Genomic DNA, 144179 nt, shown 5'->3' with positions numbered 1-144179 from the left:
ATTCATGATGTACGTGTCAGTATTCGGTTGTGTTTGTATGCTCTGTGTAGAAAAGTAAAACAAATGTGTTTTATTTGTCTCATGATACTGTAACAAGTATAAGGTAATGGTATTGTGTTGATTGTGTCTATGCAGAGAAACCTGTTCTGACCATCCAGCCCAACAGCACTCTGTACCCTGGAGAGACAGTTACACTGACGGTTACTCTTACTGGTGAGTCTAAAACAGTTTTATGATAAATGAATGCTATTGTGTGAGTCAGGAGAGTAAAGTAATGCTGTCAACATCACAGTGCGTGGATCATCTGTTGTACAACATTCACAGTGTTTTTTTTTACATGTATGTATGATATGATTTTCAGTTCTGTAACTGAATGTTTGCATCTCATAAAATGTCAAATTTTCCCCCTGCTAGCACTGACTTTGTCAATAGCTACTTTATTGAAGAAAAATGTATTTATATGACTGAGATATGTGGTTGTCCCACCTAGCTATCTGAAGATGAATGCACTTATTGTAAGTCACTCTGGATAAGAGCATCTGCTAAATGACACAAATGTCAAATGTGAAAATGTACAAGCTCATAAGATGTTGATGTATTGTGATGGTATAATCATGTGTTTTTCTAGTCCCTCCAGGTTCTGTTGTCTCCATCTCTCTGCCCAGGCTGCTGTGTGGTCTACTGGTGATGTCTCCTTTCTACTGGTGTCCATCATGAGGATGGCGAAATGCTGCAGGGCTCGAGGTGAGAACTCTCTTTCAATGTATCCAGCTGTATAATCTCCTTCATTATGTCATGATCTCTGATAGGTTACATTGTGTAGCTGTGTACATTTGAAAGAGCAGTCTCTAGTGATACTTTTCCATCCATTATATTCCTGCAGGTTTGTGTTCAACAGTCAAATCTCCTCAAGACCAGATAGCATGTGATGATGTCATTAACCAGAACGTATCATCCGTGTGATCATTACGGTATGAACTGTAAGCTGAACAACCACTTTTATGATTGTAAAGTTCTTACCATTGATATATGATAGTGTTTACTGAGTTTAATATCACTGAATGGAATTTCACAAATGCTGAAAGTTATGATTTTGTAAGTTGACGTTTTCAGCTTTTGGTGGATTGTATACTTGCCTTTGTTATTGTTGATTGATGTCGATTTTTCTTCAAATATTACACTTATCTGTCTTTATTTCAGTTTTTTAATTGAACAATAGTGCAGTTCCTGCTGCATATGTTGTATTTTAAATAATCTCATGCTTTTTACATGCAGGTGATATATACAGTATGTGAATCTTTTCAGTTTTTATTGTAATTTAAAATACTAAAGATGTGTTTATACCTGGTTGGTCAACCTACTTTAACAGTTAAGATGGAACACGTAGCTATAGTTTGTTATTAAAAATGTATATTTGCATAATGCAGCTTTTATACTTATTATTATATAAAAGGTAGACTCAGTGAAATTACGTTGCCAAGAGTAGCACTACAGATATTGAGATGAGCGAGATGCAGGACTTCACTCTCACACAGTCACACACAGTATCTGCACATATGCACGGGTTCACTTCACGTTCACACTCTGGTAGTCACCTGACCAAAACAGAGGAGAAGTTGAGTCTCATGCTTCAACGTTCTTAGTTGTTGTGGAAATTGAATCACTCTGCAGTTTACTTTCTACATCTACATCAAATTGCCTAGTCTACCTTTAAACTCCACTTACTTTTGACTTATTTTCATTTTCAAATACTGTTTTACAGCAGATATACATTTCCAACATGTAAGTATTTTGTAAAATGGTTTCAGTAGTCGTTATAGGAGCCAGATGGGTGTTCCACTATGGAACTTAAAATGGAGAAGGTATGTTGTGTTTTGTATTAATTCTCATATATCAAATAAAAAGTGATGATTCACCTCATCATTGTATTGCTTTGAAATATAACTTGATTTAAGGACATATTAATTTTACTCTGTGTATTTCTGAGTTGAATCAATGCATTTACATCTTGAACGTTTATATACATTCCTTATTATGTAAAGCAACACTTTCTAACAAAATCTCTATGCACTATAGTGTCACGTTCTGACCATAGTTCTTTTGTGTTTTCCTTGTTTTAGTGTTGGTCAGGACGTGAGCTGGGTGGGTATTCTATGTCTAGTTTGTCTATTTCTATGTTTGGCCTGATATGGTTCTCAATCAGAGGCAGGTGTTAGTCATTGTCTCTGATTGGGAACCATATTCTCTGCACCAGATAGGACTGTTTCGGTTATACCACGTTTGTTATTTTGTATTTGTGTAGTGTTCATGTTATCATCTTTCATTAAACATGTTGAACACGAACTACGCTGCATTTTGGTCCTCCTCTCCTTCCCAGGAAGAAAGCCATTACACATAGTGCTGTCAGTATTCTGTAAAACACATTCAGATTGACTTCTACTGATATGAACCCATACAGAAGTGTTCCATGTCTGTACTATTATGATGAGATAGAGAGAGGAAGGAATAAGAGGGCAGACCCAGTAGACTGAGGGCTTATGCTGTTGCTATGTGACCACGACCATATTAGTGTCTATATTGTGATCCACTAGAATGTGGAGTAGTTACAGGTCTGTCCCTGAAGGGGGCGATAAGAAACCCCAGATGTTTACCAGGCAGTTCCCACTAAAGGTGAAGTCTGACTGCTTTTCCCCTTTAACCTTTCTCTCTCTATTTATGTTTGCTCCTTGACATGTTGTACAAGTGTCGCACACTCTACACTCTACAAAAATACACATTTAGATATTTAGAGGTAAATTGTTGGAATAAATTGGGAAACGCTCAAATGTTTTGATTCATGTACCCAGTTTCCCAGCTTTGAAACTCCTCCCATCTCTGTTTTTGGTAATGCATGTGTATGCTTCTGACGTACACACACACACATACAAACTAAACAACACACACACATGCACATGCAAAATACATGAACAATTACCCTGATACACATCACATAAACAACACAATAACAAAGACATATCTATGTGGTCAGTCTTTAACTAAAAGTATCCCTCAGATCCATCTGAGTAATGAAGGAGTTAGCTAGCTGACTGTGGTTTTGACTCATGCTACTACAAACCAGTAATGTGAGTGAATAGAGGGGGAGGAAGAAGGTGGGGGTGAAGATGTCTATTTGTGGGCAGAGGAACAATTGAGGTTCAAATCAAAATCAAATCAACATTTTTTTGCCCTTTGTACATCAGCTGATATCTCAAAGTGCTGTACAGAAACCCAGCCTAAAACCACAAACAGCAAGCAATGCAGGTGTTGAAGCACGTTGGCTAGGAAAAACCTAGAGAGGAACCAGGCAATGAGGGGTGGCCAGTCCTCTTCTGGCTGTGCCGGGTGGAGATTATAACAGAACATGGCCAAGATGTTCAAATGTTCAATAATGACCAGCATGGTCAAATAATAGGTCTGGGACAGGTAGCACGTCCGGTGAACAGGTCAGGATTCCATAGTCGCAGGCAATACAGTTGAAACTGGAGCAGCAGCACGGCCAGATGGACTGGGGACAGCAAGGAGTCATCATGCCAGGTAGTCCTGAGGCATTGTCCTAGGCCTCAGGTCCTCCGAGAGAGAGAAAGAAAGAGAGAAAGAGAGAATTCGAGAGAGCATACTTAAATTCACACAGGACACCGGATAAGACAGGAGAAGTACTCCAGATATAACAAACTGACCCTAGCCCCCCGACACAAACTACTGCAGCATAAATACTGGAGGCTGAGACAGGAGGGGTCAGACACTGTGGCCCCATCCGATGATACCCCGGACAGGGTCAAATAACGGCGCTAGGCCAATTGTGTGGCACCCTATGGGACTCCCAATCACGGCCGGTTGTGATACAGCCTGGAATCAAACCAGGGTCTGTAGTGACACCTCTCGCACTGAGATGCAGTGCCTTAGACCGCTGTGCCACTCAGGAGCCCTGTTAAGTTAGGGGTTGTCTGAAGTTGTTATATTTCCTGTGTGGGCAGTGGAACAACTGAGGTTAGCTGGCTAAAGAGGAAGTAACCAGTGTGACATAATGCAGTGTGGGCCATACAGAGAAGTTGGTCAGAAAAGAAACACGGCTTTAACCGCTACTCTTTTTTCTCTCAGACTTTGTACATTTCTGTAGAAAGCTTCTCTCTCTATTTCTCTGTGTGACGGTAAAGAGACGTTAACTAATCCGTCTGTCATCATATAGGAAGTAGAGGGGTTTGTCAGAAGAACTGTAGTTCAGAGTTCCAGCAGGACAGAATGGAGTCCACCTTGATCTGTGTGTTACTCTGTAAGTACTGAGTGAATGTGTTTGTGTATGAACACTAATTACCTGATTTACTACACCTTTGATGGAAAAAAGACTACTCAATTTTATACTTTAGCTTTTTTGTGTTTTATTCCTTATTGATAAAACAGTGCAAATGCTTATTAGTAAATGGTACTAAAATGATATTGCTGGACATGGTAAGTCTCTGGCCTTTTAAAGCTGCAGTCCGTAAACGAAACTACCACAAAACGGCCACCCTGCCACTTGTTGTGGTATACAGCTGAGGAATGTTGTTAGGGAATTCATTCATGTACAGTGTTTGTTTACACTGATATTGTTAGCAAACATTGTCATTAAATAACAGTATATTCTGTGTTATATTTGGAATTTATAAAGCGCTTTTTAACCAACTGAGGTACTCAAAGTGCTTTACATAGTAGGGGGAAACTCACCTCTTCCACCAGCAATGTGTTGCACCCACCTGGATGATGCAAGACAACCATTTGTGTGTCAGAACTCTCACCACACATCAACTATTAGGTGGAGAGGTGAGGAGAGAGTGCCTTCAGAAAGTATTCATACCTGTTGACTAATTTCACATTTTGTTGTGTTTACAGCCTGAATTCAAAATGTATTAAATAGTTTACTTTTCTCACCCATCTACACACAATACCCATAATGACAAAGTGAAAACATGTTTTTAGAAATGTTTGCAAATCTATTGAAAATGTAGTACAGAAATATCTTAACTACATAATTATTCACACCCCTGAGTCATTACTTTACAGAATCACCTTTGACAGTGATTCCAGCTGTGAGTTTGTCTTGTTTTTTCTTGGCTTTCCACACCTGGAATTTGCAATATTTGCCCATTGTTATTTTTTAAACGATTCAAGCTCTGTCAAATTGGCTGTTGATCATTGATCATAGATTTTTAAGTAAAGTCAAAACTGTATCTCAGCCACTCAAGAACATTGACTTTCTTGGTGGTAATTAACTCCATTGTAGATGTGGCATTGTGTTTTAGGTTATTGTCCTGCTGGAAGGTGAATTCATCTCCAAGGTTTGGTGGAAAGCAGACAACCAGGTTTTCTCTAGGGTTTTGCCTGTGCTTAACTGTGTTTATTTTTTATCCTGAAAAATTCCTCAGTCCTCGATTGCAAGCAAACCCATAACATGATGCTGTCACCACTTGAAAATATGAGGAGTGGAACTCATGATGAATGTATTCTATTGTATTTGCTCCAACCATAACACTCTGTATTCAGCACAAAAACAGTATTGCTTTGCCACATTTTTTTGCAGAATTACTTTGGTATGTTGTTGCAAACAGGATGCATTTTGTGGAATATTTGTATTCTGTACAGGCTTCCTTCTTTTCACTCTGTCAATTAGGTTAGTATTGTGGAGTAACTACAATGTTGTTGATCGATCCTCAGTTTTCTCCTATCACATCCATTTAACTTTAATTTTAAAAAGTCACCATTGACCTCAAGGTGAAATAAATCCCTGAGTAGTTTCCTTCCTTAGTGAGGAAGGACACCTGTTTCTTTCTCGTGACAGGGTGTATTGATACACCATCCAAAGTGTAATTACCAACTTCACCATGTTCAAATGGATATTCAGTCTGCTTTTTTAAATTTTGTCCATCTACCAATAGGTGCCCCTCTTTGAGAGGCATTGGAAAACCTGGTCTTGTGGTCGAATCTGTGTTTGAAATTCACTTCTCAACTGAGAGAACTTACAGATAATTGTCTGTGTGGGGAACAGAGATGAGGTAGTCATTCAAAAATCATGTTAAACACTGTTATTGCACACTGAGTGAGTCCATGAAACGTATTATGTGACTTGTTAAGCACATTTCACTTCTGAAAAAAATTAGGCTTGCCATAACAAAGAGGTTGAATACTTATTGACTCAAGAAATGTCTGCTTTTCATTTGTAATAATCTATGGGGTATTGTGTGTAGGCCAGTGACAAAGCATCTCAATCTAATCCATTTGAAATTCAGGCTGTAACACAACAACATGTGGAAAAGTCAAGGGGTGTGAATACTTTCTGAAGACACTGTATTATGCCAACTAGTAATGAGGGGGATGATTAGGTGGATGTGATGGAAGGGGGCCAGGTTGGGAATGTTGCCATGACACCAGGGTTAACATCCTTAATCTTACAATAAGTGACATGGGATTTTTAATAACCACAGAGTCAGGACAACCATTTAACTTCCTATCAATAAGACAGCACCCAAAGCAGGGTAATATCACCTAGACTGCTCTGGGATCTCCTTTGACCCTCCAACATCAATTCCAGCAGTCTCCCATCCAGAGACAGAATAAGCCCGTCCCTGCTTAGCTTCAGAGGAAAGCCAGCAGTGGGATGAAGGGTGGTATGCTGCTGGTACTGTAGGTGACAACATGTAAAGTGACATGTGATAACATTACTTACTTACTGACTTTATTGTTCCCATGGGGAAATGTTGTTGCAGTGTCATGTACACATTTAAATTGGCTTTTAAATACAAAACAAAATGGACAATACAACTTTCATAACAGTTACGCACTAATAAAAAATTATAATATTAAGAAATTAAACATTTTTTAAAAAAGAAGAAAAAGACTTGCCTGCTGGACTTACGGAGTCAATGTAAACTACACATCATTAAACTGCAAATATTGTAGCACATGGAAACATGATCTCGTGAAATAAATGAGACAACATGGAGATACAAATATTCAATGTGATACCATGAAACTAAACGTGATAACATTTTCACAACTAAAGCAGCAAATATACAATTTTTTCAAATGTGAAAATGTAATTCTACAGAGTTAGATTTTCTCAGGTGAAAGTTTTTCACATGTGAAATTGTTGCAATTCACATGTGAGGTGGAAACATATTTTTTCTCTCGTGAAAAGGTGGTGATAATATGAATTTAATACATGTGAACATATGGCTTCAAGATTTACTTCAAGTCTCTTGTTTTCACATGTGAAAATGTCAGCTCAACATGTGAAAACAGTTGTTTCACATGTGAAAATGCTATTTTAATGTGAAACCGCACACCGAGAAACCAAGTCTTTTTTGCAAGGGATGTAATTAGATGGTGTAGGAGTTTTAAGGTGAGTGACATGCTGTACATTTGACATGATCACTTCAATATGACCCCACCTGGGATTTGAAACTCACAACCTCTAAATTTGGGGTACGCTGATCTTTCTGCTGCACTAAAGAGTCTGTACTTCTGCATTCTCAGAAGTCCCCCGCAGATGAATTACCTATTCCTATATCTATACCAATACCTAAACCTATATCATCGCACTTTGCAAAATAATCCCATCTGCACTGATATTTTAGTTATCAGTTAATCTGACATCATTGATTTAATTTAATTACTTCAGTAACTTGTGTTTTTTTCTGTATATTTGTATAATGTTGGTGGGGCATATTATTATGTTTTAATGTTACTCCTGAATCACTATGATAAATATAATAGGTTTTGTTGAGTGTATTTTAAACAAAGCTGAGATTTACAATAAAGTTCAACGTTTAGGAATACAGGTGAAATCAGTTATTGACACACAAACGGTGCTGTGGAAGATTGGAATGCCATGAACCAAGAGATTTTGAGTTTCAATCAAATCACATTTTTCGGTCACATACATATATTTAGCAGATGTTATTGTGGGTGTGGCGAAATGCTTGTGAGGACATGTTGCATTTAGATTAGTTGTTTATTTAGTCACGTGCATAAGGTCACAGATGTAATAGCAGTGTACAGTGAAATACTTCAACTCTGAGATCCAACAGTTCAGGTGTAAATGAAACAATAATAAAAACATAAAAAATAATATATACATATTTACAACTGTGACAATGAAAAATACAAAATGTCCATTAAGGTGTGGGCAGGGTAATTGTCGGTATCAGGCTGTGATGCAGTTGACACACTAGGCTGTACAGTGTGCTCTTGATGGTGCTCCTGTAGAATACTGTGAGGCCCCTTGGGAAAAGGCCGAATTTCATCAGCCTCATGAGGTTAAAGAGTTGCTGTCGAGCCCTTCTCACCACGGTGTGAGACCGTCTCCACAGCAACCCCATTGATGAGGATGGGGGCGTGTCCAATCTGGTTCCTCCTGAGGTCTGCAATCATCTCCTTTATTTTGCTGGCGGTGAGGGAGTGGTTGTCTATCTGGCACGACACCTGCAGAGTGCCTACCTCCTCCGTGTATGGCGTCTCGCCGCTGTTGGTAATCAGGCCTACTACTGTTGTGTCGCCAGTGAACTTGATGATGGAGTAGGAACTGGTTGAGGCCATTCAGTCGTGGGTATACAGGGAGTACAGCAGATGACCAAGGATGCACCCTTGTGGGGCCCCTGTGTTGAGAATCCGTGTTGATGAGGTAATGTTGCGTATCTTCATCACCTGAGGGCTGCCCGTCAGGAAGTCCAGGACCCAGTTGCATAAGGAAGAGTTCAGTCCTGTGAGTTTTCTGGTGAGCTTAGAGGGCACTATGGTATTGATGGCCGAGCTGTAGTCAATGAACAGCATCCTCAGATATGCATTCCTCTTGTCCGGGTGTGTGAGGGCTGCTTGCAGTGAAATGGCGATTGTGTTGTCCGTGGATCTGTCAGGGCAGTAAGGTAAATGGAGAGGTTCGTGTGTGTCGGGAGGCAGCATGTGATGTAGTCTTTGCCAAGCCCCTCAAAGTATTTCATAATGATGGAATTGAGTGCAATGGGTCGGTAGTCATAGTAACTAAATCTCTTTCTTGGTCAAGTGGATATCTTGAATAATAATTACAGTATAAATAAACAATCACAATGTAATCATGTCAAAGTGTGTCAAATAAGAAAGTTGAAAACACTGACTGTGTGACGTTCCGGGGACATCCTAACGACACATTTTAGGGCATCACCTGTGAAATGTAATGTTAAAAATATCCACATCTGAAATTTCATATGAAATATCATCACATGTGAAGTGTTCCAAAACCAAATGGTTTTCATTGATTCCACATGTGAAAGGTTATGTGATCACATGTGAAGATCCATCCACCTGGAGAAGAGGAATGCATATGTGAGGATTGGCAGGACAGAGAAGCTATGTCTGGTAGGACGAGAGGCGGGTGTGTGTGTCCGTTTGTAAATAACAGCTGGTGCACGATTTCTAATATTAAAGAATTCTCAAGGTTTTGCTCGCCTGAGGTAGAGTACCTCATGATAATCTGTAGACCACACTATCTACCAAGAGAGTTCTCATCTATAACATTCGTAGCCATCTATTTACCACCACAAACAGATGTTGGCACTAAGACCGTACTCAACAAGCTGTATAAGGACATAAGCAAACAAGACAATGTGCATCCAGAAGCGGTGTCCCTAGTGGCCGGGGACCTTAATGCAGGCAAAATTAAATCAGTTTTACCAGATTTCTACCAGCATGTTGAATGTGCAACCAGAGGGAAAAAAACTTTAGGCCACCTTTACTCCATACACAGAGATGCATACAAAGCTCTCCCTCGCCCTCCATTTGGGAAAATCTGGCAATAAGAATATCCTCCTGACTCCTGCTTACAAGCAAAAACTAAAGCAGGAAGTACCAGTGACTCGCTCAATACGGACGTGGTCAGATGACCAATGACATTTGAGGAGTATACCACCTCAGTCACCATCTTCATCAATAAGTGCATCGACGACGTCGTCCCCACAGTGACAGTACGTATATATCCCAACCTGAAGACATGGATTACAGTGAACATCCACACTGAGCTAAAGGCTAGAGCTGCCGCTTTCATGAAGCGGTTCACTAATCCGGACACCTATAAGAAATCTCACTATGCCCTCAGACGAACCATCAAATAGGCAAAGCATATAGGGAGGAGGTCAGAGACCTGGAAGTGTGTTCTTTTTCTTTTAATTTGACCATTTATTACTTTAGTTTATTGAGTAAATATTTTTTTAACTCTATCTTGAACTGGATTGTTGGTTAAGGGTTTGTAAGTAAGCATTTCACTGTAAGGTCTAAACCTGTTGTATTCGGTGCCTGTGACAAATACAATTTGATTTGATATGTGTAGTGTTCCAAAACATTTGATTTGATGTGGAATCACATGTTTTTTCCTAATGAGGCAATTAAAAGTCATACTCTTTCAGAATGAATGGCTATTATTCATTTAAAAGGGCTAAAATCTTTGTGTAAATTTCAGATTGCACCTTTAAAATAAAGTACAGGAAGTATAAAGTATGTGATGATCAGTAACATGAATATGGCATGTTGTAATTTATTTAGAGATAAAATTGGTGCAATGTGACTTTCTTTGTTGTAGTGCTGAATACACACATCAACTCTGGACACTCTGAAGATGATGATGGTAGATATTTGTTCATCAAGCCTCCATCTCTTAAAGTTGATTTTGGCTGGACATATTTTGAGTTTTTGTGTCTCGAAATAACATGTGAAAGGGAATTGTATCATCCTGGTTTGATTTTGTGCAGGAGTGGCGAAGGCTGTTCTGACCATACACCCCAACAGCTCCCAGATATTCAGTGGAGAATCTGTCACTCTCAGATGTGTCATACAGGGGGAGGAGTCACTGACAGTGAGTACAGATGGTTAACACCCATTTCAGATCAATGTCCACAGAAAGAACATGAATGTATTATCAGTTCAGCTGAGTTTTCCCACAGTGGTGACGACAGATGTCTGGGGTCACATCAACAGCAGGATTCTAAACGGAGTGATGTAGTAAGACTGACAGTGACACGTACGTCATCTTATCTCTCAATCACATCTGTGCCTCCGTTCTTATAACCAAGATTGCTAGAGAATTTAATGTTTATTTTTCCACCATAAGCCACCTCCAACGTTGTTTCAGAGAACCGTCTTCACAACTACGTGTAACCACGTCAGCCCAGGACTTCCACATCCGGCTTCTTCACCTGTGGGATGGTCTGAGACAAGCCACCCGGACACCTGATGAAACTCTGGGTTTCCACCAAAAAATGTGTCAGAAGCTGTCTCAGGGAAACTTATCTGTTTGCTCGTCATCTTCACCAGGGTCTTGAACTGACTGCTCTTTGGTGTTGTAACGGACTTCAGAGGGCAATGCTCACCTAACGGTTAAAACTGTATTGGGTATGGCATCCTGTTTGTGAGCGGTTTGCTTTTGTCAACGTTGTGAACAGAGTGCCCCATGGTGGCAGTGTTTTTAATTGTATATTAATTATTGTTTTTTATTTATTTAACTAGGCAAGTCAGTTAAGAACAAATTCTAATTTACAATGAAAGCCTAGGAACCGTGGGTTAACTGCCTTGTTCCGGGCGTAATGACAGGTTTTTACCTTGTCAGCACGGAGATTTAATCCAGCAGCCTTTCGGTTACTGGCCCAACACTCTAACCGTTATGGTAGGGGCAGGCATAAGCTATGGACAACTAACACAATTTCATTTTTTATTGCCAATTTGAGATCCTGAGACCCATTGTATGCCATTAATCCGCCCCCAGCCAAAATCAACTTTAAGAGATGGAGGCTTGATGAACAAATATCTACCATCATCATCTTCAGAGTGTCCAGAGTTGATGTGTGTATTCAGCACTACAACAAAGAAAGTCACATTGCACAAGTGGTCCTTCTGTAGCTCAGTTGGTAGAGCATGGCACTTGTAACGCCAGGGTAGTGGGTTCGATCCCGGGACCACCCATACGTCACACATGACTGTAAGTCATAAAAGCGTCTGCTAAATGGCATATATTATTATTATTATTATTATATTATTATTATGTTTCAGCATGATAATGCATCCTATATCTCAAGGATCTGTACACATTTCCTGGAAGCTGAAAATGTCCCAGTGGCCTGCATACTCACCAGACATGTCAGCCATTGAGCTTTCTTTGGGATATTCTGGAACGACATCTACAACAGTGTGTTCCAGTTCCCGCCAGTATCCAGCAACTTCACACAGCCATTGAAGAGGAGTGGGACAACATTCCACAGGCCACAATCAACAGCCTGATCAACACTGCCGCGCTGTATGAGGCAAATTGTGGTCCCACCCGATACTGACTGCTTTTCTGATCCATGCCCCTACATTTTTAAAAAGTATCTGTGAACAACAGATGCATATCTGCATTCCCAGTCATAGGAAATCCATAGATTAGGGCCTAATGAATTTATTAAATGTGACTAATATCTAATATACATATACATTGACTAATTTATATGAACTGTAACTCTTTGAAATTGTTGCATGTTGAGTTTATATTTAAATTCAGTGTATTAGTATATACATTTCACAGAATATTAGAATTATACACTTTTTTAAAAGACTACTTTTACCATTTTTTCAATCATCCACAAGAGGGGATGAATGCACAAGTAAACGGTTATAGTCAACTCATCCATACAACTGTCTTTCAGCCTAAAATAGTTTTGGGGCTCCCAATGTGTGAGTTCAAGGGACAACCTGTGATTGGTACATACATTTTGGCAATCTTAAAGAATATAACTTGCAAATGCCTCGTGAGCTCAGTTGCCAATAGAGATTTTCATCATTAATTTTTAAATAAAGGTGTTGAAATGGACATTTCCTCTGTTTTATGAAGTATTTCTGAAAACACCTAGACAAAATAGAATGTTTCAGTGCTCAGTGTCCACTTTCACAGTATGTGAGAAACACCTCAAAACAAAGAGATCATGAAAGGGATCAATAAGGGACATTCACTACAGTATATTAATTGTCATGAATTAACCCCAAAAAATATAAAATAATTTTACAGTACAATTTCCAGTTTTACTCTTCCCATCCAGTAATAAATATGTTTGTCATACATTCGAACACAATGAAATGTCAGTGACAAAAACATATTTGATCATGACTAAATGCATGTGATGTATGGCTATGTGGTAATAATATAATAATATATGCCATTTAGCAGACGCTTTTATCCAAAGCGACTTACAGTCATGTGTGCATACATTCTACGTATGGGTGGTCCCGGGGATTGAACCCACTACCCTGGCGTTACAAGCGCCATGCTCTACCAACTGAGCTACATTTACAGGCCCAGCTCTGCGGGGGTTTCTAAAAGACCAGGAACAATTCAGCTTCATGGCTTATCCTCGAAAACCAGTTACTGGTTATAGTTTTTGACTGAATACTGTCTTCCTCATTGAGTCTCTGGTCTGTGGGAGTGACCTCACAACAGCTCTGCCTCTGATGTGTACTGTAGGTAGGATTCAAGCTCGCTGTAGTTACAGTGTGTATTCATTTCATAATTACAACACTTATTAATTTGACTCTATTTGTGGAAACGACTGTTGTTTTCTGTGAATCTAGTTATATAACCGGTGACAGTGACACTCTTCTCATATTTACATACTGTCTCTGCAGTCTGTTGTCCAAGGCAGGTAAATGATGTGGTGAGGTGTAGTAATATAAGGTATTAGTCATTTGATCCTCTTTCATGGTTTTAAAATGACAAAATATCAACCAGTGTGTATGAACAATGCAACTACTAATACCTCTAACAATACCACTACTACTACTGTATCACCATGTCCTACAATACATTTTACAAATATCCTTATATCCCACTGTGTTATTCTAGCATGACTCAACAAAAAGAGAGATGTGTGTCAGTGCATCAATGTCATGGTGTTGTTGTCAGATACTGTGACAGATCTCTGTAATGTGTTGCATGGAGAAGACATGTTGAGCTCTAGAATCTTCTTACTGAATAGTGTTTATTCTCAAAGGTTCTGGGATGTCACATGTCCTACTTACCTTATTAATACACTTGTGACAACCTAATCATTAAAAACGTATATTTGATCAAACAAGCCACAAGTAGCAAATAAGCCATTAAGTGACTCCCAAACCCGCATGCGGGAGCGTAATCATCGCCTGAAACTAATTAGCATAACGCAGCGGACATAAATATCCCTAGAAAATATTCCTATTCATGAAAATCACAAATGAAATATATTGAGACACAGCGTAGCCTTTTTTTAATGACCCTGTCATCTCAGATGTTCAAAATATGCTATACAGCCAACGCTAGACAAGCATTTGTGTAAATTTATAATAGCCTAGCATAGCATTATGCCTTGCTAGCAGCAGGCAACCTTGTCACGGAAATAAGAAAAGCAATCAAATTAAATCGTTTACTTTTGAGGAACTTCGGATGTTTTCACTCACGAGACTCCCAGGTAGATAGCCAAAGTTCATTTTTTCGCAAAATATTATTTTTGTAGGCGAAACAGCTCCGTTTGTTCTTCACGTTTGGCTGAGAAATCGCTCGGAAATTGCGGACAAAAAATATTCCAAATTAGCTCCATAATATCGACAGAAACATGGCAAACGTTGTTTAGAATCCATCCTCAAGGTGTTTTCTAATATCTATTCGATAATATATCCGTCGGGACAATTAGTTTTTCTCTAGTTCCGATTGGAGTAATGGCTACCTCTGTACTTTACGCGAGAATCTCTCTCGGAGCCACCATGTGACCACTTACCCAACGTGCTCGCCTACGGCTATTCTTCAACAGAAATGCGTAAAACTACGTCACAATGCTGTAGACATCTTGGGGAATATGTAGAAAGCGTAAGCTCGTTGATGGTACATTCACAGCCATATAAGGAGTCATTGGAACACAGCGCTTTCAAAACCTGGGGCACTTCCGGATTGGATTTTTCTCAGGCTTTCACTTGCAACATCAGTTCTGTTATACTCACAGACAATATCTTTACAGTTTTGGAAACGTTAGAGTGTTTTCTATCGAAAGCTGTCAATTATATGCATATTCTAGCATCTTTTCCTGACAAAATATCCCGTTTAAAATGGGAATGTTTTTTTTTTCCAAAAATGAAAATACTGCCCCTAGAGTTCCAAGAGGGCCATTATTAAATTATTTATTTTACCAAATTCGCCACTCTCTTATTGACCTCTGTACATAAACTCCTTGCATCTGTAGCATCTGTAGCTTTTTAATTCTGACAAAAAGCCCTACTTGTTTCAAAGCCACAGGAACTGTAGGGGACACTGGACATTAACTTTGGAACGCAATGTTCCAACTGCAACTCTCAACTTGATATAGAATGTTATGTAGTAGGTAGTTTAGTGTTAACACACAGTTAGGCAATACACTCAGGCACAGGCTGAGGGCATGAGATGTGAAGACAAAAACTACCCCAGCTCCTTGTCAGCTCAGTAGGCAAATAGTCTAGAGACGCTGCTGACACTGTTTGCGAGATCCTGGAAAAAAGGCATTTTTAAAACCGTCCATCGAGTCCTGCCGTGTCACCCAAACAAACAAGAACAGTCCCTCAGAGAATGATTGAGTGCACAACTGGTAAATAGTTGCTTATAGATATGTCAGTTATGTGGCTAGCTGCCGGCTGAGACTGAGCTTCAGCTGTCTGATGAACAAGTCAACAAACAAACCCCTGAGAGGAGTTAGTTACTGTGGTTTTGACATATTCTCCTAAGCAGCAGTGTGACAGTGAGAGGTGAGAAGAGCTGTGTGTGTATATGAAGGGAGGGGGTGGCTGAAGATGTCCATTTCCTTTGTGGGCAGTGGCACAAATTAGGTTAGCTAGCAAGGCCTGCATATATATATATCAGTATACAGAGAAAGCGTTTTTGACCATTCTTGATACACAAGGGAAACTGTTCTACGTGAAAAACCCAGCAGCATTAGAGTTCTTGAAACAAACCAGTGTGTCTGGCACTTGATACCAGACCCTGTTCAAAGGTACTTAAATCGTTAGTCTTGCCAGTTCACCCTGTGCGTGGCACACATACACAACCCATGTCTCAATTGTCTCAAGGCTTAAAAATCCTTCTTTAACCTGTCTTCTCCCCTTCATCTAAACTGATTGAAGTGGATTTCACCTGGATTAACCTGTTCAGTCTATGGCATGGAAAGAGCAGGTGTCCTTAATGTTTTGAACACTCAGTGTATATCTTCCTGTCTGTCTGTCTGTATATCTTCCTGTCTGTCTGTCTGTCTGTCTTTCTGTATCCATCTATCTGTTCATAGTGCAACATGAAACAAACATCTGCACATTCTGATGTCAAACCACAAGATCTGATCTCAGATCTCTCTTCTAGTTCCATCCTCTTTCCTCCAATAAAGAGGTTGGGGCCATGTAACTAATGTAGACAACCATAAAAATACATTTCTCAGAAAATAACACTTACTGTTCTTTTGTTCAGTCTTTATAAATTTCTGCAGAATCTTGTCTCTCTTTTCTCTGTGTGATGTAATCAGACTCCCCATACAGGAAGTAGAGCGGTTTGTCAGAAGAACTGTAGTTCGGAGATGGTCAGTGGGACAGAATGGAGAACACCTTGCTCTGTGTGCTACACTGAAAGTACTGTCGATGTATTATTGTCTGTACTGTAATGACTTTCTTTGTCTTTGTTGAATCTACTGTAGATACTGTGGTGAAGATGATGCTAGATATTAATTTATTTGATCAAACCTCCATCTTTATGTTTCATCCTCTTTGTCTCTGTCACTGCTTTTCCTTTCTCAGTCATATTTTATTTGAAAGAAATAGGTGATTCAATTGAAATAGGTGATTCAATTGAAATAGGTGATTCAATTGAAATAGGTGATTCAATTGAAATAGGTGATTCAATTGAAATAGGTGATTCAGTTGAAATAGGTGATTCAATTGAAATAGGTGATTGATATACTATTTATATTGAGTCATTCATGATGTACGTGTCAGTATTCGGTTGTGTTTGTATGCTCTGTGTAGAAACGTAAAACAAATGTGTTTTATTTGTCTCATGATACTGTAACAAGTATAAGGTAATGGTATTGTGTTGATTGTATCTATGCAGAGAAACCTGTTCTGACCATCCAGCCCAACAGCACTCTGTACCCTGGAGAGACAGTTACTCTTACCTGTTCAATAGGGTATAAGGGTATATGTCAATTCCTGACATAATTCCTGACGTAATCCTTGTAAAAAAAATGCCCTGTTTTAGGTCAGTTAGGATCGCCACTTTATTTTAAGAATGTGAAATGTCAGAATAATGGTAGAGAGAATTATTTATTTCAGCTTTTATTTATTTTATCACATTCCCAGCATGTCAGAAGTTTACATACACTCAATTAGTATTTGGTAGGATTGGTTTTAAATAGTTTAACTTGGGTCAAATGTTTTGGGTAGCCTTCCACAAGCTTCCCACAATGAGTTGGGTGAATTTTGGCCCATTCCTCCTGACAGAGCTGGTGTAACTGAGCCAGGTTTGTAAGGCCTCCTTGCGCACACACGCTTTTTCAGTTCTGCGCACAAATCTTCAATAGGGTTGAGGTCAGGGCTTTGTGATGGCCACTCCAATACCTTGACTTTGTTATCCTTAAGCCATTTTGCCACAACTTTGGAAGTATGCTTTGGAAGATCCATTTGCGACCAAGCTTTAACTTCCTGACTGATGTCTTGAGATGTTGCTTCAATATATCCACATCATTTTCCTCCCTCATGATGCAATCTATTTTGTGAAGCGCACCAGTCCCTCCTGCAGCAAAGCACCTCCACAACATAACGCTGCCACCCCCGTCCTTCACAGTTGGGATGGTTTTCTTCGGCTTGCAAACCTTCCCCTTTTCCTCCAAACATAACGATGGTCATTATGGACAAACAGTTCTATAGGTTTCATCAGACAACAAGACATTTCTTCATGTGCAGTTGCAATCCGTAGTCTGGCTTTTTTATGGCTGTTTTGGGGCAGTGGCTTCTTACTTGCTGAGCAGGTTATGTCAGGTTATGTCGATATAGGACTCGTTTTTACGGTGGATATAGATACTTTTGTACCTGTTTTCTTCCAGCATCTTCACAAGGTCCTTTGCTGTTGTTTTGCGATTGATTTGCACTTTTCGCACCAAAGTACGTTCATCTCTAGGAGACAGAACGCGTCTCCCTCCTGAGCAGTATGATGGCTGCGTGGTCCCATGGTGTTTATACTTGCGTACTGTTATTTGTACAGATGAAGGTGGTACCATCAAGCATTTGAAAATTACTCCGAAGGATGAACCAGACTTGTGGAGGTCTACAATTATTTTCTGAGGTCTTGGCTGATTTCTTTTGATTTCCCATGATGTCAAGCAAAGAGGCACTGAGTTCGAAGGTAGGCCTTGAAATACATCCACAGGTACACCTCCAATTTATGCAAATTATGTCATTTAGCCTATCAAAAGCTTCTAAAGCCATGACATAATTTTCTGGAATTTTCCAAGCTGTTTAAAGGCACAGTCAACTTAGTGTATGTAAACTTCTGACCCGCTGGAATTGTGATATAGTGAATTATAAGTGAAATAATCTGTCTGTAAACAATTGTTGGAAACATTACTTGTGTCATGCACAAAGTAGAGGGGTTGAAAAACAAGTTTTAATGACTCCAACCTAAGTGTATGTAAACTTCTGACTTCAACTGTATATTGGTCATATTGGTCAATGCTCCCACGTGGCGCACAATGGGATTGCCTTGCAGTTCTCCAGCTGTATCCACAGAAAGCGCACAAGGTGCAATGCATGAGGGCAAGCGGCATGGGATGGGCCGCAGAGCCACGCACAGAAGACGGACCTAAGCCCATGGGATACCCCGCCACACTGGGTCGCACAGAGCAACACTTTAAGGGGCATTTCACTAATAACGGCACTGACAAAGGAAACGTTCCCGCTGTTCTTAATGCCGGTCTGCACGTTCAAACTAAAACAATGTAACTAATAATGGCATCTTTATGTTTTTGTTAATAAAATAATGATACAAATACTCTTTCAAAATGCCATTGATTATTTGGTTATGGATCAATGATGAATTACTATGGGAATAAATATCACTGAATTACAGAAATATTTAAACAAAGTTAATGAAGGTAAACAAATTGTTGCTTACTGGAGAATACTCTTTCAAACACACACGGTCACGTTGCACAGCGTCATTATGGCTATTAGCAGGTAGCTGGACAATAAACTTTCCTAGACTGAGGGTAGGGGGAGAATTCTATCGTCAAATGTATTTCTTAGTTCGGTTGGCTGTATAACAACCGGCCGTGATTGCTGCCTGCCATCCAGGACCTCTACAGGTGGTGTCAGAGGAAGGCCCTAAAAATTGTCAAAGACCCCAGCCACCCCAGTCATAAGACTGTTCTCTCTACTACTGCATGGCAAGTGGTACCGGAGTGCTAAGTCTAGGACCAGAAGGCTTCTCAACAGTTTTTACCCCAAAGCCATAAGACTCCTGAACAGGTAATCAAATGGCTACCCGGACTATTTGCACTGTGTGCCCCCCAACCCCTCTTTTACGCTGCTGCTACTCTCTGTTTGTCATATATGCATAGTCACTTCAACTATATCTACATGTACAGATAGAGCCTGTAAGTAAGCATTTCACTGTGACAAATAAATGTTGATTTGATTTGATTCGTTGCAATTTCACTTTAATCCACCAGAAAAGACAAAACAAATAATACAACAAAAAGTATTATTGTTATTATTACACACCCGACCGTGATTGGGAGTCCTTTAGGGTGGCGCACAATTGGCCCAGCATTTCTCACCTTCTAAAAACAGCAATTCATGTTTTGGCCTTTACAAATACTATTTTGGTATTTATTCAGATTACAATCGCTCATTTTTGTTTTTTTTGCAAATGAAATAACCTCCAAAATATTGTTATATATTATCAAGTTGATGGCACAGTCATATACTGTAGCGGCACCTACATAAAGCTGAGTGACTCACTCATTCATGGCTTTGGATCAAAATAAATAAGCACCTACATTCTTCCTGATAGTCTTTAATAAAGAAATGTTTTGGTTATCCTGACCTGGACACCATGTACAGTATTATAATAGCCCATTATGGGCTGTTAGCAGGACGATATACGTTTACCAACACCTCTCTGTATTTTCATACTTTGTGGATGGGGCCTCCCCAGTGGCGCAGCTGTCTAATCAAATCAAATCAAATGTTATTTGTCACATACACATGGTTAGCAGATGTGAATGTAGCGAAATGCTTGTGCTTCTAGTTCTGACAATGCAGTAATAACCAACAAGTAATCTAACCTAACAATTCCAAAACTACTACCTTATACACACAAGTGTAACGAATATGTACATAAAGATATATGAATGACTGATGGTACAGAACGGCATAGGCAAGATGCAGTAGATGGTATCGAGGACAGTATATACATATGAGATGAGTATTGTAGGGTATGTAAACATTATATTAAGTAGCATTGTTTGAAGTGGCTAGTGATACATTTTTACATCAATTTATATCAATTTCCATTATTAAATTGGCTGGAGTTGAGTCAGTATGTTGGCAGCAGCCACTCAATGTTAGTGGTGGCTGTTTAACAGTCTGATGGCCTTGAGATAGAAGCTGTTTTTCAGTCTCTCGGTCCCTGCTTTGATGCACCTGTACTGACCTCACCTTCTGGATGATAGCGGGGTGAACAGGCAGTGGCTAGGGTGGTTGTTGTCCTTGATGACCTTTATGGCCTTCCTGTGACATCGGGTGGTGTAGGTGTCCTGGAGGGCAGGTAATTTGCCCCCAGTGATGCGTTGTGCAGACCTCACTACCCTCTGGAGAGCCTTACGGTTGAGGGCGGAGCAGTTTTACAGCCCGACAGAATGCTCTCAATTGTGCATCTGAAGAAGTTTGTGAGTGCTTTTGGTGACAAGCCAAATTTCTTCAGCCTCCTGAGGTTGAAGGGGCGCTGCTGCGCCTTCTTCACCACTCTGTCTGTGTGGGTGGACCAATTCAGTTTGTCCGTGATGTGTACGCCGAGGAACTTAAAACTTACTACCCTCTCCACCGCATCGCAATGCAAAATGCGTTGCTACAGATACCCGTGGCGGTCTCCCGAGTCACGTCATATTTTTCGATACACTGTAGGCCTTCCGTAGGCAACATGAGTCTCACTGTTGAGTAATGTGCTGTTAAAAGTGGTCTGTATTATTTATTTAAATTGATTCCCAATGGGATTTGAAGCAATAGCAATAACTATTTTAGCATCGTTTCACCATTCTCTGATACAAGCATGGGGACTGTTCTTGATAAATCAATGAGATTTTTATGTTGACTGAAACGACCAGACACACACACACATGAAAAATACATTATCCTGATACACATCTCATAAACAACACATTAACTAAATGTGTCCCTCAGAACCATCTGAGTAATGAATAAGTTAGCTAGCTGACTGTGGTTTTGACACATGCTATTACTGAGCAGTAGTGTGTGTGTGAAGAGAGAGGGAAGGAGGTGGGGGTGAAGATGTCTATTTGGGCTAAGTGGAACAACTGAGGTTAGCACCCTAGGCTTGAAGGGAGGCCTATAGTCAGTATCTATCCAGCTATCTATCTGTGCATTGTGGGCGGAGAGATGAAACAACCTTCTGCACATTATGATATCAAACTACAAGCTCTGATCTCATCTCAGGTATCTATTCTCATTTCACCCTCCTTTTATCCATTAAAGAGGAAGGAACCAGTGTGAGTCCATGTAGCGAATCACAAGATATTTGTCAGAAAATAAACTCACCAGCAACTGTTACTCTTTTTTTTCACAGTCTTCATACATTTCTGTAGAAAGCTTCTCTCTCTATTTCTCTGTGTGACGGTAAAGAGGCGTGAACTAATCCGTCTGTCATCATATAGGAAGTAGAGGGGTTTGTCAGAAGAACTGTAGTTCAGAGTTCCAGCAGGACAGAATGGAGCCCACCTTGCTCTGTGTGTTACTCTGTAAGTACTGAGTGAGTGTGTTTGTGTATGAACACTAATTACCTGATTTACTACACCTTTGATGGAACAAAGGAATAACACAATCATGTAAATTAAGACAGTTTCATGTTTTAGCTTTTTTGTGTTTTATTCCTTATTGATAAAGTGCAAATGCTTATTAGTAAATGGTACTAAAATGATATTGCAGGACATGGTAAGTCTCTGGCCATTTTAAAGCTGCAGTTTAGTTTTAGATTTTTAGTTTGTTTTGTACCTTATTGATAAAACAAATGGTGTCTACTGACAATTGTGATTTATGAACTATAGCATAAGGGGACGACAAGTGGATAAGAGGCAATGCGTAATTTCGATTAAGACATTAATGAGTGAGCTAAGATGGACGTAGTCTATATAACTATTTGTTCAGCACTTTTGAAATGTAGTGACAGAATTCAGAACATGAGCCGTACATACAGTGTTCTCCCTGTACACCAAGTCAGAACCTTAGGACAAATAAAGGGGGCATATAAGCAGACAATTAAGACAATTAAATCTCTTAGAATATTCGATGATTACATTTCTCAAAAACAGGTTATAGGCTACATGTGCACCACCAAGTCACAACAGTAGACGAAATTAAGAGGTGAAAATGGACCACATTATTAGGGTGATCCACATGTTCTTCAAACAGCTTACTACACAACATACACTTAGTATTACTTTATTAGCTACAGTATACATATATCCCTGTCATATTACATCATTTATGCAGCAGCATACAATACATTTTTGGACTCACCTTGTTGTGCTGTGTTCACTTGAACAGGAAGCTGGCGCGGCGGTCCTTCGTGGACAAATTTCGTCATCAAACTTTGTCATCAAAGTCTGGCATTCTCTGGATTTATGGTGCTTTCAAGACAACTGGGAACTCTGGAAAAAAAAAAAATCTCATCAGTGATCTTCGAGTCATAGCTCTAGAAAGAGGCCCGAGTTGGCCCGAGTTGGATGAAAGTTCAAAACGTATAGTCCCAGTCGTAGCTCGATTTTCCAGTGTTCCCAGTTGTCTTAAACTCACTAAAGTCAGATTTTGCAGTTCTGAGTTAACAGTTGCTTTGATCAAGGCACAAATCATGCTTCATTGACAGCATGGCCACTGTTGATTGTTTATCATTTTAAACTAGGAAAATAGACCCCTAGTCTTAGACTTGGGACCACACAGCCACTCCTCTGAGTAGCAGGCTAATGATTGCTTTGCAATGCTTGCAGTTAAATTTGCGATTTCCAACTTGTGTAATGTTTATCTCCAAAGGCCGATGAGCACCGACACGTTTTATCTATAATTTCTCTTCATTATTTCTCTTCAGATGACAAGGATTAAAAAGGATATGCCAATAGATTGTCAACTTGATTCATGATCATGACTGCTACCTAAGATTTTGAAAGGATTAGTCCAATCAAAGCTACTGTACATGATTTGACGTCATTTTATCTGTGTCCAATGACCTTGAGGCTTCTTGGATGGACAGTTCTAATGTAACTCTATGGCAGCACCCAAGGGGCTAGAATTTTAGAGCTCTACCCTTAGACTTGGTGGTGAAGTAGTGTCCCCGTGAGTGACAGAACACTGAGCCAATCACAGTGTAACGCTCCGTATTTTCTGCTGGCTTGCCCCACCACCACCACCACCACAGAAAGCACTGAGCTAGGCTGAAACCCCTTCATTTTGGAGCTGCCTTACTCAAGAAAACAAAAAAGAGACCATGGTTGTGGTTGAATACTCAAACTAACCACACTAACCTACTATGTGTGATATATATTGAGTATGTAGTATGCTTGTTGGTCATTGTATGAGTTAGTATGCCAAAAGTTCCCAGATGTCGTACTACATTTGCCGAATTACGAAGTATACACGCAGTGGACACTATTTCCGTACTTTTAGGGCCCATAATGCAATTCTTTAGAAAATGGGTGTGGCTTCACAACATTTTCAAATTTGAGGAAAAAGGTGGAAAATATGCAGCCGAAGTCCAACAAGAGCGGATACAAATGCATTGCTTTAACTAAATATGACTAAGCTAAGACAATGTTGAGCAATGTAGTAAAGTAATGACTTCTCAAATAAGTTACGCTAAACGTTATTTTGGCTGACAATGTGTTGGCTATGCTATGGTTACGAACCACATAGCATATCATAGCACTGTATATTGCGCTGTAACGTACAATTGACCTTATTTTAGTGCCCAAAAAAACGTCATACTTCCAGGTCAAAAGTAATATGAATATCATTGTAAAGTACAATTTCTCCCCTGTCCAGCAAAATCAATGACGAGACCTTCATGCCGCCCAGCTCTGCGTAATTAAAGAAGTCAATGAGCTCTGTGTAATTAAAGAAGGCAATGAGCTCTGTGTAATTAAAGAAGTCAATGAGCTCTGCGTAATTAAAGAAGGCAATGAGCTCTGCGTAATTAAAGAAGACAATGAGCTCTGTGTAATTAAAGAAGGCAATGAGCTCTGCGTAATTACAGAAGGCAATGAGATCTGTGAGTCTTTTTAAAAATATCGGCTGGGGAAGTGAAACCTAGTGAAAGGGAAGGGGGAGATAAGCCATGTGGGAAATCACTATAAAGAGTTTGTATGTGTCATTGCATACCTATTTGAAGATTTGTGTTGAATTTCAATCGGGCTTTTAGGGCGGCGCTAAAGTTATCTTCAGAAGTAAACAGCTGCTGTCGCGGCTTTTGAGAGTCATGACGGCTTGCAATGATGATGTAAAAAGTAATGCATTCAGTTGACTAGGTATCCCCCTACCCTGTCCCTTTCTTGTTTTTAATGGGTGCTGTACATTACGTTATGACACGTCACAATTTAACGTACAGCGTCTGAGGGCTCAGTTATTTCAACTTTTCTCCAAAACGATCGAGCCATTACCATGTCAGTCAACGCTTGGATAGAAACACACCCCAGATGTTGATGCCAACACAGTCGCTACAGTCCCATTAGTTTTCATTGCAGTCTCATTTGAATGTAGCCTCACAAATTTGTTCGGAATGGGGTTAGTCAACAGTAGGTGACAGTATGTTAGCTAGCTAACAAACTTGTCTACATACTATCTACCTAACTACCCAACATTTATTGACTTGATTATTCACAACAGTCTTAGCTAAGTGGTATAGTCTTTGTGCGTTCTCAATGAACATAAATTAGCTCAGGCTATCTACTCTAATTTTAGAGCACTCTGGTCTGAGTGTGCCAGAGTGCAGAATAAATGATGACTTTGCGCATGCTCATCACCCGTTGAAAATGGCCGGTGTCAGAAAACGTTGGCAAAAAAGTCTCATTAAATTGTTGCCAGCAGCACAGTTACAGTCACCAGTGCTCTGGATAACATGAAAACAGCCTAACCAGCTCTGCTGTGGTGAGTAAAATGGTCAGAGTAAAGTGTTCTCTCATTTGTGCCTGGAAGTAGCTCGCCAGTTAGCTTGTGATGTGGGCTTCACTGCTGTTGTGATGGTCAGAACGCTCAGATCAACCCTAGTCCTCTGCCAGTGTGCGCTCTGAACGCTTTGGCTTCCAGCATCAACTTCCAGTAGACAGGCATGGTGCTACGCTAGTATGCTCAACTGAAAGGATACCGTTCGTTTACAGTATACTTCCATGGCTAAATAGTAAACTCAGCAAAAAAAAGAAACGTCAATTTTTCAGGACCCTGTCTTTCAAAGACAATTCATAAAAATCCAAATAACTTCACAGATCTTCATTGTAAAGGGTTTAAACACTGTTTCTCATGCTTGTTCAATGAACCATAAACAATTAATGAACATGTACCTGTGGAACGGTCGTTAAGAGGCCTTTCTACTGACTCTGAAAAACACCAAAAGAAAGATGCCCAGGGTCCCTGCTCATCTGCGTGAATGTGCCTTAGGCATGCTGCAAGGAGGCATGAGGACTGCAGGTGTGGCCAGGGCAATAAATTGCAATGTCCGTACTGTGAGACGCTGTGAGCGTTACACCGAGGCCTGTACTCTGGAGCGGGATCTATTTGGAAGTGGACGGTCAGTCATGGTCTGGGGCAGTGTGTCACAGCATCATCGGACTGAGCTTGTTGTTATTGCAGGCAATCTCAATGCTGTGTATTACAGGGAAGACATCCTCCTCCCTCATGTGGTACCCTTCCTGCAGGCTCATCCTGACATGACCCTCCAGCATGACAATGCCACCAGCTATACTGCTCGTTCTGTGAGTGATTTCCTGCAAGACAGGAATGTCAGTGTTCTGCCATGGCCAACTAAGAGCCTGAATCTCAATCCCATTGAGCACGTCTGGGACCTGTTGGATCGGAGTGTGAGGGCTAGGGTCATTCCCCCCCAGAAATGTCCGGGAACTTGCAGGTGCCTTGGTGGAAGAGTAGGGTAACATCTCACAGCAAGAACTGGCAAATCTGGTGCAGTCCATGAGGAGGAGATGCACTGCAGTACTTAATGCAGCTATTGGCCACACCACATACTGACTGTGACTTTGGATTTGGACTCCCCCCCCCCCCTTTGTTCAGGGACACATTCCATTTCTGTTAGTCACATGTCCGTGGAACTTGTTCAGTTTATGTCTGTTGTTGAATCTTGTTATATTCATATAAATATTTACACGTTATTAAGTCTTCTGAAAATAAATGCAGTTGACAGTGAGAGGACGTTTCTTTTTTTGCTGAGTTTATATAGTATGTATTATATACTCATTAAGTATGTACTATACAGTATGTTACTATGGGTTTTCGGACACAGCCCATGTTTCTATGCGGCTTTATTAACTGAATGATATCTTTTTTACAATGTTTGCAAACTGATATATGACACATTAATGCCAAAATAACATGCAAAACAAGCAAAAAATGTGAGACTCATAACAGGTTCTGCCCCACATTGTCAGGCCTGTCCAGTACTTTAAAAATATCCTCTCCTGTTGTCCTGGTTTCCAGTGGTTTGCAGAAGTGGATGTCTTCTTTAATTGACCCCCCCATAACCGTAACGGACATAAACCAGAGCTGTAACGCAACAAATGTAGAATTACTGACCTAGCATTGGATGTGCTCGTGGAAGCAGAACAATGTGTCGTCAACAGGTGCAGGTGTAGTACTGTTCGTAGATATACTACCAGTATAGCTGCTATGTGTCTCTGGATGCGGTCCTTACTTTAACCATTTATCAATGTCAAACAGAATGAGCAGCAGCTACGTTTGTCTACATACGGACCGGACCGTTAGTGGAATGCCCGCGAGAGAATAAATGTTCATGTGGACGTGGATGTTATGTGGACTCGGATGTAAATTATTTGACTAGGCTACCTGTATTTGACATTGTGCTGTTATTTCGCTGAACACTAGATGGTTTCATTAAATTTTTGGCAGTGAAACGAGGCTACACAGGCGAGAAAAACACCTCACCCAAATGTATAGCCCTGTTGGAAAACATAAATGGACTGTTTGAAAATGTGAAGAAAAATCCCCCAAAAATTGGGCGTACCCACGACGGCATTGTGCGTATCCCTGTTTGGGAATACCTGGTTAACACTTTGTTCAGTCTCCTGATGTTTTAAAGAGACAGTGTACAATTTTCAATGCAATGAAACTCAATAGGAAAATAGTGTTTTTACACAATGTAGAATCCTAATATTCCAGAAAGTATTGCAATTTCAATGACAGGTATTCATATACACATTTGAGCTTTTATAATAAACCATGTCTTTACAGTGTTACATATTAGTTTCCAGAGCACAATATGTGCTTCAAAAGTAGCTAGAATTCATATAGGCGCAATATGAGCTGTATATCAATCAATATAACACACTATTTTCTGGTGCTCCTAAATTTCATGTGGTGCTCCTAAATTTCATGTGGTGCTCCTAAATTTCATGTGGTGCTCCTAACTTTTTGAGAGCACCAGTGTTACCTGCATGCTATTGTCACGAAGGGTTAATACTGTACCATAGCGAACAAAGAAATCGTCTATCCTCTATCAAGGCACAAGGCGAGACCCAGATGCAGACACAGGAGGCAGATGGTTGGAGTCTTACAATGTTTAATAATCCAAAGGGGTAGGCAAGAGAATGGTCATAGACAGGCTAAAGTTCAAAACCAGATCAGAGTCCAGGAGGTACAGAGTGGCAGAAAGGCTCATGGTCAAGGCAGGCAGAATGGTCAGGCAGGCGGGTACAGAGTCCAGAAACAGGCAAGGGTCAAAACCGGGAGGACTAGAAAAAGGAGAATAGCAAAAGGAGTGCGGGAAAACCACACTGGTTGACTTGACTAAAAATACAAGACAAACTGGCACAGAGAGACAGGTAACACAGGGATAAATACACTGGGGAAAATAAGCGACACCCGGAGGGGGTGCAGACAATCACAGGAACAGGTGAAACAGATCAGGGCGTGACAATCCTCACCGGGATGCCTTATCCCCCGGGGCGGAGCTGGGGAGAAAAGTTCAAGAAAAGAGAAAAGTAAGAAAGGAAAGAGACAAGCTATTGGAGAAGAGTGGCTCTTAAGTACACTCTCTGTTTTACACTTGTTGACTTTCTCTTGGAGAAGAATGTCAGCCCCGTATGTACACGCTATTTTACACTTTTTGACTTTCTCTTGGAGAAGTGGTATGACTAAACAGGTTGTTCCTTCCTACTCTCTTTTACCCATGGTCCTATGCTCCTTGCAGAATCTTTTGGACGGAGAGAAAGTTCACTGTTGTTAAGGTCCTTTAGTGAAAGACAGTGCAACAGTTTATCCACAGCTGTTGTGTTGTCTCTAAGGACACACGCGTGCAAGCGTGCATGCATGTGTGTGTGTATGTGCGGGTGGATGCATGTAAGTGCGTACACATGTGTGTTTGTTAAGTGGGGGGGTGGCTGAAGTTGTTAAATTTACTTGGTGATCAGTGGAACAACTGAAATTAGTTGGGTAGGCTTGAAACCTGACAACTTAGCAAAGGGCCTATAAGCATCTGTTCTATTCTCGTTCCATCCTCCTTTCCTCCAGTAAAGAGGAAGGAACCAGTGTGACATCATGCAGTGTGGGGCCATACAGAGAAGTTGGTCAGAAAATAAACACGCCTTTAAACATTGCTGTTTTTTCTCACAATCTTTGTTCATTTCTGTAGAATGCTTTTCTCTCTATTCCTCTGTGTGCCGGTAAAGAGGCGTGAACTAGAGGTCAACCAAGTTATGATATTTCAACTCCGATGCCGATTATTGGAGGACCAAAAAAAGTCAATCCCGATTAGTCGGACGATTTTTAAAAATATTTTTTATTTGTAATAATGACAGTTACAACAATACTGAATGAACACTTATTTTAACTTAATATAATACATCAATACAATCAATTTAGCCTCAAATAAATAATGAAACATGTTAAATTTTGTTTAAATAATTGGAGAAGAAAGTAAAAGTGCAATATGTGCCATGTAAGAAAGCTAACGTTAAGTTATTTGCTCAGAACATGAGAACATATGAAAGCTGGTGGTTTCTTTTAACATGAATCTTCAATATTCCCAGGTAACAAATTTTAGGTTGTAGTTATTATAGGACTATTTCTCTCTCTACCATTTGTATTTCATTAACCTTTGACTATTGGATGTTCTTATAGGCACTTTAGTATTGCCAGTGTAACTGTATAGCTTCCGTCCCTCTCCTCGCTCGAACCAGGAACACATCGACAACAGCCACCCTTGAAGTAGCGTTACCCATGCAGAACAAGGAAAACAACCACTCCAAGTTTCAGAGCGAGTGACGTTTGAAACGCTATTAGCGCGCACCACGCTGACTAGCTAGCCATTTCACATCGGTTACACCAGCCTAATCTCGGGAGTTGATAGGCTTGAAGTCATAAACAGCTCAATGCTTGAAGCACAGCGAAGAGCTGCTGGCAAAACGCAGTAAAATGCTGTTTGAATGAATGCTTATGAGCCTGCTGGTGCCTACCATCGCTCAGTCAGACTGCTCTATCAAATCATAGACTTAGTTATAACATAACACACAGAAATACGAGCATTAGGTCATTAACTTCTTGCGTCGAGCCAACCAGGATCCGGGATCGTGACTACAGCCTCAAGCGCATTACCATAACGCAACGTTAACTATTCATGAAAATTGCAAATGGAATGAAATCAATATGCTAGCTCTCATGCTTAGCCTTTTGTTAACAACACTGTCATCTCAGATTTTCAAAAATATGCTTCTCAACCATAGCAAAACTAGCATTTAGCATTTAGCGTTAGCATTTAGCATTAGCATTTAGCATTAGCATTTAGCGTTAGCATTAGCAGGCAACATTTTCACAAAAAACAGAAAAACATTCCTGCTAAATGGAATTTATTTTGAAGAACTATGCAGGTTTTCAAAATAGACTCAGTTAGATAGCAAATGTTCAGTTTTTTGAAAGATTATTTGTGCAGGAGAAATCAGTCCGTTTTCTGCATCATGTTTGGCTACCAAAAAACAAAACCATGTGTAGAAAATTCAGTTATAAAAACGCTTACAAACTTTTTCCAAAATAACTCCATAATATCGACTGAAACATGGCAAACGTTGTTTAGAATCAATCCCCAAGGTGTTTTTCTACATATCTCTTCAATGATGTATCGTTCCTGGAAGTGTGCTTCTCCCTCTGAATCGCATGGTAAAATGATTGCACCTGAGAATTGCGCACCAACTTAGATTTAAGGACACCGGGCGGACCCTGGCTGGCAAATGTAGTCTCTTGTGGCCAATCTTCCAATGATATGCCTACAAATACGTCACAATGCTGCAGACATCTTGGTGACTTGTCGGCAGAGAGCATAAGCTCGTTCACGGCACATTCACAGCCATATAAGGACACGATAGTAAAACAGAGCCTAAAAAAATTCTACTCATTTCCTGTTTGAGGTTTCATCTTAGTTTTGCCTGTAGCATGAGTTCTGTTTACTACTTATCTTTTATAGTTTTTCCTATACGTCAGAGTGTTTTCTTTCCAAAGATGCCAATTATATGCATAGTCGAGCATCTTTTCCTGACAAAATATTGCGCTTAAAACGGGAACGTTTTTTTATCCAATAATGAAATAGCGCCCCCATAGCTTCAACTGGTTAATATGGTCAAATCCGGAAACTATCATCTCGAAAACAAGATGTTTATTCTTTCAGTGAAATACGGAACCGTTCTGTATTTGATCTAATGGTGGCATCCATACGTCTAAATATTCCTGTTACATTGCACAACCTTCAATGTTATGTCATATAGACTCTTCCTATACATCCCAAACCTTGTCTCTTGCATATACACTACCTAATAACAGTAGTCTAATGAACCTTGGATAGAAGGACTTTATTACCAGGTTTATAGACTCTTCCTATACCCTAACCTGGTGTTCTTCTTTTATAAATATGCAGGTTTAAAAAGTATATAGGCCTCTGTGTATTGATTTTAAGAAAGGCATTGATGTTTTATGTTTATAGACACCTATTGGAGCAACGACAGTCCTTTTCTTTTATATACGCACCGCATACCTATATGCATAGCAGGACACGCTAGATAAACTAGTAATATCATCAACCATGTGTAGTTAACTAGTGATTATGATTGATTGATTTTTTTTTACAAGATAATTTTAATGCTAGCTAGCAACTTACCTCGGCTTACTGCATTTGCGTAACATGCAGGCTCCTCGTGTAGTGCAATGTAAAGCAGGTGGTTAGAACGTTGGACTAGTTTAGGTGTAAAAAAAACTATATTTAAAGAAAATTTATAGATCTTCCAAAAATACAGATTTACCTTGTCTTGAAAACTTTTAATATCAATACCTAATAACAGTATTCTGATTAATCGGGGACATCTAGGAACTAATCATCATATAGAAGTAGAGGGGTTTGCCAGAAGAACTGTATGTTTATAGATCATCTTCAGAATGGAGCACACCTTGCCTGCAGCAAAATACTCTAATCCCATCCTCTGGCTAGGCAGAGTACTTGAGGACCCTACCAACCCTTCCATGTTTATAGATGGCTTCCTTCGCCCCCTTGGGTTTGTTCCTTCCCTTTTCACGTTGTCATATATCAATACCTAATAACAGTAGTCTAGTATGGGGCCTTGGATAGATGAGGACTTTATTACTTTATGTTTATAGACTCTTCCTATACCCCCTTACCTTGTCTTCTTCTTTTATATATCAATACCTAATGACTTATTTTCTGTTAGTTATTATGCTCGTCAGCTAGTAGTCACTTGGAAACTAGTATTGCTATATGTATTTGACTTTCCCAAAGATATATTATTGTCCACACAATGAAATATTATTTAGTGCAATCACTTTAACCTATAACCAGGGTCACTTTCTGTTCAGTGAGAGTATCAAAGGCGTTTGCTCTCCAGATCGTTAATCTGGCCTAGTTGTCAAAGTTTCAAGCTTTTCTTAAGTCACTCTGTTTTTTGTCTTATACACGTTATTACAATTCAATGTTCTTACAGTCCTAATACATCAATAATGCTCAATCAATCCTTAATGCGCTATGCTATGCCAAATAATATTCCACATATAATTTGCTTAACACACTTCTTATAACTCTTAAACAAAGCAAATAGCCATATATTTACCTTAAAGCTCTATTCCCTTGGTCCTTCCCGAAACTGCTCTTTATAAGAGTACTAATATTTTGGCAGCCTCCGCTGTTTATAATACTATAATTTCTTATTTAGTCCGAATTTCCTATGGTTACACTTTTTACTGCCAACTGTTTAGATATTGATTCCCTTTTATCGACCCTTGGCTTCTACGAGGCTTTACTTATTTCTGGGCTTTTTCAATCTTGCCAAACTGCAATTGTCACTGACACACCGAAGATGGAACTTGTTGCTCCCAAGAGTTCTCTAAGCCTCGCGCTGTTGAGGGGTGAAGTTCTCTCTTTCACAACTTTGTTCTCTTATTCTTTTTAAGTGGTGTGAGCTTCCAGTGTACAACACAATTCTTAAGATATACCAGTCAATAGTTTGCTCGTGCCTTGATGTCAAAGTAGTCAATACAAACAGAGTATAGCTATAGAGTATAGAATAATGATTCTCTATGATGTCCAAATCATATGGGTTGAGGATCATGCCGAGGCACGGATCTCTCCTCCTTTTAAACCTCTTTTAGAGACTCAGTTAGGGGAAGATGTTCTGGAGTGCAATCTATCTTAACACAGTGTGCCATTACATTATGTCCTTGACACTTTTCTTTTCCGCATGCTCAAGATCAAATCAAATCCAAATCAAATCAAATTTTATTGGTCACATACACATTTTTAGCAGATGTTAATGCGAGTGTAATCAAATGCTTGTGCTTCTAGTTCCGACAATGCAGTAATAACCAACGGGTAATCTAGCTAACAATTCCAAAACTACTACCTTATACACATAAGTGTAAAGGGATAAAGAATATGTACATAAAGATATATGAATGAGTTATGGTACAAAGCGGCATAGGCAAGATGCAGTAGATGGTATCGAGTACAGTATATACATATGAGATGAGTATGTAAACAAAGTGGCATAGTTTAAAGTGGCTAGTGATACTAGGGAGTACATGTATTATATAAAGATGCAGTAGATGATATAGAGTACAGTATATACGTATACATATGAGATAAATAATGTAGGGTATGTAAACATTATATTAAGTAGCATTGTTTAAAGTGGCTATTCCCATCAATTCCCATTATTAAAGTGGCTGGAGTTGAGTCAGTGTGTTGGCAGCAGCCACTCAATGAGTTGGCTGTTTAACAGTCTGATGGCCTTGAGATAGAAGCTGTTTTTCAGTCTCTCGGTCCCAGCTTTGATGCACCTGTACTCCTCGCCTTCTGGAGATGGGGGTGAACAGGCAGTGGCTCGGGTGGTTGTTGTCCTTGATGATCTTTATGGCCTTTCTGTGACTTCGGGTGGTGTCAGGTGTCCTGGAGGGCAGGTAGTTTGCTCCCGGTGATGCGTTTTGCAGACCTCACTACCCTCTGGAGAGCCTTACGGTTGTGGGCGGAGCAGTTGCCGTACCAGGCGGTGATACAGCCCGACAGGATGCTCTCGATTGTGCATCTGTAGAAGTTTGTGAGTGCTTTTGGTGACAAGCCGAATTTCTTCAGCCTCCTGAGGTTGAAGAGGTGCTACTGCGCCTTCTTCACGATGCTGTCTGTGTGGGTGGACCAATTCAGTTTGTCTGTGATGGTATGCCAAGGAACTTAAAGTTTTGTCCCTCTCCAATGTGTTCCATCGATGTGGATAGGGGGATGTTCCCTCTGCTGTTTCCTGAAGTCCACAATCATCTCCTTAGTTTTGTTGACGTTGAGTGTGAGGTTATTTTCCTGACACCACACTCCGAGGGCCCTCACCTCCTCCCTGTAGGCCGTCTCGTCGTTGTTGGTAATCAAGCCTACCACTGTTGTGTCGTCCGCAAACTTGATGATTGAGTTGCAGGCGTGCGTGGCCACGCAGTCGTGGGTGAACAGGGAGTACAGGAGAGGGCTCAGAACGCACCCTTGTGGGGCCCCAGTGTTGAGGATCATCGGGGTGGAGATGTTGTTTACCTACCCTCACCACCTGGGGGCGGCCCGTCAGGAAGTCCAGTACCCAGTTGCACAGGGCGGGGTCGAGACCCAGGGTCTCGAGCTTGATGATGAGTTTGGAGGGTACTATGGTGTTAAATGCTGAGCTGTAGTCGATGAACAACATTCTCACATAGGTGTTCCTCTTGTCCAGATGGGTTAGGGCAGTGTGCAGTGTAGTTGAGATTGCATCATCTGTGGACCTATTTGGGCGGTAAGCAAATTGGAGTGGGTCTAGGGTGTCAGGTAGGGTGGAGGTGATATGGTCCTTGACTAGTCTCTCAAAGCACTTCATGATGACGGAAGTGAGTGCTACGGGGCGGTAGTCGTTTAGCTCAGTTACCTTAGCTTTCTTGGGAACAGGAACAATGGTGGCCCTCTTGAAGCAGACTGGGATAGGGATTGATTGAATATGTCCGTAAACACACCAGCCAGCTGGTCTGCGCATGCTCGGAGGGCGCGGCTGAGGGCACGGCTGGGGATGCCGTCTGGGCCTGCAGCCTTGCGAGGGTCAACACGTTTAAATGTTTTACTCACCTCGGCTCACCTCGGCTGCAGTGAAGGATTATGTAGCACTTAGTCCAATGTTAGTTCCTTCAGCACTGATGCCCATAAGTATTCTTCCGTTGGGGCGTTGGTTTGGTAGGTCTGTTCATTCCACTCCTCCTCAGTCTTCCTGTAGGTTGGTTCTTGTTTAATGCCCAGTACTTGTAGTTCCCGTGCATTTGGCTCCCTCTGCTGGTCGCATGCTGTTGTGGCAGTTTCTTCTTTTATTCCCCAGTCAATAGTTGTTATTAGAGCCCATAAATGTGGCTCTGGATCTGGACCGGGCACTGAGGGAGGGGTCTGATCTGTTTTGGCTTTTGCCACATGAGTGAGTGTGTTTGTGTGTGAACACTAATAAACTGATATAGTAAGCCTTAGATTGAGAAATAAATAATACATTAATGTAAATTAAGATTGTTTCATGCTTTAGCTTTTTTGTGTTTTATACCTTATTGATAAAACAGTTTAAATGCTCATTAGTAAATGGTACTAAATTAGGATTGCAGGACATGGTGAGTCAGTGGCCATTTCAACTACCACTTAACGTCCACGCTGCCACTTGTTGTAAACGGATGGAGAATGGGGCTAGGGGAATTCATGTACATTGTTTGTTTACACTGACATTGTTAACAAACATTGTCATAAAATAACAGTATATTTTGTGTTATGATGGGATATGACAGTTGTGACAACCTGAATTTCACATGATCCTATGAGAAGTTACTGTGATAACATGTGACAACATCTAAAAGCAACATAAGATCAAATTAAACTACACAAGTGAAAATATTTGACAACATGTGAAAACATGATCTCATGTGAAGTAAATGTGACATGGAGATGCAACATTTCACAATGTAAAATGAAACTACACATGACAACATTTTCACATGTAAAAGAGTAAATTAGATTTTCACATGTGAAAGTTGTGCAATTCACGGTTACTTGAATCAGCCACATGAGGTTAAAGAGTCAATGTTGTGTGTTATTCACCACGGTGTCCGTGTAGCTTTACCATTTAAGTCCAACGCTCTAACCACTAGGCTGCACCTTTAAATTAAAGTACAGGACAGATTTGGTCATCAGTAACCTGAATATGGCATGTTGTTATTTATTTCATGCTAATATTTGTGCAATGTGACTTTCTTTGTTGTAGTGCTGAATACACACATCAACTCTGGACACTCTGAAGATGATGATGGTAGATATTTGTTCTCTTCATCGACTCCATCTCTTAATGCTTCATCATATTTCTTTATTTGTGATTTTTAAAGTTGATTTTGTCTGGACATGTTTTGAGTGTCTCAAAATAACATGTGTAAGGGAATTGTATCATCCTGGTTTGATTTTGTGCAGGAGTGTCGAAGGCTGTTCTGACCATACACCCCAACAGCTCCCAGATATTCAGTGGAGAGTCTGTCACTCTCAGATGTGTCATACAGGGGGGAGGAGTCACTGACTAGAAATACACATGGAGAACCCCCAGTCCAGATCAATGCCTCCGTTCTTATAACCACTTGAAAGTGGGCCTCATTTAAATGATGCTGTTTAGTTGTTTTAAAAACACATGTTGTATGTTTCTGCAGCTCTGCTCAAAGCTACACTGACTGTAGAACCAAACCCTGTGTTCCCTGGAGAGACAGACGTGTTCAGAGTAACTGATTCTGACAGTATCTGGAACTATCAGTGGTACAAAGACAGGAAAGATAATTGTTACAGGAATTAAATTCCTCTGTTTTAATACCCAATTAAAATGAATCACTCTGTCAATTCATAAGAGTTTGTATGACCCTTATTTGTATAAAATGGACAGAGACCAGCCTTTGAAATCAACCAGATGCGTTTTTCTCGTGAGTACTGAACATGATACATTTTATCACAGGTTATAAACTGAAAATGACATCAGCGTTTTCTAAATGTTCTGTCTCTTCTTGACACTGGTAGAAAGGCTCTATAGTTCTCAAGCCTTCCCACCTCGCCTCGAGCCAAGGTCAGCCAGTGTAGATAAGCATTCTAGCCAGTCTGGCGATATAGTTCATTCATTTCTACCAAGGAACAGACAGTCATTGTTCTAATTCTTGATTATATTTACACACATTATATTCAGTACTAGGATTAAAAAGAAAATTCATACATATGCAGTAACATAATAGTATTCTGATTAGTACATATACAGTAACATAATAGTATTCTGATTAGTCAGTCCTGATTGAAATGTATACATAATTAGTCATTATTGATAAAAATTCCCTTAACAATAATGTACTACCCCAGTCTGTCAAACACACTATAACAGGAGACACCCTCACCATCAGCACTCGGCGATTCCGTTCTGTGCGCTTGTGTGGCCTACCATATTGCAGCCGTTGTTGCTCCTAGACGTTTCCACTTCACAATAACAGCACTTACAGTTGACTACAGTTAGCTCTAGCGTGGCAGAAATCTGACAAACTGACTTGTTAGACAGGTGGCATCCTATGACGGTGTCACATTGAAAGTCACTGAGCTCTTCAGTAAGGCCATTCTACTGCCAATGTTTGTCTATGGAGAGTGCATGGCTGCGTGCTTGATTTTATACACATGTCAGCAACGGGTGTGGCTGAAAAAGCCGAATCCACTAATTTGAAAGCGTGTCCACATACTTTTGCATATATAGTTTATATGTCTAAAATAATAGTTACCGTACTACTTACTGAAGTCAGATCATACTATGGAAAGATTGTTGCTCTGACTGCATTTGCCTTTATATACATTTATGTGAATTCTAACTGAATTGAGTCAACATATGTAAAATATACTTTTATCACAATGTTACAGCATCAGCTGAATTACAGACAGGTATCCAAATGTTTTGTACATTATTTTCACAGCTCTTCCCAAAACTACACTGACTGTGAAACCAAACCCTGCATTCACTGGAGAGACAGTCACTCTGATGTGTTCAGTTGGGTCTGACAGTAGATGGAGCTATAAGTGGTACAAAGACTGGAATTATAATGTAGTGTCCCAGTCTGTCAGACACACTATCACAGGAAACACCCTCACCATCAGTAGAGCTGCTGAGTCTGACCAGGGTCAGTACTGGTGTGAAGGGAACAGAGTGTCTCGACCCACATCTTCACAACTAAGTGATCCTGTCACTCTCACTGTAAAAGGTGAGTTACTTTGTGTTTTTGTCATAAAGATGGACACTATTTATATTGTGTCAGAATTCTTCGTTAAAGTATTGGGACAGTGTTGTTCTGTGAAGTCTCCAAACTCCAAAGCAAAAACAAACATATTGTTAAATAAGTTTAGTACAGAGTAATTGTTTATATACACACTGTATTTCTATTGAGAGGAGTCTGTCCTGTACACTGACTCCTAAATTTCATGTTTGAACATAAAGGAAAACATTTATATAGAGGTTTCATCTTTGTATCTGTGCCATTATAGTGTCTGTTACAACAACACAAGCAGCACATCTACATGTTAATGTTGCATGTGCCATAATCTACCAACTGTGTACAGAGGACCACCATGTGGGTTGTGGACACTTCAGGAAAAAGAGTAGAGTATTGAGATGTATAAACAACAGGGGGTTTCCAACCCTCCAAGACCCCAAACATTGACAAACATTTGACCAAAACACTACTACTACTACACACTTCTCTTCTGTACTGTACCCTGCTCTACTGAACTCTACTGTACTGTACCCTACTCTACTGACTCTACTGTACTGTACCCTACTCTATTGTACTGTACTGACTGTACCCTACTCTATTGTACTCTGCTGTACTGTCCCTACTCTATTGTACTCTACTGACTGTACAAACACTCTATTGTACAGCTGTACTGTACCCTACTCTATTGTAGTACTCTACTGAACTGTACCCTACTCTATTGTACTCTTATACTGTTCCCTACTCATATTGTACTCTGCTGTATGTACTCCTAACTATTGTACTCTACTGACTGTACCCTACTCTGTACTGTACTGTACTGACTGTACTGTACCCTACTCTACTGTGACCCTACTATTGTACTGTACTCTACTGAACTGTACCCTACTCTATTGCACTGTGCATCTGCTGTCTACAGTGCCCTACTCTTTGTCACTAGCTCTACTGAGTACCCACTCTATTGTACTGTGCTCTACTGAACTGTACCCTACTCTATTGTACTGTGCTCTTCTGAACTGTACTCTACTGTACTCTACATGTTTTGCACTGTGCTCTACTGAACTAGACCCTACTCTATTGTACTGTACTCTACTGAAGTGGAACCTACTCTATTGTACTGTGCTCATCTGAATTGTACCCTACTCTATTGTACTGTACTCTACTTTACTGTACCCTACACTACTGTAACCTACTATAATGTACTGTGCTCTACTGAACTATTGTACTCTATTGTACTCTACTGTACTGTACCCTACTCTATTGTACTGTGCTCTGCTCTACTATGCCCTACTCTATTGTACTGTGGTCTACTGAACTCTTCCCTATTCTAGTGTACTCTACTGTACTGTACCTGTACCTGCTCTATTGCACTGTCCCTACATGCATTGTAACATATCAGACCCTACTCCAGAGCTGGTCTTGCACTTGTCATCACCTTTACTGACATCCAGTACTACTATACAGTGCATGGTAAATTTAAATGTCAGTCTGTTGAAGGATCCCCTCCTATTGCACTGTGTTTCAAGTCACTGGTTTGGTACAGTCTACTGAGGTGGCTCTATTGACTCCACTGTACTGGCCCTACTCTATTGTAGGTTCCCTACTCTATTGTGCTCTGCTGTACTGTACCCTACTCAGTGTTGACTGGGCTGAGCTCTACTGTACTGTACCCTGCTCATTGTACTGTACTCCTACAGGCCACTGTGGAAACCAGTGCTCTTGTATGTAGTGTAGGAATGATACCCTAGCCTGAGGTACTGTGCTATACCTGTACTGTCACAGACTCCTGAACTGTACCCTATCTACTGTGCTCTTCTGTTACTCTGAACTGCCAGTGGAAGCCCTGCTGTTGCACTGCCTGTGACTGTCTCTATTGAACTGTGCCCTACTGAACTGACCCTGCTCTATTGTGGAACCAGGGTTGTAAGTGTACTGTTAGCTACTGCCAACTCAGTTGCAGTACTGTACCAACAGATGACTGCCTGGATTGTGCTGTGACACATGAACTGTACCCTACTCTATGTGTACTGTCAGCTGACTGTGAAGCTGTACCCTACGCACTTCTGTTACTCTGAGAACGTACTGTGACTGGACTATCCATATTGTTCTGTAGCTCTTGTTGCCCTACTCTATTGTAGTGTCAACTCTATGTCAGACCCTATAACAGGACACTTCTACTGTTGACTATTGTTCTGTCTCTGCCTTCTAGCTCTAGCTTGCTGAAATCTGTACAAACTGATATTGTTGTACAGACTCTATTGCACTGTACTCTAATTGAGTTTCACCTGGTGTCACTTGTACTGAAAGCTCTTTGTGTGTTGTCCTCTTCATGCATAGGCTATTGACTAAGTGACCATGTTTGTTATGGAGAGCCAAGTGCACTGGACCCTGTATATTGTACTGTGTCTAATGCTCTTACTGAACAGAGCCCTGCACTGAATGGTGCAGATTATTGCACTGTGATGAGGCTGATCTCTTAGCCATGGTTGTGAAACCTGTCATGGACGCTCCAATTTTGCACTGTTGCTCACAGACTTGCAAACTCTAAAATATCTTGGTTCAAATCGAATAGTTATGTGTACACTTGCTTTACAGTCAGCATCCACATGTACTATTGAAGTGTTGCTCATAGTTGAATATAACTAAATTCTAAACTGACTGTTAGTTTGGACTGTATTCAGAGACAGCATAGCTGTAAGCTGTAGGACTGGCACCCTCAAGACTGTTTTTGGATAGAAAGAAAACATTTACTGGTCTGTAGTTGTTGACATACTGAAATGGTGTCTGTTATTTTAACACAAGCAGGTATCTACATGTACATTTTTTGCAGTAGCACTGTGCATACTCTACTAAAACTGAGGACTGTACCCTACTCCCACTGTAGCCACTGTACTGTACCCTACTGTTGAGCTGCTGATTTGTAACCTACTCTATTGTACTGGTCTAAAGAACTGTAGTCAACATAGTGTCTATTGTACTTGCTTATCACAATGTTACAGCATTGTACTGAATTACTGAACTGTACCCTACACTGTTTTAAACTGTGTTTTTGTACCTTAGCTCTTTGTACAAAACTACTCTGACTGTGACCCTATTCACTGTACCCTAATCTCTGTGTTCAGTACTGACCCTACTCTATTCAGCAGTACAAAGGTGGCAATGTACTGTCCTACTCTATCAGTACTGCTACACTGTACTGTAGAAACTCTTTGTACTGGCTCAGAGTAGGAAAATGTAGACTGAACTGATGCCAGGTCCGCACTGGACTGAAGGGAACTATTGTACTCTACTATACTGAACTGCCCAACCCTGTTCTGTGACTCTGCAAAAGGTGAGTACTGTACCCTTTTCTATTGTACTGTGCTCTACTGACTGTACCTAGACAGTCTTCGTTAAAGGTATACATGTTGTTCTGTACAACCTCCAGAACTCCAAAGCATTGTACAAACATTTGTTAAATGAAGTTTGTACAGATAATTGTTGTACTGTACACACTGTATTTCTATTGAAGGAGTCTGTACCATGTACCGAGTACCCTAGTTCTACTGTTTGAACAAAAGGAAAACATACTGTGTCTCTGTACTGTACCCTATCTATTGTACTGTACTCTACTGTAAAGATGTACCCTACTCTATTGTACTGTACTGTACTGTGCCCTAAGGTGTACTGTACCAAAATGAAGGAGTCACTTCAGTAAAGAAGGAGGCACTTTGAGTGTAAAGGTACTCTATTTATACTTAAAGACCTACTGTACTGTGACCCTGCTCACTCTTGTACTGTACTATACTGTACCCTACTGTACTGTACTCTACTGAACTCTGTGCTGTACTGATATGTACCCTGCTCTATAACTCTACTGTACTGTACCCTACTCTATGGACTGTACTGTACCCTGGGTACTGATGTACTACTCTAGAAAAAGACTGTATGTACCCTACTTGTTGTACTCTACTGAACTGTACCCTACTCTATTGTACTGTACTCTACTGACTGTACCCTACTCTATTGTACTGTACTCTACTGAAATGTACCCTACTCTATTGTACTCTACTATACTGTGCCCTACTCTATTGTACTCTACTGACTGTACCCTACTCTATTGTACTCTGCTGTACTGTACCCTACTCTATTGTACTGTACTCTACTGAACTGTACCCTACTCTGTTGCACTGTGCTCTGCTCTACTGTGCCCTACTCTTTTGTACTATGCTCTACTGAATTGTACCCTACTCTATTGTACTGTGCTCTACTGAACTGTACCCTACTCTGTTGTACTGTGCTCCACTGTACTGTACCCTACTCTATTGTACTGTGCTCTTCTGAACTGTACTCTACTGTACTCTAATTGAATGTTTTGCACTGTGCTCTACTGAACTAGACCCTACTCTATTGTACTGTACTCTACTGAAGTGGAACCTACTCTATTGTACTGTGCTCAACTGAATTGTACCCTACTCTATTGTACTGTACCCTACTCTACTATACCCTACTCTATTGTACTGTACCCTACTCTATTGTACTGTACCCTACTCTACTGTACCCTACTCTATTGTACTGTGCTCTACTGAACTATACCCTACTCTATTGTACTGTACCCTACTCTATTGTACTGTACCCTACTCTATTGTACTGTACTACTCTATTGTACTGTACCCTACTCTATTGTACTGTGCTCTACTGAACTATACCCTACTCTATTGCACTGTCCTCTCCTTTACTGTACCCTACTCTATTGTACTGTGCTCTACTGAACTATACCCTACTCTATTGCACTGTCCTCTCCTTTACTGTACCTTACTCTATTGTACTGTGCTCTACTGAACTATACCCTACTCTATTGTACTGTACCCTACTCTATTGTACTGTGCTCTACTGAACTATACCCTACTCTATTGTACTGTACCTTACTCTATTATACCCTACTCTATTGTACTGTACTCTACTCTATTGCACTGTACCCTACTCTATTGGACTGTGCTCTACTGAACAATACCCTACTCTATTGCACTGTCATCTCCTTTACTGTACCCTACTCTATTGCACTGTACCCTAATCTACTGAACTGTTCCCTGCTCTATTGTATTGGTTATCTTATGCTTGTGTGCGGCTTCTCAGCCATGGAAACCCATATCATGAAGCTCCCAACGAACATTTATTGTGCTGAGTTTGCTTCTAGAGGCAGTTTGGAATGCAGTAGTTAGTGTTTCAATGGAGGACAGACAATCTTTACGCGCTCCGCACTTCAGCACTCGGCGGTCCCATTCTGTGCGCTTGTGTGGCCTACCATATTGCAGCCGTTGTTGCTCCTAGACGTTTCCACGTCACAATAACAGCACTTACAGTTCACCGGGTTAGCTCTATCATGGCAGAAATCTGACAAACTGAGTTGTTAGACAGGTGGCATCCTATGACGGGGTCACATTGAAAGTCACTGAGCTCTTCAGTAAGGCCATTCTACTGCCAATGTTTGTCTATGGAGATTGCATGGCTGTGTGCTTGATTTTATACTCATGTCAGCAACGGGTGTCGCTGAAAAAGCCGAATCCACTAATTTGAAATGGTGTCCACATACTTTTGCATATATAGTTTATATGTCTAAAATAATAGTTACTGTACTACTTACTGAAGTCAGATCTACTTTGGAAAGATTGTTGCTCTGACTGCATTTGTCTTTATATACATTTATGTGAATTCTAACTGAATTGAGTCAACATATGTAAAATATACTTTTATCACAATGTTACAGCATCAGCTGAATTACCAGACAGGTATCCAAATGTTTTGTACATTATTTTCACAGCTCTTCCCAAAACTACTCTGACTGTGAAGCCAAACCCTGCATTCACTGGAGAGAAGTCACTCTGATGTGTTCAGTGACGTCTGACAGTAGATGGAACTATCAGCAGTACAAAGACTGGAATTATAATGTAGTGTCCCAGTCTGTCAGACACACTATAACAGGAAACACCTTCACCATCAGTAGAGCTGCTGAGTCTGACCAGGGTCTCTACTGGTGTGAAGGGAACAGAGTGTCTCGACCCACATCTTCACAACTAAGTGATCCTGTCACTCTCACTGTAAAAGGTGAGTTACTTTGTGTTTTTGTCATAAAGATGGACACTATTTATATTGTGTCAGAATTCTTCGTTAAAGTATTGGGACAGTGTTGTTCTGTGAAGTCTCCAAACTCCAAAGCAAAAACAAACATATTGTTAAATAAGTTTAGTACAGAGTAATTGTTTATATACACACTGTATTTCTATTGAGAGGAGTCTGTCCTGTACACTGACTCCTAAATTTCATGTTTGAACATAAAGGAAAACATTTATATAGAGGTTTCATCTTTGTATCTGTGCCATTATGGTGTCTTGTTACAACACGAGCAGCACATCTACATGTTAATGTTGCATGTGCCATAATCTACCAACTGTGTTACAGAGGACCACCATGTGGGTAGTGGACACTTCAGGAAAAAGAGTAGAGTATTGAGATGTATAAACAACCGGGGGTTTCCAACCCTCCAAGACCCCAAACATTGACAAACATTTGACCAAAACACTACTACTACTACACACTTCTCTTCTGTACTGTACCCTGCTCTACTGAACTCTACTGTACTGTACCCTGCTCTACTGAACTCTACTGTACTGTACCCTACTCTACTGTACTCTACTGTACTGTACCCTACTCTATTGTACTGTGCTCTACTGTACCCTACTCTATTGTACTCTACTGTACTGTACCCTACTCTATTGTACTCTACTGACTGTACCCTACTCTATTGTACTCTGCTGTACTGTACCCTACTCTATTGTACTCTACTGACTGTACCCTACTCTATTGTACTGTGCTCTACTGAACTGTACCCTACTCTATTGTACTGTGCTCTGCTGTACTGTACCCTACTCTTTTGTACTGTGCTCTACTGTACTGTACCCTACTCTATTGTACTGTGCTCTCACTGTACTGTACCCTACTCTATTGTACTGTGCTCTACTGAACTGTACCCTACTCTATTGTACTGTACTCTACTGAACTGTACCCTACTCTATTGTACTGTGCTCTACTGAACTGTACCCTACTCTATTGTACTGTGCTCCTGAACTGTACTGTACTACTGTGCTCTACTGAACTCTGTACTACTCTATTGTACTGTGCTCTACTGAACTGTACCCTACTCTATTGTACTGTGCTCTACTTTACTGTACCCTACTCTATTGTACTGTGCTCTACTGTACTGTACCCTACTCTATTGCACTGTACCCTAATCTACTGAACTGTGTCCCTACTCTATTGTACTGTGCTCTTCTGTACTGTACTCTACTGTACTCTACCCTGAATGTTTTGTACTGTGCTCTACTGAACTAGACCCTACTCTATTGGACTGTGCTCTACTGAACAATACCCTACTCTTTTGCACTGTCCTCTCCTTTACTGTACCTTACTCTATCGTACTGTGCTCAACTGTACTGTACCCTACTCTATTGTACTGTACCCTAATCTACTGAACTGGTCCCTACTCTATTGTGCTGTAATCTAGTGTACTGTACCTACTCTATTGCACTGTGCTCATCTGAATTGTACCCTACTCTATTGTACTGTACTCTACTTTACTGTACCCTACTCTACTGTACCCTACTATATTGTACTGTGCTCTACTGAACTATACCCTACTCTATTGCACTGTCCTCTCCTTTACTGTACCTTACTCTATTGTACTGTGCTCTACTGAACTATACCCTACTCTATTGTACTGTACCCTACTCTATTGTACTGTGCTCTACTGTACTGTACCCTACTCTATTGTACTGTGCTCTACTGAACTCTTCCCTATTCTAGTGTACTCTACTGTACTGTACTCTACTTTACTGTACCCTACACTACTGTAACCTACTAAACCCTACCCTATTGCACTGTCCTCTCCTTTACTGTACCTTACTCTATTATACTGTGCTCTACTGAACTATACCCTACTCTATTGTACTGTACCCTACTCTATTGCACTGTGCTCTCCTTTACTGTACCTTACTCTACTGTACTGTACCCTACTCTACTGTACTCTACTCTACTGTACCCTACTCTATTGTACTCTGCTGTACTGTACCCTACTCTATTGTACAATGCTCTACTGTACTGTACCCTACTCTATTGTACTGTGCTCCACAGAACTGTACCCACATCTATTGTACTGTACTCTGCTGATATATACCCTACTATTTTGTACTGTGCTCTCCTGTACTGTACCCTACTCTCCTGAACTGTACCCTACTCTACTGTGCTCTTCTGAACTGTACTATACTGTTCTCTAATTTAATGTTTTGCCCTGTGCTCTACTGAACTGTACCCTACTCTATTGTACTGTACTCTACTGAACTGTACTGACAATTGTACTGTGCTCTACTGAACTGTACCCATGACTCTACATTGAAAGTCTGTGCTCAACTGAACTAGACCCTACTCTATTGTACTGTACTCTACTTTACTTTACCCTACTCTATTGTACTGTGCTCAACTGTACTGTACCCTACTCTAATGCACTGTACCCTAATCTACTGTACTGTTCCCTGCTCTATTACACTGTCCTTTCCTTTACTGTACCTTACTCTATTGTACTGTGCTCTACTGAACTATACCCTACTCTATTGCACTGTGCTCTAATCTTCTGTACCCTACTCTTTTGTACTGTGCTCTACTGAACTGGACCCTACTCTATTGTACTGTGCTCTACTGAACTGTACCCTACTCTATTGCACTGTGCTCCACTGTACTGTACCCTACTCTATTGCACTGTGCTCTTCTGAACTGTACTCTACTGTACTCTAATTGAATGTTTTGCACTGTGCTCTGCTGAATTGTACCCTACTCTATTGCACTGTGCTCTTCTGAACTGTACTCTACTGTACTCTAATTGAATGTTTTGCACTGTGCTCTGCTGATCTGGAACCTACTCTATTGCACTGTGCTCATCTGAATATATACCCTACTCTATTGTACTGTACTCTACTTTACTGTACCCTACTCTACTGTACCCTACTAAACCCTACCCTATTGCACTGTCCTCTCCTTTACTGTACCTTACTCTATTATACTGTGCTCTACTGAACTATACCCTACTCTATTGTACTGTACCCTACTCTATTGCACTGTGCTCTCCTTTACTGTACCTTACTCTACTGTACTGTACCCTACTCTACTGTACTCTACTCTACTGTACCCTACTCTATTGTACTCTGCTGTACTGTACCCTACTCTATTGTACTGTCTGCTGTACTGTACCCTACTCTATTGTACTGTTTTCTACTGTACTGTACCCTACTCTATTGTACTGTATACTGAATCTGTACCCTACTCTATTTATTGGACTGTGTCTGTTACTGTACCTACTCTATTGTACTGTGCTCTACTGTACTGTACCCTACTCTATTGTACTGTACCCTAATCTACTGTTACTGTTCCCTACTCTATTGCACTGTCCTCTCCTTTACTGTACCTTACTCTATTGTACTGTACTCCTGTACTGTACCCTACTCTATTGTACTGTGCTAACTGTACTGTACCCTACTCTATTGTACAATGCTCTACTGTACTGTACCCTACTCTATTGTACTGTACTCCACAGAACTGTACTGTCTACCCTGTACTGTACTCTGCTGATATATACCCTACTATTTTGTACTGTGCTCTACTGTACTGTACCCTACTCTCCTGAACTGTACCCTACTCTGTACTGTACCCAACCCTCCAAGACCCCAAACATGACAAACATTTGACTGTAAATACTACTACTATTGTACTGTCTCTTCTGTACTGTACCCTACTCTATTGTACTGTACTGTACTGTACTGTACCCTACTCTATTGTACTCTACTGTACTGTACCCTACTCTATTGTACTCTGCTGTACTGTACCCTACTCTATTGTACTGTACTCTACTGAACTGTACCCTACTCTATTGTACTCTACTATACTGTGCCCTACTCTATTGTACTCTACTATACTGTGCCCTACTCTATTGTACTCTACTGACTGTACCCTACTCTATTGTACTCTGCTGTACTGTACACTACTGAACTGTACCCTACTCTGTTGCACTGTGCTCTGCTCTACAGTGCCCTACTCTTTTGTACTATGCTCTACTGAATTGTACCTTACTCTATTGTACTGTGCTCTACTGAACTGTACCCTACTCTGTTGTACTGTGCTCTACTGTACTGTACCCTACTCTATTGTACTGTACTCTACTGAACTGTACCCTACTCTATTGTACTGTGCTCTACTGAACTGTACCCTACTCTATTGTACTGTACTCTACTGAACTGTACCCTACTCTATTGTACTGTACTCTACTGAACTGTACCCTACTCTATTGTACTGTACTCTACTGTACTGTACCCTACTCTATTGTACTGTGCTCTACTGAACTGTACCCTACTCTATTGTACTGTACTCTACTGAACTGTACCCTACTCTATTGTACTGTACCCTCTCTGAACTGTACCCTACTCTATTGTACTGTACCCTACTCTATTGTACTGTACCTGTACTCTATTGTACTGTACTGTACTGAACTGTACCCTACTCTATTGTACTGTACCCTACTGAACTGTACCCTACTCTATTGTACTGTACCCTACTGAACTGTACTACCCTACTCTATTGTACTGTACCCTACTGAACTGTACCCTACTCTATTGTACTGTACCTTACTCTATTGTACTGTACCCTACTCTACTATACCCTACTCTATTGTACTGTACCCTACTCTATTGTACTGTACCCTACTCTACTGAACTGTACCCTACTCTATTGTACTGTACTCTACTGTACTGTACCCTACTCTATTGTACTGTACCTACTCTATTGTACTGTACCCTACTCTATTGTACTGTACCCTACTCTATTGTACTGTACCCTACTCTACTGTACCCTACTCTATTGTACTGTGCTCTACTGAACTATACCCTACTCTTTTGCACTGTCCTCTCCTTTACTGTACCTTACTCTATTGTACTTTGCTCTACTTTACTATACCCTACTCTATTGTACTGTACCCTACTCTATTGTACTGTACCCTACTCTATTGTACTGTACCCTACTCTATTGTACTGTACCCTACTCTATTGTACTGTGCTCTACTGAACTATACCCTACTCTATTGTACTGTATCTCCTTTACTGTACCCTACTCTATTGTACTGTACTCTACTGTACTGTACCCTACTCTATTGTACTGTACCCTACTCTATTGCACTGTACCCTAATCTACTGAACTGTTCCCTGCTCTATTGTATTGGTTATCTTATGCTTGTGTGCGGCTTCTCAGCCATGGAAACCCATATCATGAAGCTCCCAACGAACATTTATTGTGCTGAGTTTGCTTCTAGAGGCAGTTTGGAATGCAGTAGTTAGTGTTTCAATGGAGGACAGACAATCTTTACGCGCTCCGCACTTCAGCACTCGGCGATCCCGTTCTGTGCGCTGGTGTGAACTACCATATTGCAGAAGTTGTTGCTCATAGATGTTTCCACTTCACAATAACAGCACTTACAGTTGACTACAGTTAGCTCTATCATTGCAGAAATCTGACAAACTGAGTTGTTAGACAGGTGGCATCCTATGACGGTGTCACATTGAAAGTCACTGAGCTCTTCAGTAAGGCCATTCTACTGCCAATGTTTGTCTATGGAGATTGCATGGCTGTGTGCTTGATTTTATACACATGTCAGCAACGGATGTGGCTGAAAAAGCCGAATCCACTAATTTGAAAGCGTGTCCACATACTTTTGCATATATAGTTTATATGTCTAAAATAATAGTTACTGTACTACTTACTGAAGTCAGATCATACTATGGAAAGATTGTTGCTCTGACTGCATTTGTCTTTAAATACATTTATGTGAATTCTAACTGAATTGAGTCAACATATGTCAAATATACTTTTATCACAATGTTACAGCATCAGCTGAATTACCAGACAGGTATCCAAATGTTTTGTACATTATTTTCACAGCTCTTCCCAAAACTACTCTGACTGTGAAGCCAAACCCTGCATTCACTGGAGAGAAAGTCACTCTGATGTGTTCAGTGACGTATGACAGTAGATGGAACTATCAGCAGTACAAAGACTGGAATTATAATGTAGTGTCCCAGTCTGTCAGACACACTATCACAGGAAACACCCTCACCATCAGTAGAGCTGCTGAGTCTGACCAGGGTCAGTACTGGTGTGAAGGGAACAGAGTGTCTCGACCCACATCTTCACAACTAAGTGATCCTGTCACTCTCACTGTAAAAGGTGAGTTACTTTGTGTTTTTGTCATAAAGATGGACACTATTTATATTGTGTCAGAATTCTTCGTTAAAGTATTGGGACAGTGTTGTTCTGTGAAGTCTCCAAACTCCAAAGCAAAAACAAACATATTGTTAAATAAGTTTAGTACAGAGTAATTGTTTATATACACACTGTATTTCTATTGAGAGGAGTCTGTCCTGTACACTGACTCCTAAACTTCATGTTTGAACATAAAGGAAAACATTTATATAGAGGTTTCATCTTTGTATCTGTGCCATTATGGTGTCTGTTACAACAACACAAGCAGCACATCTACATGTTAATGTTGCATGTGCCATAATCTACCAACTGTGTTACAGAGGACCACCATGTGGGTAGTGGACACTTCAGGAAAAAGAGTAGAGTATTGAGATGTATAAACAACCGGGGGTTTCCAACCCTCCAAGACCCCAAACATTGACAAACATTTGACCAAAACACTACTACTACTACACACTTCTCTTCTGTACTGTACCCTGCTCTACTGAACTCTACTGTACTGTACCCTGCTCTACTGTACTCTACTGTACTGTACCCTACTCTACTGTACTCTACTGTACTGTACTGTACTGTACCCTACTCTATTGTACTCTACTGTACTGTACCCTACTCTATTGTACTGTACTCTACTGAACTGTACCCTACTCTATTGTACTCTACTGTACTGTGCCCTACTCTATTGTACTCTGCTGTACTGTACCCTACTCTATTGTACTCTACTGACTGTACCCTACTCTATTGTACTCTGCTGTACTGTACCCTACTCTATTGTACTGTACTCTACTGAACTGTACCCTACTCTATTGTACTGTGCTCTACTGAACTGTACCCTACTCTATTGTACTCTACTGTACTGTACTGTACCCTACTCTATTGTACTGTGCTGTACTGTACCCTACTCTATTGTACTGTACTCTACTGAACTGTACCCTACTCTATTGCTGTGTACTGTACCCTACTCTCTTGTACTGTGCTCTACTGAACTGTACCCTACTCTATTGTACTGTACTGTACTGTACTGTACCCTACTCTACTTGTACTGTGCTCTGCTGTACTGTACCCTACTCTATTGTACTGTGCTCTGAACTCTGAACTATACTCTACTGTACTGTACCCTGACTGTTTTGCACTGTGCTCTGTATACCCTACTCTATTGTACTGTACTCTACTGAACTGTGCCCTACTCTATTGTACTGTGCTCTACTGAATTGTACCCTACTCTACTTGTACCCTACTCTATTGTACTGTGCTCCACTGAATTGTACCCTACTCTATTGTACTGTGCACTGTGCTCTACTGTACTCTAATTGAATGTTTTGCACTGTGCTCTTCTGAACTGTGCTCTACTGTACCTACTCTATTGTACTGTGCTCTACTGAACTGTACCCTACTCTATTGTTGTTTTGCTGTGCTCTACTGAACTGGAACCTACTCTATTGTACTGTGCTCATCTGAATATATACCCTACTCTATTGTACCCTACTCTATTGTACTGTACTACTACTGTAACTATACCCTACTCTATTGCACTGTGCCTCTACTTTACTGTACCCTACTCTATTGTGCTCTACTGAACTATACCCTACTCTATTGCACTGTGCTCTCTTTACTGTACCCTACTCTATTGTACTGTACTCTACTGTACTGTACCCTACTGTACTGTACCCTACTCTACTTGTACTACTGTACTGTACCCTGCTCTATTGTACTCTGCTGTACTGTACCCTACTCTATTGTACTGTGCTCTACTGTACTGTACCCTACTCTATTGTACTGTACTCCTACTGAACTGTACCCTACTCTATTGTACTGTACTCTGCTGATACTATACCCTACTATTTTGTACTGTGCTCTCTGTACTGTACCCTACTCTACTGTGTACCCTGTCTACTACTGCTCTTCTGAACTCTATACTGTTCTCTAATTTAATGTTTTGCTGTGCCCTACTGGAATGCTACTCTATTGCTGTACTCTACTGTACCCTACTCTATTGTACTGTACTCTACTGTACTGTACCCTACTCTATTGTACTGTGCTCTACTGTACTGTACCTACTGTACTCTAATTGAATGTTTTGCACTGTGCTCTACTGTACTCTATTGCACTTGCTGTGCTCTGAACTGTACCCTACTCTATTGTACTGTGCCTCTACTTTACTGTACCCTACTCTATTGTACTGTGCTCTACTGAACTATGCCCTACTCTATTGTACTGTACCCTCTCTATTGTACTGTACCCTACTCTATTGTACTGTGCTCTACTGTATACCCTACTCTATTGTACTGTACCTCTCTACTGTACTGTACCCTACTCTATTGTACTGTACTCTACTGAACTGTACCCTACTCTATTGTACTGTACCCTAATCTACTGAACTGTAACCTACTCTATTGCACTGTGCTCATCTGAATTGTACCCTACTCTATTGTACTGTACTCTACTTTACTGTACCCTACTCTACTGTACCCTACTATATTGTACTGTGCCTAATCTACTGAACTGTTCCCTGCTCTATTGTATTGGTTATCTTATGCTTGTGTGCGGCTTCTCCCCATGGAAACCCATATCATGAAGCTCCCAACGAACATTTATTGTGCTGAGTTTGCTTCTAGAGGCAGTTTGGAATGCAGTAGTTAGTGTTTCAATGGAGGACAGACAATCTTTACGCGCTCCGCACTTCAGCACTCGGCGATCCCGTTCTGTGCGCTGGTGTGAACTACCATATTGCAGAAGTTGTTGCTCATAGATGTTTCCACTTCACAATAACAGCACTTACAGTTGACTACAGTTAGCTCTATCATTGCAGAAATCTGACAAACTGAGTTGTTAGACAGGTGGCATCCTATGACGGTGTCACATTGAAAGTCACTGAGCTCTTCAGTAAGGCCATTCTACTGCCAATGTTTGTCTATGGAGATTGCATGGCTGTGTGCTTGATTTTATACACATGTCAGCAACGGATGTGGCTGAAAAAGCCGAATCCACTAATTTGAAAGCGTGTCCACATACTTTTGCATATATAGTTTATATGTCTAAAATAATAGTTACCGTACTACTTACTGAAGTCAGATCATACTATGGAAAGATTGTTGCTCTGACTGCATTTGTCTTTATATACATTTATGTAAAATTCTAACTGAATGGAGTCAACATATGTAAAATATACTTTTATCACAATGTTACAGCATCAGCTGAATTACCAGACAGGTATCCACATGTTTTATACATTATTTTCACAGCTCTTCCCAAAACTACTCTGACTGTGAAGCCAAACCCTGCATTCACTGGAGAGAAAGTCACTCTGATGTGTTCAGTGACGTATGACAGTAGATGGAACTATCAGCAGTACAAAGACTGGAATTATAATGTAGTGTCCCAGTCTGTCAGACACACTATAACAGGAGACACCTTCACTATCAGTAGAGCTGCTGAGTCTGACCAGGGTCTCTACTGGTGTGAAGGGAACAGAGTGTCTCGACCCACATCTTCACAACCAAGTGATCCTGTCACTCTCACTGTAAAAGGTGAGTTACTTTGTGTTTTTGTCATAAAGATGGACACTATTTATATTGTGTCAGAATTCTTCGTTAAAGTATTGGGACAGTGTTGTTCTGTGAAGTCTCCAAACTCCAAAGCAAAAACAAACATATTGTTAAATAAGTTTAGTACAGAGTAATTGTTTATATACACACTGTATTTCTATTGAGAGGAGTCTGTCCTGTACACTGACTCCTAAACTTCATGTTTGAACATAAAGGAAAACATTTATATAGAGGTTTCATCTTTGTATCTGTGCCATTATGGTGTCTGTTACAACAACACAAGCAGCACATCTACATGTTAATGTTGCATGTGCCATAATCTACCAACTATGTTACAGAGGACCACCATGTGGGTTGTGGACACTTCAGGAAAAAGAGTAGAGTATTGAGATGTATAAACAACCGGGGGTTTCCAACCCTCCAAGACCCCAAACATTGACAAACATTTGACCAAAACACTACTACTACTACACACTTCTCTTCTGTACTGTACCCTGCTCTACTGAACTCTACTGTACTGTACCCTACTCTACTGGACTCTACTGTACTGTACTGTACTGTACCCTACTCTACTGTACTCCACTGTACTGTACCCTACTCTATTGTACTCTACTGACTGTACCCTACTCTATTGTACTGTACTCTACTGTACTGTACCCTACTCTATTGTGTGCTCTACTATACTGTGCCCTACTCTATTGTACTCTGCTGCTGTACTGTACCCTACTCTATTGTACTCTGTGTACTGTACCCTACTCTATTGTACTCTACTGAACTGTACCCTACTCTATTGTACTCTGCTGTACTGTACCCTACTCTATTGTACTACTCTATTGTACTGTACTACTGAACTGTACCCTACTCTATTGTACTCTACTACTCTATGTACTGTACCCTACTCTATTGTACTGTACTCTGCTCTACTTGCCCTACTATGGAATGTACTGTGCTCTACTGAACTATACCCTACTCTATTGTACTGTGCTCTACTGTACTGTACCCTACTCTATTGTACTGTGCTCTGTACTGTACCCTACTGTACCCTACTCTATTACTGTACTCTACTGAATACTGTACTGTACCCTACTCTATTGTACTGTGCTCTGCTCTACTGAACTGCCCTACTCTATTGTACTGTGGTCTACTGAACTCTTCCCTATTCTGTACTGTACTGTACCCTACTCTATTTTACTGTGCTCTACTGTAACTACTGAACTATACCTACTCTATTGCACTGTGCTCTGCTCTACTGTACCCTACTCTATTGTGCTCTACTGTACTGTACCCTACTCTATTGTACTGTATCTACTGACTGTACCCTACTCTATTGTACTGTGCTCTCTACTGTACTGTACCCTACTCTATTGTACTGTGCTCTTCTGAACTGTGCTACTGTACTCTCTGTTTTGCACTGTGCTACTCTTTGTACTGTACTGTACTGTACTGTACTCTGTATTGAATGTTTTGCACTGTGCTCTTCTGAACTGTGCTCTACTGTACTCTAATTGATTGTTTTGCACTGTGCTGAACTGGAACCTACTCTATTGCACTGTGCTCATCTGAATATGTACCCTACTCTATTGTACTGTACTCTACTTTACTGTACTGTAACCTACTAAACCCTACCTATTGCACTGTCCTCTCCTTTACTGTACTTACTCTATTGTACTGTGCTCTACTGAACTATACCCTACTCTATTGCACTGTGACCTGCACTGTGCTCTCCTTACTGTACCTTACTCTACTGTACTGTACCCTACTCTACTGTACTGTACTGTACTGTACCCTACTCTACTGTACTGTACTCTACTGTACTGTGCCTACTCTATTGTACTCTGCTGTACTGTACCCTACTCTGTTGTACTGTGCCCTCTACTGTACTGTACCCTACTCTATTGTACTGTACTCTACAGAACTGTACCCTGAAATCTATTGTACTGTACCTGCTGTACTATACCCTACTATTTTGTACTGTGCTCTCTGTACTGTACCCTATTGTCCTGAACTGTACCCTACTCTACTTGTACTGTACTATACTACTCTATTGTAATGTTTTGCCCTGTGCTCTACTGAACTGTACCCTACTCTATTGTACTGTACTCTACTGAACTGTACCCTACTCTATTGTACTGTGCTCTACTGAACTGTACCCTACTCTATATTCTGTGCTCTACTGACTGTACCCTACTCTATTGTACTGTACTCTACTGAACTGTACCCTACTCTATTGTACTGTGCTCTACTGTACTCTACTGTACTCTACTCTGAATGTTTTGCACTGTGCTCTACTGAACTGTAACCTACTCTATTGCACTGTGCTCTCTGAATTGTACCCTACCCTATTGCACTGTCCTCTCCTTTACTGTACCTTACTCTATTGTACTGTGCTCTACTGAACTATGCCCTACTCTATTGTACTGTGCCCTACTCTATTGTACTGTACCCTACTCTATTGTACTGTGCTCTACTGTACTGTACTGTACCTACTCTATTGTACTGTACCCTACTCTATTGTACTGTACCTACTCTATTGTACTGTGCTCTACTGTACTGTACCCTACTCTATTGCACTGTACCCTCTCTACTGAACTGGAACCTACTCTATTGTACTGTGCTCATCTGAATTGTACCCTACTCTATTGTACTGTACTGTTGTACTACTTTGTACTGTACTGTCTACTGTACCCTACTCTATTGTACTGTGCTCTACTGAACTGTTCCCTGCTCTATTGTATTGGTTATCTTGTGCTTGTGTGCGGCTTCTCAGCCATGGAAACCCATATCATGAAGCTCCCAACGAACATTTATTGTGCTGAGTTTGCTTCTAGAGGCAGTTTGGAATGCAGTAGTTAGTGTTTCAATGGAGGACAGACAATCTTTACGCGCTCCGCACTTCAGCACTCGGCGATCCCGTTCTGTGCGCTGGTGTGAACTACCATATTGCAGAAGTTGTTGCTCATAGATGTTTCCACTTCACAATAACAGCACTTACAGTTGACTACAGTTAGCTCTATCATTGCAGAAATCTGACAAACTGAGTTGTTAGACAGGTGGCATCCTATGACGGGGTCACATTGAAAGTCACTGAGCTCTTCAGTAAGGCCATTCTACTGCCAATGTTTGTCTATGGAGATTGCATGGCTGTGTGCTTGATTTTATACTCATGTCAGCAACGGGTGTCGCTGAAAAAGCCGAATCCACTAATTTGAAATGGTGTCCACATACTTTTGCATATATAGTTTATATGTCTAAAATAATAGTTACCGTACTACTTACTGAAGTCAGATCATACTATGGAAAGATTGTTGCTCTGACTGCATTTGTCTTTATATACATTTATGTAAATTCTAACTGAATGGAGTCAACATATGTAAAATATACTTTTATCACAATGTTACAGCATCAGCTGAATTACCAGACAGGTATCCACATGTTTTATACATTATTTTCACAGCTCTTCCCAAAACTACTCTGACTGTGAAGCCAAACCCTGCATTCACTGGAGAGACAGTCACTCTGATGTGTTCAGTGACGTATAACAGTAGATGGAACTATCAGCGGTACAAAGACTGGAATTATAATGTAGTGTCCCAGTCTGTCAGACACACTATCACAGGAAACACCCTCACCATCAGTAGAGCTGCTGAGTCTGACCAGGGTCAGTACTGGTGTGAAGGGAACAGAGTGTCTCGACCCACATCTTCACAACTAAGTGATCCTGTCACTCTCACTGTAAAAGGTGAGTTACTTTGTGTTTTTGTCATAAAGATGGACACTATTTATATTGTGTCAGAATTCTTCGTTAAAGTATTGGGACAGTGTTGTTCTGTGAAGTCTCCAAACTCCAAAGCAAAAACAAACATATTGTTAAATAAGTTTAGTACAGAGTAATTGTTTATATACACACTGTATTTCTATTGAGAGGAGTCTGTCCTGTACACTGACTCCTAAACTTCATGTTTGAACATGAAGGAAAACATTTATATAGAGGTTTCATCTTTGTATCTGTGCCATTATGGTGTCTGTTACAACAACACAAGCAGCACATCTACATGTTAATGTTGCATGTGCCATAATCTACCAACTGTGTTACAGAGGACCACCATGTGGGTTGTGGACACTTCAGGAAAAAGAGTAGAGTATTGAGATGTATAAACAACAGGGGGTTTCCAACCCTCCAAGACCCCAAACATTGACAAACATTTGACCAAAACACTACTACTACTACACACTTCACACTTCTCTTCTGTACTGTACCCTACTCTATTGTACTCTACTGACTGTACCCTACTCTATTGTACTCTGCTGTACTGTACCCTACTCTATTGTACAATGTGCTGTACTGTACTGTACCTACTGTGTACTGTACTACTACTACTGTACCCCTACTCTTTGTATCTATTGTACTCTATTGTACTGTGCTGATATGTACCCTACTCTATTGTACTGTGCTCTACTGTACTGTACCCTACTCTATCTCTGAACTGTACCCTACTCTACTGTACCAACTGTACTCTGACTGTACCCACTCATTGACTGTACTGATTTGTACCTAAACCCTACTACTATTGTACTGTACTCTATTCTCTTCTGTACTGTACCCTACTCTACTGAACTGTACTGTACCCTGTACTGTACTGTACTGTACCCTACTCTATTGTACTGTACTCTACTGAACTGTACCCTACTCTATTGTACTCTACTGTACTGTGTACCCTACTCTATTGTACTGTACTGCTGAACTGTACCCTACTCTATTGTACTGTGAACTGTACCCTACTCTCTATTGTACTGTACTACTGTGTACTGTGCTCTACTGAACTGTACCCTACTCTATTGTACCCTACTCTATTGTACTGTACTATACTGTACCCTACTCTACTGAACTATTGTACTGCTGTACTGTACCCTACTCTATTGCACTGTGCTCTGCTGAACTGTACCCTACTCTATTGTACTGTGCTCTACTGAACTGTACCCTACTCTATTGTACTGTACGCTACTGAACTGTACCCTACTCTATTGTACTGTGCTCTACTGAACTGTACCCTACTCTATTGTACTGTACTGTACCCTCTATTGTACTGTACTATTTGAACTGTACCCTACTCTATTGTACTGTACCCTTGTGTACCCTACTATTGTACTGTACCCTACTGTACTATTGTACTGTACTCTACTGAACTGTACCCTACTCTATTGTACTGTACCTACTGAACTGTACCCTACTCTATTGTACTGTACTCTACTGAACTGTACCCTACTCTACTCTATTGTACTGTACTCTACTGAACTGTACCCTACTCTATTGTACTGTACTCTACTGAACTGTACCCTACTCTATTGTACTGTACTCTACTGTACTATACTATCTGTACTGTACTCTACTGAACTGTACCCTACTCTATTGTACTGTGCTCTACTGTACCCTACTCTATTGTACTGTACTCTACTGTACTGTACGCTACTACTGTACCCTCTATATTGTACTGTACTGCTACTGAACTGTACCCTACTCTATCTGTACGCTATTGTACTGTACTCTACTGAACTGTACCCTACTCTATTGTACTGTACTACTGAACTGTACCCTACTCTATTGTACTGTACGCTACTGAACTGTACCCTACTCTATTGTACTGTACGCTACTGAACTGTACCCTACTCTATTGTACTGTACTCTACTGAACTGTACCCTACTCTATTGTACTGTACTCTACTGAACTGTACCCTACTCTATTGTACTGTACGCTACTGAACTGTACCCTACTCTATTGTACTGTACGCTACTGAACTGTACCCTACTCTATTGTACTGTACGCTACTGAACTGTACCCTACTCTATTGTACTGTACTCTACTGAACTGTACCCTACTCTATTGTACTGTACGCTACTGAACTGTACCCTACTCTATTGTACTGTACTCTACTGAACTGTACCCTACTCTATTGTACTGTAACTGTACCCTACTCTATTGTACTGTACTCTACTGAACTGTACCCTACTCTACTGAACTGTACTCTATTGTACTGTGTACTGTACCCTACTACTGTACGCTACTGACTGTACCCTACTCTATTGTACTGTACGCTACTGAACTGTACCCTACTCTATTGTACTGTACGCTACTGAACTGTACCCTACCCTATTGTACTGTACCCTACTCTATTGTACTGTACTCTACTGAACTGTACCCTACTCTATTGTACTGTACGCTACTGAACTGTACCCTACTCTATTGTACTGTACGCTACTGAACTGTACCCTACTCTATTGTACTGTACTCTACTGAACTCTTCCCTACTCTATTGCACTATACTCATCTGAACTGTAGATCCAAACCCTGTGTTCCCTGAAGAGACAGTTACTCTGACATGTTCAGTAGAGTCTGACAGTATCTGGAGCTATAAGTGGTACAAAGACAGGAATGATAATGTAGAGAGAAGATCCAGACCCACATCTTCATCCATCAGTGATGATGTCTCTGTTACTGTGAATAGTGAGTCTTTTAGTTGTTGTTGCTGTTGTTGTTATCTTACTATTCAAACCTATTGAAATACCAACAGATTATCAGCCGTCGACATCACTGACTTCAGACAAAGAGGACGTATTCACAGGAGACAGAGTGACACTGAGCTGTACTGTAGAGTCTCCTGGATGGAAGTTTTACTGGTACAGACACAGACCAGACTCTACACCAGTAACCACAACCTCTGGATACTCCTACACACTCAGCAGGGTCAGGGTCTCTGATGGAGGACGGTACTGGTGCAGAGCTGGGAGAGGAGACCCAGTCTACTACACTCTGTACAGTGACCCAGTCCAGATAAACATTACTGGTGAGTCTAAAACAGTTTTATGATAAATGGCTGTTAGTGAGGATAGAAAGTAATCAAGGGTATAATATGTTGTCTGCTCATTGTATCACAACAATTGAAGCTAACTTGAAGCTATATTCATGAGTAGTCCTATTGATAAATTAATACATTCAAATTGTGCAACTGTTTATTCAGTTGTCTGTGTTGTGTCTGTGCAGAGAGGCCTGTTGCTGTTCTGACCCTCCAACCAAACTGGACCCAGATATTCAGTGGAGAGACTGTTACTATGAGATGTGACATACAGGGAGGAGGAGACTCTGTCTGGAACTACAGATGGTATAATAATAGTCAGTTATTCATCCTCTTTAACACAAAGCCTGAGTACAGAATTAGTCCTGTCTACTGGTCTAACAGTGGATCATATACCTGTGAGGGTGTAAAGGGAAACAAGTTCTCCAAGACCAGTGAGGCTGTAAAACTGACCGTGTCTGGTAAGTCTATCTAATCGTGTATAAAATAAATTGGGTTCACTAGAATACTTTCTAAGACTGAAAGGTTGAAACCTGTCCTCTATCAAATCACAGATCAACCCCAACCTGTCCTGAGTATCTCTCCTCAGTGGCTGAACCCTCGAGACTCGGTGACTCTGAGCTGTGAAGTTGACAAGACGTCTACAGGCTGGAGGTTCTCCTGGTACAGGATTGTTCCCTACAGAGCTGGGTTACTCTCCCTATCAGACAAGTCTTACTCTCTACAGCCCCTATCTGACAATGTGACTAGTGAAGACTCCTACACTCTGATCCCTGCTGGTCCTACTCACACAGGAGGATATGTGTGTCGAGCTGGGAGAGGAGACCCAGTCTATGACACACTCTACAGTGAACCTCAGTTTCTCTGGTCAGGAGGTAACTAACTGCATTGAAACTGTATTGAATCATATTTAAGTCACCCTCATGTGTCTATATAACTATAGGTTTGACTGTCTCTCTTTGTTTCAGATCTGCAGCCTTCAGCGTCTCTTACAGTAAATCCCAACACAACTCAACACTTTACATCAAAGTCTCTCTCACTGACCTGTGAGCTGAAGGGGAACTCTACTGGATGGAGACTGATGAGCTACAGAGAGAGAATAGTGAAGTCAGGGTGTGTCTCTACCTGGAGATCAATAACAGAATCCACCTGCACCATCAGATCATTGACAACATGGTCCAGTGGAGTGTTCTGGTGTGAGTCTGGATCAGGAGAGAACAGTAATGCTGTCAACATCACAGTAAATGGTACGTCTATGGTACAACATTCACTAATCTTTCATAAATACATGTATAATAATATTTTCAATTCTGTAACTGAATGACTGCATCTCATAAATACAAGCTCATAAGATGTTGATGTATTGTGAGTGATGACTCCAGATTTACAGTATTATTTATATTATGTGACACAGATGGTGATGTGATCCTGGAGAGTCCTGTCCATCCTGTGACTGAAGGAGACTCTGTGACTCTGACCTGTACATTTAGACATCAGGGAACAAATCCTAAACTCAATACTGATTTCTACAAAGATGGAACATTCATCAAGAATGAGACCACAGGAGAGATGACCATCCCTATAGTATCCAAGTCAGATGAAGGATTCTATAAGTGTAAATCTGATGAAGGAGAATCACCAGAGAGCTGGGTGACAGTGAGAGGTGAGAAAACATTTATGATCACAAGTTAGTTACCTTTTTATTATCTGTGTGAAAATCATTTGATTTAAGTATTAATGTTAAAATAGTTTTAGATTTCCACTTCCCTAGAAAATATGATCTGTCAACTAAATTGTCAAAAGACTGGCCAGCCTACTTTATTTTCATGCTCTATACCATAAATATATATCCTCTCTGTCTGTCCTGTTCTCTCACCAGTCTCTCCAGTTTCAGATACATACAGGAATTGAACTACTATTTATTTTCCATGTCAGAGTCTGATGGTGTTGTGCTGTTTTCTCTCCGGTCGTAGCTCCTGGATCCTCTACATCAGTCCTAGTAGGAGTGGTTGTGGGTCTGGTTGTTGCTGGTGTTCTACTGGTCATTCTCCTGGTACTGCTGGTGAGATATAAAAACAGCAAAGGTGAGGCTTTTGAAATGTATAATTTAATATTATTAAGTTTAGGATAAAAATGTCTAAATTAAAATTAAAATAGTTGGAGAAAGTTCAGTACATAACACAACGTGTTTGTCATTACAGGTTCCTGTTTCAACAGAATATTCTGGTGAGTACAGCTGTCTCTCAGGCATATTGATACATAAAGTATAACATCGTCTTTGTGCTTCTTATGCTGAGTATCTCTCTCCCTGTAGGCCCCCTCAGCCCCAGAGCACCAACCATGACCCCCAACAGGACCAAGGATCTACCCAGGGTCAGGCTCCTGATACTGTTTATACATGTCTACATGATCAGTCTCTCAGCCCAGACCTCTACCAGTCTCATCTCTGTAACCTCATACACTGACTCATCTACATGCACTTTGTATAACAACCAGCTTTGGGGACAAAATAATGTAAATTCCGGTCAATTCAGAAAGTAAACCAAATTCATTATTCTTCCTGAATTGACTGGAATTTAAATGGAATTAATCCCATTGATCCCAATTGATCCCTAGTCAATCTTAGGTTAACCAACCTAAAAACCAAAACCAAATATCTCTCTTCTTTGATCAACAGGTGACACTAACATCTACGATACGATCAATTCCTCAGACAACAATGATAATGGTAGTGTAATGTAATGTTTTCAGTACGAATGTGTAGTAGTCTGCTGCTCTTCATTTAATATGACATAATAATAATAATAATATATGCCATTTAGCTGACGCTTTTATCCAAAGCGACTTACAGTCATGTGTGCATACATTCTACGTATGGGTGGTCCCGGGAATGTAGACATGTAGAGTTTGACTAAGTGGAGGTGTTTGTGTATTATGTCTCAGATGTTGCTGGTGCTTCTGCTGCTGGACCAAGTCATGTGACTTACGCCCAGATTCATCTGAAAAAGTTGGGCAAGAAAAAGAAAGGTGACCCTCAACTGTGACAAATGTAGCAGTGTATCCCAGAGGGAAAAATAATCTAATGTAATTGTACTGAAAAGAGTTGTGTGAGAAAATGGCGCTATGATTTGAGAACTGAAATACTGATGGTTGTTGTTGCTGCCTATCCTTATATATTCTGCAATAATTGGCTGTTGAGACTGTTCTGTAATTATTATTTTTTCATGGCAATTTACTACAAAACTGTCATCTACATTTCATGTAGATGTGTGTACATAAATATATATTTACAAATTCTCTGCTCTTCCTCCTCCTCAGAAAAGAGAAATGATCCTAAAGACTATCCAGTCTACTCTGAGGTGAAGACAGGGAAAGCCACTGGTAAGACCCAGTCTACAGGTTGGCAGTCATTAAAACCTTAGTTCATCATTTCTGAGTTTGGGATGAAGAGGCAGAATGTGCAATAATCGAAGTCCTTCATTTGTTGACTGGAAATGTCCATTGTCAGCAGCAGCTGGACCTGTTAATGTGACCTATGCTGAGGTTGACCTCCAAAAGAAGACCAAAGCCAAGAAGAAGAGAGGTATAAGACTGGACATCCCTCCTTCCATATTCCACTTATCAGAACCTCACACCTCTTTGACCCCATATTGAATAATTGTATAAATTATTCTGTATATAACTGTATATTATTCAGTTTATTATTCTACATATTAATCTGTATATAACTTCATATTACTCTGTGTGTAACTGTATATTATTCAGTTTATTATTCTACATATTAATCTGTATATAACTTCATATTACTCTGTGTGTAACTGTATATTATTCAGTTTATTATTCTACATATTAATCTGTATATAACTTCATATTACTCTGTAACTGTATATTATTCAGTTTATTATTCTACATATTAATCTGTATATAACTTCATATTACTCTGTGTGTAACTGTATATTATTCCATATATAACTGTATGTTAGTCCATATATAACTGTATAGAACTGTATATTACTCTGTATATTATTCCATATATAACTATATTACTCTGTATGTAACTATATATTATTCCATATATAACTGTATATTATTCCATATATAACTGTATATTATTCCATATATAACTGTATAGAACTGTATATTATTATGTATATAACTGTATATTAGTCTGTATATGACTATTATTCCATAAATAACTGTATATTATTCCATATATAACTGTATAGAACTGTATATTATTCTGTATATAACTGTATATTAGTCTGTATATGACTATTATTCCATAAATAACTGTATATTATTCCATATATAACTGTATAGAACTGTATATTATTCTGTATATAACTGTATATTAGTCTGTATATAACTGTATATTAGTCTGTATATGACTATTATTCCATAAATAACTGTATATTATTCCATATATAACTGTATAGAACTGTATATTATTCTGTATATAACTGTATATTAGTCTGTATATAACTGTATATTAGTCTGTATATGACTATTATTCCATAAATAACTGTATATTATTCCATATATAACTGTATAGAACTGTATATTATTCTGTATATAACTGTATATTAGTCTGTATATGACTATTATTCCATAAATAACTGTATATTATTCCATATATAACTGTATAGAACTGTATATTATTCTGTATATAACTGTATATTAGTCTGTATATGACTATTATTCCATAAATAACTGTATATTATTCCATATATAACTGTATATTATTATGTATATAACTGTATATTAGTCTGTATATAACTGTATATTAGTCTGTATATGACTATTATTCCATATATAACTGTATATTATTATGTATATAACTGTATATTAGTCTGTATATGACTATATTATTCCGTAAATAACTGTACACTATTCTTTATATTATTCTGTATATAACTGTATATTAGTCTGTATATAACTGTATATTAGTCTGTATATGACTATTATTCCATAAATAACTGTATATTATTCCATATATAACTGTATAGAACTGTATATTATTCTGTATATAACTGTATATTAGTCTGTATATAACTGTATATTAGTCTGTATATGACTATTATTCCATAAATAACTGTATATTATTCCATATATAACTGTATATTATTATGTATATAACTGTATATTAGTCTGTATATGACTATATTATTCCGTAAATAACTGTACACTATTCTTTATATTATTCTGTATATAACTGTTATATTATTCTGATGTGTTATCCTCACCCCTACAGAAACAGCAACCCCACCTGAGCCAGAATCTGTCTATTCTCTAGTGAAGCCATACACAGCCCCCGGTAAGATTAAATCAACAATCTATTAAACGGGTATGAAACTATATGTAAGTATGTCCTGACAAACTGGTGAGAAATGTTTCTGATCATGTTACCTTTTTATCATCAGTGTGATTTTATTTTTATTTTTATTTAGTTATTTTTATTTTACCTTTATTTAATCAGGTAGGCAAGTTGAGAACAAGTTCTCATTTACAATTGCGACCTGGCCAAGATAAAGCAAAGCAGTTTGACAGATACAACGACACAGAGTTACACATGGAGTAAAACAAGCATACAGTCAATAATACAGTATAAACAAGTCTATATACAATGTGAGCAAATAAGGTGAGAAGGGAAGTAAAGGCAAAAAAGGCCATGGTGGCAAAGTAAATACAATATAGCAAGTAAAACACTGGAATGGTAGTTTTGCAATGGAATAATGTGCAAAGTAGAAATAAAAATAATGGGGTGCAAAGGAGCAAAATAAATAAATTAATTAAATACAGTTGGAAAGAGGTAGTTGTTTGGGCTAAATTATAGGTGGGCTACGTACAGGTGCAGTAATCTGTGAGCTGCTCTGACAGTTGGTGCTTAAAGCTAGTGAGGGAGATAAGTGTTTCCAGTTTCAGAGATTTTTGTAGTTCGTTCCAGTCATTGGCAGCAGAGAACTGGAAGGAGAGGCGGCCAAAGAAAGAATTGGTTTTGGGGGTGACTAGAGAGATATACCTGCTGGAGCGTGTGCTACAGGTGGGAGATGCTATGGTGACCAGCGAGCTGAGATAATGATGAACTATGGATTCTAGTGTTGATGTTAACATACGTTTGGATTTGCACTCTCAAAGCAAATATTATTTTGCAACTAAATTGTCTGAAGATACAGGCCGGCCAATTGGGAAGCAGAATATGCATTAAGTTAATTCCATCCTAATTCCATCCATTTGTTGACTGGAAATGTCCATTGTCATCAGCAGCTGGACCTGTTGATGTGACCTATGCTGAGGTTGATCTCCAAAAGAAGGTCAAAACCAAGAAGAAGAGAGGTAAGTCTGGACATCCCTCCCTCCATATTCCCCCTATCAGAACCTCGTAACCATTTGACCCCATATATTGAAAAGCTGGATATTATTCTGTATATTATTATGTATATAACTGTTATATTATTCTGTATATAACTGTTATATTATTCTGTATATTATTATGTATCTAACGGTTATATTATTCTGTATATAACTGTTATATTAGTCTGTATATTATTCTGTTTATAACTGTTATATTAGTCTGTATATAATTCTTATTGTTCTACATGTGTAAGCAATAAATCCGGATGGGGCTGTTCTTAAGCACAACGTGGAGTGCCTCGATACAGCCGTTAGCCGTGGTATATTGGCCATATACCACAAACCCCCGAGGTGCCTTATTGCTATTATAAACTGCTTACCAACGGAGTTTGAGCAGTAAAGATACATGTTTTGTCATACCCGTGGTATAATGTCTGATATATACCACGGATTTCAGCCAATCAGCATTCTGTATGTAACTGTTATATTATTCTGTACACTAGTCTGTATATTATTATGTCCATAACTGCTATATTATTCTGCATATTATTCTGTATATATCTGTGTATTATTCTGTACAGTGTTCTGTATATAACTGATATATGATTCTGCATATTATTATGTCCATAACTGCTATATTATTCTGCATATTATTCTGTATATATCTGTGTATTATTCTGTACAGTGTTCTGTATATAACTGATATATGATTCTGCATATTATTATGTCCATAACTGCTATATTATTCTGCATATTATTTTGTATATATCTGTGTATTATTCTATACAGTGTTCTGTATATAACTGATATATGATTCTGTATATTATTCTGCATATTATTCTGTATATTATTATGCATATTATTTTGTATATTATTCTGTATGTAAGTGTATATATTTCTATATATTACTCTGTTTATATAATTGTAATATTCTGCATATTATTGTGTATATATCTGTATATTATTGTGTATATAAGTCTATATTATTCTGTACATAAGTGTATATATTTCTATACATTACTCTGTATATATCATTGTAATATTCTGCATATTATTATGTATATATCGGTATATTATTGTGTATATAAGTGTATATTATTCTGTATATAACCCTGTCCTCTATAGAAAGAGCAACCCCACCAGAGGCAGATTCAGTCTATTCTCGATTGAAGCCACGATAATGCCCCGGTAAGACTAATAGCCATATGGTATTGATACTAAAATTATATAAATCTGGAACTAATGTTCTAATATCAAATTCTAATGTATCTATTTAAAGTACAGTGGGGCAAAAAAGTATTTAGTCAGCCACCAATTGTGCAAGTTCTCCCACTTAAAAAGGTGAGAAAGGCCTGTAATTTTCATCATAGGTACACTTCAACTATGACAGAAAAAAAATCCAGAAAATCACATTGTAGGATTTTTTATTAATTTATTTGCAAATTATGGTGGGAAATAAGTATTTGGTCAATAACAAAAGTTTATCTCAATACTTTGTTATATACCCTTTGTTGGCAATGACAGAGGTCAAACGTTTTCTGTAAGTCTTCACAAGGTTTTCACACACTGTTGCTGGTATTTTGGCCCATTCCTCCATGCAGATCTCCTGTAGAGCAGTGATGTTTTGGGGTTGTTGCTGGGCAACACGGACTTTCAACTCCCTCCAAAGATTTTCTATGGGGTTGAGATCTGGAGACTGGCTAGACCACTCCAGGACCTTGAAATGCTTCTTACGAAGCCACTCCTTCGTTGCCCGGGCGGTGTGTTTGGGATCATTGTCATGCTGAAAGACCCAGCCACGTTTCATCTTCAATGCCCTTGCTGATGGAAGGAGGTTTTCACTCAAAATCTCACGATACATGGCCCCATTCATTCTTTCCTTTACACGGATCAGTCGTCCTGGTCCCTATGCAGAAAAACAGCCCCAGAGCATGATGTTTCCACCCCCATGCTTCACAGTAGGTATGGTGTTCTTTGGATGCAACTCAGCATTCTTTGTCCTCCAAACACGACGAGTTGAGTTTTTACCAAAAAGTTATATTTTGGTTTCCTCTGACCATATGACATTCTCCCAATCTTCTTCTGGATCATCCAAATGCTCTCTAGCAAACTTCAGACGGGCCTGGACATGTACTAGCTGAAGAAGGGGGACACGTCTGGCATTGCAGGATTTGAGTCCCTGGCGGCGTAGTGTGTTACTGATGGTAGGCTTTGTTACTTTGGTCCCAGCTCTCTGCAGGTCATTCACTAGGTCCCATTGTGTGGTTCTGGGATTTTTGCTCACCGTTCTTGTGATCATTTTGACCCCATGGGGTGAGATCTTGCGTGGAGCCCCAGATCGAGGGAGATTATCAGTGGTCTTGTATGTCTTCCATTTCCTAATAATTGCTCCCACAGTTGATTTCTTCAAACCAAACTGCTTACCTATTGCAGATTCAGTCTTCCCAGCCTAGTTCAGGTCTACAATTTTGTTTCTGGTTTCCTTTGACAGCTATTTGGTCTTGGCCATAGTGGAGTTTGGAGTGTGACTGTTTGAGGTTGTGGACAGGTGTCTTTTATACTGATAACAAGTTCAAACTTGTGCCATTAATATAAGTAACGAGTGGAGGACAGAGGAGCCTCTTAAAGAAGAGGTCTGTGAGAGCCAGAAATCTTGCTTGTTTGTAGATGACCAAATACTTATTTTCCACCATAATTTGCAAATAAATTCATTAAAAATCCTACAATGTGATTTTCTGGATTTTTTTTCTCATTTTGTCTGTCATAGTTGAAGTGTACCTATGATGACAATTACAGGCCTCTCTCATCATTTTAAGTGGGAGAACTTGCACAATTGGTGGCTGACTAAATACTTTTTTGCCCCACTGTATGTCTCTATGTTTTATTCTTAGGGGATTGTTTTACTTCATGCAGGTCCTTGAGGGAGATGGAGGGATAATTAACTTTGTGTGGTGATATGTTACAGGTCCTTGAGGGAGATGGAGGGATAAATAACTTTGTGTGGTGATATGTTACAGGTCCTTGAGGGAGTCTGAGGGATAAATAACTTTTTGTGGTGATATGTTACAGGTCCTTGAGGGAGATGGAGGGATAAATAACTTTGTGTGGTGATATGTTACAGGGCCTTGAGGGAGATGGAGGGATAAATAACTTTGTGTGGTGATATGTTACAGGTCCTTGAGGGAGATGGAGGGATAAATAACTTTGTGTGGTGATATGTTACAGGTCCTTGAGGGAGATGGAGGGATAAATAACTTTGTGTTGTGATATGTTACAGGTCCTTGAAGGAGATGGAGGGATAAATACCTTTGTGTGGTGATATGTTACAGGTCCTTGAAGGAGATGGAGGGATAAATACCTTTGTGTGGTGATATGTTACAGGTCCTTGAAGGAGATGGAGGGATAAATACCTTTGTGTGGTGATATGTCACAGGTCCTTGAAGGAGATGGAGGGATAAATACCTTTGTGTGGTGATATGTTACAGGGCCTTGAGGAGATGGAGGGATAAATAACTTTGTGTGGTGATATGTTACAGGTCCTTGAAGGAGATGGAGGGATAAATAACTTTGTGTGGTGATATGTTACAGGTCCTTGAGGGAGATGGAGGGATAAATAACTTTGTGTGGTGATATGTTACAGGTCCTTGAAGGAGATGGAGGGATAAATAACTTTGTGTGGTGATATGTTACAGGTCCTTGAAGGAGATGGAGGGATAAATACCTTTGTGTGGTGATATGTTACAGGTCCTTGAAGGAGATGGAGGGATAAATACCTTTGTGTGGTGATATGTCACAGGTCCTTGAAGGAGATGGAGGGATAAATAACATATGTTACAGGTCCTTGAAGGAGATGGAGGGATAAATAACTTTGTGTGGTGATATGTCACAGGTCCTTGAAGGAGATGGAGGGATAAATAACTTTGTGTGGTGATATGTTACAGGGCCTTGAAGGAGATGGAGGGATAAATAACTTTGTGTGGTGATATGTCACAGGTCCTTGAGGGAGATGGAGGGATAAATAACTTTGTGTGGTGATATGTTACAGGTCCTTGAGGAGATGGAGGGATAAATAACTTTGTGTGGTGATATGTCACAGGTCCTTGAAGGAGATGGAGGGATAAATACCTTTGTGTGGTGATATGTTACAGGTCCTTGAGGGAGATGGAGGGATAAATAACTTTGTGTGGTGATATGTTACAGGGCCTTGAGGGAGATGGAGGGATAAATAACTTTGTGTGGTGATATGTTACAGGGCCTTGAAGGAGATGGAGGGATAAATAACTTTGTGTGGTGATATGTCACAGGTCCTTGAAGGAGATGGAGGGATAAATAACTTTGTGTGGTGATATGTTACAGGGCCTTGAGGAGATGGAGGGATAAATAACTTTGTGTGGTGATATGTTACAGGTCCTTGAGGGAGATGGAGGGATAAATAACTTTGTGTGGTGATATGTTACAGGTCCTTGAGGGAGATGGAGGGATAAATAACTTTGTGTGGTGATATGTTACAGGGCCTTGAGGGAGATGGAGGGATAAATAACTTTGTGTGGTGATATGTTACAGGTCCTTGAGGGAGATGTAGGGATAAATAACTTTGTGTGGTGATATGTTACAGGGCCTTGAGGGAGATGGAGGGATACATAACTTTGTGTGGTGATATGTTACAGGTCCTTGAGGGAGATGGAGGGATAAATAACTTTGTGTGGTGATATGTTACAGGTCCTTGAGGAGATGGAGGGATAAATAACTTTGTGTGGTGATATGTTACAGGTCCTTGAGGAGATGGAGGGATAAATAACTTTGTGTGGTGATATGTTACAGGTCCTTGAGGGAGATGGAGGGATAAATAACTTTGTGTTGTGATATGTTACAGGTCCTTGAGGGAGATGGAAGGATAAATAACTTTGTGTGGTGATATGTCACAGGTTCTTGAGGGAGATGGAGGGATAAATAACTTTGTGTGGTGATATGTCACAGGTTCTTGAGGGAGATGGAGGGATAAATAACTTTGTGTGGTGATATGTTACAGGTCCTTGAGGGAGATGGAGGGATAAATAACTTTGTGTGGTGATATGTCACAGGTTCTTGAGGGAGATGGAGGGATAAATAACTTTGTGTGGTGATATGTTACAGGTCCTTGAGGGAGATGGAGGGATAAATAACTTTGTGTGGTGATATGTTACAGGTCCTTGAAGGAGATGGAGATGTGATATGTTACAGGGCCTTGATGGAGGGATAAATAACTTTGTGTGGTGATATGTTACAGGGCCTTGAGGGAGATGGAGGGATAAATAACTTTGTGTGGTGATATGTTACAGGTCCTTGAGGGAGATGGAGGGATAAATAACTTTGTGTGGTGATATGTTACAGGTCCTGTGGGAGATGGAGGAGGATAAATAACTTTGTGTGGTGATATGTTACAGGTCCTTGAGGGAGATGGAGGGATAAATAACTTTGTGTGGTGATATGTTACAGGTCCTTGAGGGAGATGGAGGGATAAATAACTTTGTGTGGTGATATGTTACAGGTCCTTGAGGGAGATGGAGGGATAAATAACTTTGTGTGAGGGATACAGAGATGGAGGGATAAATAACTTTGTGTGGTGATATGTTACAGGTCCTTGAGGGATAAATAACTTTGGAGATGGAGGGATAAATAACTTTGTGTGGTGATATGTCACAGGTCCTTGAAGGAGATGGAGGGATAAATAACTTTGTGTGGTGATATGTTACAGGTCCTTGAGGGAGATGGAGGGATAAATAACTTTGTGTGGTGATATGTTACAGGTCCTTGAGGGAGATGGAGGGATAAATAACTTTGTGTGGTGATATGTTACAGGTCCTTGAAGGAGATGGAGGGATAAATAACTTTGTGTGGTGATATGTTACAGGTCCTTGAGGGAGATGGAGGGATAAATAACTTTGTGTGGTGATATGTTACAGGTCCTTGAGGGAGATGGAGGGATAAATAACTTTGTGTGGTGATATGTTACAGGGCCTTGAGGGAGATGGAGGGATAAATAACTTTGTGTGGTGATATGTTACAGGTCCTTGAGGGAGATGGAGGGATAAATAACTTTGTGTGGTGATATGTTACAGGTCCTTGAGGGAGATGGAGGGATAAATAACTTTGTGTGGTGAGATAAATAACTTTGGATAAATAAATTTGTGTGGTGATATGTTACAGGTCCTTGAGGAGATGGAGGGATAAATAACTTTGTGTGGTGATATGTTACAGGGCCTTGAGGGAGATGGAGGGATAAATAACTTTGTGTGGTGATATGTTACAGGTCCTTGAGGGAGATGGAGGGATAAATAACTTTGTGTTGTGATATGTTACAGGTCCTTGAGGGAGATGGAAGGATAAATAACTTTGTGTGGTGATATGTCACAGGTTCTTGAGGGAGATGGAGGGATAAATAACTTTGTGTGGTGATATGTCACAGGTTCTTGAGGGAGAGGGATAAATAACTTTGTGTGGTGATATGTTACAGGTCCTTGAGGGAGATGGAGGGATAAATAACTTTGTGTGGTGATATGTCACAGGTTCTTGAGGAGATGGAGGGATAAATAACTTTGTGTGGTGATATGTTACAGGTCCTTGAGGGAGATGGAGGGATAAATAACTTTGTGTGGTGATATGTTACAGGTCCTTGAAGGAGATGGAGGGATAAATAACTTTGTGTGGTGATATGTTACAGGGCCTTGATGGAGGGATACATAACTTTGTGTGGTGATATGTTACAGGTCCTTGAGGGAGATGGAGGGATAAATAACTTTGTGTGGTGATATGTTACAGGTCCTTGAGGGAGATGGAGGGATACATAACTTTGTGTGGTGATATGTTACAGGTCCTTGAAGGAGATGGGGGGATACATAACTTTGTGTGGTGATATGTTACAGGTCCTTGAGGGAGATGGAGGGATAAATAACTTTGTGTGGTGATATGTTACAGGTCTTTGAGGGAGATGGAGGGATAAATAACTTTGTGTGGTGATATGTTACAGGTCTTTGAGGGAGATGGAGGGATAAATAACTTTGTGTGGTGATATGTGACAGGTCCTTGATGGAGGGATACATAACTTTGTGTGGTGATATGTTACAGGGCCTTGAGGGAGATGGAGGGATAAATAACTTTGTGTGGTGATATGTTACAGGTCCTTGAGGGAGATGGAGGGATAAATAACTTTGTGTGGTGATATGTTACAGGTCCTTGAGGGAGTCTGAGGGATAAATAACTTTGTGTGGTGATATGTCACAGGTCCTTGAAGGAGATGGAGGGATAAATAACTTTGTGTGGTGATATGTTACAGGTCCTTGAGGGAGATGGAGGGATAAATAACTTTGTGTGGTGATATGTTACAGGGCCTTGAGGAGATGGAGGGATACATAACTTTGTGTGGTGATATGATACAGGTCCTTGAGGGAGATGGAGGGATAAATAACTTTGTGTGGTGATATGTCACAGGTTCTTGAGGGAGATGGAGGGATAAATAACTTTGTGTGGTGATATGTTACAGGTCCTTGAGGGAGATGGAGGGATAAATAACTTTGTGTGGTGATATGTTACAGGTCCTTGAAGGAGATGGAGGGATAAATAACTTTGTGTGGTGATATGTTACAGGTCCTTGAGGGAGATGGAGGGATAAATAACTTTGTGTGGTGATATGTTACAGGTCCTTGAGGGAGATGGAGGGATAAATAACTTTGTGTGGTGATATGTTACAGGGCCTTGATGGAGGGATAAATAACTTTGTGTGGTGATATGTTACAGGTCCTTGAGGGAGATGGAGGGATAAATAACTTTGTGTGGTGATATGTTACAGGTCCTTGAGGGAGATGGAGGGATAAATAACTTTGTGTGGTGATATGTTACAGGTCCTTGAGGGAGATGGAGGGATAAATAACTTTGTGTGGTGATATGTTACAGGTCCTTGAGGGAGATGGAGGGATAAATAACTTTGTGTGGTGATATGTTACAGGGCCTTGATGGAGGGATAAATAACTTTGTGTGGTGATATGTTACAGGATCTTGAGGGAGATGGAGGGATAAATAACTTTGTGTGGTGATATGTTACAGGTCATTGATGGAGGGATAAATAACTGTGTGTGGTGATATGTTACAGGTCCTTGAGGGAGATGGAGGGATAAATAACTTTGTGTGGTGATATGTTACAGGTCCTTGAGGTTGATGGAGGGATAAATAACTTTGTGTGGTGATATGTTACAGGTCCTTGAGGGAGATGGAGGGATAAATAACTTTGTGTGGTGATATGTTACAGGTCCTTGAGGGAGATGGAGGGATAAATAACTTTGTGTGGTGATATGTTACAGGTCCTTGAGGGAGATGGAGGGATAAATAACTTTGTGTGGTGATATGTTACAGGTCCTTGAGGGAGATGGAGGGATAAATAACTTTGTGTGGTGATATGTTACAGGTCCTTGAGGGAGATGGAGGGATAAATAACTTTGTGTGGTGATATGTTACAGGTCCTTGAGGGAGATGGAGGGATAAATAACTTTGTGTGGTGATATGTTACAGGTCCTTGAGGGAGATGGAGGGATAAATAACTTTGTGTGGTGATATGTTACAGGTCCTTGAGGGAGTCTGAGGGATAAATAACTTTGTGTGGTGATATGTTACAGGTCCTTGATGGAGGGATAAATAACTTTGTGTGGTGATATGTTACAGGGCCTTGATGGAGGGATACATAACTTTGTGTGGTGATATGTTACAGGTCCTTGAGGGAGATGGAGGGATAAATAACTTTGTGTGGTGATGTGTTACAGGTCCTTGAGGGAGATGGAGGGATAAATAACTTTGTGTGGTGATATGTTACAGGTCCTTGAGGGAGATGGAGGGATAAATAACTTTGTGTGGTGATATGTTACAGGTCCTGGAAGGAGATGGAGGGATAAATAACTTTGTGTGGTGATATGTTACAGGTCCTGGAAGGAGATGGAGGGATAAATAACTGTGTGTGGTGATATGTTACAGGTCCTTGAGGGAGATGGAGGGATAAATAACTTTGTGTGGTGATATGTTACAGGTCCTTGAGGGAGATGGAGGGATAAATAACTTTGTGTGGTGATATGTTACAGGACCTTGAGGGAGATGGAGGGATAAATAACTTTGTGTGGTGATATGTTACAGGGCCTTGATGGAGGGATAAATAACTTTGTGTGGTGATATGTTACAGGTCCTTGAGGGAGATGGAGGGATACATAACTTTGTGTGGTGATATGTTACAGGGCCTTGATGGAGGGATAAATAACTTTGTGTGGTGATATGTTACAGGTCCTTGAGGGAGATGAGGGATAAATAACTTTGTGTGGTGATATGTTACAGGTCCTTGAGGGAGATGGAGGGATACATAACTTTGTGTGGTGATATGTTACAGGGCCTTGATGGAGGGATAAATAACTTTGTGTATATGTTACAGGGCCTTGAGGGAGATGGAGGGATAAATAACGTTGTGTGGTGATCTACTACAGGTCCTTGAGGGAGATGGAGGAATAAATAACTTTGTGTGGTGATATGTTACAGGTCCTTGAGGGAGATGGAGGGATAAATAACTTTGTGTGGTGATATGTTGCAGGTCCTTGAGGGAGATGGAGGGATAAATAACTTTGTGTGGTGATATGTTACAGGTCCTTGAGGGAGATGGAGGGATAAATAACTTTGTGGTGATCTGTTACAGGTGTGTGTGGTGATATGTTACAGTTCCTTGATGGAGGGATAAATAACTTTGTGTTGTGAGGGTCCTTGATGGAAATAACTTTGTGTGGTGATATGTTACAGGTCCTTGAGGGAGATGGAGGGATAAATAACTTTGTGTGGTGATATGTTACAGGTCCTTGAGGGAGATGGAGGGATAAATAACTTTGTGTGGTGATATGTTACAGGTCCTTGAGGGAGATGGAGGGATAAATAACTTTGTGTGGTGATATGTTACAGGTCCTTGAGGGAGATGGAGGGATAAATAACTTTGTGTGGTGATATGTTACAGGTCCTGGAAGGAGATGGAGGGATAAATAACTTTGTGTGGTGATATGTTACAGGTCCTTGAGGGAGATGTAGATAAATAACTTTGGATAAATAATAAATAACTTTGTGTGGTGATATGTTACAGGTCCTTGAGGGAGATGGAGGGATAAATAACTTTGTGTGGTGATATGTTACAGGTCCTTGAGGGAGATGGAGGGATAAATAACTTTGTGTGGTGATATGTTACAGGTCCTTGAGGGAGATGGAGGGATAAATAACTTTGTGTGGTGATATGTTACAGGTCCTTGAGGGAGATGGAGGGATAAATAACTTTGTGTGGTGATATGTTACAGGTCCTTGAGGGAGATGGAGGGATAAATAACTTTGTGTGGTGATATGTTACAGGTCCTTGAGGGAGATGGAGGGATAAATAACTTTGTGTGGTGATATGTTACAGGTCCTTGAGGGAGATGGAGGGATAAATAACTTTGTGTGGTGATATGTGACAGGTCCTTGATGGAGGGATACATAACTTTGTGTGGTGATATGTTACAGGGCCTTGAGGGAGATGTAGGGATAAATAACTTTGTGTGGTGATATGTTACAGGTCCTTGAGGGAGATGGAGGGATAAATAACTTTGTGTGGTGATATGTTACAGGTCCTTGAGGGAGATGGAGGGATAAATAACTTTGTGTGGTGATATGTTACAGGTCCTTGAGGGAGTCTGGAGGGTGATAAATAACTTTGTGTGGTGATATGTTACAGGTCCTTGAGGGAGATGAGGGATAAATAACTTTGTGTGTGATGATATGGAGGGATAAATAACATCTACTACAGGTCCTTGAGGGAGATGGAGGGATAAATAACTTTGTGTGGTGATATGTTACAGGTCCTTGAGGGAGATGGAGGGATAAATAACTTTGTGTTGTGATATGTTACAGGTCGTTGAGGGAGATGGAGGGATAAATAACTTTGTGTGGTGATATGTTACAGGTCCTTGAGGGAGATGGAGGGATAAATAACTTTGTGTGGTGATATGTTACAGGTCCTTGAGGGAGATGGAGGGATAAATAACTTTGTGTGGTGATCTACTACAGGTCCTTGAGGGAGATGGAGGGATAAATAACTTTGTGTGGTGATATGTTGCAGGTCCTTGAGGGAGATGGAGGGATAAATAACTTTGTGTGGTGATCTGTTACAGGTCCTTGAGGGAGTCTGAGGGATAGATAACTTTGTGTGGTGATATGTTACAGGTCCTTGAGGGAGTCTGAGGGATAAATAACTTTGTGTGGTGATATGTTACAGGTCCTTGAGGGAGATGGAGGGATAAATAACTTTGTGTGGTGATATGTTACAGGTCCTTGATGGAGGGATAAATAACTTTGTGTGGTGATATGTTACAGGTCCTTGAGGGAGATGGAGGGATAAATAACTTTGTTTGGTGATATGTTACAGGTCCTTGAGGGAGATGGAGGGATAAATAACTTTGTGTGGTGATCTACTACAGGTCCTTGAGGGAGATGGAGGGATAAATAACTTTGTGTGGTGATATGTTACAGGTCCTGGAAGGAGATGGAGGGATAAATAACTTTGTGTGGTGATATGTTACAGGTCCTTGAGGGAGATGGAGGGATAAATAACTTTGTGTGGTGATATGTTACAGGTCCTTGAGGGAGATGGAGGGATAAATAACTTTGTGTGGTGATATGTTACAGGTCCTTGAGGGAGATGGAGGGATAAATAACTTTGTGTGGTGATATGTTACAGGACCTTGAGGGAGGGAGATGGAGGGATAAATAACTTTGTGTGGTGATATGTTACAGGTCCTTGAGGGAGATGGAGGGATAAATAACTTTGTGTGGTGATATGTTAGAGGTCCTTGATGGAGGGATAAATAACTTTGTGTGGTGATCTACTACAGGTCCTTGAGGGAGATGGAGGGATAAATAACTTTGTGTGGTGATATGTTACAGGTCCTGGAAGGAGATGGAGGGATAAATAACTTTGTGTGGTGATATGTTACAGGTCCTTGAGGAGATGGAGGGATAAATAACTTTGTGTGGTGATATGTTACAGGTCCTTGAGGGAGATGGAGGGATAAATAACTTTGTGTGGTGATATGTTACAGGTCCTTGAGGGAGATGGAGGGATAAATAACTTTGTGTGGTGATATGTTACAGGTCCTTGAGGGATAAATAACTTTGTGTGGTGATGGAGGGATAAATAACTTTGTGTGGTGATGGAGGGATGTTACAGGTCCTTAAATAACTTTGTGTTGTGATATGTTACAGGTCCTTGAGGAGATGGAGGGATAAATAACTTTGTGTGGTGATGTGTTACAGGTCCTTGAGGGAGATGGAGGGATAAATAACTTTGTGTGGTGATATGTTACAGGTCCTGGAAGGAGATGGAGGGATAAATAACTTTGTGTGGTGATATGTTACAGGTCCTGGAAGGAGATGGAGGGATAAATAACTTTGTGTGGTGATATGTTACAGGTCCTGGAAGGAGATGGAGGGATAAATAACTTTGTGTGGTGATATGTTACAGGTCCTTGAGGGAGATGGAGGGATAAATAACTTTGTGTGGTGATATGTTGCAGGTCCTTGATGGAGGGATAAATAATTTTGTGTTGTGATATGTTAGAGGTCCTTGTGGGAGATGGAGGGACACTTCATCAGAGGAGGAGCAGGATAAACCTGGGAATATGGATTATGCACACACGCAAGCGCACCCACGCGCAAGCGCACCCACGCAAGCGCCCTCACACATACACATAAGGATTTATATGTATATATAACAACATATATATTTGATTTAATATTGGTTTTTGTGTATAACTGCAACAGCTTTTTAAACAATGATATGGTGTTGTGGATATTATCTGCAGCTACAGCTAACTATACATTTTGAGAGTAATGAAACTGGAAGGGATGATAGATGATCAGGGAAGCAGATCTGATGACACCGAGGTCTGAGGAAGCATTGACGGTCTGATGATCCTTTGAACAGAGGGAGCCGCTCAGAGTAGAAAAACAGTCAGGGTCCGTAGCCTCAGCAGCGCACCATGCTGGTGATGCTTAGCTTAGCTGGCTAGCCACTCCTCTCCACTAACTCTATGTAGCACCCACTTGGGTGATGCTATTATGCTGCCACAAAGATGCTGGAAGAATAACATTAGCAGTTAGAGTATCTTATCCACTAGTCCCAGCCATCTCCTCATGCAGTCCTCTCACTTCTTCTGCTTCTCTCCAGTGTTGTGACATTCTAGTCCATTCACATACACACAGTCTCCAAGCTAGCTTGTTAGATAGCAATTGAGCCAAAACTGGCAAATTTGAACTTTAAAATCATTATTGATGACCAATTAATTATGGATTCTAAATTACCAATCAAAAAACAAAAAGCTGATAGAAAAATGGCCATACAAAAAAACTTAAAGGCCCAGTGCAGTCAAAAAATGTGATATCCTGTGTTGTGTGTATATACACTGAGTATACCAGACATTAGGAACTACTGCCTAATATTCAGTTTGCCCCTTCCCACTCAGACCACTCCCAGACATTCATAGCATCATTCTTGTTTGACAAATTGCTCTTTGCTTAGAATTTGTTTTTGTTAATTTTTTTTACCACAATCACAGTAAGATTCTTACTTGTTACCCAGAAATTATTTGATATCGAGATAAAAGTGGACCTTTAAAGACCACTAAATATGATTAAATGTACAAAACATTTATGAGAACGATCATCCATGGCTTCCATAGCGGCACCATCGTGGCTATTTTTTATTTATTGTTTATGTTGTCAATGTCTGAAATGTATTATCTTTGATGAATTTTTCTGTCATTACATGATATAATAACATTTTTCTTTATGATTTTTACAGAATACTTTCAGTATTATACATGTTTTTTTTCTATTCAACTGTACTTTTTCAATATCTTTGCATTGCGCTTTTTTAATAAACTTAAGTTTTTCATCCACAAGATAGAATGAGTGGATGTTGTCATCATTGTCAACTCTTCCATACAACCTACTTTGTCCAGCCCTCCCTTCAGCCGAATCAAGTTATTGGGCTCGTCAACGTGTGAGTGAAAGGGTCAATCTGTGATTGGTACATCCATTTTGTGACTTTTAAATTAAAGACATGCTCTGGAAATTTGGAGACTACAAAGTACACTACATGACCAAAAGCATGTGGACACCTGAACATTGTTGAACATCTCATTCCATAATTATAGGCATTAATATGGACTTGGTCCCCCATTTGCTCCTCCACACTTCTGGGAAGGCTTTCCACTAGATGTTGGAACATTGCTGCCGGGACTTGTTTCCATTCAGCCACAAGAGCATTAGTGATGTCGAGCACTGATGTTGGCCGATTAGGCCTGGCTCACAGTCAGCGTTCTAATTCATCCCAAAGGTGTTTGATGGGGTTGAGGTCAGGGCTCTGTGCAGGCCAGTCAAGTTCTTACACACCGATCTTGACAAAACATTTCTGTATGGACCTCGCTTTGTGCACGGTGGCATTGTCATGCTGAAACAGGAGAGGGCCTTCCCCAAACTGTTGCCACAAAGTTGGAAGCACAGAATTGTCTAGAATGTTATTGTATGCTGTAGCGTTAAGATTTCCCTTCACTGGAACTAAAGGGCCTAGACCGAACCATGAAAAACAGCCCCAACCATTATTCCTCCTCCACCCAACTTTACAGTTGGCACTATGCATTGGGGCATTTGGGGCATAGTGGCAACCCATTTCATGAAGCTCCAGATGAAAAGTTATTGTGCTGATGTTGCTTCCAGAGGTAGTTTGGAACTCGGTAGTGAGTGTTGCAACCGATGACACACGATTTTCATGCGCTTACGTGCTTCAGCACTCGGCGGTCCCGTTCTGTGAGGTTATGTGGCCTACCACTTCACGACTGAACCGTTGTTGCTCCTAGACGTTTCCACTTCACAATAACAGCACTTACAGTTGACCGGGGCAGTTTTAGCAGGGTAGAAATCTTTCTAAATGACTTGTTGGAAAGGTGGCATCCTATGATTGTGCCGCATTGAAAGTCACTGAGCTCTTCAGTAAGGCAATTCTACTGCCAATGTTTGGGTATGGTGATTGCATGGCTGTGTACTTGATTTTATAGACCCGGGCGATTCCCTGATCCACCTCTACGCAGACGACACCATTCTGTATACTTCCGGCCCATCCTTGGACACTGTGCTATCTAACCTCCAAACGAGCTTCAATGCCATACAACACTCCTTCCGTGGCCTGCAACTGCTCTTAAACGCTAGTAAAACCAAATGCATGCTTTTCAACCCTTCGCTGCCTGCAACCGCACGCCCGACTAGCATCACCACCCTGGATGGTTCTGACCTAGAATATGTGGACATCTATAAGTACCTAGGTGTCTGGCTAGACTGTAAACTCTCCTTCCAGACTCATATCAAACATCTCCAATCTAAAATCAAATCTAGAGTTGGCTTTCTATTCCGCAACAAAGCCTCCTTCACTCACACCGCCAAACTTACCCTTAAAACTGACTATCCTACCAATCCTCGACTTCGGCGATGTCATCTACAAAATAGCTTCCAACACTATACTCAGCAAACTGGATGCAGTTTATCACAGTGCCATCCGTTTTGTTACTAAAGCACCTTATACCACCCACCACTGCGACCTGTATGCTCTAGTCGGCTGGTCTTCGCTACGTATTCGTCGCCAGACCCACTGGCTCCAGGTCATCTGCAAGTCCATGCTAGGTAAAGCTCCGCCTTATCTCAGTTCACTGGTCACGATGGCAACACCCACCCGTAGCAAGCGCTCCAGCAGGTGTATCTCACTGATCATCCCTAAAGCCAACACCTCATTTGGCCGCCTTTCGTTCCAATTGCAAAAATCGCTGAAGTTGGAGACTTTTATCTCCCTCACCAACTTCAAACATCTGCTATCTGACCAGCTAACCGATCGCTGCAGCTGTACATAGTCTATCGGTAAATAGCCCACCCATTTTCACCTACCTCATCCCCATACTGTTTATATTTATTTACTTTTCTGCTCTTTTGCACACCAATATCTCTACCTGTACATGACCATCTGATCATTTATCACTCCAGTGTTAATCTGGTGTGGCTGAAACAGTCAAATACACTCATTTGAAGGGGTGTCCACATGTTTTTGTAAATATACTGTAGTGTATTATGTAATATGAGCAGAAGTACTGTCTTAGCCTAATTAGTAGTCTAAGTCTGGGGGTTTTCTGGAAGCTGTGCTACACCATTTTCCCTTAATTTTCCCCACCTGGGCAAGCCCCCTAGCAATTTGAGTTCAACCAATGAGCCTCAGCCCCTTGCCATATGAGTGACATCTAGCAAGAGGTACATCATGCACCCACAGCAGAGTGAGAGAGAGCAATCTGCACATACAGTGGGGCAAAAAAGTATTTAGTCAGCCACCAATTGTGCAAGTTCTCCTACTTAACAAGATGAGAGAGGCCTGTAATTTTCATCATAGGTACACTTAAACTATGACAGACAAAATGAGGGGGGAAAAAATCCAGAAAATTACATTTGTAGGATTTTTATTTGCAAATTATGGTGGAAAATAAGTATTCGGTCAATAACAAAAGTTTATCTCAATACTTTGTTATATAACCTTTGTTGGCAATGACAGAGGTCAAACGTTTTCTGTAAGTCTTCACAAGGTTTTCACACACTGTTGCTGGTATTTTGGCTCATTCCTCCATGCAGATCTCCTCTAGAGCAGTGATGTTTTGGGGCTGTTGCTGGGCAACACAGACTTTCAACTCCCTCCAAAGATTTTCTATGGGGTTGAGATGTGGAGACTGGCTAGGCCACTCCAGGACCTTGAAATGCTTCTTACGAAGCCACTCCTTCATTGCCCGGGCGGTGTGTTTGGGATCATTGTCATGCTGAAAGACCCAGCCACGTTTCATCTTCAATGCCCTTGCTGATGGAAGGAGGTTTTCACTCAAAATCTCATGATACATGGCCCCATTCATTCTTTCATTTACACGGATCAGTCGTCCTGGTCCCTTTGCAGAAAAACAGCCCCAAAGCATGATGTTTCCACCCCCATGCTTCACAGTAGGTATGGTGTTCTTTGGATGCAACTCAGCATTCTTTGTCCTCCAAACACGACGAGTTGAATTTTTACAAAAATTTATATTTTGGTTTCATCTGACCATATGACATTCTCCCAATCTTCTTCTGGATCATCCAAATGCTCTCCAGCAATCTTCAGACGGGCCTGGACATGTACTGGCTTAAGCAGGGGGACACGTCTGGCATTGCAGGATTTGAGTCCCTGGCGGCGTAGTGTGTATACTGATGGTAGGCTTTGTTACTTTGGTCCCAGCTCTCTGCAAGTCATTCACTAGGTCCCCCCGTGTGGTTTTGGGATTTTTGGTCACCGTTCTTGTGATCATTTTGACCCCATGGGGTGAGATCTTGCGTGGAGCCCCAGATCGAGGGAGATTATCAGTGGTCTTGTATGTCTTCCATTTCCTAATAATTGCTCACACAGTTGATTTCTTCAAACCAAGCTGCAGATTCAGTCTTCCCAGCCTGGTGCAAGTCTACAATTTTGTTTCTGGTGTCCTTTGACAGCTCTTTGGTCTTGGCCATAGTGGAGTTTGGAGTGTGACTGTTTGAGGTTGTGGACAGGTGTATTTTATACTGATAACAAGTTCAAACAGGTGCCATTAATACAGGTAACGAGTGGAGGACAGAGGAGCCTCTTAAAGAAGAAGTTACAGGTCTGTGAGAGCCAGAAATCTTGCTTGTTTGTAGGTGACCAAATACTTATTTTCCACCATAATTTGCAAATAAATTCATAAAAAATCCTACAATGTGATTTTCTGATTTTTTTTCTCTCATTTTGTCTGTCATAGTTGAAGTGTACCTATGATGACAATTACAGGCCTCTCTCATCTTTTTAAGTGGGAGAACTTGCACAATTGGTGGCTGACTAAATACTTTTTGCCCCACTGTATGTGACATAATACGCAGTTTCAAGGACCACTTTTGGCTCATGAGCGATACTTTCACAACTACTTGCTAAAAAGTATACAAGCGTTGTAGAATCTCTTTAAGAATATATACCCATTGAATCTTGAAGAATGTAACTTAACCTTAACCTCATGAGCTTAGTTCAACTGCTGTACCCTATCAGCTGAAGACCCATTGAGATTTTCATAATGACTTTTTAGGGAAGGGTGTGCCTGAAAAGGACAGTTTTCTAATGTCATATCCTCTCTGCAGCAGTTCTGTTGAGCTGGTTAGTACTGGTACTGTGTATCACTTCCTCTTTACCAAACCAGGAAAAGTGCTGGGGTGGCAACATTTCAGTTTCAACCACATTGCTGACAGCAAAACTCTATAATTGAATGTCTGGCATTACATTGGAATACCCCTGATAATAAAACATAATATAATAGTATATACTATATTAAAATAGTATATACTATTATAGATAGACTAGAAGAGCAATGTCAAAAATGTATTTAATTCATTTTAGAATAAGGCTGTAATGTAACTAAATGTGGAAAAGGTCAAGGGGTCTGAATACTTTCCACAGTGTGTCTGTGTGTGTGTGTCACGGAGACCACCAGACAGGAAGTGACACAAGATGTTACCTGAAACGTAGAAGGGGACCTTTGTCAGTAAGCTAGGACCCACTTCCTCCCAAAAACACACAAGTTGCCGGGTTTTTCATGTACCTCAGCCACACTGAACAATGAGCATGCAGGAGAACTCATGCAAACCTTCTGCAGGCATACGACACCTACATGAAAATCACACAGACACTGTTCTGATACCATCAGCCTGATCCGTACAGTAAAAGACCCCAAACACACCCACTCCTCATGGTCTAACTCTGAAGCTGAGTGAAGGGGTATTTTCAGAGAACGACTATAGAGTGTGACTTCCTTTTTAACTAACATACCGGGAGTATTCTAGAACAGCAGCGCTCATCAAAGGAAATCTCTTCTTTCTCTTCTCTACTCTTCTCAGTGTGTGTTTGTGGGTCTAACTAGCTACCAGTCAATCACTTAGAGATAGGTAGGACGTACAGCCAGAGGAAACAGACATACAACTCCTAACAGAGATGTCTGGTGGTCCCCTCTCCTCCTTCTCCAAACAGGGAATACTCCTACTCTCTATCCTCCACTATGGTTAGTATTGTATGGAATCTTTACTTTCTGTTTCTCATGTTTTGTATCAGTAACATTTGCTTGCATGATAAAGTTAGGATTAAACGGTTAACTTCCTTGTTGGTTTTAACTAACTTTAACCCTTATCCTAACCTTAACCTTTACACTAAACATTATTTTAAACCTAACCTTAACCTTTACACTAAACATTATTTTAAACCTAACCTTAACCTTTACACTAAACATTATTTTAAACCTAACCTTAACCTAACCTTAGCAAGCATATGCTTATCAAATGATAGTTTGTTGATAGTTTGACCATCTGTAGATCATCTACAGTGCATTCAGAATGTATTCAGACTCCTTCCCCTTTTCCACATTTTCATAAGTTACAGCCTTGTTCTAAAATGAAATAAATAAATACAAATGCTCATCAATCTACACACAATACTTCATAATGACAATGCGAAAACAGGGTTTTAGATTTTCTTTTAAATATATTAAATAGTGAAGAAACGGATTCCTTACTTACATAAGTATTCAGACCATTTACCATGAGACTCGAAATTGAGCTCAGGTGCATCCTGTTTCCATTGATCATCCTTGAGATGTTTTTACAACTTGCCAGTCCACCTGTGGTAAATTAAATTGATTGGACATAATTTGGAAAGGCACACACCTGTCTACATAAGGTCCCACAGTTGTTAGAGCAAAAACCAAACCATGAGGTCGAAGGAATTGTCCGTAGAGCTCCGAGACAGGATTGTGTCGAGGCACAGATCTGGGGAAGGGTACCAAAAGTCTGCAGCATTGAAGGTTGCCAAGAACACAGTGGCCTCGATCATTCTTAAATGGAGGAAATTGGAACCACCAAAACTCTTCCTAGAGCTGGCCTTGGTCATGGAGGTGACAAAGAACCACATGGTCATTCTGACATAGCTCCAGAGTTCCTCTGTGGAGATGGTTGTCCTTCTGGAAGTTTCTCCCATCTTTGCAGCATCTCACCAATTAGGCCTTTATGGTAGAGCGGCCAGACAGAAGCCACTCCCCAGTAAAAGGCACATGACAGCCCTCTTGGAGTTTGCCAACCATCACATTTGGAAGAAACGTGGAGCCATCCATGGTGGTGGCAGCATCATGCTGTGGGAATGTTTTTCAGCGTCAAATACGGGGATGCTAGTCAAGATCGAGGAAAAGACGAACAGACCAAAGTATAAAGAGATCCTTCATGAAAACCTACTCCAGAGTACTCAGGACCTCAGACTGGGGCGAAGACAGCCAAGACAACGCAGGAGTGGCTTTGGGACAAGTCTCTGAATGTCCTTGAGTGGTTCAGCCAGAGCTCGGACTTCAACCCGATTGAACATCTCTGGAGAGACCTGATAATAGCTGTGCAGTGACTCTCCCCATCCAACTGGACAGAGCTTGAGAGGATCTGCAGAGAAGACTGGGAGGAAAGCACAAGTACAGGTGTGCCAAGATTGTAGAGTCAAAACAAAGAAGAATCGAGGCTGTAATCGCTGCCAAAGGTGCTTCAACAAAGTACTGAGTAAAGGGTCTGAATACTTATGTAAATGTGATATTTGAGGGAGGGTTTTATATATACATTTGCACACATTTATTAAAACCTGTTTATGTTTTGTCATTATAGGGTATTGTGTAGATTTGATGAGGGGGAAAACATGTTTTTATCCATTTTAGAATAACGCTGTAACGTAACAAGTGTGGAAAAAGTCAAGTGGTCTGAATACTTGTCTGAATGCTCTGCATATGGGACTATCCAAATAAAGTGTGTCCAAATGACTCTTAAATTACACTGCAGGACCAGAACAACTGCCTTTATGTCCTACATACTAAAGCTTGCTTCATTGAAACTGTTTTCTTTCATTCTTTCTTAATAAAAAGTTGTTTAAAGGTTAATAATATATGATTGATTGTAGACTGCCATGTATTTATATGTTGTTTATATGCTGTTACATGTTGTTTATACGTATGTATATGTTGTTTATATGTTGTGACATGTTGTTTATACGTATGTATATGTTGTTTATATGTTGTTACATGTTGTTTATATGTTGTTACATGTTGTTCATATGTTGTTACATGTTGTTTATATGTTGTTACATGTTGTTTATATGTTGTTACATGTTGTTTATATGTATGTATATGTTGTTTATATGTATGTATATGTTGTTTATATGTGTGTATATGTTGTTTATATGTTGTTACATGTTGTTTATATGTTGTTACATGTTGTTTATATGTTGTTACATGTTGTTTATATGTTGTTACATGTTGTTTATATGTTGTTACATGTTGTTTATATGTATGTATATGTTGTTTATATGTATGTATATGTTGTTTATATTTTGTTACATGTTGTTTATATGTATTTATATGTTGTTTATATGTTGTTACATGTTGTTTATATGTATGTATATGTTGTTTATATGTATGTATATGTTGTTTATATTTTGTTACATGTTGTTTATATGTATGTATATGTTGTTTATATTTTGTTACATGTTGTTTATATGTATTTATATGTTGTTTATATGTTGTTACATGTTGTTTATATGTATGTATATGTTGTTTATATGTATTTATATGTTGTTTATATGTTGTTCCATGTTGTTTATATGTTGTTACATGTTGTTTATATGTTGTTACATGTTGTTTATATGTATGTATATGTTGTTTATATGTTGTTACATGTTGTTTATATGTATGTATATGTTGTTTATATGTATGTATATGTTGTTTATATGTTGTTACATGTTGTTTATATGTTGTTACATGTTGTTTATATGTTGTTACATGTTGTTTATATGTTGTTACATGTTGTTTATATGTTGTTACATGTTGTTTATATGTATGTATATGTTGTTTATATGTTGTTACATGTTGTTTATATGTTGTTACATGTTGTTTATATGTTGTTACATGTTGTTTATATGTATGTTGTTATATGTTGTTTATATGTTGTTACATGTTGTTTATACGTATGTATATGTTGTTTATATGTATGTATATGTTGTTTATATGTATGTATATGTTGTTTATATGTTGTTACATGTTGTTTATATGTTGTTACATGTTGTTTATATGTTGTTACATGTTGTTTATATGTTGTTACATGTTGTTTATATGTATGTATATGTTGTTTATATGTATGTATATGTTGTTTATATTTTGTTACATGTTGTTTATATGTATTTATATGTTGTTTATATGTTGTTACATGTTGTTTATATGTTGTTACATGTTGTTTATATGTATGTATATGTTGTTTATATGTATTTATATGTTGTTTATATGTTGTTCCATGTTGTTTATATGTTGTTACATGTTGTTTATATGTTGTTACATGTTGTTTATATGTATGTATATGTTGTTTATATGTTGTTACATGTTGTTTATATGTATGTATATGTTGTTTATATGTATGTATATGTTGTTTATATGTTGTTACATGTTGTTTATATGTTGTTACATGTTGTTTATATGTATATATATGTTGTTTATATGTTGTTACATGTTGTTTATATGTTGTTACATGTTGTTTATATGTATGTATATGTTGTCACATGTTGTTTATATGTATGTATATGTTGTTTATATGTTGTTACATGTTGTTTATATGTATGTATATGTTGTTTATATGTTGTTACATGTTGTTTATATGTTGGTACATGTTGTTTATATGTTGTTACATGTTGTTTATATGTTGTTACATGTTGTTTATATGTTGTTACATGTTGTTTATATGTTGTTACATGTTGTTTATATGTATGTATATGTTGTTTATATGTTGTTACATGTTGTTTATATGTTGTTACATGTTGTTTATATGTTGTTACATGTTGTTTATATGTTGTTACATGTTGTTTATATGTATGTATATGTTGTGTATATGTTGTTACATGTTGTTTATATGTTGTTACATGCTGTTTATATGTATGTATATGTTGTTTACATGTTGTTATATGTTGTTTATATGTATGTATATGTTGTTTATATGTTGTTACATGTTGTTTATATGTATGTATATGTTGTTTATATGTTGTTACATGTTGTTTATATGTTGGTACATGTTGTTTATATGTTGTTACATGTTGTTTATATGTTGTTACATGTTGTTTATATGTTGTTACATGTTGTTTATATGTATGTATATGTTGTTTATATGTTGTTACATGTTGTTTATATATATGTATATGTTGTTTATATGTATGTATATGTTGTTTATATGTTGTTACATGTTGTTTATATGTTGTTACATGTTGTTTATATGTTGTTACATGTTGTTTATATGTTGTTACATGTTGTTTATATGTTGTTACATGTTGTTTATATGTTGTTACATGTTGTTTATATGTATGTATATGTTGTTTATATGTTGTTACATGTTGTTTATATGTTGTTACATGTTGTTTATATGTTGTTACATGTTGTTTATATGTATGTATATGTTGTTTATATGTTGTTACATGTTGTTTATATGTTGTTACATGCTGTTTATATGTATGTATATGTTGTTACATGTTGTTTATATGTATGTATATGTTGTTTATATGTTGTTACATGTTGTTTATATGTATGTATATGTTGTTTATATGTTGTTACATGTTGTTTATATGTTGTTACATGTTGTTTATATGTTGTTACATGTTGTTTATATGTATGTATATGTTGTTTATATGTATGTATATGTTGTTACATGTTGTTTATATGTATGTATATGTTGTTACATATATGTATGTATATGTTGTTTATATGTATGTATATGTTGTTACATGTTGTTTATATGTATGTATATGTTGTTACATGTTGTTTATATGTATGTATATGTTGTTACATGTTGTTTATATGTATGTATATGTTGTTACATGTTGTTTATATGTATGTATATGTTGTTACATGTTGTTTATATGTTGTTACATGTTGTTTATATGTTGTTACATGTTGTTTATATGTATGTATATGTTGTTACATGTTGTTTATATGTATGTATATGTTGCCCATGCAGTGTATGATGCATTTCTGGTGCATAATTACACTGTAAACACATTGTGTAATAGTTCAAATAATAATAACAATTATAATAATAGTAATAATAATAATACATGGTATTTATGTAGCGCTTTTCAAGGATCCAAAGTCTCTTACATGTGATGGTTGCATATCCACATAAACTCAGCAAAAATGAAATGTCCTCTCACTGTCAACTGCGTTTATTCTCAGCAAACTTAACAAGTGTAAATATTTGTATGAACATAGGAAGATTCAACAACTGAGACATAAACTGAACAAGTTCACACAGACATGTGACTAACAGAAATTGAATAATGTGTCCCTGAACAAAGGGGGGTCCAAATCAATAGTAACAGTCAGTATCTGGTGTGGCCAATAGCTGCATTAAGTACTGCAGTGCATCTCCTCCTCATGGAGATTGTGCATCCGATTTGCCAGTTCTTACTGTGAGATGTTACCCCACTCTTCCACAATGGCACCTGCAAGTTCCCGGACATTTCTGGAGGGAATGGCCCCAGCCCTCACCCTCCGATCCAACAGGTCCCAGACGTGCTCAATGGGATTGGCTCTTCGCTGGCCATGGCAGAACACTGAAATTCCTGTCTTTCAGGATATCACGCACAGAACGAGCAGTAAGGCTGGTGGCATTGTCATGCTGGAGGGTCATGTCAGGATGAGCCTGCAGGAAGGGTACCACATGAGGGAGGAGGTAACGCAGAGCGTTGAGAATGCCTGCAATGACAACAAGCTCAGTCTGATGATGCTGTGTCACACTGCCCCAGACCATGACGGACCCTCCACCTCCAAATCGATCCCGCTCCAGAGTACAGGCCTCGGTGTAGAGCTCATTCCTTCAACGATATAAGCAAATCTGCACATTCACGCAGATGAGCAGGGACCCTGGGCATCTTTCTTTTGGTGTTTTTCAGGGTGAATTGAAAGGCCTCTTTAGTGCCCTATGTTTTCATAACTGTGACCTTAATTGCCTACCGTCTGTAAGCTGTTAGTGTCTTAACAACCGTTCCACAGGTACATGTTCATTCATTGTTTATGGTTCATTGAACAAGCCTGGGAAACAGTGTTTAAAGATCTGTGTAGTTATTTGGATTTTTACTAATTATCTTTGAAACACAAGGTCCTGAAAAAGATAAGTTTATTTTTATGCTGAGTTCAGTTTGTACGTGAGCAGAGGAGCATATATTGATAAAGATCCACCCCCACTTCTCTTTTCCTGTAATCTCATCGTGTTCTGCTGAATGTGGGGGAGGAGTGGACTTGAATAAAGTAGAGTATGAAACCCATTAAATAATGAAATCCATTATTATCTATTTGGTGGTGGGGTAAGACTTTAGATTGCAGTCTATTATTGTGTTATTATTTGTGTAGGCACACTGTAGGCACACTGTAGGCACACTGTGTACAGTGTAACATGAGTAATTACAATACTTTCTACACTCTACTTTCATTAACAATAATTACACAGTAATTAGAGCCCTGTAGTGAAAAGTGTAACCATTGATCAATGTCAGAATGTCATGTTGTGTATTTGTGTGTTTCAGGTGTGGGTATTTCTCTGTTCAACAAAGCAGTGGGGGACTCAGTGGAGCTGCCCTCAGGCTTAGAAAGGGAAGGTATCAAGTCAATGGAGTGGAAGTATAAAAAAATGGTCATTGCAGAATTTGATGGGAGCATTTCCTTACCAAGATCACAGTTTAAGGGGAGACTAGAGATGAACGACAGTAACTTCCGTTTAACAATCCAAGAACTGTCACTGCAAGACTCAGGGGAATTTCTCGTTTCTGCCGCATCAAACAAAGGAGGACAGATTCCAACCATGACCATCCATCTTCAAGTCTATGGTAGAATGCTTTGTGTTATTCCATCTTTTTATCTTGTATAGTCTTTCTCCTGGAGGTATGGTCAATTTAGAATGATTATCTCTCCTTATCTCTCTGTTTCTCTCTCTCAGAGCCTATATCCAAGGTGGTGATCCAGAGGGAGATCACGCTATTGGCCAACCAGTCCTGTTCAGTGTGGCTGCTGTGCAACGTGTCAATCGGCTCCAACCTCTCCTACACCTGGGAGAGAGGGAATGAGACGTACAGGGACGACGAGCAGATACACTTCTCTCTGTCACCAGCAGACGGAGACATCAGTGTAACCTGCACTGCCTCCAACTCAGTCAGTGAGAAATCTGCCTCGGTAACAGTAAAGTGTAGTAATCACACAACCACCCCAGGTAACTAAATATCATAATAATGACATTGGGTAGATGTAATATACAGTATTATGTAATACATGTGAGAACATTGGGTAGATATAATATACAGTATTATGTAGTACATGTGAGGACATTGGGTAGATATAATATACAGTATTATGTAATACATGTGAGGACATTGGGTAGATATAATATTCAGTTGTAACGGCGTTCTTCGTTTGTGGAAAGAAGAGAGTCGGACCGAAATGCAGCGTGTTTGTTACTCATGATCTTTAATGAATGAAAACGGAACAATACATGAAATAACTCAATACAAAAACAACAAACGGAGCGTGAAACCTATTACAGCCTATCTGGTGAAACTACACAGAGACAGGAACAATCACCCACAAAATACACAGCGAAACCAGGCTACCTAAATACGGTTCCCAATCCGAGACAACGAGAATCACCTGACTCTGATTGAGAAGCGCCTCAGGCAGCCAAGCCCATACAACACCCCTACTCAACCGCAATCCCAATAATACAAAAACCCCAATACGAAATACAACAACAAAACCCCATGTCACACCCTGGCCTGACCAAATATATAACGAAAACACAAAATACAATGACCAAGGCGTGACAACAGTATTATGTAATACATGTGAGGACATTGGGTAGATATAATATACAGTATTATGTAATACATGTGAGGACATTGGGTAGATATAATATACAGTATTATGTAATACATGTGAGGACATTGGGTAGATATAATATACAGTATTATGTAATACATGTGAGGACATTGGGTAGATATAATATACAGTATTATGTAATACATGTGAGGACATTGGGTAGATATAATATACAGTATTATGTAATACATGTGAGGACATTGGGTAGATGTAATACTGAACTCTGTAGGCTTTAGCATATTGCATAGTGTAATCCAGTAGTTCCCAGCTCCAGTCCTCCAGTGGCCACAACAGTACACATTTTTATTGAAGCTCCGGTGACAAGCACATATGATTCTACTTGTCATTAATCATCAGGCCCTAAATGAGTTAATTCAGTTTTTTTTGTCAGGGCTACAACATCAAATGTGTGCTGTTGGGGGTACTAGAGGACTGGAGCTGGAAACCACTTCAGTATTTCTTAATCCTGGTCCTGGGGACCCAAATTGGTGCACATTTAGGTTAATGCCATAACACTACACACATGATTCCACTAAGGTATGATGATGAGTTGATTAGTGGAATCATGTCTAGGGCAAGAAATAAAACGTGGACCCCTTTGGGTCTCCATGAGCAGGTTTCAGAAACACCAGTCTAATCACATCTGTGTTATAGAGTATAATACATGGATGGAGTGGTATAGGATCTACATCGTGGTACCAGTAGGCGTCGCTGTGTTGCTGATCCTCACTGTAGCTGTGGCAGTGAATTACTGCAGGGGGTGCTGTAACACGGGTATGTACAGCATAGGGGTCTCATCCTTACTTAAAGGGACATTTAAGGCTTTTATTCTTAGTATCCCTTAACCCAAAATGTTGGCCTTAGGAATATTATGGATATCAGAAAAAGAGTGTGGAACCTCATAAGTGTGTAATTTATTCATTCTTGGGTATGTTTGTAGATCTCCGGTTTGGTATCTATCTGATTGTTTGATATATTGTTATTGTCATACACAGCTGATCTAACTGACGACACAAGAATGAAAGATGTGAGTATGCATTGCCATTATTATGTATCTGAATGTGTCTAAGCCCATGTGGGTCGTTCCACCCACGGTTGCAAAGGGAGGAAATATTGCTGGAAACTTTCGAAGTTTACCAGTAAACTACCAGAATTTTGGTAACTTTCAAGGTTGTTATGTAATTTATGTAACTAGTGCCCCTTTTGGGTATTTTTGTAATGGCGTTCTTCGTTTGTTGAAAGAGAGTCGGACCGAAATGCAGCGTGGTGGTTACTCATGTCTTTAATGAAAAAAGCGATACATGAAATAACTATATAAATACAAAAACAACAAACGGAACGTGAAACCTAATTACAGCCTATCTGGTGAAACTACACAGAGACAGGAACAATCACCCACGAAATACAAAGTGAAACCCAGGCTACCTAAATACAGTTCCCCATCAGAGACAACAAGAATCACCTGACTCTGATTGAGAACCGCCTCAGGCAGCCAAGCCTATACTAGACACACCCCTAATCAACCACAATCCCAATGCCTACAAAAAACCCAATACGACAATACAATAACCCCATGTCACACCCTGGCCTGAACAAATAATTAAAGAAAAACACAAAATACTAAGACCAAGGCGTGACAGAACCCCCCAAGGTGCGGACTCCCGTATGCACCTCAAAACCATAGGGAGGGTCCGGGTGGGCGTTTGTCCATGGTGGCGGTTCCGGCTCGGGACGTGGACCCCACTCCATTAATGTCCTAGTTCCTCCCCTTCCCGTCCTGGGATAATCCACCCTCGCCGCCGACCATGGCCTAATAGTCCTCACCCAGAACCCCACTGAACTGAGGAGCAGCTCGTGACTGAGGGGCAGCTCGGGACTGAGGGGCAGCTCGGGACTGAGGGGCAGCTCGGGACTGAGGGGCAGCTCGGGACTGAGGCAGCTCGGGACTGAGGGGCAGCTCGGGACTGAGGGGCAGCCCGGAACTGAGGGGAAGCCCAGTACTGAGAGAAAGCCCAGTACTGAGAGGAAGCCCAGTACTGAGAGGAAGCCCAGTACTGAGATGAAGCTCAGGCAGGTAGTAGGCACCGGTAGATCCTGGCTGGCTGGCGGATCTGGAAGATTCTGGTTGACTAGCAGATCTGGAAGATTCTGGTTGACTGGCAGATCTAGCTGCTCTATGCAGACTGGCAGATCTGGAAGAGACTGGTTGACTGGCAGATCTGGAAGAATCTGGCTGACTGGCAGATCTAGAAGATCATGGACTGACAGCTCCTTGCAGACTGACAGCTCTGGCTGCTCCATGCAGACTGACAGCTTCTTGCAGACTGACAGCTCTGGACTGCTCCATGCAGACTGGCAGCTGTTTGCAGACTGACAGCTCTGGCTGCTTCATGCAGACTGACAGCTCTGGCTGCTTCATGCAGACTGACAGCTCTGGCTGCTTCATGCAGACTGACAGCTCTGGCTGCTTCATGCAGACTGACAGCTCTGGCTGCTTCATAGAGGAGGAAGGCTCTGATAGCGCTGAACAGGCGGGAGACTCCGACAGCGCAGGAGGGAAGGAAGGCTCTGATAGCGCTGAACAGACAGGAGACTCCGACAGCACAGGAGAGGCGAGGCGCACTGTAGGCCTGATGCATGGTGCTGGCACTGGTGATACTGGAGCGAGGACACGCACAGGAAGCCTGGTGCGGGGAGCTGCTACCGGAGGACTGGTGTGTGGAGGTGGCTCTGGATAGACCGGACCGTGCAGGCGCACTGGAGCTCTTGAGCACCGAGCCTGCCCAACCTTACCTGGCTCGATGCCCACTCTAGCCCGGCCAATACGAAGGGCTGGTATGAACCGCACCGGGCTATGCACCCGCACTGGAAACACCGTGCGCTCCATAGCATAACACGGTGCCTGCCCGGTCTCTCTAGCCCCCCGGTAAGCACAGGGAGTTTGCGCAGGTCTCCTACCTGGCATAGCCATACTCCCTGTAAGCCCCCCCAATATTTTTTGGGGGGCTGCTTTTCGGGCTTCCATCCGCGTCGCCGTGCTGCCTCCTCATCATTTACATTTACATTTAAGTCATTTAGCAGACGCTCTTATCCAGAGCTTACAAATTGGTGCATACACTTATGACATCCAGTGGAACAGCCACTTACAATAGTGCATCTAAATCTTTTAGGGGGGTGAAAGGATTACTTTCATACCAGGGCCTCTCGCTTTTCCGCCTCCAGTTCTTCCTTGGGATGGCGATATTCTCCAGGCTGAGCCCAGGGTCCTTTTCCGTCTAATATCTCCTCCCAAGTCCAGAAGTCCTTTGATCGCTGCTCCTCACGATTAACAGGGAGAGTTGGCTCAGGTCTGACACCTGACTCTGCTACTCTCTCCCTGAGCCCTCCCCCAATACATTTTTGGGGGTGACTTTCGGGTTTCTTTCTGCGCCGCCGTGTCTTTCTCTTCGACTCCATTCTCCTATAGCCCTCTTCGCACTGCTCCAGCGAATCCCAGGCGGGCTCCGGCACTCTCTCTGGGTCAACCGCCCACCTGTCTATTTCTTCCCACGTCGTATACTCCAAGCTTCTGCTGTCCATAACGTCTTCCCATGTCCATTCTACGAATAATTCATCCTCCTTTCGCTGCTCATGCTGTCGCTGCCTGTTACCACGCCACTCGGTCCGTGTGTGGTGGGTGATTCTGTAACGGCGTTCTTCGTTTGTTGAAAGAGAGTCGGACCGAAATGCAGCGTGGTGGTTACTCATGTCTTTAATGAAAAAAGCGATACATGAAATAACTATATAAATACAAAAACAACAAACGGAACGTGAAACCTAATTACAGCCTATCTGGTGAAACTACACAGAGACAGGAACAATCACCCACGAAATACAAAGTGAAACCCAGGCTACCTAAATACGGTTCCCCATCAGAGACAACAAGAATCACCTGACTCTGATTGAGAACCGCCTCAGGCAGCCAAGCCTATACTAGACACACCCCTAATCAACCACAATCCCAATGCCTACAAAAACCCCAATACGACAATACAATAAACCCATGTCACACCCTGGCCTGAACAAATCATTAAAGAAAACACAAATTACTAAGACCAAGGCGTGACAATTTTAGATTTTCACAGGTGTCTACAATTATCTCTGGCCCCCTGTGTGGCCTTATTACATGTAAAATATATGAAATCATTAAATAAGATCACAAAGCTGTAAAAATATATCTGAAATATAACATTGACGTAAAATATGAGGGTTTCAGCATGAAATATCCTTTATAAGTGAGTGAATATTTCATTAATAACAGAACGACGTAAATGCAGACACAGGAAGAAACTGAGGAAGTGACAGACACAGGGGAGGCAATCAATAAGTAATCAAGTCCAGTGGAGTCCCATGAAACACTGACGCGAGTAACGATGGTGACAGGTGTGCGTAATGATGGGCCGCCTGGCACCCTCGAGCACCAGAGAGGGGGAGCTGGAGCAGGTGTGACATTATATTTGTTTTACACACTTAAAATAAAAATGGTGTCATACTGTCTGTTGTGAAAAATGGTAATAGAAGAGTTACAGAGTTAATTGCTATTTAAAAATAAAAATGTATTACTATATTTTCTCTTGAACCATATGGTCTATCCACTAGAAACTCACAGACAATATGGACACAGCAGAGGTGTAAAGTACTTAAAAGTACTACTTAAGTCGTTTTTGGGGGTATCTGCACTTTACTTAACTATTTATATTTTTGACAACTTTTTATTTTACTCTGCTATATTCCTAAAGAAAATAATGCACTTTTTACTCCATACATTTTCCCTGACACCCAAAAGTACTCGTTACATTTTGAATACATAGCAGGCCAGGAAAATGGTCCTACTCATGCACTTATCAAGGGAACATCCCTGGTCATCCTTACTGCCTCTGATTTGGGGGACTCACCAAACACAAATACTTTGCTTGTAAATTATGTCTGAGTGTTGGAGTGTGCCCAAGGCTATCAGTACATTTAAAAAACAAGAAAATTGTGCCATCTGGTTAGCTTAATATAAGGAATTTGAAATGATTCATACTTTGACTTTTGATATTTTAGCAATTAGCAATTTGATATTTGAGCAATTACCTTTCATACTTAAGTATATTTAAAACCAAATACTTTTAATCGTAGTATTTTACTGGGTGACTTTCACTTTTACTTGAGTCATTTTCTACTAAGGTACCTTTACTTCTACTCAAGTATGACAATTGGGAACTTTTTCCACCACTGGGACACAGATATATATATAAAAAAAGAATACTATATGTAATATATATATTTTAAAGTTATTCAAATATAAATGGCCAAATTTACCATAGATTGCCATATATATTCTGTTGACTACCAAAATTACTGAAGATTCAGAAAACTTTGGTAAATTATCAGTAGTTTTGTAACCCTAGTTCTACCAATTCAGTGCCTTTTGAGAAAGCGTATCTTGGTCAAAAGAAAGTTTTAGATTTCACAAAATTTTTACATTCTGTCATAAAAAGCAGGTTCAACTCCCTGAAAACACGTTTTCCAATCTCAAGAGGTATTTTTTTAAATAAATACCATAGTAAGTGAATATTAAGTGTGTTTCCTCCGACACATTGTTGCGGCTAGCTTCCGGGTTAAGCGAGCAGTGTGTCAAGAAGCAGTGAAGCTTGGCAGGGTGGTGTTTGGAGGACGCATGGCTCTCGACCTTCATTCTCTAGAGTCCGTATGGGGGTTGCAGCAATGAAACAAGACGGTAGCTAACAATTGGATATCACGAAAAAGGGGGTAAATAAAAAAAACTAAAACATCTTCCTAGAAGGCACAGGGTGCACGAAGGGACATGTCAAAATGTTGTATTTTGCCACTTAGTCAAGGTATTGGAGTGGCCATCACAAAGCCCTGACCTCAAACCTATAGAACATTTGTGGAGAGAACATTTGTGGAGAGTCCTACAAACCAGACTCAGTTACACCAGCTCTGTCAGGAGGAATGGCCTCAACTTACTATGGGAAGATTGTGGAAGGCTACCCAAAACATTTGACACAAATCAAACAATTTAAAGGCAATTTTACCAAATACTAATTGAGTGCATATAAATTTCTGACCCACAAGGAATGTGATGAAATAAATAAAGCTGAAATAAATAATTCTCTCTACTATTATTCTGACATTTCACATTCTAAAAATAAAGTGGTGACCCTAACTGACCTAAGACAGGTCATTTGTACTAGGATTAAATGTCAGGAATGGTGAAAACTGAGTTTAAATGTATTTGACTAAGGTGTATGCAAACTTCCGACTTCAACTGTATGTATCAACTGGTAAATCTGGAGACTGTCTCTGATGTGCAGGCACTCTTTTGTGGAACGACCCATGTTTGTGTTCTGTATTACACTATACTGTGTACTGTAATTGTTGATTGCTGTGTATTTTTTAGCAGTATTTTTGTGTTTTTGTGCAATGTTCATCCATTTTGTTTCTTGGTTTAAGTACCTTTTTCTGTTTTTATTCCAGACAAGAACAAACAGTCAGGTAATATCCATCTATGAGACCGTAGAAGATCTGGCTGTCCCAATTCTGAACATGGTGAGGGCGAGACATGGTCATACCTGATATCTTTGAACATAAATGAAATAATACAGTATCTGTGTGAACGGGAGACCATGTAATCTACTTGGAAATTGTCTACATTTCATAATGCTGAAACAGTTTGTTCTTGGTTGCTTTTAACATTTAGCCGCAGACTCTATATGACAAGATCACATTTGGACGCCAGCCAGAAGAACCCTCTTCTTCCTACCAGGAAGTACTGTGAGCTGAACAGGATGTGGTCATAAGCTGGGCTTCTATAGATATAGAACCCTCTGCATCCTCTGCATCTTATGCATCCTACATGTGTACCTTCTGTAATAGATGTTACCGATTAATTTCATCACAACCTGCACATTTCTGTTTTTATTTTCTTACTTGTTCAGAACTGCAACCTTCATCTGTTCATGGTCATTGTGTGGTACAACTTGTTATCTTCAAGATAGTCCGTGTTACATAACTTTTTGTTAGGTTCTATTGCATTCTATTGTTACATTAACTGTTTATATTTGTGTATTAACGACTAATGGCAATTCAAAACTATATTCTTAAAGATTGCCGGTGTTTCTGTTTGGAAACAAGTTATTTATGTTTGTATGTATTTTAGTTTAGATGTGTCTATTGTACAGTAAAATGTTTTACATTCCACAGACATGCTTTGTAGAAATCATATAGGCCACATTCACATCAATTCATCATACACTCACAAACTATTGTTGTTGTGTGAAATCAGACAATGAATAGACCTTATTAATACAATAATACCGTCTTTACATATTGAGAAAAGGGAGAGAACATCCTAATAAATACAACGATTTGTAGAAATCATAACGCATAGATCATATACTGATTCACAGTAAAGAAAAAAGTGCAGTATTTGAGAAAGGCTACCTTCAAGTGATAGAAAAACATGAATTACAACAGAAATAAAAATATATTTTCAGGTGTGTGAATAATAATAATAATAATATATGTATCATATATAGCACTTCCATTTAAGAACCTCAAAGTCACTGTAAAAAACAGATTGGCTTCAACAGCTTCAGATGATAAGGCATTGAGGTAGTATGGGTAGGCAGTAGCTTGAGTGGGGGAGCATACAGTGGCTTGTGAAAGGATTCACCCCCTTGGCATTTTTCCTATTTTGTTGCCTTACAACCTGGAATTAAAATATATTTTTTTTTTTTTTGGGGTTGTATCATTTGATTTACACAACATGCCTACCACTTTGATTGAGGTCTGGGCTTTGACTAGGCCATTCCAAGACATTAAAATGTTTCCCCTTACACCACTCAAGTGTTGCTTTAGCAGTGTGCTTAGGGTCATTGTCCTGCTGGAAGGTGAACCTCCGCCCCAGTCTCAAATCTCTGGAACACTGAAACAGGTTTCCCTCAAGAATTTCCCTGTACTTTGCACCATCCATCATTCCTTCAATTCTGACCAGTTTCCAGTCCCTGTCGATGAAAAACATCCCCACAGCATGCTGCTGCCACCACCATGCTTCACACTCCAAAAATCTCAATTTTAGTCTCATCTGACCAGAGTACCTTCTTCCATATGTTTGGGGAGTCTCCCCTTTTTGGAGTTTGTGCTACAGGATGCAAATTTCTGTTTGAAAAAGCTAGCCTTTGCTTTCCTGATTAATGTCCTCCTTGCCTGGTCTGTGAGTTTTGGTGGGTGGTACTCTCTGGCAAGGTTATTGTGGTGGCATATTCTTTCCATTTTTTAATAATGGATTTAATGGTGCTCCGCGGGATGTTCAAAGTTTCTGATATTTTTTTATAACCCAACCCTGATCTGTACTTCTCCACAACTTGTCTCTGACCTGTTTGGAGAGCTCCTTGGTCTTCATGGTGTAGCTTTCTTGGTCGTGCCCCTTGCTTAGTGGTGTTGCAGACTCTGGGGCCTTTCAGAACAGGTGTATATTTATTTTTATAAATGTTTTATTTATTTCACCTTTATTTAACCAGGTAGGCCAGTTGAGAACAAGTTCTCATTTACAACTGAGACCTGGCCATGATAAAGCAAAACAGTGCGACAGAAACAACACAGAATTCCACATGGAATAAACAAATGTACAGTCAATAACACAATAGTGTGCAAATGAAGTAAGATTAGGGAGGTGAGACAATATATAGGCCACAGTGGCAAAATAATTACAATTTAGCAATTAAACACTGGAGTGATAGATGAGTAGAAGATGAATGTGCAAGTAGAAATAATGGTGTACAAAGGAGCAACAACGAAAAAATAACAATATGGGGATGAGGTAGTTGGGTGGGCTATTTACAGATGGGCTATGTACAAGTGCAATGATCTGTAAGCTGCTCTGACAGCTGATGCTTAAAGTTTGTGAGGGAGATATGAGTCTCCAACTTCAGGGATTTTTGCAATTTGTTCCAGTCATTGGCAGCAGAGAACTGGAAGGAAAGGCGGCCAAAGCAGGAGTTGGCTTTGAGGGTGACCAGTGAAATATACCTGCTGGAGCGTGTGCTATGGGTGGGTGCTGCTATTGTGACCAGTGAGCTGAGATAAGGCGGGGATTTACCTAGCAAAGACGTAAAGATAACCTGGAGCCAGCCGTAGAAAAATGCTTCTTGAAATTCTCGATTATCATAGATTTATCGGTGGTGACAGTGTTTCCTAGCCTCAGCGCGGTGGGCAGCAGGGAGGAGGTGCTCTTATTCTCCATGGACTTTACAGTGTCCCAGAACTGTTTGGAGTTTATGCTACAGGATGGAAAAGTCTGAAAAAGCTAGCCTTTGCTTTTCTAACTGCCTGTGCATATTAGTTCCTAACTTTCCTGAAAAGTTGCATATACTGAGATCATGTGACAGAGGCTGGAGTTTTGGTTTGACAGCTCCTATGTTCAACTCCTCTCTATAGGTAGGCTGGAGTTTTGGTTTGACAGCTCCGATGTTCAGCTCCTCTCTATAGGTAGGCTGGAGTTTTTTTCAACTCCCGAAAGTGTAGGACACAACTTGTTGATGCTTCGACTCCTGTAAAAATGCCCAAAAATAGACATGTGATGTACATACCCACTGGTCAAACACTGGTTGAATCAACATTGTTTTCATGTCAATTCAACCAAAACAATATGTTTGAGGAGATTGAATCAACGTGGAAAAGTGATTGTATTTGCAAAGAATCATCAATGTAAGGGCATTTCATCTTTATTTTCACCTAATTTTTCACCTAAATCCAATAGCATGCAGATTTTTGGGGGTTGATTTCATGTTGAATTCACAATAGTTGACAACTGATTGATGTCTGTGCCCAGTGTGAAGTAGATTCTAAAGAAAAGCTACTTACTTGTTGAACCTGATTGATAAGCATGTGAGGGACTCTATGATAGACATAAAACAAGGCAGTCAGTGATATCTTCTATTTTGCACCTAGTACACAAAAGATTGGGTCTGCATTTCAGCTTGAATTTAAATTAAGGGAGCATATATTTATACACAAGGCACTGTGAAATTTGATAGAAATTCAAATGTGTTGTCATTCAATTCCCACTCACCTCTGAAAATATATGTTAAAAGACATCCGAACAGAAATCCTAAGAGCAATTTTATGATTCCGGGGACGCGGTTCTCCCCCTCCACCACCACGTCAGGCTTTGGCTGTTCATCTGAAGACGTAGGGAGAGAAAAAAATAGTATGGTAGCAAGGTAAGAACACAAATAAAGACTCAGATTCCTCGCCCAAAGATTGATGAATACACCAGTTTTTCCTGGTCAGGTCATGTGTTACTGAAATATATACTGGCCCTAGAAATGACTGTACCTTGGCATATCTCCCTCACAACCTTAGAGGCGTTAGTGAGCCCGTTGCTGGCAGTACAGATGAAGATGACATTTCTGTTGGGGCTGTAAGACGCCCAGACAACAGAGACGTTGGCATTGGGACCCCCCCTCCAGAAGGAGCCGTCAAACGAAGCTTCTGGCTCCCAAGAAAATCTGGTGTCCTTCACCGAAGAGGAGCACTGAAGAGCCATCACACAGTGTCCGTCCTTCAGAACGCTGAAGACCTTTTGAACACTAGGCTCAACGAGACGCTCTGGACATTTGAAGAGAAACAAAGAAAGGTCTTGTAAATAGATAACACATTTTACATTAGAAAAAAATGCAATGAAATTTGAATAAAGTAGAGATTTTTATTTTTTTTAACCTTTATTTTACTAGGCAAGTCAGTTAAGAACAAATTCTTATTTTCAATGACGGCCTAGGAACAGTGGGTTAACTGTCTGTTCAGGGGCAGAACGACAGATTTGTACCTTGTCAGCTCGGGGATTCGAACATGCAACCTTTCGGTTACTAGTCCAACGCTCTAACCATAAAAATGAACACTGAAAATATTTTAAAGAATAGTTTTGCCTATAATAGGCTAGCAAACTAGTGAAATGTACAAAACGTGAAATTCCCAAACTCCGGAGGGTGATTTATGCCCAACGAGTTACATTTTTGGGGACTCTTGACATTTTTGTCTCACTTTGCGCCCCTTGAGGCAAATCTTGTATAGATCTTACAGAGTGCTCCTTTAAAACAGGGCACAGTTGTGACTGAGACTCTTACCTGTCACAGTGAGCGGTACCTTACTGATCTGCTGCTCCCCCTGACTGTGTGTGAGGAGAACAGAGTAAACCAGTTCATCCCCTCTCTGAACATCTCTGATCTCCAAGTCACCAGACGAGGTGTTGAGACTCAGTCGACTCTTAAACTTCCCAAACCATTCTGTGTTGCTATTTCTGCTCCTGAATGTTGCGATCCAGGTGTCGTTGTTGTATATGGACCATGTTATCTTGGTGATGTGCCAGGATGGATTGGCTCCAGAGGATAAGGTGACAGACTCTCCCAGGTAGCCAATGGTATCTCCCATCACCACTGAAACATAACAATCAATCTGTTACTGTAATAAAATGTCTGTTCTGATGGTGGTGTTTACAGGAATAACTAGATGAAACACATCATTTATATAATAGGAATATAACAGTATATGTTTCTCTTTGGATATAAAATAATCATCATCAATATTCTGATGGTATCAACATAAATTACTATATACATTATTAGCTAAATTAATTATTATTCAGCAGAAGAAACTGCAAAGCAGGTTGTATGATAACTGTAAATGAATTGAAACAGGAATAGTATAGATTTAGGACACATATGACATCATTCACATGACCATGTTTTTTAAATCTGGAACTTTCTCTGAGTTTCCTTTTTCTGTTTCGATCATGTGGTGAGACTTTCACAATACATATCAAATGGAGGATTTGGTGTCTTAACCTTAAACACATTGTATCAAAGCTAGAACAATGTTGTCAAGACACAGAACTCTGTGGCCTTTTGAAAAACAGGAAACACATTTTTCCAAATGCATTTGCCTTCTCAAAACCTAAATGCATTCATCCACACTATATTATACTTAAAAATTGCAAATACATTCAACAAAAAACACGACTTCCTGCAACAGGATGAACGCAACCATACTTATCTCTTGAGTCCAAGCAGACAAAACAGTATGTTTTAAAAATCCCATTAGATCAATACATTTTTTTTGCAGTCACTAAATCATGATGTTCAAAATTGGAAGTATAACTATTCAAAGGTGCAACATTATGGGAAATGTCTCTCCATTTTATGCATAGATCACCAAACAATGTCATACACATCAAATCAAATGTTATTACTGATTCTGAAGTATTAAAATAAGAACATTGTGTGCAGGATTCATTCATCGGTATCATCACAATTCAATTCCATGTTTTCAAAAGAAAGGTTGGTTTTCTCATAGTTTTGTAGACTTTCCATTGGCATATGGAAACACAATCCACAATAGAAATAGAAAGGAAAGGTGCATAGAATGGAGCAACACAACTGAATCTTTAGGCCTCAATCCACACCAAAGCAAAGCTCTATAATGGAAGGTCACAATGTTGGAGATGATGACTTAGGTGTAACCCACAGTTACATATAGGTAACCCAACTCAAGTCTCTTTTTTGTTACCTTTATTTAACTAGGCAAGTCAGTTAAGAACAAATTCTTATTTTCAATGACAGTGGGTTAACTGCCTGTTCAGGGGCAGAATGACAGATGACCTTGTCAGCTTGGGGATTTGAACTTGAAACCTTTCGGTTACTAGTCCACCACTCTAACCACTAACCCTGCTGCCCCATATCTTGTCTAGATCTTTCCATATATTGAACATGGTTTGACACTGATGGAATGATTTACAATTCCATGCAGTAATATTTATTTACTGATTGTCGGGAACAGTGAATAAAATTGCACACATTTCTCTTCTGATGAAAACAATGTGTTTATGTTCTGTGACTAAAACACTTAGCAGTGAATTGTGTTTTCAGTTATGACATTCGTATTTAATATTTTGGAAAAGGTGGTATGCAAGTCAGGGACAAAGTCAAGAAACTGATCAGAAGTTCTATACAACAGTACGTTAAACGCGATGGAGAAGAACTATAATACTAGATGTGATATGGACAGAGGGAAGTTGACTGTATACCTTGATGTTTGCTAAACACAATCAGTGGTGGAAAAAGTACAAAATTGTCATACTTGACCAAAAGTGAATATACCTTAATAGAAAATGACTCAAGTAAAAGTGAATGTCACCCAGTTAAATTCTACTTGAGTAAAAGTCTAAAAGTATTTGGTTTTAAATATTCTCTTAATAAGTGTGTGAATTGGAATAATGTTCTGTCCTGCTAAGCATTTGAAATGTAATAGTACCTTTGGGTGTCAGGGAAAATGTATGGAGTAAAAATGATTTCATTTTCATTAGGAATGTAGTGGAGTAAAAGTTAAAGTTGTCAAAAATAGAAATAGTAAAGTACAATACAGATACCCCCAAAAACTACTTAAGTAGTACTTTAAAGTATTTTTACTTAATGAAGTACTTTACACCACTGCACACCATTAGATTTCTTAAAGTGAAAAAGGTGACATCATGGCAAGTGCCCTTGTCAGGGTTTGAGATCAATCCCATTTAAATGTAGGAGATCATTTGAAAGTTCAATTTAAATATTTTCTTTAAATTCCAGTAATATAATTTCACTTGACATCCTAGATTGAAATGGAATTCACCTCAATCCTGCCTCTTGTAGCTAATTTCTGAAAGATGACAGACAATATCAACAACAACAGACATTTATCAACACTACCAAGCAAAATGTAAAAGTACAGTAAGCAGCCTACCTGATAAGACTGTTAGGAGAGAGAAAACTAAAAGAGCCTACCTGATAAGACTGTTAGGAGAGAGAGAACTAAAAGAGCCTACTTGATAAGACTGTTAGGGGAGAGAGAACTAAAAGAGCCTACCTGATAAGACTGTTAGGACAGAGAGAACTAAAAGAGCCTACCTGATAAGACTGTTAGGAGAGAGAGAACTAAAAGAGCCTACTTGATAAGACTGTTAGGGGAGAGAGAACTAAAAGAGCCTACCTGATAAGACTGTTAGGAGAGAGAGAACTAAAAGAGCCTACCTGATAAGACTGTTAGGAGAGAGAGAACTAAAAGAGCCTACCTGATAAGACTGTTAGGAGAGAGAGAACTAAAAGAGCCTACCTGATAAGACTGTTAGGAGAGAGAGAACTAAAAGAGCCTACCTGATAAGACTGTTAGGAGAGAGAGAACTAAACGTTCTACACGTATCATCTTCAACAGGACTTTTAAAATGGACCCTGTTCGTCTCTGACATAGCGTCTTACTTATAGCGTCAACTTCCTATTTCTGCTATTTACAAGCGCCTCCAGAAAGTGTTCACACCTCTTGACTTTTTCCACATGTTGTTGTGTTACAGCCTGAATTTAAAATGGATTCAATTGACATTTTGTGTCACTGATCAACACACAATAGCCCATCATGTCAAAGTGTAATTTTCTTTGTAGAACATTTTATAAAATAAAAAATGCCGTAAGTCAATAAGTATTCAACTTTGTTATGCCAAGCCTAAATAAAAATAAAAATGTGCTTAACAAATTGCATAAGTTGCATAGACTTATTCTGTGTTCAGTAATAGCGTTTAACGTGATTTTTTAATGACTACCTCATCTCTGTACCCCACACAAACAATTATCTGCAAGTTCTCTCAGTAGAGCAGTGAATTTCAAGCACAGATTCAAGCACAAAGACCAGCAAGGTTTTTCAATGTCTCGCAAAGAAGGGCACCAATTGGTAGATGTGTTAAAAATCAAACAAAATAAAAAGCAGCCACTGAATATCCCTTTGAGCATGGGGAAGTTACTAATTAGGCTTTGAATGGTGTATATATACAGCCAGTCACGACAAAGATACAGGCGTCCTTCCTAAGTCAGTTGCCGGAGAGGAAGGAAACTGCTCAGCGATTTCATCATGAGGGCAATGGGGATTTAAAACTGTTAGAGAGTTTAATGGTTGTGATATAAGAAAACTGAGGATGGATCAACAACATTGTAGTTACTCCACAATACTAACTTAAATGACAGTGAAAAGAAGGAAGCCTGTACAGAATACAAATATTTGAAAACATGTATCCTGTTTGAGCAAGGCACTTAAGTAATACTGCAAAAACTTTGGCAAATAAATAACATTTTCGTCCTGAATACAAAGTGTTATGTTTGGGACAAATCCAAAACAACACAACACTGAGTACCACTCTTCATATTTTCAAGCATGCTGGTGGCTGCATCATGTTATGGGTATGCTTGTCATCGGCAAGAACTAGGGAGTTTTTAGTATAAAAAGAAATGGAATACAGCTATAAGCACAGGCACATTCCTAGAGGAAAACCTGGTTCAGTCTGCATTCCAACAGACACTGGGAGACAAATTCACAGAGCAGCAGGACAATAACCTAAAACACAAGGCCAAATTTACAGGGGAGTTGCTTTAAAAGATGACATTGAATGGTCTAGTACATTTCTTGTTGCCTAAATCGGCTTTGAAAATCTATGTCAAGACTTAAAAATGTCTAGCAATAATCAAAAATCAACTTGAAATAGCTTGAAGAATTAAAAAAAGAATAATGGGAAAATATTGTACATTTCAACTGTGCAAAGCTTTAGAGACTAATCCCAAATCACTCACAGCTGTAATCGCCGGCAAAGGTGCTTCTACAAAGTATTGACTCAGGGGTGTGAATACTTACTGTATGTAAATTAGATACTAATGTATTAAATTGTTTTATACATTTGCCAAAAGATCTAAAAACATGACTTTGTCATTATGGGGAATTGTGTGCAAGCCAAAAAAAAGTAGCGCACACAGTTCTTTGTGAATAAAATATTCCTTAGCATGAACTCGAACTATGAAAAGAATGATCAATATCATCCCAATACGAGGCTAGCAGAAACAAAAAGAGGCTCATTTGAGAACTATTCTAGGGCTCGTGTTATAAGCCTATCAAGGCATATAACAGAAACCTCCCTCTCCCACCCCCCCTTTTCACAGTAGTTAACCACAGTCATTTTCTGTTAAACTTGCACCTGCAAAATGTTCAGTGGAGGAAAAAGTACACAATTGTCCTACTTTAGTAACAGTAAAGATACCTTGATTGAAAATGGCTCAAGTAAAAGTCACCCAGTAAAATACTACTTGAATAAAAGTCTAAAAGTATTTTGGTTGAGTATCAAGGAAGGAAAAAATACAGATACCCCCAAAAACAACTTACTGTAAAAATATTTTTACTTAAGTACTTTACACCACTGAAAATGTTCCCAGAGAGGTGATGACGGCCCAGGGGAAGAAGCATTTGATACACTATTTAACACTATTTATGTATTAATATTAGCAGAATTGAGAAGTGTTTGAGTAGAGGAAGTATCTTCTGCGTGACCGGCGTAACACTTCTCGTTTCAACCCCTTTTTCCACAGAACTGACTGACATTTAAACAGCAAATGAATCATGCCCCCCCCACACACACCCACACAGAGCTTCCATGACAATGTGGTCTGTAGGGTCTCTCTGCCGACGTGAAACTTCTCTCCTGTTTCCAAACAATGTTGAGGTCAACTCTGCTCTCACTAAGAACATACAATACATCGTGATAGAGCGAGAGAGAGCAAGAAAGAGCGAGAGCGAGAGAGAGCAAGAAAGAGCGAGAGAGAAACAAACAGACAGAGAGAAACAGGCAGAGAAAGAGAGACAGAGAGAGGGGGGGAGGGGTTAGGGGTCTTTAAACAACGCCACATAGCATCATATCAAGAGATCATTTATTAAAAAGGCTGTAACAATTTTGTCCTAAAATGATCCAATATTAAAACATTTTTTCAACTTCAAATGTCTTTATATCACATTGGTCTTAAAAAACAAGGTTAGGGACTTCACTTCGACATGAAATGAAACAAAAGAAAATGCAGCAAAAAAATGTAACTTTACAAAACGTCATGTAACTACATGCATCAGGGTTCATAATGAAATGAAGGTCTAGTAAACATACCGTACACATGTAAAGAAAAGGGATCAAACCATTTATACACAACAGACTACTGTAGCTGTTAGCCGCCAAAAAGGACAAGAACCAGTGTGTGCAGGACCTATTAGGACTGTTACTGATATTCACCTCAGCCTGTGAATCGAAACAAATCATCAAGCACAATGTTTCCATATTAGTCACACCTTAGTCACACCTTAGTCACACCACGCACTCAACACAAGAGGCTGCTGAGGGGAGGACGGCTCATAATAACAGCTGTAATGGAGAGAATGGAAAGGTATCAAATACGGAAACCATGTGTTTGAGGAGTTCGATATTATTCCATTCCAGTCATTACTATGAGCCCGTCCTCCCAAATAAGGAGCCACCAACCTCCTGTGACAACGGTGTTTTTATTATTTTGTACTTCTGTGTTTTAGTCACATGTTCAGAACAGTAGTCATGTGGTACACTATGGCTGTGTCCCAAGTATCGCTCCTTCCTCAAAGATGTCACTTGACTTGTTCACGTCCCTTCACCGATGTGATGACTGGTATATGAAACATGGTGGAAACTCCCTCTAGCCCATGCCTATACCAATCCAATGCTTTTAGACTTGTGGGAAGTAGTACAAAATTGCACACTTCAGGAGAAAATGGATGTTATTGGGACGCACCCCTGTATCTGGACTTGAGTGGGATTTGGCACAAAAAAACTAAAATAATGTCTCATGACAAGTGGTTCTGTTTTCTTGTATCTGTTCCTCCTCCTTCATTATAAAACCAACACAGGAATACAGATAAAAAGTCCAACATAATATTATCCATTAACGTCACAAAAACATTGTATTTCTTAATAAAAAGAAATGAAAAGCTGGTTAGTGTTTCACCTAAACATTCGTCAGCTGTCTCTTGAAGAACCCACAGTAAGCAGATTTAGTCCAATGAAAATAACAGTCCGTTTATTGGTCTATTCAGTGATATTTCAATCACCTGATTGGTTGATGTAGTAGCTGATTTGCAACTACAGTTTTTACTTGAAACTTGACTTTTCTAGTTATTTTTCATACATGTAAGTGTTCCTATTCACATGTATCTGTTCGTTGAGCCTATACTGCTTAACAGCCCATCAGCTTATTGGTTAGTAACATCAGGGGCGCAAATGAGGTATTAGAAGTGGGGGGGGCCTAATTATTATTATTATTATGTTAATTTTTGGTCTGATAAACACTCCAAACAGCCTATCCAACCACTCGGAGGTGTCCGCATGGTTCTAAAGCACACCGTTGCCTCGTTTTGTATCACATTCCAATGATAAAACTGGGGAGCACAAAATGCAATTTCAGAATGTGTGTGTGTGTGTGGGGGGGGGGCATGTTCCCCCGTCCCCAGTGAAAGTTGCGCCCCTGAGTAACATAGTAATGTCAACTTCAATAGGCTGGTTGTGAATTTAGTGCAGTTATTGCCAAGGAATGAGAAACATACTGGTCCCAATGACTGTAACAAAGTAACACACACACAGTTAATTAAACAGGACGGCCAGAGGTCTCTCCTCCAGCCCTTGGTGGCAGATGCCACATACATTTCCACTGCTTTGTGTGAAAAGAGATAGCTGTCTAGACAGTGCTACATCTAGAATGCGTCTGAAATAACCCTCCATTCCCTATATAGTGCATTACTTTTGACCAGGGCCCATAGAAAATAGGGTACAAATGTAGCGCACTATATAGGGAATAGGGTGCATATATATGCTGTGGAATGTAGAACCAAGAAAGTCTACTATGAGTTTTTCTAACCAAAATCCGGGGATTTTGAGAAAACACAGCAATTGAGTTGCGTTGAACAGTCATCATCATCATCGTAAAGGGTTTGGGGTGGCTTTAAATCACATAAGGTGGTTATTACATCGTTATAAACAGAGCTATGAGCTGTATTAAGGTCTGTGTAAGTGTAATAACTCCCTAGGACTCTGCACAGTCTTGGTAACAGTATCAAGCTTACATGGTGTCAACACACTCAGGTCTAGGTGAAGTGTCTGATTGGATTGCGGAATGTCTGATTGGTCAGTTAAAAACAGTAAGAGAGGACCCAGAGAGTTGGGCTCTGAGTAAAATTGAAAATGTGTCACTCTCTCTGTTCCTTTCCCCATCTCATATTCTCTCTACCTCTCTTCATTCTCTCCTTCTTTCTTTCTTCACCTTTGTGTCTTCTCTCCCTCTCTCGCAGAGGTCAACGCTGAAAGTTGGGCTTTGAGCAAATTTGAAACATATTCTCTTTTCCTCACTCGTATCATCTCTTCTCCCACCTCTATCCTTTAATTTCTTAATTTAATTTTGTCTTCTCTCCATTTCTACACAGAGGTCTCCGACTGCAGCCTCATGACGAACTTGTGGCTCTTGGGGTCGATAAACTCCTCCCCCAGGTGGAGGAATGGGAGGGGCGCCACAGTGACGACCAGGGAGAAGTCGAGTCGGCGCAGGGAGAAAACCAGACCCGGGCGCAGGGCGGACGTCACCGGCTCCTCGCTCACCAGGGTCCACTGGCGCCCCTACCATTCTCCCGTTGGTACTGCATGGTAGGGCCTGGGGAGAGGTAGCGCTCTAGAAAGGCCTGAAAGAAACACACAGAGAGAATGAGATAAGACAGTCTGACAGGGTGCCACATCTTGTCATATCGAAAGTGGGGCAACAGCCATGGGTTCACTTTCACTCAGGGGAATGTTAAGTAGGCTAGATATGATCCATCGAGTGAATCAGGCTTATTCTAATCCCGTTATGGTCATGAATACCTCAAGTTGAATATTAGGTCATGTATGGCTGTTATTTTTAGTGGTCATGTCAAGGGTATAGAGATCACATCAAGAGTGTATGAATCTAAGGGGCCATGTTGTAAGTGTGTAGGGGTTATATTAAGGGTGTAGGGGCTATATGAAGGGTTTAGGGGCTCACCTTGGGGGTCATGTTAAGGGAGTAGTGGTCAGGTTAAGGGTGTAGTGGCTCACCATGGGGGTCATGTTGTGCGTGATACAGAACTGCAGGTGGTTGATAATGCTCTCCATGCTGTGATAAGGCTGCTGGCGCGTGGTCCTCAGGTACTTCTGCATGGCCCGGGCCATGGGGGCGAAGATGGCCTGAGCCGCCTCCCGGGGGTCCATCACCTCACGGGGGTGTTTGGGGGAAGAGGCGGCCGGCTCGTCGTCCTGGAGACGCTTGATGTGCGTGAAAGCCTCCTCTACCGCCACCACCAGCCTGGGAGGAGGTAGGGCATGTGTTATGGTTGTGACGTTTTAGACTGGCATACACTTCCTGTATGCCTTGTCTTGGGGGCACCAATGGCAGCCTTTTTAAGCATAAATGGCAAGTTTTAAGTACTGCCACCCCTGTCTGACAAGCTCAGTGTGTCTCCTCTCCTCACCTGGCCTTGCGCTTGCGGACTCTGCGCTCCATCTCTGCCTCCTCGTAGTAATACTCGTTGTGGGAGTTGTCTCTCCTGCGGGCCGCCGCAGCGATCATCGCTCTGGACTGACCTGTCGAGTTATTGGTGCTGTTCTCTGGAGGATCAAGCAATCAACATTAAAAAACTGTGCTATTCATTGAGCAAAGAAATGGTATCACTATTGGAAGACAATAAAGACAGGGCTGAAAAGTGACTGAGGGAAAAAAGGGATGAGAGGAGGAGACGAGGAAGGAAGGATAGTGTCGAGTCTTACCTTCTCCCAGAGTGTAGACTTTGAAGCCAGAAGTCTTCTTAGAGAGGATGGACTTGGGCAGGTTGAGGAGAGCAGGGTTGTAGACTGGGAAATCACTGTAGTACTGGTCCAGCACCCACACTGCTGCTCTCTGGATACTGGAGAGAGAGACACACGGGAACCTTTAATGACCTGACATTACTATTTCAAAATGTGTTTTATTCATTTAATTAGGTAAGTCAGTTAATAACACATTCTTATTCGTTTGACCTACACCGGCCAAACCGGGACAACTGTGCGCCACCCTATGGGACTCCCAATCACGGCCGGCTGTGATACAGCCTGGATTCAAACCAGGGTGTCTGTAGTGACGCCTATAGCACTGAGATGCAGTGCCTTAGACCGCTGCGCCACACGGGAGCCCCAAGTGAAATACGTTCTAATCATCATCAACACTAAGATCAACATCATCCTCATCAACATTACCACCATTATCATCATTGTAATTATCCCTTCTGCAACGTATTCAAACATCAGACAAACGTTTAACCTTCAATAGTGGCACCTGCAGCACAGACTACAGGACATATGTGGTACTGCAGCTATTATCGATCACCTGTCAGCTTCAGCGCCCCTCTAAACCCACTAGGGTGGGAAGCAGATAACTAGTGGAGCAAACACAACCTCTCCCATTGGACCATACTCATAAGTGCCATCCAAATAGCTTGATGCAACCTAAACACTCACCATACAAATGACACACATATGCAAATAGCCCCAACAAACAGGCTGATGAGGTAATGCAGGTTTCAGTTCAGCTGACTGAATGATGCTAACGGTCTCTGAAACTAGCACCAAAGCTGAGATTATGGTATGAAACATGCAAATTAACACCCCAAAAAATAGCACCTGCAGATACAGGAAAACCACACTAACACACTAAAACACACACATGAACAAACTCACATTCCATGCTTTATGAAAAACTACACATGCACAAACAACATTTATGAAACGTCAAAAACACACCCACCTGAGGTGTCCCACGTTGTAGAAGCGACTAGCCCCGTCTGTGGTGCGCACCACCTTGAGGCAGAAGGCAGGCTGCAGGTGTCTGACCTCCAGCAGCACCAGGGCCAGGTACTGGATGAAGAGCAGGGCGTCCACCAGCGACGCCGCGTACCCCACGATACCCCTGTAGTCCCTCTCCCGGGGCTCCAGCACGCGCACGCCGTAGAACAGCCAGTAGGACGCTACGAAGAGGAAGACGAGCGCCAGCAGCAGGCAGCGGAAGACGTAGAGGCGGGGCAGGGTGGCGCCCGGCGGGCGCAGGAACAGAGCCCAGGTGGAGATGAGGAGGACCAGGAGTTTGAAGGCCAGTGAGACATAGAGGCCCTCGCAGGGCGTGCCGCAGGGCTCCAGGGACTCACGCCACAGCAGCTGCGGCAGAGCCAGGAAGGCCAGGGGAGTGACCAGGGCGAAGAGGCCCAGGACGGCGCCCAACGCAGGGCCCAGGAAACGACGGCATTCCAACGGGGAGGACTCCTCGAGCTCCTTGGAGACGCGGGTCAAGTCCTCGTTAGAGACGCTGTGTTCTGACGTGCCAGTCTGCACGGTGGTGGTCTCACCCCAGTTATCGTCCTGGAGTAGAGAGAGGTAGAGAGAGAGAGAAAGAGATAGAGAAAGAGAGATTATTTGAGCATATGTTTGGAGGTCATAGGGAGAGGAAATATTACCTGAACAATGAGAAGTGAGAAGGAGACAGATTAGAGAAAGACAGAGAGAAAGTCAAGTAAAGGTGGAGGATGACAGAATACAGACAGATAGATGGTCAGGGTAGTGATGGGAAATGTATTGTAGGAAAGGACTGAACTCTGACCCTGTCATCTCCACGGGTGGACTCTGTGTCCAGTAGAGGCTCTCCGGGGGCCTGGATGGTGACTGACTTGTCTCCACGACTACTGCCATCTCTGCTTTTGGAGCGGTGTCTGTCCCGCCTATCCCTGAACATCACACACAGAGACAGAGGGTTAACCCTAAAACAGGTCCTACTTCCTAGAGGTTAACCAAACCCCATCGTCTAAAATATCACACACTCAAAGCTTCTATAATGTAGGATATGTGGTCACACGCAAGTTAAAGTGCATTTACAAGAGACTTGAGTGTGTTTGAGTGTGTGTTCTGTATAAGTATACACTGAGTGTACAAAACATTCCTAATATTGAGTTGCACCCCCCCTTTTCCCTCAGAACAGCCTCAATTCGTCAGGGCATGGACTCTACAAGGTGTTGAAAGCGTTCAACAGGGATGCTGGCCCATGTTGACTCCAATGCTTCCCACAGTTGTGTCAAGTTGGGTGGATGTCCTTTGGGTGGTGAACCATTTTCACCACGGGACACTGTTGAGCTGTAAAAAACCCAGCAGCGTTGCAGTTTTGACACAAACCTGGCACCTACCCGTTCAAAAGCACGTCAATTTTTTGTCTCACCCTCTGAATGGCACACATACACAATCCATGTCTCAATTATCTCAAGGCTTAAAACTCCTTATTTAACCCGCCTCCTCCCCTTCAATAAGTGTAGATGAAGTGGATTTAACCAGGGACATCAATAAGGGATCATTGATTTAACCTGGGAAGTCTATATCATGGAAAGTGCAGGTGTTCTTAATGTTTGCTACACTCAGTGTATACAGTGCCTTGCGAAAGTATTCGGCCCCCTTGAACTTTGCAACCTTATGCCACATTTCACGCTTCAAACATAAAGATATAAAACTGTATTTTTTTGTGAAGAATCAACAAGTGGGACACAATCATGAAGTGGAACGACATTTATTGGATATTTCAAATTTTTTTAACATATCAAAAACTGAAAAATTGGGCGTGCAAAATTATTCAGCCCCCTTAAGTTAATACTTTGTAGCGCCACCTTTTGCTGCAATTACAGCTGTAAGTCGCTTGGGGTATGTCTCTATCAGTTTTGCACATCGAGAGACTGACATTTTTTCCCATTCCTCCTTGCAAAACAGCTCGAGCTCAGTGAGGTTGGATGGAGAGCATTTGTGAACAGCAGTTTTCAGTTCTTTCCACAGATTCTCGATTGGATTCAGGTCTGGACTTTGACTTGGCCATTCTAACACCTGGATATGTTTATTTTTGAACCATTCCATTGTAGATTTTGCTTTATGTTTTGGATCATTGTCTTGTTGGAAGCCAAATCTCCGTCCCAGTCTCAGGTCTTTTGCAGACTCCATCAGTCTTCCAGAATGGTCCTGTATTTGGCTCCATCCATCTTCCCATCAATTTTAACCATCTTCCCTGTCCCTGCTGAAGAAAAGCAGGCCCAAAACATGATGCTGCCACCACCATGTTTGACAATGGGGATGGTGTGTTCAGGGTGATGAGCTGTGTTGCTTTTACGCCAAACATAACGTTTTGCATTGTTGCCAAAAAGTTCAATTTTGGTTTCATCTGACCAGAGCACCTTCTTCCACATGTTTGGTGTGTCTCCCAGGTGGCTTGTGGCAAACTTTAAACAACACTTTTTATGGATATCTTTAAAAAATGGCTATCTTCTTGCCACTCTTCCATAAAGGCCAGATTTGTGCAATACTCGACTGATTGTTGTCCTATGGACAGAGTCTCCCACCTCAGCTGTAGATCTCTGCAGTTCATCCAGAGTGATCATGGGCCTCTTGGCTGCATCTCTGATCAGTCTTCTCCTTGTATGAGCTGAAAGTTTAGAGGGACGGCCAGGTCTTGGTAGATTTGCAGTGGTCTGATACTCCTTCCATTGCAATATTATCGCTTGCACAGTGCTCATTGGGATGTTTAAAGCTTGGGAAATCTTTTTGTATCCAAATCCGGCTTTAAACTTCTTCACAACAGTATCTCGGACCTGCCTGGTGTGTTCCTTGTTCTTCATGATGCTCTCTGCGCTTTTAATGGACCTCTGAGACTATCACAGTGCAGGTGCATTTATACGGAGACTTGATTACACACAGGTGGATTGTATTTATCATCATTAGTCATTTAGGTCAACATTGGATCATTCAGAGATCCTCACTGAACTTCTGGAGAGAGTTTGCTGCACTGAAAGTAAAGGGGCTGAATAATTTTGCACGCCCAATTTTTCAGTTTTTGATTTGTTAAAAAAGTTTGAAATATCCAATAAATGTCGTTCCACTTCATGATTGTGTCCCATTTGTTGTTGATTCTTCACAAAAAAATACAGTTTTATATCTTTATGTTTGAAGCCTGAAATGTGGCAAAAGGTCGCAAAGTTCAAGGGGGCCGAATACTTTCGCAAGGCACTGTATATCATGTATGTGTTACCCACCTGTGCTTCCTGGAGCTGCGGGAGTGCGAGGACTTATAGGAGTAGCCTGAATACTGCGACTCGTTGTCCATGTCAGAGGCCGGTGGGCGGGGTTTGCCCCTGTGGGTCCCTCCTCCCCCCGTGCCGCGCTCCCCGGCTCCGCCCAGCTGACTCTTGCGGTGGCTGATGGACTTGGAGGAGAGGGCCAGAGGCAGGCGGAGGAGCTCAACCTTACTCCTGAGGGAATCTATCTTGGAGGCCGGAGGAGAGGGGGAGGACAGACCTGACGGCAGGAGGGAGAGGAAGAGCAAAGGGAGAGAGAAGGAGAGGAGAGAGGGGGGAGGAAGAGAGCGAGAAAGAGAGGAAGAGATATAATACTGTTTATTAATCAAATCACACTTTATTTGTCACATGCGACGACTAAAACAAGTGTAGACCTCACCGGGAAATGATTACTTACAAACCCCTTACCAACAGCGCAGTTCTAGAAGAGTTAAGAAAAGATTTGCCAAATAAACTAAAAGTTAAAAAATTATAAAAAGTAACACAATAACGAGGCTATATACAGGGGGTACCGGTACTGAGTCAGTGTGAGGGTGTACAGGTTAGAGGTCATTTGTTCATGTAGGTAGGGGTGAAGTGACCATGCATAGATAATAAACAGCGAGTAGCAGCAGTGTACAAAACAAATTGGGGGTCAATGTAATCATGATTAATTGTTCAGCAGTCTTTTGGCTGGGGGGGTAGAAGCTGTTAAGGAGCCTTTTGGTCCTAGACTTGGCGTTCCGGTGCCGCTTGCCGTGCGGTAGCAGAGAAACAGTCTATGACTTGGGTGACATAATATGAACATTTTATTACCATGTAATGTATTTTATTACCATGTTAGTAGTCATATCAGATAGGCAGGCTGTCACAACAGGACTGAAGGGAAGGTCATGGAAAACACCAGAGCTCAAAGGGCTGTAACCTTGATATAGCGCTCTTTAAATAGGATTCCAAACAATAATGTCGGTCTGGGATAGTGTCATGAAACAACTCAGTGAGTTGTCAGCTTGCTTTCGTCCGATAAATTCTGAATATTTCACAGCCTGTGTCACAAGACACACATGGAAGGAAGGATGTTCCATCATTGGGAGCTGGGTTAGAATAAGAGTTGGGTTAAAATAAAGTCATTTCTCAAAGCAGCTGAAGAAGCCTCACGATGAAGTTGTGGAAGGACTTCAGAGGTTTTACCTCTATGGTATCCCCCTGTGGTACAAGCCCAATATTACCCCTCATACGGTAGTTCAGATGGAAAATACACACCATTTAACAGCAACAAATTAGTTTCACCAAGCTGACAGGAGCTTGTTACTGCCTTTCATATTCCTGTTTGTGCATGCACTACACACACACACTACACACACACACTACAAACACACACAGACACTGCATTCCCCTACCATCCCCTGTGGTCTCCGGGGCAACAGAGCTTGGCTATTACTATGGGGATGAATGAGAGACAATGGGTGAGGGGATGGGGGCTTGTTGCCATGGTGACCTGACTATCAACTCCCCACCCTCTCTCTCCCTTGCCTCTTCGTCTAAAAGCACTCGATCAGAAACACTTTTTTCCCATTTTGATTCCGCTAGAATGTGTTCCAAAGACCAATGTCCAATGCCATTTTAGCCAGACCAGTATGGCACTGATTCCTAATGTGATAACGTGTAGTGAATAACCACCTCTGCACTCTATTTCTGTCATTCTCACTCCAATTCACTCAACTGTTTATGGGGACCACATAATAGGTTTCATGTGAGAGTAAGACATGAGCTCCCTGGTTAAAAACACACACACACACACACACACACACACACACACACACACACACACACACACACACACACACACACTATTCATACAAATGCCAATGACATTAGCTAGAATTCGACACAGGGTTTGTAGAGGCCTAAGAGGCATGATGTGAGTTACGACCAAACCATTTGAAGAGCAACAAGAACAATGTGAGGCCTTTTGCAGAAACACCTACCCAGAAAAATCAAGTGTGTACCCCGGCATTTTAACCATTGAATGAAATCGCAGAAGAAGAATGTAACGCTTATAAGCGACAGCAACCCACATCTAAAAACAGACGTGGCCATGTCCCACTCCCAGGGGAATAGGGTTGTTTTGAGAAGAACTGAGCTACACGAACCTACCAGGAACCATAGGTCTAATCAAACTAATCACAACAGACAGCTTCAGAAACAGAAGGATGCTAGGAAGTTATACATTGGGATATTAACATTGCTAACAGAGGGTGTAAGTTGATAGTAATGTCAGCCGTAAAGGTTATTATAACTTGAGGATGCCTGGAGCACCATTACTGAGTTCAGAGTTCACCCTCTGAACTGTTTAGAGCGGCTGGCATTGCTTCCCAAGCAGCAAGGTATTATTGTGATGGGTGTGTGGCCTATTGACATTACATGCACTATTATTCTCCATTTCCTCTGACCCATTTAACACCAAACACCTTCATTTGACCTTTATTTAACTAGGGAAGTCAGTTAAGAACAAATTCTTATTTTCAATGAGGGCCTAGGAACAGTGGGTTAACTGCCTAGTTCAGGGGCAGAACGACAGATTTGTGACTTCAAAACACTTCAAGATTGTTTTATGGGCTAAAAACAACCAAATGTGGGTTATTTGGTAACCCAGCACTGGTTAAATAGTAGACAGAACATGTTATTTTGACCCAGCCAGGTGGGTTGCGTTGGGATTACCCAAACATGGGTTCATTTAGCCATCAGCTGGGTATTTTTACTCTCACGCTGGGTTGACCTAGCAGCTGGGTCTTTTTTAATATAACCCTTCGGTTCTGTTCAGGAGGCGTGACTTATTAGGGGTGTGTCTTTCAGCTAGCTCTTATTGGTCACCCATGAGAGTAAATGTCATTCCCGTTCATCATGTTAAGTTTACATAGTGCAAATGCAGACTTTATTATTATTTTACACGTTATGGTACACCACCTTATTGTATCCCAACAATAGGCTTTTAGGGAATTCATACACTTCTGTAAGGATCATAACATTTTTAAAGGTTCAACCTTGGCATGTGATAACTATACAGCAGAACAGATGAACAGGAATGACATTTAGTCTCATGGGTGGCTAAAAATAACTATCTGAAAGCCACGCCCCTACTAAATTAGGCCTCCAATCTTCTGATCTGACCTGCTGGGTCATATCTCAATAACCTAGCAGTTTTTTTTTTTTAAGAAAACGACCCAACGAAGTGACCCATCACCTGCAACCCAGCAATTAGGTCAACCAAACAAACCAGCTTTTTTGTGTGTGTAATAGGCTTTAAAAGTTATACAGTCCCAGGTGGCACTGCTGTGTCTGAATGCCTGCGGCTCCCATCCCTTCCACAGGCCTAGATGAAAGCCTCGGCGAGGTAGTGGGGATCTGGGGGGGTGGCGCCGCCTCGGCACAGAAGAACGAAGTTAATCGACCCACAGGCTTCATGGGGCCTATCCATTACGCACTGGCTCATTCCGCTGGTTGACACAATGAGCCGTATGCAGCTCAACTCAGACACGCAGGAATTACGAAAGGGTGAGAATAGCCTATTTTACTGTAAACCTATTATTGGTGTTTACCCAAAATATTACGTTTCTCGGTAAAGGTTCATACGAGGCGACATGTCAAACCTCGTCTTGAAATAATGTATCAAGTCTCACGCCCATGCAGCACCACGGAGATGTGGGTTGTCGATACAGATTTTAAGGGACTAGGCTACATTGAGTCTGGTTGGAAAACCACAGCATGCTGCATTCATCAACAAACTACTCTAAACCAGTTTTATACATGTGCGCATATTTGGCACACGTACGTAAAAGTGCAATTTGGGTGGAAAACTTAAAGTTGTTGCCTGGAGACATGCAATTCAAACTCATGAGATTCAAATCTGACATTACTTTCTGACAGAACCGCAAATCAAGCCAGATTGGCGCATTACCTGTAAAACAATGTCGACGGATGAAGTTATAATTAAATATGCAAATAAATTGGCCTATTGTCCTTTCCATCAATGCCACTTCATTAATCATAAACAACCAGCCAGCAATTCAAGGACTTGAATTGAAATATTAACGGTCTCTGAGTGCTTTAAGAGGCAGTGAATGACAAACCTGGCAGGAGAAAGAGAATGTTTTAATGAATTTTAACAAAAAAAATAACACTCCGAGCAGTTCAGAAAGCTTACCTTTATTTTCAAATGTGCTACCCAAATTGGTAAAAAGGGAATTGTAGCCAAAAAATCTCGACACAAAGAAAATCCCAAACAGTGATTCAAATCAGGCGGCTGGGATGTACACATATCCACATTCAGTTTCCTTCCCAACTGCACCTTCCAGGGACGAAGGGTATGTAACTTAATCGCTCTTCAAATACGATATCCTTTTCTCAACTGAAAATCATCCAGGCTATACAAAAGACATGAGACGCATCCCATTCTCGGTTTCTGCATCTGTTCTTCGCTGGGAGCCCCGCTGCGTGTGTGAATACGGACATTCATCACCGAGAGGGGTGCGCAAGACAGTTAAACGCTCCACATGATACGCAAAGCTGTTGTTACATTAATAATCACATAATAAAATTCATAGAGAAAATCCAAGTGTATGTTATATCAGGTAAATTATATCAATTCCATTTCGCAGTTATGCGAAGTCAAAATATATTGCGCTTTTGTTCTGTGGTTCCGTTTAACGGCAAAACAATGCCGCCGGGTATGGGACAAACGCTCGCTCCCCTATCCAAAGGGCGAAAATCCGCTACAAGGTCCCTTCAGCCAGTTTTTATTGTGGTTTCTGTGTCCTAGTATGGAAACGGTTACCCTCTGTCTTTCTGGATAACTAGGATTCGATTAGTTTTTCATTCATTCAAAACCCTCTTGCTCTTTGCTTTCCAACCGTAAAATCAATGGCCGGCCTCCCTCCACTCACTGGAGTCCTCAAAAACGACGCTCCGCCTCCTTACTCCTCCACCGCCCCTCTCTGTCTCTATCTCCCCTCCCCCTGGTTCTGTTAATTCTCACCTTCACTTTCGCTGGTAGACGGGCCGAGTGCAGGGCATAATCCTTGCTCCCATTTCACCTCTATGAAGGACAATCACAGGACTGCAGTTTGTCCAATGAGTTTTACTACAGACGCTTAGACCTAATCCTCCCCAAACTGTCCTTTTAATTTAAAGCTGCCTCTGACCCGTGGATGCTCCTCAATCTAACAGATGTAGGCCTATTCCACGTATTCTGTGCTCCAGAATTAGGCCTATGACCCAAAACCCTACACTTATTTATTAATTACATGTCCGAGCTCTTGAATGTAACCGAATATGAATTTGGACAGACATATAGATAGGGCTCAACGCATGTGCAGCAGTGCATTGTATGCGGTTTCTCATGAGTCAGTTGTAGTGCAACAACACCTGTGCAGCATTATAAAACACATGTTTAAACACACTTTACTCTGACATGCATTGTCTGCTCGACTGGAAAGTGCCTTAGGCCTACTCAGAAACCTACCACCCATGCATGCACTAGTCCCCATAAAGATATATATCCTCTTCCAACTCCATCATGTGAATCTCAATTGTTTTTCGCTCTCCTCACCTCCTTTTCAAAACGCATGTGACCTTAGACCACTGCTCCCGACCACTGCATCTCAGTGCAAGAGGCGTCACTACAGTCCCTGGTTTGAATCCAGGCTGAGTCACATCCGGCTGTGATTGGGAGTCCCCTAGGACAATTGGCCCAGCGTCGTCAGGGTTTGGCTGGGGTAGGCCATCATCATAAATAAGAATGTATTCTTAATTGACTTGCCTTGTTAAATAAAAGGTTTAAAAATATATAAAAACATTTCAATTGGAAAAAGTCTGGTTCCTCCCCTCATACACCACATGACCAAAAGTATGTGGACACCTGCTCATCGAACATCTCATTCCAAAATCATGGGCATTAATATGGAGTCCCCCCTTGCTGCTATAACAACCTCCACTCTTCTGGGATGGATTTCCACTAGATGTTGGAACATTGCTGTGGGGACTTGCTTCCATTCAGCCACAAGAGCATTAGTGAGGTCGGGCACTGATGTTGGGTGATTAGGCCTGGATCGCAGTCTTCTTTCCAATTTATTCCAAAGGTGTTTGATAGGGTTGAGGTCAGAGCTCTGTGCAGGCCAGTCAAGTTCTTCTACACCGGCCTCGACAAACCATTTCTTTATGGACCTCGCTTTGTGCACAGGGGCATTGTCATGCTGAAACAGGAAAAAGCATTCCCCAAACTGTTGCCCCAAAGTCTAGAATGTCATTCTATGCTATAGTGTTAAGATTTCCCTTCGCTGGAAATAAGAGGCCTACCCCGAACCATTATTCTTCCTACACCAAACTTTACAGTTGGCACTAAGCATTTGGGCAGGTAGCGTTCTCCTGGCATCTGCCAAACCCAGATTTGTCCGTCAGTCTGCCAGATAGTGAAGCGTGATTCATCACTCCAGAGAACGCTTTTCCACTGTTCCGGAGTCCAATGACAGCGAGAGTTACACCCCTCCAGCCAATGCTTTGCATTGTGCATGTTGATATTAGGCCTGTGTGCGGTGCGGCTGCTCGGCCAAGGAAACACATTTCATGAAGCTCCCAACAAACAGTTACTGTGCTGACGTTGCTTCCAGAGGCAGTTTGGAACTCGGTAGTGAGTGTTGCAAATGAGGACAGATTATTTTTACTCACTATTCGCTTCAGCGGTCCTGTTCTGTGAGCTTGTTGCAGCCCCAGTATACCACTTTGCTGTTTGCTCCTAGAGGTTGCTACTTCACAGTAACAGCACTTACAGTTGACCGGGGCAGCTCTAGCAGGTCAGAAATGTGATGAACTGACTTGTTAGAAAGGTGGAATCCTATGACGGTGTTGCGTTGAAAGTCATTGAGCGCTTCAGTAAGACCATTCTACTGCCAATGTTTGTCTATGGAGATTGCATGGCCGTGTGCTCGATTTTATACACCTGTCAGCAATGGGAGTGGCTGTAATAGCCAAATCCACCAATTTGAAGGAGTGTCCACATGATTTTGTATATATTGTGTACCTTCTCCTCCAATGCATTTTGAGAAGGAAGCAGGAGAGAGGACGTGAGCAGTCAAGGAAATACAATTGAGATTCACCCATCATGTTAGTGGACAAAGGTCCGTTTGGATTTCCCCTACTGAATATAATATTTCCTGGCCCTCAACATCAATACTTGGCTTACTTGACTTAAGCCCTTGGCTCCTTTCCTATAAGGTGAATAAAGTAGGCCATTCTGGGCAATTTTTCCCAGGTCAAACCAATTGAGGCTGCTCACTGTCACCCCCACAGCTCTCCTCAAAGTGGTCAACTTCAATGATACGGGAGGCCCTAAAAGACAATACATTTGTCGGTCCCTTGAGAGAGAAATTGGCCTGATATTTCTGTACTCAATAGTGGATGTATAATGTGTGAATAAATATGCTTACTGGTAGCATCATTTGATTCAGGATCTGTAAATGTTCATGGTAGAGTTAGTTTCTTTCTCATATCAACGAAGGTGGGCGAGTTAGGACTCAATCCTTTTTTCAAAGTTATTATTTTTAATGTCACAATACACATGAATCTGCAACAAGACTTAATTTTCCTTCTTCGCAGCTAACAACCGCACCATTTATTCAAACGTGAGAGAAAATAATGTACACTTTTTTTCGTATCTACAAAAATAAAATCAAAAGAAAGGACAAAGGCTTTCCAGGAAAAATACAAGATTGTGATTTCTATATTACATAAGTGAACGAGATTAAAAGAGAAAAGGATCATTAAAGACATGTGTATGCCCTAGTTTGTTGTGCAGCGGTTTGACAAAGGGAGGAACCATCAGTTCTAACCTCTAAACGAGAGAGATGGTTAGAGAACTCAAGACAGAAATGTAGGAAAAACACAGACAAAAGACCAGAAGAAAAATAACTAACTCAAAAGAGTTGGGTAAACAAATGTTGAGCTAAGAGACAGAATGAAAGTAAGAGTCTGGAATCGTCCACCATGCCAAGGTAAACGAAAAATCTGCATCCCCTCTGGAGCCCCAACACGCACTGTAGTGTTACACATACATATCGTACGCTGACCCCACACACACACACACACACACACACACACACACACACACACACACACACACACACATATTGTACACTGACCACACACACTGTAGTGTCACACAGACATATTGTACACTGACCACACACACACACCGTACGCTGACCACACACACACACACACACTTTAGTCACAGACATATCGTATGCTGACAACACACACTCACTGTAGTGTCACACAGACATACCGTATGCTGACAACACACACACACTGTAGTGTCACACAGACATATCGTACGCTGACCACACACACAAACCGTACGCTGACCACACACACACACACATACCGTACGCTGACCACACACACATATATCGTACGCTGACCACACACTTAGAGGGTTAACAGACTTCCTCTCCCAATGAATACAAGTCGTCTGTGCAAAAGGTGTCTTTCAGTCCAAACCTATGCCACTCTGTATGAAGGAACATCCCTTCATGTTTTTTTTGTGCCAGTACAGCAAACACTAGTATTACACACAGTATTACACACACAATACAGTAGAGCGTTCTTTAGGAAACGATGACGACATGATAGACATCTGTGCATTCATTGAACATGTATCCTTTTTCGTAGTGGTCATCGCTGTATGTCTAGGAGTAGCGCTGCAGACGAGACAACAGCCCTTCAGTAGAGAACAGTGCGGTAGTGGTGTTACCACGGCGCGTTACTGAGGTCACCGGGAAGATGTTGTCGCTACAGACAACCCATCCCGTAGCTTAGCAGCTGTACATACATGCAGGACTTGCTGCATACGTCAGAATGACTGACCGACCACCATCTTGGTTATCCCTTAACAACAACACACCTCTTCCTTCATGGCGTTTCTCTCCTGTGTGATTATCAAACATATGTATCACATAACATGAATGATTTTATGGATGAATGAGGACTGTGCATGTTGTGATCTCCTTCCTTCCTTCCTTCCTTCCTTCCTTCCTTCCTTCCTTCCTTCCTTCCTTCCTTCCTTCCTTCCTTCCTTCCTTCCTTCCTTCCTTCCTTCCTTCCTTCCTTCCTTCCTTCCTTCCTCTTGGCCCAGTGCAATAAACCTGAATATATAGATACATAACACAGTCAGTCCTTCGATCAGCCTCCATGGCAGGCATACTATACTGTAAAGCAACCAGCGGTAAAGAACTGCCATCTTGGCTCAAACTAGGTGCAGCTTTGACTCCCAATAGAGCCGGTGATCTGTCCAGTGTCCTATCCCTCACCAATCCAATCAGCTTTGGCGTATGGATACATGACAGAGGATGCATTGTGGGTAAAGTGCCGGGTTCCTTCAGTTGTCCAGTCGTTATTTTGTCAAAACATCAGTCACTTCTCAACTCTCTCCCTTGAACCCAGTGTTCTTTTCAAAGTATACTAACTTCTCCTTCCAATGCTGACAACCTTATTCATTCCATTGAACATTTTATCCTTGACATTACTCAATTTAGATTCCTCTCACTTCTTGTACTCTCTTTGCTTCTTCACACAACTGTTTCATCACTGCTTCTCTCCATTTCCCCCCTTCATCTGTCCATCCTCTCGTCCCAGGACTCTTTCCTGCTCCGCAGAGGTCAGAGTTCACCCTAACTCCATGCTGGGGGCAGCCCCTTGGGTGTCAGGGGGCAGGGGCATCAGTCCTGCATCAATTCCTGGTCTCCCAGGGCAACGCCAACGACACCCCGGTACTTCCTGGATTCTGCTCCCATGAGCAGTGCGTGCTGGGATTGGGCTGATGGTGAGGGGTGTGAGAGGGGGTTAGGGGGTAAAGGTTGGGGTCCCAGTCCATCAGTGTGTGTGTGCGTGTGCGTATGTCTACGGCAGGGTGGGAGTAAGTCTGTTAAGTCCACGCTGAAATGACAACGTTAGAATCCAGTGGACAGGATCTTCAGCTTGGCTGGCTCTGCTGGGCTCGCCTCCTTTCCTGGAGGGAGAGAGAGAGAGAGAGAGATGTCAATAACAGAACTGATGTAAACACAGACAAACACAAACCAACAACCAGAAAGGTCCATATTGAATTTGAAGGTTTAAGAAATGCCTTTATGAAATGTGGTATCCAGACCAAATCTTTCCACAAAACCTCTTCTGTATGACCCTGACCTCTTCTATCTAACCCCTGAACTCACCGTCCCCTGGGTCCCGGTCCAGAAACGGTGTCCTGACGACGGTTGCCTGGATATGAAAGAGGTCACCAGACTCTGGATTGACAGGCGGCTCTCTCAGTGTTTTCAGGAGCTGGTGATGAGCTGTCTCTATGTCCTGAGGGGGTTATGAGGGGAGAAAACGACAACGAAAGATTAGCATGGAAACAACGTCCAAGTGTGTGTGTGTGTGTTTAAAACGCCTTACCCTCAGCTGGTGCAGCTTTCTCATCAACTCTTCGATGGTGTGGAAAATGTCATCCACGTTTTTGATTATATGGCTCTGGAGGCTCTTTTGTGATTGACTCTGCCCTTCCTGCCGACTCAGATTTCCCCTCTCCGATTGATTGTCCGCAGACATGATGGAAGCGACCTGCCCTTCTTTCTCATGAGTCTGTACGGGCGATGAAATCACTTCCTGTTCCAGATCAGGAAGTTCAGTGGTGGTCGGGGTGGGGGGGTCGTTGACCTCATCTGTGTGACTCTCGTCCAGCAGTCCCTCTCCCTGCTCTGTAGGCATCGCCAGATAGAACACGTTTCCTGCAGCACAGTGGGTTTACAGAGTTGCAATGAGCACCCGCGGGAACAAAAGTCAATCTCCATGTTAAATTGACACTACAACTGTGAAATCTTATAGTATGCAGCTAGAGGGTTGTGTTCAGTAGGTATGAATTGGAAAACGTTTAAAAAAATGGAAAAACGAAAGTGAGTGTTCTTATTGGACAAATTCAGGCAGAACCATACGATCTGCGTTTCAAAATAGTTCTCTGGACACGACTCTGGTGTAGTAGTCACAAACCTCAGACAGAGAGACTTGGACCTAATGGAAGATATTCATGAAGGTTTGAAGAGGACAACTAGACTGACGACTGGAGCATTACCCCGTACACTGGCCTCGCCTCTCGGCTCAGGTGATTGGTCAGAGTGGAGGGTGGCATCTTCAGTGATGTCATCAGGGATAGAAGGGGAGCCCGCAACCACTGCTGAGGACAGATGGAGTGAAAGAGTGAGTGTAAGTGGAAAGAGGTGATATTGTATGAGAGTGTGACAGACAGAATGAGATCCGAAAACCAGATCAACTGAATCTAACAGAGGAATGTGACCATGCAGAAGGTAAAGGAGGAGTGTGACCACGCAGGAGGTAAAGGAGGAGTGTGACCACACAGAAGGTAAAGGAGGAGTGTGACCACGCAGAAGGTAAAGGAGGAGTGTGACCACGCAGAAGGTAAAGGAGGAGTGTGACCACGCAGAAGGTAAAGGAGGAGTGTGACCATGCAGAAGGTAAAGGAGGAGTGTGACCATGCAGAAGGTAAAGGAGGAGTGTGACCATGCAGAAGGTAAAGGTGGAGTGTGACCATGCAGAAGGTAAAGGTGGAGTGTGACCATGCAGAAGGTAAAGGTGGAGTGTGACCATGCAGAAGGTAAAGTAGGAGTGTGACCATGCAGAAGGTAAAGGAGGAGTGTGACCATGCAGAAGGTAAAGGTGGAGTGTGACCATGCAGAAGGTAAAGTAGGAGTGTGACCATGCAGAAGGTAAAGTAGGAGTGTGACCATGCAGAAGGTAAAGGTGGAGTGTGACCATGCAGAAGGTAAAGTAGGAGTGTGACCATGCAGAAGGTAAAGGTGGAGTGTGACCATGCAGAAGGTAAAGGAGGAGTGTGACCATGCAGAAGGTAAAGGTGTAGTGTGACCATGCAGAAGGTAAAGGAGGAGTGTGACCATGCAGAAGGTAAAGGAGGAGTGTGACCATGCAGAAGGTAAAGTAGGAGTGTGACCATGCAGAAGGTAAAGGTGGAGTGTGACCATGCAGAAGGTAAAGTAGGAGTGTGACCATGCAGAAGGTAAAGGAGGAGTGTGACCATGCAGAAGGTAAAGTAGGAGTGTGACCATGCAGAAGGTAAAGGTGGAGTGTGACCATGCAGAAGGTAAAGGTGGACCATGCAGAAGGTAAAGGTGGAGTGTGACCATGCAGAAGGTAAAGGAGGAGTGTGACCATGCAGAAGGTAAAGGTGGAGTGTGACCATGCAGAAGGTAAAGGTGGAGTGTGACCATGCAGAAGGTAAAGGTGGAGTGTGACCATGCAGAAGGTAAAGGTGTAGTGTGACCATGCAGAAGGTAAAGGAGGAGTGTGACCATGCAGAAGGTAAAGGAGGAGTGTGACCATGCAGAAGGTAAAGGAGGAGTGTGACCATGCAAAAGGTAAAGGAGGAGTGTGACCATGCAGAAGGTAAAGGAGGAGTGTGACCATGCAGAAGGTAAAGGAGGAGTGTGACCATGCAGAAGGTAAAGGTGGAGTGTGACCATGCAGAAGGTAAAGGAGGAGTGTGACCATGCAGAAGGTAAAGGTGGAGTGTGACCATGCAGAAGGTAAAGGAGGAGTGTGACCATGCAGAAGGTAAAGGTGGAGTGTGACCATGCAGAAGGTAAAGGTGGAGTGTGACCATGCAGAAGGTAAAGGTGGAGTGTGACCATGCAGAAGGTAAAGGAGGAGTGTGACCATGCAGAAGGTAAAGGAGGAGTGTGACCATGCAGAAGGTAAAGGTGTAGTGTGACCATGCAGAAGGTAAAGGTGTAGTGTGACCATGCAGAAGGTAAAGGTGTAGTGTGACCATGCAGAAGGTAAAGGAGGAGTGTGACCATGCAGAAGGTAAAGGAGGAGTGTGACCACGCAGAAGGTAAAGGAGGAGTGTGACCACGCAGAAGGTAAAGGTGGAGTGTGACCACGCAGAAGGTAAAGGAGGAGTGTGACCACGCAGAAGGTAAAGGTGGAGTGTGACCACGCAAAAGGTAAAGGTGGAGTGTGACCACGCAGAAGGTAAAGGTGGAGTGTGACCACGCAGAAGGTAAAGGAGGAGTGTGACCACGCAGAAGGTAAAGGAGGAGTGTGACCACGCAGAAGGTAAAGGAGGAGTGTGACCACGCAGAAGGTAAAGGAGGAGTGTGACCACGCAGAAGGTAAAGGAGGAGTGTGACCACGCAGAAGGTAAAGGTGGAGTGTGACCACGCAGAAGGTAAAGGAGGAGTGTGACCATGCAGAAGGTAAAGGAGGAGTGTGACCATGCAGAAGGTAAAGGAGGAGTGTGACCATGCAGAAGGTAAAGGAGGAGTGTGACCACGCAGAAGGTAAAGGAGGAGTGTGACCACGCAGAAGGTAAAGGAGGAGTGTGACCACGCAGAAGGTAAAGGAGGAGTGTGACCACGCAGAAGGTAAAGGAGGAGTGTGACCACGCAGAAGGTAAAGGAGGAGTGTGACCACGCAGAAGGTAAAGGTGGAGTGTGACCATGCAGAAGGTAAAGGTGGAGTGTGACCATGCAGAAGGTAAAGGAGGAGTGTGACCATGCAGAAGGTAAAGGTGGAGTGTGACCATGCAGAAGGTAAAGGAGGAGTGTGACCATGCAGAAGGTAAAGGTGGAGTGTGACCATGCAGAAGGTAAAGGTGGAGTGTGACCATGCAGAAGGTAAAGGTGGAGTGTGACCATGCAGAAGGTAAAGGTGGAGTGTGACCATGCAGAAGGTAAAGGTGGAGTGTGACCATGCAGAAGGTAAAGGAGGAGTGTGACCATGCAGAAGGTAAAGGTGGAGTGTGACCATGCAGAAGGTAAAGGAGGAGTGTGACCATGCAGAAGGTAAAGGTGGAGTGTGACCATGCAGAAGGTAAAGGTGGAGTGTGACCATGCAGAAGGTAAAGGTGGAGTGTGACCATGCAGAAGGTAAAGGAGGAGTGTGACCATGCAGAAGGTAAAGGAGGAGTGTGACCATGCAGAAGGTAAAGGTGGAGTGTGACTATGCAGAAGGTAAAGGTGGAGTGTGACCATGCAGAAGGTAAAGGAGGAGTGTGACCATGCAGAAGGTAAAGGAGGAGTGTGACCATGCAGAAGGTAAAGGAGGAGTGTGACCATGCAGAAGGTAAAGGTGGAGTGTGACCATGCAGAAGGTAAAGGTGGAGTGTGACCATGCAGAAGGTAAAGGAGGAGTGTGACCATGCAGAAGGTAAAGTAGGAGTGTGACCATGCAGAAGGTAAAGGTGGAGTGTGACCATGCAGAAGGTAAAGGAGGAGTGTGACCATGCAGAAGGTATGGGTGGAGTGTGACCATGCAGAAGGTAAAGGTGGAGTGTGACCATGCAGAAGGTAAAGGTGGAGTGTGACCATGCAGAAGGTAAAGGAGGAGTGTGACCATGCAGAAGGTAAAGGAGGAGTGTGACCATGCAGAAGGTAAAGGTGGAGTGTGACCATGCAGAAGGTATGGGTGGAGTGTGACCATGCAGAAGGTATGGGTGGAGTGTGACCATGCAGAAGGTATGGGTGGAGTGTGACCATGCAGAAGGTAAAGGTGGAGTGTGACCATGCAGAAGGTAAAGGAGGAGTGTGACCATGCAGAAGGTATGGGTGGAGTGTGACCATGCAGAAGGTAAAGGAGGAGTGTGACCATGCAGAAGGTATGGGTGGAGTGTGACCATGCAGAAGGTATGGGTGGAGTGTGACCATGCAGAAGGTAAAGGAGGAGTGTGACCATGCAGAAGGTAAAGGAGGAGTGTGACCATGCAGAAGGTATGGGTGGAGTGTGACCATGCAGAAGGTATGGGTGGAGTGTGTATTATCAAACATTCAGATGTCATTCTGTAGAGTCTGACTTCATTTGATCATATTAGACACCAACGTAGCTCCACAAAGAAACAAGCAGTAATTTAATGAAAATGGACAACAATATTAGGTTACTGTCTAAATCTTCTGTCCTCGTTTACCTTTCCTCACAACATGCACACTGGGGCACTCCACCTCCGAGGGCGGGGCTTCTGCGTGCTCAGCCTCCCATTGGCTGGGACTGACGCCAAGGAGAGTCTCAGAGGACAGCGGCCTCTGGTGGTAATTGAACGGGCTCCTCTCATTGGCTGCCTCGTTTGTGGGCTTTCCATCTGAGCCGTGACTCCACCCATCTTCCAGGTCGCGGAAAATCAGCTGCCTTAGCGTCTCCACTGAAAAGGCAGAAAAGTGGTATTGAATAAGTGGAAAGTCGATTCTCAACCAAACACATTCTAGTGACGCTAGTACATACGTATACAAAATAATATTTTAATATGTTCAAGTCAAGTCTTGTTGCTTTCTCACCGTCTTCAAGAGCTGCCTCTGCTACTCCAATTCGTCGCTTGACGTAGTCCTGCCCCTCCCCGCAGAAGAAAGCTCCTGATTGGTCCGTTGGTGTGGTGCGTGCGAGCTCGTTATCCTCATCGTTAGGGGAGTCCGTCTCCATGAAAACGACCTGCTCCGTCATCGAGTCGTCTAGGGAGATTAAAGATCATCAATGTGATGAAAGACAGAGCAGAGTTGGGGAATGATAGAGAATATTACTGTACAGAAATATCCTACAGAAATAAATATTTATATCTGTAGTCACTATAATCCACTCCAAAAACATACACTTCCTTACTAACACAATTTTTCTCACCTGATTGATAGACATGGCTGCCAGTTGAGACAGGGGAAGCGTTGCCAAGACTTGGGGAGCTGAGAGAGAGATAAAGAAGAGAGAGATAAAGGAGAGAGAGGTAAAGGAGAGAGAGGGTGAGGAATGAGTGAGAAGACAGAAGAGAGATCAATGAGATGGAATCAGTACTGCTTAAGACAACTATAGCGAATGGTCTGCAGTGCTATCAGAGTCTACAGATCTTCAATGTTAATTGTTAGAAACGGGCCAGTGTAAGGATTACTCACAAAATAGGTGTGGATCTGTTATTGGTCGAAGGTGAGGAGCCAGCAACCAATGAGATGGTCTTTTCAAGTTGGTCCTTCCAGCTGTTAAAAATATAAATAAAATGGCACTCAAAAACGTCCACCAAAGCTTTTCCATGTGATGAGTAAAATGCTGCAGGTTAAAATCCTGATGAAACTCTACATGTATATTATCTGTAAACTAATCTCTATTCCTGGTATAGATATGAATGATGTAGATGTGCTCACATGTTTTTCTCTGAGGACGTCCCCGCTACCAGTTCATAGATCTTTCTCTCTGTGGTGCTGATGACGTACAGGGCCTTGTTGTCTGAGGGAATCAGACACAATCAAACCATCATCATCATCACCACAGGGATAATAAAGCCATTATCTTGCAAAATGATTGAGATCCCATTTCCTGTTATTACATTGTTGTTACAGCATTAAACTGTTGTCTAAATCTAACCCAGATCACTGATTCATCTATACACAACCATTGGCCACTCCGCACTTTGTCCCATAACCCCTGACCTCTAACCTCTTACCTGTGGCCACAGAGCGCACCAGGAGGGAGTCTAGTTGGACCACGGGGCTGAAGGAGGCCTTGGTGTCCCCGCTACCACCTCCTCCTCCCCCCAGCCAGCGGGACGGGCAGCGCAGTAGCAGCCGGTCGTCTGGACCTCTCTGGAGCAGAACCAGCAGGTCTGATAGCAGCAGGGCCTGGATCTCTGAGAGATGAAGGAGAACCAGAACCATACGGTTAGAACCCTTACAGAACACTGAACACTAGAACTTAGAACCTGCAGGTCTGACAGCAGTAGGGCCTGGATCTCTGGGAGGGAAAAGAAATCAAGTCAAAGATAGTCACCCAAAAAGTTAACAAAGGCACAAATGATTCAACTCCCAGTGTATTATCTGGTGACTGAAGCAACAATACAGCAGAATCAGAACACTGACTCCCATATGGAATACATGTCTGGGACAGTGTCTCCCGGAGTCTCTCGCAGCTGATTCCTTTTAGCTCTGGACAGAGGAGCCAACAGAATCTAAAGCACAACAGTTCTATCTGTGGAGTGTTGTGGGTCTTACCTAAAGTTTTGTCTTTATTGACTTTCCAGGTGAGAGGACCCTCATGGATCATTGTCTTACTGGTCAGGTCCAGACTCTGACAGGACAGAGGACATCATCAGAATAAAACTGTTATACTATGTGTTGGAGGAAGAGACTAACGTTGAAGAGGTGGAAAATACTAATGTTGAAGAGGAGGAAGAGACTAACGTTGAAGAGGAGGAAAATACTAATGTTGAAGAGGAGGAAAATACTAACTTTGAAGAGGAGGAAAATACTAACTTTGAAGAGGTGGAAAATACTAACTTTGAAGAGGAGGAAAATACTAACGTTGAAGAGGAGGAAAATACTAACTTTGAAGAGGAGGAAAATACTAACTTTGAAGAGGAGGAAAATACTAACGTTGAAGAGGTGGTAAATACTAACTTTGAAGAGGTGGTCAATACTAACTTTGAAGAGGTGGTCAATACTAACTTTGAAGAGGAGGAAAATACTAACTTTGAAGAGGTGGTCAATACTAACTTTGAAGAGGTGGTCAATACTAACTTTGAAGAGGAGGAAAATACTAAAAACTCTGAAGAGGAAAAGGAGGTACCTTGAACTGTGGCGTGGGGTCCAGCCTGCGCTGGTATTGGTTGAGCCGTTGCCGGTGTTCAGTCTCCCTGACGACTTCATTGACGGCCTGCAGAATCCCGCGGCAGCAGGCCTGTGCACGTTGGAGAGGCGGGAGGTCTGTGGAGCCAGCTGTAGGAAGACGTTACACCCAGTGATATCACAACATCAAATAGGACCAGTTAGTTCAAAGCAGTAGCTATTCTTAAAACACTACTAAGACTAACCTACTCGCCTATCTACTAAGACTAACCTACTCGCATAACTACTAAGACTAACCTACTCGCCTAACTACTAAGACTAACCTACTCGCCTAACTACTAAGACTAACCTACTCGCCTAACTACTAAGACTAACCTACTCGCCTAACTACTAAGACTAACCTACTCGCCTAACTACTAAGACTAACCTATTCGCATTACTACTAAGACTAACCTACTCGCATAACTACTAAGACTAACATATCACCTAACTACTAAGACTAACATATCACCTAACTACTAAGACTAACATATCACCAACTACTAAGACTAACATATCACCAACTACTAAGACTAACATATCACCAACTACTAAGACTAACATATCACCAACTACTAAGACTAACATATCACCAACTACTAAGACTAACATATCACCAACTACTAAGACTAACATATCACCAACTACTAAGACTAACATATCACCAACTACTAAGACTAACATATCACCAACTACTAAGACTAACATATCACCAACTACTAAGACTAACATATCACCAACTACTAAGACTAACATATCACCAACTACTAAGACTAACATATCACCAACTACTAAGACTAACATATCACCAACTACTAAGACTAACATATAATCTAACAGTAACTTAATGAAGACCACTGGTGCTAAACTGTCAGACTATCAGTGTGTGTGATGTTGTCCAGTAACAGAGGGTACTTGGTGAGTATGAGTGTGAGAGAATCTCTATATAAATGAGAAAGAGAGATATGGAGGCGGATGATGGATCCTACGTACCCTCTGTGTGTTTGATGATGTTGTCCAGTAACAGAGGGTACTTGGTGAGTATGAGTGTGAGAGAATCTCTATATAAATGAGAAAGAGAGATATGGAGGCGGATGATGGATCCTACGTACCCTCTGTGTGTTTGATGATGTTGTCCAGTAACAGAGGGTACTTGGTGAGTCTCTGTGTCTCAGACACCAGCATGTCCTTCAGCTGCAGCCTCCTACAGTGAGGACTGGCCTCACACTCCTGACAATACATCCATCAAACAATCAAATCAATTCATGGAAAAGCCATTGTGACTGCATGTATGTGTGTTACCTGGGTGATGCGTGTGTGTTACCCGGGTGATGCGTGTGTGTTACCCGGGTGATGCGTGTGTGTTACCCGGGTGATGCGTGTGTGTTACCCGGGTGATGCGTGTGTGTTACCCGGGTAATGCGTGTGTGTTACCCGGGTGATGCGTGTGTGTTACCCGGGTGATGTGTGTGTTACCCGGGTGATGCGTGTGTGTTACCCGGGTGATGCGTGTGTGTTACCCGGGTGATGTGTGTGTTACCCGGGTGATGAGTGTGTGTTACCCGGGTGATGCGTGTGTGTTACCCGGGTGATGCGTGTGTGTTACCCGGGTGATGCGTGTGTGTTACCTGGATGATGTGTGTGAAGCGGGGGTCTTTGCGCTGCTTGTTCTTAATGAGTTCCAGAGCCTGAGACTGCTGGCTGCACAGGTGGGACGCCTGCTCCTGAAACTCCTCCCCCGCCACGCCCTCAAACTAACACACAGGTACACACTGATATCCCAGTCAAAACACAACACTACACAATATACACTGAGTGTAGAAAACATTAAGGACACCTGCTCTGTCCATGACAGACTGACCAGGTGAAATCTATGATCGCTTATTGAAGTCACTTGTTAAATTCACTTCAATCAGTGTAAATGAATGGGAGGAAACAGGTTAAAGAAGGATTTTTACGCCTTTTTGACAATTGAGACATGGATTTTAGTTTAGTTTATTAATTTGACCATTTAAAAAAACAAGCACACATAAAACTTGAAAAAGCCATACGTGCACATGAATAAAATCATTGAGGATAACACACAATACAGTCTGGGACTTATTTCTATTGTGGTCCTTTTGAGACAAGATGACTACTGGACAAGATCCAACACAGTATGGCAGTGAAATAATACAACAACAACAGAGAAGAAGAACCTCCATCTCATCATTCCAGTTACATCATAGGGGTTATTCATATGGGAAGACAGAAGACATCAAACATATGTTTAAAGCTGCCCAGAGAGGATGTTGTTTTTATGGGCAGAGGCAACTCCTTCCATTCTGAGGCTCCAGTATACAAGTAGACATGGATTGTGTATGTGTGCCATTCAGAGGGTGAATGGGCAAGACAAACTATTTAAGTACATTTGAACGGGGTATGGCAGTAGGTGCCAGGCGCACCGGTTTGTGTCAAGAACTGCAACGCTGCTGGGTTTTTCACACTCAACAGTTTCCCGTGTGTATCAAGAATGGTCCACCACACAAGCATTGGAGTCAACATGGGCCAGCATCCCTGTGGAACGCTTTTAACACCTTGTAGAGTCCCTGCCCTGACAAATTGAGTCTGTTGAGGGCAAAGGGGGGGTACAACTCAATATTAGGAAGGTGTTCCTAATGTTCGGTTCACTCAATAAGCATATGATTGAAAACTATTGGACTGTTGTTATCAACAGCTGAGCACTCAAACTGACCACTAACAGCGTAACACTCCATCTCACTGATGAACATGCTAACACTGCTAAATATGGAAATATGCGACCAATAACATTTGATTTGAAGGGATAGTAAAACAAAGACTGAGGGAGGGAGAGATTACATTTTTGACATTTGAGTCATTTAGCAGACACTCTTATCCAGAGCGACTTACAGTAGTGGGTTGATACATTTACATACTGGTCCCCCATGGGAATAGAACCCACAACCCTGGCGTTACAAGCACCATGCTGTACCAACTGAGCCACACGGGACTGGGATGATATGATTAGCTAGTTCAACTCACCCTGGCCAGCATGATGTCACCGATGCCCTGAACGATGGGAGATTCCCTTTTCTTCTTCATGGCTTCACACAGGCTCACTGCAACGCAATAACAACGGTGGAACAACGTTGATTAAACAATAAAATCATTGAAGCAACATTGATCAAACACAATAACATAGAGCTTAACGTCAATGAGACTGACTACCAAATCAAAGGCAACGCTAAAACAGTGCTTCTCTACCATGCAGCACCTAAATCCATTAAAATATTATGTTTACACAGCGATGCCACAAACAGAGAACCTTTTTAATGCAACACAATCTTATCAGATCTTTAAATCTACATGGACTGAATACCTATTGACAGAACTGAGAAACACACACTGACCATGTAGTTGGTAGACCTGAGGCAGGTTGGGGAAGATGCAGGCCAGCTCGTCAGAGCTCAGAACACACCTCATCTTCTGGAAAAACACCTGATCCAAGACCCTGAGAGTACGCAGGTGAGACACCTCTGTCGTCAACAACTCTGAGGAGAGGGGGACGGGGGGACGGAGGGAGGGAGGAATGGCGGGAGAGGTGAGAGGAAGGGGGAGACACAGAGAAGAATGTAAATATAACAATCTAATAATATTTAGAATAGAAGTTGTTAGTTCCAGTCAGATATACAGTGGCTATGTTTAGACAGGATATAGAAACAGTTGTAGATGCATAAGGTTTTCACATGTTCCTCTCGGCCTGAATGTATCCTTGCACATTCCTCTGCTGCTACCCAAAGGTCAAGCCAAGCAGTGGATGTTTACCGTAAATGACGGCCTGTCGGTCCACCTCTCGGGGACAGAGTGTAGCCAGGACCTGAGGGGCCACTGTCTCTTGCCAGTTGTGACTGTCCACCACGTCGTCCTCTAGGGCTGGGGCATCAGGAAGCAGGGCCACCGGGGACTCCTCAAACCTACACACACACACACGTGCGCGCAGAAGCACACAGAGAGAGGTGTTTTAATATACTTCCAGGTCGATCAAAGTTGAAGACCTCAGTAGGTAGTAGTGATGTCTTACTGTCGTCTAGACGACCGAGGGGTGTATGGAGGCGTGGGGTTCTCCAAGGATCTGAGGAGGAAAAACCAATCAGATCTGGTTCTATTCTGTTATCTTTATTCTGTGCTACAAAGCTGCTGCTCAACCCCGTCAGGAGCATGTGGATCCTACAGTGTGTTCCGAAACAGTGTCTGTGTGTGAGTTTGTGCAACATGTGTGGTTTCAGATGTGTGTGTAGGAGCAAGACGTGTGTGTGTGTGTAGTCTCACCGTGCTGAGCTACTGGTGGCTGAGGAGGAGGCGCTGTGGTGTAGGGGTCTCAGGCCCGGCCCCTCTATCTCCTCCCCACAGTCCTCCATGTCCACGTCGCTACGGGAACGAGGGACTGTCTCCACTCCTGAAGCCCCGCCCCACCGACGCCCCTCCCCCTGCGCCTTCAGAGACTCACTACGAGCCAGACGCACCGACACCATAGGGCTGAGGAAAGAGACAGTGAGAGAGAGAAAGAGAAACACATAAGTAAACATGTACAATCTTGACACACAAACAATTGTGCACAATAGACCTGACACACTCTCTCTCTCTGATACCTGTCCATACTGTCCTCTCCCAGGCTGCTGGAGGACAGTCTCTGGAGGTCTCCCTCGTCCCCCTCCTCCCCGGGGATCTCTGGTTGGTTCTCAAACTGCTGGATGATGTTCCTCACACTGCCAGGACGCACTGAGAGGAGAAGAGACAGGGGACACACACAGAACATCAAATCAATCTAATGTATTTTATAAAGCCCATTTTAGAAATCAGCAGTTGTTACAGTGTGCTTTACTGATACCCAGCCTAAAACCAAAAAAGCAATAACAGTACATCAAGTCTCTTTGGATAAAAAAAAAAGTGTTTGCTAAATGGCATTTATAATTATATATTATCATGTTTTAAAATAAGCTGAGAAAACACTGGAAAAAAAACAAGATAAAATAAGATATTCAAAATAATAAATGACACACCTTCAGTGGGAGACAAGGGGACATGGAACGCTGGGAAATCAAAGTGAAGCAAAAGAAAACATGAGACAGAAAAATGATCAACGAGGGTCAAAACGAAGGATGAGATAATGGGAATTAAATCATACTGTTACGATGAAAACAGAATGTGTGTGTGTGTGTCTGTCTCGGTGTGTGTGTGTGGTTACTGGACTGGGAGGTGCTCCTGGGCTTGCCGATATACTTCAGGATGGGGTTTCTCTTCCTGTCCTCTCCATCCTTCTCTTTCTTTGCACTGCTCAGCTGTAGAAGTAAACAACAGTAAAGCTCTGATGTAAAACAATCATTTCAAGCACATCTTGGACATTGAGAACGTTTTTTTTTTTTTGCATAGTAAAAATTCAAGCAAACGTTTCTTTTTGGACAAGTGCCTACTGAATATGACCCAGAACACAGTATTCGACCTTTGACTCCAGCTCCTACCTTCTTGGTCTTGGGGAAAAAGGAGAGCCACTTCTCCTTCTCAGTGCCGAGTCCTGGAAACACCCTGGAGTCCCTCAGCTTAATGCCCGAGTGACGGAGGTACAACAGCACCGCAGAGGCTAGAGGAGAACTGAGGAGGGAGAGGGAAGGAAAGAGAGAGGCAGTGTGAGGGTGAGAGAGAGGGGGGAGGGCGAGAGAGATGGGGGAGGGCGAGAGAGAGAGGCAGTGTGAGGGCGAGAGAGAGAGAGGCAGTGTGAGGGCGAGAGAGAGGCAGTGTGAGGGCGAGAGAGAGAGGCAGTGTGAGGGCGAGAGAGAGAGGCAGTGTGAGGGCGAGAGAGAGAGGCAGTGTGAGGGCGAGAGAGAGAGGCAGTGTGAGGGCGAGAGAGAGAGGCAGTGTGAGGGCGAGAGAGAGGCAGTGTGAGGGCGAGAGGGGGGCGAGAGAGAGAGGCAGTATGAGGGCGAGAGAGAGAGGCAGTGTGAGGGCGAGAGAGAGAGGCAGTGTGAGGGCGAGAGAGAGAGGCAGTGTGAGGGCGAGAGGGGGGCGAGAGAGAGAGGCAGTGTGAGGGCGAGAGAGAGGGGGGAGGGCGAGAGAGAGGCAGTGTGAGGGCGAGAGAGAGGGGGAGGGTGAGAGAGAGGGGCAGTGTGAGGGCGAGAGAGAGGGGGGAGGGCGAGAGAGAGAGGCAGTGTGAGGGCGAGAGAGGGGAGGGCGAGAGAGAGAGGCAGTGTGAGGGCGAGAGAGGGGGAGGGCGAGAGAGAGAGGCAGTGTGAGGGCGAGAGAGAGGCAGTGTGAGGGCGAGAGAGAGAGGCAGTGTGAGGGCGAGAGAGAGAGGCAGTGTGAGGGCGAGAGAGAGAGGCAGTGTGAGGGCGAGGGCGTGAGAGAGGGGGGAGGGCGAGCGAGTGTGAAAAAGGTAACGGGGAAGAGAAAGAAACAGGGGAAAGAGAGAAAGAAAGAGAAAGACAAAGAAAGGAAGAGAAATGACAGAATGGAGAAGGGTACGTTTACACAAACAAACAAGCATTATTATTCAATCACGTTCCAGCAACAGACATGAGACGCTCAGACTTTTATTACCTTCTGTCGTCTTCGTGCTTCGAGCTGCAACACACAGAAAAACAACTGTTAGCTTCTTCACTCTCGCACTCTTCTGCACAAAATCAACAACCTCTCTTTTAATAAGGTCTCTTGCTTAGTTCCAAAGTGGCTGGGTCCTGTTGAACAAGGTGCAAAATAAATAAATCCTTGCTGATAAAAAACAAGGTGACCTGTTTTGTATCTACCTAGCAGTGAGTCATGTGATAGGAGTGAGTAGGTGTGTGTAACAAACATCATGTGGGTAGGGCGGCCGCGGCTCGATGTTACCTGCAAAGCCTCCCGAGTGATCAGTGATCACACTC

General features: G+C 41.3%; 5 protein-coding genes and 2 long non-coding RNA genes across 72 annotated transcripts in view; 4 read left to right on the top strand and 3 right to left on the bottom strand.

The window, feature by feature from the left end:
• Window positions 1-4268: 4268 nt before the first annotated feature.
• Window positions 4269-11088, top strand: LOC127916116 (uncharacterized). The gene is made up of 3 exons (XR_008093425.1): window positions 4269-4309; window positions 10619-10663; window positions 10788-11088. It is a non-coding gene; the product is annotated as an uncharacterized LOC127916116 (long non-coding RNA).
• Window positions 11089-38059: 26971 nt separating this feature from the next.
• LOC118368906 (hemicentin-2-like) lies at window positions 38060-81401 on the top strand. 50 transcript variants are annotated; one of them, XM_052497418.1, is made up of 32 exons: window positions 38060-38340; window positions 50356-50640; window positions 53916-54200; window positions 57673-57957; window positions 60786-61058; window positions 61256-61528; window positions 61622-61942; window positions 62036-62314; window positions 62482-62730; window positions 63041-63151; window positions 63269-63293; window positions 63382-63440; window positions 63745-63795; window positions 64011-64094; window positions 64386-64448; window positions 64576-64650; window positions 66319-66381; window positions 67329-67400; window positions 68544-70695; window positions 71878-72137; window positions 72639-72736; window positions 73257-73308; window positions 74217-74268; window positions 74523-74678; window positions 75042-75191; window positions 76012-76467; window positions 77272-77479; window positions 77551-77862; window positions 77961-78116; window positions 78660-79121; window positions 79380-79431; window positions 79749-81401. In XM_052497418.1, the coding sequence occupies exons 1-19, from the start codon at window positions 38121-38123 to the stop codon at window positions 68597-68599; spliced, it is 3129 nt and encodes a 1042-aa protein (XP_052353378.1). In that variant the 5' UTR covers window positions 38060-38120; the 3' UTR covers window positions 68600-70695; window positions 71878-72137; window positions 72639-72736; window positions 73257-73308; window positions 74217-74268; window positions 74523-74678; window positions 75042-75191; window positions 76012-76467; window positions 77272-77479; window positions 77551-77862; window positions 77961-78116; window positions 78660-79121; window positions 79380-79431; window positions 79749-81401. The 50 variants fall into 50 exon arrangements, with proteins under 50 accessions (XP_052353378.1, XP_052353379.1, XP_052353381.1 ...); XM_052497419.1 differs by lacking the exon at window positions 73257-73308 and adding an exon at window positions 73101-73152; XM_052497421.1 differs by lacking the exon at window positions 72639-72736 and having other exon boundaries at window positions 71878-71981.
• Window positions 81402-86362: 4961 nt separating this feature from the next.
• On the top strand, window positions 86363-101944 carry LOC118369184 (SLAM family member 8-like). The gene is made up of 7 exons (XM_052497434.1): window positions 86363-86602; window positions 93175-93474; window positions 93585-93854; window positions 95171-95290; window positions 95512-95543; window positions 101039-101110; window positions 101262-101944. Exons 1-7 carry the CDS (start codon window positions 86536-86538, stop codon window positions 101337-101339), a joined length of 939 nt encoding a protein of 312 aa, XP_052353394.1. The 5' UTR covers window positions 86363-86535; the 3' UTR covers window positions 101340-101944.
• Window positions 101945-103038: 1094 nt separating this feature from the next.
• LOC118368905 (uncharacterized) lies at window positions 103039-108357 on the bottom strand. The gene is made up of 6 exons (XM_035753375.2): window positions 108335-108357; window positions 105688-105996; window positions 104900-105172; window positions 104634-104744; window positions 104426-104459; window positions 103039-104112 (listed from the first exon to the last, which is right to left on the bottom strand). The coding sequence occupies exons 2-6, from the start codon at window positions 105989-105991 to the stop codon at window positions 104034-104036; spliced, it is 801 nt and encodes a 266-aa protein (XP_035609268.2). The 5' UTR covers window positions 105992-105996; window positions 108335-108357; the 3' UTR covers window positions 103039-104033.
• A 2953-nt stretch (window positions 108358-111310) lies between these two features.
• Window positions 111311-124512, bottom strand: LOC118368904 (vang-like protein 2). The gene is given in 9 exon segments (XM_035753373.2): window positions 111311-114085; window positions 114088-114139; window positions 114531-114777; window positions 114944-115079; window positions 115239-115375; window positions 116251-116858; window positions 117097-117220; window positions 119555-119816; window positions 123780-124512. Coding segments are annotated over 8 exon segments (1581 nt in total). The 5' UTR covers window positions 119626-119816; window positions 123780-124512; the 3' UTR covers window positions 111311-113879.
• A 2693-nt stretch (window positions 124513-127205) lies between these two features.
• The window catches only part of LOC118369183 (rho guanine nucleotide exchange factor 11-like), a 35867-nt gene continuing 18893 nt past the window's right edge, over window positions 127206-144179 (bottom strand). Inside the window, 24 exon segments of the mRNA XM_052497377.1 lie at window positions 127206-129635; window positions 129838-129970; window positions 130061-130392; window positions 130734-130835; window positions 134598-134828; window positions 134962-135132; window positions 135299-135357; window positions 135565-135645; window positions 135811-135892; window positions 136110-136292; window positions 136654-136729; window positions 137228-137376; window positions 138378-138495; window positions 138894-139019; window positions 140308-140384; window positions 140676-140816; window positions 141091-141239; window positions 141347-141397; window positions 141595-141801; window positions 141915-142044; window positions 142326-142355; window positions 142511-142604; window positions 142785-142914; window positions 143857-143880. Coding sequence (XP_052353337.1) covers window positions 129577-129635; window positions 129838-129970; window positions 130061-130392; window positions 130734-130835; window positions 134598-134828; window positions 134962-135132; window positions 135299-135357; window positions 135565-135645; window positions 135811-135892; window positions 136110-136292; window positions 136654-136729; window positions 137228-137376; window positions 138378-138495; window positions 138894-139019; window positions 140308-140384; window positions 140676-140816; window positions 141091-141239; window positions 141347-141397; window positions 141595-141801; window positions 141915-142044; window positions 142326-142355; window positions 142511-142604; window positions 142785-142914; window positions 143857-143880 — 2935 coding nt within the window. The 3' untranslated portion in view covers window positions 127206-129576.
• Window positions 130818-134429, top strand: LOC127916105 (uncharacterized). Of its 17 annotated transcripts, XR_008093406.1 has the most exons (9): window positions 130848-131273; window positions 132080-132281; window positions 132478-132561; window positions 132702-132807; window positions 132864-133625; window positions 133738-133843; window positions 133900-134095; window positions 134264-134347; window positions 134404-134429. It is a non-coding gene; the product is annotated as an uncharacterized LOC127916105 (long non-coding RNA). The 17 variants fall into 17 exon arrangements; XR_008093416.1 differs by lacking the exon at window positions 134404-134429 and having other exon boundaries at window positions 130848-131223; window positions 132170-132197; window positions 132534-132617; window positions 132674-132807; window positions 133900-134286; XR_008093403.1 differs by lacking the exon at window positions 134404-134429 and having other exon boundaries at window positions 130848-131223; window positions 132086-132281; window positions 133900-134286.

Source organism: Oncorhynchus keta, chromosome 35, assembly GCF_023373465.1.
Source record: "Oncorhynchus keta strain PuntledgeMale-10-30-2019 chromosome 35, Oket_V2, whole genome shotgun sequence".
Taxonomy (NCBI): Eukaryota; Metazoa; Chordata; class Actinopteri; order Salmoniformes; family Salmonidae; genus Oncorhynchus; species Oncorhynchus keta.
Note: the sequence above shows the minus strand (reverse complement) of the source record. Positions and strands in the feature narration are given on the sequence as shown.

What these genes read in the sequence shown, in the direction of transcription:
- LOC118368905 (XM_035753375.2), bottom strand. Translation starts at nt 105,991, where the DNA reads ATGGGAGATACCATTGGCTACCTGGGAGAGTCTGTCACCTTATCCTCT. An exon ending in TGTGAGGGAGATATGCCAAG is followed by an intron (nt 104,745 to 104,899) that starts GTACAGTCATTT and finishes CTACGTCTTCAG; the next exon opens with ATGAACAGCCAAAGCCTGAC. An exon ending in TTATCAATCAGGTTCAACAA is followed by an intron (nt 104,113 to 104,425) that starts GTAAGTAGCTTT and finishes GCATTTTTACAG; the next exon opens with GAGTCGAAGCATCAACAAGT.
- LOC118368906 (XM_052497389.1), top strand. Translation starts at nt 38,121, where the DNA reads ATGTGTTCAGTTGGGTCTGACAGTAGATGGAGCTATAAGTGGTACAAA. An exon ending in TCAGTTTCTCTGGTCAGGAG is followed by an intron (nt 61,943 to 62,035) that starts GTAACTAACTGC and finishes TCTTTGTTTCAG; the next exon opens with ATCTGCAGCCTTCAGCGTCT. An exon ending in TGTCAACATCACAGTAAATG is followed by an intron (nt 62,315 to 62,481) that starts GTACGTCTATGG and finishes TATGTGACACAG; the next exon opens with ATGGTGATGTGATCCTGGAG.
- LOC118369184 (XM_052497434.1), top strand. Translation starts at nt 86,536, where the DNA reads ATGTCTGGTGGTCCCCTCTCCTCCTTCTCCAAACAGGGAATACTCCTA. An exon ending in ACTCTCTATCCTCCACTATG is followed by an intron (nt 86,603 to 93,174) that starts GTTAGTATTGTA and finishes TGTGTGTTTCAG; the next exon opens with GTGTGGGTATTTCTCTGTTC. An exon ending in ACGACACAAGAATGAAAGAT is followed by an intron (nt 95,544 to 101,038) that starts GTGAGTATGCAT and finishes TTTTTATTCCAG; the next exon opens with ACAAGAACAAACAGTCAGGT.